Below are 144179 nucleotides of genomic sequence, written 5' to 3' on the forward strand. Positions count from 1 at the left end.
TCATATTATCTCCATTTGATTTGCATGATAACCCATTGGAATGATCTCTCTGAGGACTATGACGGAAAAGAAAATTTAAAATACAAAATTGCAGATGGTAGACTGCCAAAAAAATGTTGTTTAGGGCCTCAAAACAACTCCGGAAGTTTAGGACTCGAAAAACTGCTAAAAATAGTAAACTGTGCTACAATTAAGGAAATTGAAAAACTGAAAGAAACAATGGTGGGGGTCCAAGTAGAATTTGTGGGTGGCCACCAATATCCACCTGGATCATTCCTCCCCCCTTAGGAAGCAATGGTCCCCATTGTGTTGAGTTCCTCCATGAGATGATGAAACTTCTGTTGAACTTGCTCCCTGGTGAGCCACTTGCCCTGGTGAAGGAGTTGGCTTGCTTTGAAAACTCGATACAATTGGATCTTCTACTGGTGAGTGTTCTTGATCTGCGTGTCCATGATCCGATCAGTTGTGGCTTGCTCCATGCAATCTAGATTTAACTCTATAGGTGTGAGCTGTTCTGCAATGTCTGATGTGTCCAGCGATGGTGGGAAGTATGGTCGAAGGCAGTCCACATTGAACACTAGGTGTAGGCCAAGGAATGGGGGAATGCTAAGCTCAAATGCATTGTCGCCCACAACCTTGGTAATGTTGTAAGGACCATATCAAAGTGGTCTAAAATTACTATAGGATCTGGTAAGGCATTCCTTCTACAAATGCAACTAGACTTTGTCGCCCACCCAAAACTTGTGTGGCACCCGATGTTGATCATGTCGCTGCTTGTACTTGGAATCTTATTTCTCCATAATTTCATAGACCTCCTGGCAGATATGTTGGATGTGCTCAATAAAGTTGTTTTCCTTATTGGCTTCCGACTGGACATGAGCCGAATCTTCCTGAGTAGCTGCAAATGGTATGGCCACATCAATGGGACATAGTGGTTGGAATTCCAAGCCCACTTGAAAAGGGTTGTGGCCAGTCAAGCTGTGGGGAGCCCAGTTACAGTTGTTTTGGACATTGGGAAGGCTCTCATCCCATGTGCGTGGATTCTTTGAGTTTTACATCCGCAGAATGTGTACGATCATCCTGTTGACGACCTTTGTCTGGTCATCAGTTTGGGGATGGAAAGCTGTGGACTTAGTGAGCTTGGTGTCCAACATCGACCAGAAACTGGACCAAAATGTACTAGGGAACCTACTGTCCCGATTTGAGATGATAGACTGTGGGATCCCAAAGTGTACCCACACTCGTTCAAAGAAGAGTTTAGCAGTGGCTTTTGCTGTGATATTCTTCTTGCAGGCCGCCGGAATGGCCATCTTTGAGAATCTGTCGACGACCACAAAAACAAAGTCATTGCCATACTTGGTAGAAGGAAGGCCCAACATGTAATCCATGGAGATGGATTCCCAAGGTCGACTAGGGGTGGGAAACATAGTATAGAGGCCTTGCTTCTCGATGGTTGGTTTGGCAATGGCGCAGGGAGTGCAGGATCTGATGTACTTCCCAACATCCTATCGAAGATTCAGCCAGTAGAAATACTTCTGCAGTATTGCCACTGTTTTCTCGGCCCTGAAATGCCCAGCAACCCGACTGTAGTGCGCTTCCCAAATCATCTTGGCTCGCTCGCTTGAAGGAACACAAAGGTGTCCCAGGTTGCATAGCAGATCATCCTCGAGGTGAAAATCTGGAACTTACTGAACCTCCAATAGCTTCTAGTATGTGTGACCAAACTCTTGGTCACTTTTGTAGAGAAGTGGCCAATCACAAGTCTCGTGCCCACAAGAGTTGAGCACGGTGGTTAATGCCATGGTCGGTGGTTGGCTGAGGCAGTCTGCAACATTATTGGTGCTACCCTTCTTATACTTGGTATTCAAATGGAACTGTTGCAGGTACGTGGACCAATTTTGATGGCAATCATTCTGCAGCTTCTCTTGTGTCTGTATGAACTGCAGGGGTTGGTGGTCTGTGTGGATGATCGTTTCCTTCCCTAAAATGTAATGCTTCCATTGTCGGTAAGCCTGCATAATAGAATACATCTCTTTGTCATAAGTGGGATACTTCTGAACTGTGTCTGAAAGTGTCTCATTGTGATATGCCACTGGATTCCCCTGTTGAGTAAGGACGTCCCCAATAGCATAGTCAGAAGTATCGATCTCAATCTCAAATGGTTGTTGCAAGTCCGGTAAAGTGAGAATTTGTGCAGAGCAGAGGCGATGTTTCAACTCTGTGAATGCCTTCTGTTGAGATTCAAACCATGATAACTTTGCTTTCGCTCCTCCCTTGGTGACTTGACTCAAGGGCCAAGTGATATGAGAGGATACCAGCACGAACCTGCGGTAGAAATTGGCAAGAACCAGAAAGCTACAGAGCTCTGTCAGAGTGGTTGGGGCTGGCCAATCCAAAATGACTTGGATCTTGGCTGGATCCACATGCACCCCTCATTCATCAATAATGTATCCTAGATACTGAACCTGGTCATGCCAAAAGTGCATTTCCAAATTGGCACACAGCTATTGTTGCCGCAGTGTTTGGAGAACCTGTCGGATGTGGTGGAGTTGCTCTTCCCAACTCTGGTTGAAGATCAAGATGTCATCCAAGTATACCACTACAAATGAGTTGGTGAATGGCCACAAGATGTCATCCATCAACCTCATGAAGGTTGCAGGAGCATTCGTCAACTGAAAAGGCATAGCCAAACATTCAAAAAGGTCCTCCTTGGCTTTGAAGACAGTCTTCCACACATCAGAGGATTCGATTGGTACCTGGTGATAGCTGGAATTCAAGTCGATCTTTCTGAAATATTTTCCCCCCTTCAGTTGGTCTAGAAGGCCATCAATCCGTGAGATCGGGTACCTATTCCAGGCAATGATCTTGTTCAGCACCCAGTAGTCAATATAGAGTCTCCAAGTCCCATCCTTCTTCTGTACCAACATGATCGAGATCCCACAAGGTGATGAAATTGGATGCATGTGACCTTTCTGCAGCAGCTCTTGAATCTACCTCTTGATTTCATTGTTCTCTATAAAAAAGCGCTGATAGATTGGTCCATTGGGCAGCGGCACACCTGGGGTTAGATCAATGGACTGCTTGACTTGACAGTGTAGAGGCACCCCTATGGGGGAGGTGAAGATGTCCTCATACTCCTCCACGACCTTGTCCATTTGTTGTTTCCGTATGGAGGGGCCCTGTCTGGAGGTCGTGGCCACTGTCTTCTTCTTTCCTTGAGGGTGTATCGTCATGAAAACAAATTTCTCGGTTCTGGAAATGACCTTACTGCATTGTTTTTCAGTAACAAAAGAGATGGTAGTAGGCGGTGCTACCTCTGGTATCCTGTACAACTTATTTCCCAAAGTAACAATAACAACACGAGGCCTTGACTCATACACAACATGTCACTTCCATAATTATGGTTGGCCTAATAATACATCACAAACATCAAGGAGAGAAATGTCACATAATACCTCATCCATGAAGGGCTTGATGTTGTATGGAAGGTGACACTGCTGGCTCGCTCGAAGATCATGTCCTTGGTGAAGCCACCTGATGGTGTATGGTTGTGGATGTGCTATGGTTGGTAAGCCTAGCAACTTCACGACCTCTACCGAAATAAGGATCTTTTGGTTCCTGCTGTCGACAATGAACTATAGCGAGGAACCCTTTACCCACATCTGGGAGTGGAAGAGGCGCTCCTCCTCCTCTAGATCTTCGGGTTCCTCCTTCTAGATCTTTGTGTGGGAAACGATGGCATTGGGCTCCACATCGATGATCAGGTGATCATGTTCTAAGTGAAAAAAATGCTCAAATTTTGAATTGCTCAGAATTGGTTGAAACTAGAACGACAGGATAGGTCTCGTCGATATGATCTTGTAGCCACAAACAACACTCAAATCCAACACTGTATGTGAAAGTTATTCAAGTTTGAAGTTTACAATTTCCTTCAAAAATCAGTTTGACTAGGGTTGACTTTTGACTTTGGCAAATATTAAAAAAATAATATTTTGGGAATATTCCATGGAATATTCCCTGTTGGCCAATCATGTTTTGACACTTGTCAACTCCAGATTGCAGAGTGGATATACCATGGATTTTGGTGGCCAATTAATGGATGCCACGTGGCCTGCCCGGAGGCTGCCACATGGCCCCAAGACCGCAGGTTTATTGTGGCAAAAATATTGAGAGTTCACAGGAATCGACCTCGGGTCGGGTGGCCGCCAACCCACAGGCTCGATCGGCCCGCCCACACAGTGGTTCTTAACAACCTAAGGTCACATTTCATATTTAAGTTTGATCAAAGGTAAGTTTGGGGCGGAAAGGGGCCAGCCCCCTATTCATAAGACCAGGGCTCGGAACCACAGGTCAAAGCAATGGCACCGATGGTTAAGCTGGACAGTTAGTTGTTCACATGTCATGGTGGGGGTCTCGCCTAACATTAAATGCCACGGTTTCATAACCGTTGGCTCCATGGTTCCGCCGACGGTGGGGTAGTCGGTCCATGTGACCACTACCCACCTTAACCTTTAATGCCACCCAAACCACGTGGTTAAGCTTGGTGGAGCAGACAAAATTGGCGGAAATTGCCAAAAATAGTGCCAGTTAACTGCCAGTTCCAGATTTAGTGGAGTTTCTTTAGGGCAGATTGGACAAAACTTCTGGAGGTCATAACTTTCACTATGGAGAACCTTTTTGGGCAATTGTTTTCTTTTATTTTATTTTGGGTATTCTAAGCATTCTAGAGCTAATGGTAGAGGTTGTAGAGCCAACATAGCTGATGTTCAGGTACTTTTTCAGCAGAGAAGCTTGGAGAGCCATCAGGGCCTAGGGAGTGTTGGAGTTGTATTGTGCTATGGTTAACCATTGGAGGTGAAACAAAAGCCAATCTTTGCTTTTTTTTTGTGTTCTAAACTCATTTCCACAACTTATTTTGCATGTTTAGGCTTTCTTATCACTGTATAACCAATTTGAGCATCTAATAAGAACAAGGACATGCCCATTTGGGGGCCTTGGACCCGACAGATGTAGCCCAGGAGGGGTGAATTGCCTCATCAGCTATTGTGTTATATTATGTGATTTTATCTTGCTGTGTTTTTTAGATTTAATATGCTAAACAGTAAAATGAAAAAAATACTCCTTCACACATAAGACTCAAAAATTTACCAAAAACACTTTGTTTCAATTACAAGACATGAGTAACAGTTTGCACATATAATTTAATGGAAATGAATACCTTGAACAACAAATACAAGTAGTTTCATTTTTAGATTAGTTGGTATCGGAACTTAGGTTTTGAGTATTAGTTTTGTGCAAAGATATTTTTGACTATTTTGCAAGTTTTAATGCTTACCAGGCTTAAACTTCAAAGAAGGAAAGGAAAATTGGTTAGAGCACAAGATAATCCTCAACCAAGGAGAGCCAAGGTGCCATTATATACACCTTCTAATTCACCCTCAATAGCCTTAAAAGAAGCTTCAAGTATGTCTGAAAGGGAAGGAGAAGTTCTTAAAGACATGGATCCAAAAGAAGAAGAACGGGTATTCAGAAAAGCTTTTTTGGACATGATTGAGATGGTAAGAATATTATACCAGGAAAGGAATGATAGGTTGGTTGGAGAAGGGTCTAAACATCAGAAAGAAGGAGAGGGCTCTTTAGGAGGAAAAAAAGGTGATGATAATTCAAAGAAAGGACATGGAGGAAATGGTGATCCACCATCTCCATCGTCATCCTCTTCCTCTACATTGTCATCCTCTACCTCGGTAAATCAACCTCATAAGCTTAAATCTTCTGGAAAAAGTCCATTTTTAAAGCTAGATGTTAAATTTGAATTACCCATGTTTAACGGTGAAGTTAATGCAGAGAAACTTGACAACTGGATAAGACAGTTGGAAGTTTATTTAAGGATACAGAACTTACAGGATGACGACACCAAGATTCAGTTAGCCTCTTTAAGAATGGATGGAGCAGCATTGGTATGGTGGGAAGTTAAGACCAAGGAGGAAATTAAGAAACGTGGTAAGATTACTTTAACATGGGCTAAATTTATTTCTGCAATTTAGAAGCAATTTTATCCTCTTATTCATTTACAAAAGGCTATAATGAACTGGAAAAGCTTTAGACAACTAAAGGGACAAAATGTTCAAGAATACACCCAAGAGTTTAGGAGAAGAGCACTCTTATTAGGGGTAGACTTACAAAGTCAAGACACTTTGCTGAAATATATAGGTGGTTTGCACAGCTACCTTAAACATACTATCCTTATGTTCAATCCTACTAGTCTAGACGAAGTTTGTGTACAAGCTACGCATTTAGAGACTAGAGGGAAAAACACTTTTGATGAGGGTAGAAACAAGCCTTTTAAGGGGAAAAACAAAGAGAAAACCTTTAAGGGAAAAGGCAAAAAGAATGCATCTATAAAAAAGGAGGGTGAGAAAGTGATATGTAAACATTGTTCAAGAGAAGGTCATGAAGAGAAAAATTGTTGGAAACTTTATCCTGAAAAAAGAAATTAGTTTAACAAAAAAAAAAGGAAAGAAGAAAACTACAACTACTACAACTACACCTAAAGATTTAGGTGATGATTCAGGGGATGAAACCAAAATTGCAGCCATGGGTTTGAAAAGTATGAAGGGAAAGGAAACTAATAATAAAGAAAGTACTAGTACTTCAAACTGTCATGTACAAGCTCCTAACGAGGAAGAAAGAATTTAATTGTTCCATGTGAGGGTAGTCTCAAAACATACAAAAATTGACACACTGTTTGACAGTGGGTCACAAGCAAATCTCATATCAGAAGACTTGGTCAAACAGCTTAAACTTGAGATCATTCCACATCCAAAGCCTTATCCACTTGGATGGATATGCAAGGATGCAAACTTACAAGTCTCAAGAAAGTGCATATTGTGCTTTGCAATTACTGCACACTTTATTGACACAATTGAACTTGATGTAGTACTGCTTGATATATCAAGAATTGTTTTGGGAAGTCCTTACTTATTTGACAAGAAAGCGATCTTCCATCGCCATGAAAATAAATATCATCTTTTCAAAGATGGCAAGGAGTACATTGTCAGGGCACATCGCAAGAAGGCAAATATAGTGATGGTAAATGCAGGACAGGTAAAAAGGCTAGTTAATTCAAGTAAGAGTTTTGTACTTCTTATGATCAAGCCTAAGCTTGATGTGAATCATGAATCATTTGAAAGATGTGATTCCAAGCTTAGATCAGATTTATATGATGTAGTTGATGCACATCATGAGATGTTTCAGGAACCAACAGGTTTGCCTCCTAAAAGGGAGATTCAGCATGAAATCCATTTACATCCAGATTGTCCTCTTCCTAACATAGGCATGTACCGCATGTCTATCATGGAGAATGCTGAAATAAAGAAGCAAATTAAAGACTTGTTGGACAAAGGTTTCATAAGACCAAGCACTTCGCCATGTGGGTCACTGATAGTGTTGATTCCAAAGAAAGATGGAACTTGGTGCATGTGGACTTTAGGGCTTTGAACAAAATAACGGTAAATAATCGTTACCCACTCCCAAGGATAGATGATTTGTTAGATCAGCTGAAAGATGCTAAATATTTCACTAAGTTAGACTTACGTAGTGGTTATCATCAAGTTAGAATTGAAGAAAGTGACATTTGGAAGACAACTTTTAAAACCAAACAAGGACTCTTTGAGTGGCTTGTTATGCCATTTGGTTTATGCAATGCACCTGCAACTTTCATGCGGGTAATGGATGATGTCTTACGTCCTTTTCTTGATGATTTTGTTATTGTCTACTTAGATGACATCTTAATTTTCAGCAAGACTAGAGAAGAGCATGTCATGCATGTTAAGAAAGTACTTGATATTTTGAAGAAAAATCAGTTATTTCTTAAAATGTCAAAGTGTGAATTTGGAAAGACTTCTTTGGTTTATTTGGGGCACATAGTAGGAGCAGGTTCTTTGAGAATTGATCCTTCTAAGGTAGAAGTTATTGCGAATTGGCCTACTCCCAAATCCATTACAGAGGTAAGAAGTTTTTTGGGTGCATCTCAATATTGGAGGAAGTTTATTTCTAACTTTTTTTTGGTTTATTTGGGACACATAGTAGGAGGAGGCGCTTTGAGAATTGATCCTTCTAAGGTAGAAGTTATTGTGAATTGGCCTACTCCCAAATCCATTACAGAGGTAAGAAGTTTTTTGGGTGCATCTCAGTATTGGAGGAAGTTTATTTCTAATTTTTCTGCCACAGCAGCTCCTATGCATGTAGTGACAAGTGTGAAGTGTGCTTTCCAATGGGGAGGAAAGCAATAGAAAGCTTTCGAGTCTTTGAAAGAAAAGATAAGTTCAGCTCCAGTTCTTGCATTTTTGGACTTGAGACAACCATTCAAGATTCAGACCGATGCTAGTGATTACGCCATGGGTGCAGTTCTCTTACAACATGGTAAGCCTATCGCATTTCATTCTGAGACATTTAATGGGCAAAGAAACAGTTGTTCATACTGACCATCAGCCTTTACAGTACTTGCAGTCGCAAAGTAGATTGCAGCAGTTAAGACATTTTAGATGGATGGGCTTCCTACAACAATTTCACTTCGTAATAAGGTACAAGAAAGGTATTTTCAATAAAGTTGTTGATATGCTTTCAAGGCCTATTATTAGTGCTACTAATTTACTTAAGAATGATTCTATTGTACATGAGAGCTACATAGAATAGTATGCATCAGATGTTGATTTTAAGGATGTGTATGCTAACTTGAGTGAAGGGAATCATGTTGAGGAGGATGATTATCATTTGCATAATAATTTGCTGTTTCATATGGGAAAGTTATGTATACCACAGGGAGAGAGACTAAGTATCATGAGAGAATCTCATTCTTCTCTTATTGCTAGATATTTTGGGGTAATCAAAACGGTGGCACATTTACAGAGGTATTGTTATTGGCCTCGCATGGTAGATAGTGTTTCACGTTTCATTAGAGGTTGTTCATTATGTGCTACAAGCAAGCCTAGCAATAGGAAGCTTGGATTATATACGCCATTTCTGGTACCTTCTAAACCATGGGAAAGTGTTTCTATGGATTTTGTGGGAGGTCTACCATTATCTAGAAAGCAGCATGATTATCTTTATGTAGTAGTTGATATATTCAGCAAGACGTGTATTCTTATGCCATGTAAGAAAACTATAACTGCTGAACAAACTGCTGATTTATATTTTCAACATGTATGGGTTCATTATGGCTTGCCTACTTCTATTGTTAGTGACAGGGATTCCAGGTTTGTTGGGAAGTTTTGGTCCAATCTATGGAAGATGATGGACACCAATTTGAAGAATAGTATTGCTTTCCATCTGCAAATAGATGGCCAAACAGAGGTAGTGAACAGAACCATTGTAAATATTTTGAGAGGTTATTACAACAAGCATCCCAAGCTTTAGGATGAGCACTTGTATTACGTTCAACATGCTTACAACCGGGCCAAGAACTCTTCTACAAATACTTCACCTTTTGAAGCTTGTTTTGGGTATTTGCCTAAGTCACCTTTAGATTTCATTCTTGAGAAGGATGTTGCCATTGATGGGCATAGTGACATTGACAAAGCTCGCATGTTCATTGAAAGAATTCAGCTCATACATCAACAAGTTCAAGAACAACTTGAAAAAAGTCAAGGCAAGTACAAGGAGAGACATGATAAACATAGAGTTGATCATAAGTTTCAAGAAGGAGATGAGGTATGGCTGCATATTAGTAAGGAAAGAATGCAAGGAGAAGGTAAAAAGTTGAAGCCTATTCATTATGGTCCATTCAAGATCCTTAAACAAGTTGGAAATAATGCTTTTCAACTAGATTTGCCTTCATATATGCAAATGTATTCCGTTGTGAATGTGGAAAATTTATGTTTGTATGAACCTCCTTTAATTGCTGATCATGAAAGTGACATTCAGCTGCCTTCCATAGATGATTTCTTGCCAAAATTTTTGGATGAGCTGAAAGAGGATGCTATCCTTGACAGAAGGACACACACTTCGAGGAGGGGAAATGTTGATTATGTTCAGGTTGGTCTTAAAGGCAGCAAACCGAGTAAGGCAAAGTGGATGGAGGTGGAAAAGGTGAGGGAACTATACCCTCACCTTCTTAACAGGTAATTGAAGGCTTTTGGGGTCCAAAAGCTTCCCATTTAGGAGGTGTGATCAGGTGATCATGTTCTAAGTGGAAAAATTGCTCAAATTTTGAATTGCTTAGAATTGGTTGAAACCAAAACAATAGGATAGGCCTCGCCGATAAGATCCTATAGCCGTGAACAACACTCAAATCCAACACTATATGTGAAAGTTATTCAAGTTTGAAGTTTACAATTTCCTTCAAAAATCAGTTTGACGAGGGTTGACTTTTGACTTTGGAAAATATTTAAAAAAAGAATATTATAGGAATATTCTAGAGAATATTCCCCACTAGCCAATCATGTTTCGACACTTGTCAACTCTGGATTACACAGTGGATATACCATGGATTTTGGTGGCCAATTAATGGACACCACGTGGCCTGCCTGGAGGCCGCCATGTGGCCCCAAGACTGTAGGTTTATTGTGGAAAAAATATTGAGAGTTCGCAGGAATCGACCCTATGTCGGGTGGCCGCCAGCCCACAGGCCTGACTAGCCCACCCACACAGTGATTCTTAACAACCTAAGGTCACATTTCATATTTAAGTTTGATCAAAGGTAAGTTTGGGGCGGAAAGGGGCCAGCCCCCTATTCACAAGACCAGGGCTTAGAACCACAGGTCAAAGCAATGGCACCGACGGTTAAGCTGGATAGTTAGTTGTGCACATGTCATGGCAGGGGTGTCGCCTAACGTTAAATGCCATGGTTTCATAACTGTTGGCTCCACGATTCCATCGGTGGTGGGGTAGCCGGTCCATGTGACCACTACCCACCTTAACCTTTAGTGCCACCCAAACCACATGGTTAAGCTTGGCAGAGCAGACAAAATTAGTGGAAATTGCCAAAAATAGTGCCAGTTAACTGCCAGTTCCGGATTTAGTGGAGTTTCTTTAGGGCAGATTGGACAAAACTTTTGGAGGTCATAACTTTCACTAGGGAGAACCTTTTTGGGTGATTTTTTTATTTTATTTTGGGTATTCTGAGCATTCTAGAGCCAATGGTACAGGTTGTAGAGCCAACAAAGCTGATCTTCAGGTACTTTTTCAACAGAGAAGCTTGGAGAGCCATCAGGGCCTAGGGAGTGTTGGAGTTGTATTGGGCTATGGTTAACCATTGGAGGTGAAACAAAAGCCAATCTTTACTGTTTTCTGTGTTTTGAACTCATTTCCACAACTTATTTTGCCTGTTTAGGCTTTCTTATCACTGTATAACCAATTTGAACATCTAATAAGAGTAAGGACATGCCCATTTGGGGGCCTTGAACCTGGAAGATGTAGCCCAGGAGGAGTGAACTGCCTCATCAGTTGTTGTGTTATATTATGTGATTTTATCTTTCTGTGTTTTTTAGATTTAATATGCTAAACAGTAAAATGAAAAAATACTCCTTCACACATAAGACTCAGAAATTTACCAAAAACACTTTGTTTCAATTGCAAGACATGAGTAACAGTTTGCAAATATAATTTAATGGAAGTGAATACCTTGAATAGCAAATACAAGTAGTTTCATTTTCAGATCAATCGATAATCTGCTTCCCTTTGTCATTCCCCTTATTGGGTTCTGACTCTGAGTCATAACATGCATCTAATTCCAAAGCCTTTAGCTCGACCACCAGTGACTGTTTGGCTTGACACTCACTTGTGTTATGAGTGGAGCTCTTATGGAACTCACACCAATTTCCCATGTCCTTCTTCGAGTTCGCTGCGTTGTTCTTTGCTTACAGCTTTGGTGGGTTGTCCTAGGTCACCCCGCCTTAGCTTTGTCCTTTGTTCTGCAGTTTGGGGGCACCTTTCCCTTGCTTCAGATTCACAGATCCAAAGTCTCACTTCTTCTGTTTAAAATTTGTTCGATCTTGAACACATATCAGTATGTCGTGCCAAGTGAGGAGATGTCTAGGAATTCCATCTTGTCCTAGATGTACCTATGAAAGCAGCTAAGGACTTGAGAACCAAATTCTTCTCAGAATCCTTGATACCCATCTTCGTGCGAAGGGTATGAAAAGCATTGGTAAACTCCGGCACATCTTGGTCCCTTCCCTGTCACAACGTTGTCCACTTTATGTATTTATTCTCATAGCTCTTGACAGGGTAGTACTGCTCCTTAATGGCCTATGGGAACAAGTTCCAAGTGGGTGCGGCTAAAAACAGTGAGTTTGTACTTTCATCCTTATGCTCACAGTAGGTTTCCCACTAGTCCTTGACATGGGGGGCTGCTTTGAGAAGTGCAAAGGTGATCTTTTTCCAGCTGGAAAAATCAAGAATGGAAAATATCCTTCTAGCAGATTTAACCATTTATCTACAGCTTCTGCATCTATCTGACCCTCAAATATGGGAATGTCAAAGTTAACTTGTACCTTAAAGGGTGTGGCGCTTCCAGAGTAGCTATCGGAAGTAGATGTGTCACCCCTGGGTAGCTGCTAAAGGATCTGGGAAAAGTTGTCCATCATCGTGTTCCTTTGTCACTCGAGGGCTTCCTCGAGTAAGATTTTGATAGGATCTCCAGTTCCCTCGTCTTTATTTTCATCCGGCATGGGAGGTCGTCAGGATTTGCGAGTCTGGTCTTGCAAAGGTTCGACAAGTTCAAGCCCTAACTCCTTATATCCCTACCTTGTTGGGGACATGCAAAGAAAAACAGAGAAAGAGCAGACCGCTCTGATACCACTGATCCAGATTTAAACAGGAATGCAAAAAATTATAGATATAACCATAAATACAAAGATGCAGTAGAAATAACACTTCATTTCATTAATATCAAATACTAAAATATGCTTACAAACATAATGGAAATAAGACTAGCTCAGGCGATGGTAGCTTATCTCTAAGAAGAGATGTGGCGGCTACATGCCTCTGAATTGCATTACAATGAGGCTCAAGGGCCTTTTTATTATTGAACAATAAGAGAAAACCCTAAACAACCAAAACCCTAACCCGAGGAGATGTAACACCAAGAGTTTATAGGCCCCGTTGGGGTGAGTTGGACAGCCAATCTCGAGGTCGCGATTTGGTCATATTATCTCTGTTTGACGTGCATGATAACCTATTGGAAAGATATCTCCAAGGAATATGACAAAAAATGCGATTTTAATTAATAAATCATTGGCGGTAGATTGCCAAAAAAACATCGTTTAGGGCCTCAAAATGGCTCCGGAAGTTTAGGACCCAAAAAAAATGCTAAAAATAGTAAATTGTGCTACAATCAGGGAAACTGAAAAACTGAAAGAAAAAATGGTGGGGGTCCAAGTGGAATTGGTGGGTGGCCACCAATATCCACCTAGATCACCACACTACCTAAAATGTTTTGAACAACCATGTAGTCTCTCTAGAAACCACTAGACTTTTTAAATTTGCATTAATTCTAGTTGTGAATGCATGTCCATAAAGTGTGGAAAAACGAAAACCATGTGGTGAGATAAAATGAAACTTGTCTTCATTGGGATGCCTCCAACAAAGACAACCACATGGTGAGAGTAAATGAAACTTTTATTTATTTACATCACTGTGACAATTGTTGTCTGATGCCATTTCCATGAAACAAAGAGTGTGAACCTGTTGACGGTGTTGGACCCGCAAACATGTGAGGGGATCTCCCCGGTAAGAAGTCCCAATTAGACCTTAGACCGTTTGGTGTAGGAGTCCCAGTAGTGGGTCATACGATAATGCCTTGACCGCGATTTCGCACAAAGGCAAGTAAGTTGTCTCTGTTGGTAGCAAGGTTGTGATAGTTGCTTAAAGCCAATGAAGGTGCATTAGAGGTTCTAACACACTGAGGTTGAGGTGAGTGCGCCCCTTGGAAACCTGTAATAGTACGCAGCTTGGAAGGGAACACACGAGTGAAGATGCATCACAAGCTGGAAAGCAAGTTAGCGAGCAATCCAAAGTGATGGTTAAACCAAAAACACATTTAAGAAAGATTCATACATATACAGAATAGTCCATACATGCATGTGTAAGCAAACAAATACATATATCATTTAGAGTAAACCAAATATCATAGAATACAATATAACATATGCATGAAACATGTTGGCTCTTTTATATTAAGTGTAAGTTCTAGACATACAATACATCCATGTCCAACCACTAGTTCCAATAGTGGAACATTACAGCCACAACCGCTTGCTCCTCCAAAGAGATGTACTAGCTCTGCACAGTGGAGAAGTCAAGGCTTGTTACAATACTATCCAAGCTTTCTCTAAGATACTCCTATCGAAGCTTGGCTGACCAAAAGCCTTTACAATGAGTTAAGAGGTTCTGTTTATAACAAAGGGTGTGTTGACCCTTGACATTCCCCTTTGTGACAGTTCATCTACCCTCATGACTCTTCATCTACTCTGTGACTGTTACATCCAACTATTGACACTTGAACTTCCACTTGACACGGCGTTACATTACAATGCACATGTGCTCATGTGATACAAAATGGCTTGAGCAATCCATGCAAGACATCACTGACACTCAGTCCGTTGTGGTGAGACCAACTCTTTGACATGCTTATGATGGTGAAGGTGGTGAGTTGATGCCAAGCTTGGTCGTCCGTGATGGTGTGCATGCACCCCATAGTGCCATCCTGTTGAAACGAACTCTTGCCTCCACTATATCCGGGTGCATTGGTGTGGCCCCTTCATACAACTTGTCTGCTAGCATGCACATGGTCTTCTTGGTGCAACTGAACCGGAAACACACTGATGCATAGTGTCTTTGCTGATCTTCCAGTGTGTGCTAGTGGTCATGCGCATCAACTATCAACTACATGTTCAGCTCCAGTTGGACTTGCTTCTTGTCGTCACCTTGGTGAGTGTGTTGAATGGGTTGGATCACATGAGTGTGCACAATGAAATGCATGTTGCTGAATCCCTTGCATGCAATCAACAACACTACTCACCATGTCTTCTCCATGCCAGTTGCTAGGATGGATCTATAACTTGTACGGGCACATTTCATCCGTGAGTGTAGGTTGCACCCCCTGTTGTTCCTGTTCCTGCTACAACTCATTCACTTGTTTATGTAGATCATGTTCTTCCTTGAGTTGTTTCTTCAGCACATGAAACTCCTTGTTTGTTCCATATTCTATCTTCATGCAATCGCATTGTCACGTCATAGCCTAAGTCTCCAAAGTTGCTTTCATCATCAGCGGATTTTCTTGAGATTGCAACTTTGTTCTGCCTTTATCTTTCCAACAACCTTCCTCTTGCATTCGTTGCATTCGATATCCTACCTTCAACTGTTATTCATGATGTTGCTCGTTGTGATGTTGTTGTCGTCATGTCTTGATGTCCTTGTCTACAAATGACTTGATGTCTTCATGGGTAGGCAAGTTCATAGACACTTGATTGACTCCATCCCCAAGTGTGCTCTAAAAGGTGCATTTGTCTCTGCTCCACTGGAAACCATTGTACATGTACTGCTAAGAGGAAAATGAACACCTGCGATACTTGGAGACATGGCAACACTCATGGCAAGAAATATGTTAGTCTAAATCCAAAATGAACTTTAGAACTGACTTGCAACATACCTGGGTGACTGATCATGAAGGTTGCGCAATCTTTGCCGGTAGGTTGGGAGACTGACTGCCAAGACTACACAAGACACAGTCTAGGCTGCTGGGATGTTGGCTGATTGCTAGAACTACGCAATGCACAATCCAGTCTAGTTATTGACTACTGGAATTGCGCAATGCGCAATCTCAGCTAGCAATCGCTGCAGGCTCAGTGATTGCATTGCGCAATGCGCAATCTCAGCTAGCAATGGCTCCAGGTTCAGTGACTGCATTGTGCAATTTTCTAAGCCCAAAGTCACTGTCCCTCAGAAATGCACAAAACAGTCCTAGAGGATAGTTCCTGGCAGAAATACGCATTTCTGGAGAGGAAGAAAAAGCCTTCCTTCCCTAGATTATGCAATGCTGTCTCAGTGAAGGCAGAGTCTGGGCCAAGGTTGGCCAGACTCGCCAATGGGCAACTGAAAGCAAATATGACATTGAATGCATGGCAACACTAAGTGAAAGTAGAAGTCATTGACTGTTCATGCAAACATTGAATGAAAAATTTAGTAAACAGATCAACATGCATGTGGGTGAAGCGAGTCACCGAATTGGTGACCATTCGTGCAAAACAGTTTCATGCATGCGACAATAGTGAGATAGCAACGAAAACTGAAACAGTGCTAGTATGTATCAAAATGATAGCAAGCACTCATTGAAATCAAGCAGACAACATTCATATGAATCAAAACACAAAAGTGCCCAAAATGCAACACAAGACATGGAAAGCGAGCTTATCCCAAAACAGCTGAGTTGAATGTGCCAACAAATCCTAGATGCAATGTGGGATGTCAGAGCTACAAGGTTGATGTGAGGAATGAGCTCTATAGCGTTCGAGTGACAAGTTTTGATAAAATCTAGGTTGTGATGCGCATGCCACAAATCTAGAGAAAGCGACACTTGGTGGGAGGTTTCTAAAATGATCCTTGCATGTAACCTCCAACTGCCAAAAATAGATCCCTAAAACTAGGGATGCCTTTGCATGTTGTCATGGGAGAAGCATCCCATGCATGCAAGTCTGTTTTTCTTGGTCCCAGAGGAAACGGTGAACTCTATTGCACATGCAAGAGGCTGCTCAACTGCTGGGAGAAAATGCGGATTTCTTGCTGGGAGATGGGCTGGTTGCTTAGAAGATTTGCATAATTTTTGGGCAGAGCAGCTGATTGCCACCTAGATTTGTGCAAATTCTGGGCTGAGCAGCCCAGCTGGGAAGGATTGCGCAATTTTCTGGGTGAAGTTTTCTCAGCAAAATTGTGCAATTCTAGGGCCCAAGAGGCTGCAAGTCAGGATTGTGCAATTTCTGGAGGGAAGGTTGGTTTCCCTCCAGATTTGCACAAATATTGAAGCAGCTGCTCAGCTTGCTATTGTGCCAAGTCCGGATGAACAACCTATGAGGGGAATGCATCAAGGTTTGATCGAAAAGCTGTCTTTCTGCAATAAAATCACTGGAGCTTGTGTACTTGATGAAGCAAGACATGCTGTTGTGAAAGGTTGTTAGGGAGGCTCCAAAACGAAGCTAAGGTAAAATTTTAGAGGGTGGTTCTAGCTGTTACAACACTTGGTGACACACTAGTAGAAATCCAGCTCTCTGAATGGACCTTGTTCGTGAAAAGCAAGTCTAACACCTTAGGAAGTATTGTTCAATTCTCAGCTTGTCTTGGTTTCACACTAGCTTGATTGTAAGATGTAGCATTTGCCAAGATCTTGGTCGGTTGACACAAATTCCAAGCCAAGTAAACAAATTTGTTTCGATTGGGGTTGAGGGGTATATTGATGCACAAGCATTATAGTCGTCAGAGTCTTAGTTTCATCTCGGGTGTTGCTCCGCTGCCAACAAGCCTGGACAGTACCCCAACGGAGTCACATAGGAACACAAGCACGGATCTGCTGCCAGTGAGCCTAGTCAGTACCCTGATGGAGTTACTTGCATCACCTCTCTGCGTAGGAAGCCTTTCTCTTCTTTCACCTTATTCATTTTTCATTTTTTCAACTTTTCTCACTTTTTCATTTTTTCATTTTTCATCTTCATAACTATGCATAACACTTATTCATTTCAAAGGCATAAGAGGGACCCTGATTTATTGAGAGCAGAAGAGGTTGTTCCTACAAAAAAATAGTTTATTATACCTCTGACGTGCCTATTAAGGTTTTCCCCCTCACCTTACTCTAATTGATTGAGCTGACTAGGATTAACCCAAAAACAACCAACTAGAGTAGGTGATACTAGTGAGCGCGCAAGCGTTTTGTTTTCACCAAGGTTCACTTTGAACAGTACATATTTTCCTTCGATGTATCATGGAATAAAAGTAACAAGTTCTTCATACAGAGGAAAAATGATGATAACCAATTATTGATAGCTGCACAAGGCCCCTTGTACTTTACCTAGCTTGTTTCAAGAGTCATACATGGTTTCATGCGAAACTATCCTACAAACGAAACAAGCAAACTAACAAACAACAAAGCAAAGAAAAAGTAGAAGAAAAAGTGAATGAAAAGCAAGTAAGAAAACAAGCAAGCAACCAAACAAACAAACAAAGCAAGTAAGCAAACACGCATGCAAGAAAACCAACTGAAAGAAAATACTACTCCTACTCCTAAGCTAACGATGCATAGGCCATATCACGTGAAGTGATACTTCCAATGCAACCATCGGCGCATTGGTTGACCCATGTTGGTGAAGGCATGGTTCGCGAACAAGACAACTATGCGAACCAGCAAACAAGAAAGATATAACAGTGAAGACAAACACACTCCAAGTTTACAAGTGACCACAGAACAGAGATGAGTGAAAGCACATGACATGCACTCTGTGGAGCTGCCATGGTGTTGTGCTACATTGCATGCAGATGTTGAGTGTGTGCATTCTCTTGACTATGACATGCAAGCAAACGTGAGAAAGGTAGACCACTTGTGTTGTGCATGTGTGCTTGCTGTGTAAGATTCCTCCAATGCATGAGCGATGGGATTGTGTAGCTCGAGTGGAGGAAGTGAAATATGGGTGTTTGGTTGATCTTCTATGCAAAGCATAGAGTGATGAGGAGCCTTGAGTGTTTCAAAAATTTCTTGATCAGAAGTGAAACCAACCTCAGGACAGTGAGGGTTTGACATAACCATCAGCTCGGGCTGAAGTGCCTCAACAGTGTGGGGGGTTTCGACTTCATTGAAAGATATATCATCGTAGACCAGTGTCTTGGAAATATTAACAACGATTGGATCAACATCATGATCAGATGAGGAAGTGAATAGATCACAACAACCAAGATTAGAAAATTTGAGATGTTCATCGACATCCTCATGATTTGATGAATCAGACAGAGGGGTAGATGGGAAGCAACGATGTTCACCCTCTATGTTTTCAGGAAAGATAGATGACAGATTGGGTAGATTTTTTGAGGAAGATGTGTCCTCTTTGAAATGTAATGATATACTGACATCTGACGTGTCTTGTGAATGATCAGAAGTAGAAACATCTGGAAATGGGTTTGCAGAGGGAAAATCAGTAGTGGGAGAATCACAAGGGATGTCAGGGTGAAGCGGATGAGGCATGGCTAAAAAGGAGTCATCTTTCACCGCGAGTTCATTAAATTCCCACACACATTCATCATGAATGATGGCATAGGTTGGTTGCATAACACTAACTCCATCGAAAACTTGATCCTCATTCACAATAGGTGAGGAGTTCGTAATGGAAGAGCACAAGACAATATAATCCGGAGGATCAATAGAACATGAGGACAGAGGTCGAGGGAATGAATCCACATGACAACCAATAGGCTTGCAATCCAAATCTGCGCAGATATCAAGATTAGGTGGGGTGGGAGGATGTGACAGTTCAACAGAGGTGTGTGCATGATCTCCCATCTCACTTCGCAGTGGTGGAGTTTCTTGATGAGGTGAAGGCAGACAGTTACTTGTGACAACAACTGTGAATTCTTGTGATTGTGAAATTCCATCACCGGAGTATAAGTGAGATTCGAGTGATTTTAAGAATTGCAGATTTTCAGATATGTGAAGAAGATATTCAAATCTCCCATCGATAAATTCCCAATCAATATCATCTTTAGGGAATCGGTATGCAAGATTACAAAAGCGCGTATAAAACTGCTCAACAAATTCATTAGATGCTTTTCGTAATTCCATAATTTCTCTGTGGAATGCTTTATAGTTAAAGTGATTGAAATCACTGTCTATCTCTGCGACTAGATGAGCAAGAGAATGAACAGATTTTTTGGGCAGTGTGGCACACTAGTGCATTAGGTTCCCTTGAAGCGTGTAGATGAACAAAACGCAGCTAATGTATTCTTCAAAGAATCCATGTATTTCACATGAGCCTAAAACACTGACTGTGTGCCTAAACAAGGCTACGTAGCCTCCACCATCATATGTTTTATGAGACAAGTTATCCGAGAGCTTTTCCGAGATAATGAAGTCATTTCCATAGGACATGCATTCCGGAAGAGAAACTCGGTAGTTAGTCATGATAGATGTGTAGATATTCAAAAACAGATGTGAGGACTCATCTTGTCATCTGGCCCTCCTTCTAGTGCCAAAATGTTGACGGTTCTAGACCAGCCAACATGTGATGGGATCTCCCTGGTAAGAAGTCCCAATTAGAACTTAGACCATTAGGTGTAGGATTCCCAACAGTGGGTCTTACGGTAATACCTTGACCGCGATTTCGCACAAAGGCAAGTAAGATGTCTCTGTTGGTAGCAAGGGTGTGACAGCTGCAACAAGCTAAGGAAGGTGCATGAGAAGTTCTAACACACTGAGGGTGAGGTGAGTGTGCCCCTTGGAAACCTGTAATAGTATGTGGCTTGGAAGGGAACACACAAGTGAAGATGGATCACAAGCTAGAAAGAAAGTTAGCGAGCAATCCAAAGTGATGGTTAAACCAACAACACATTTCAGAAAGATTCATACATACCTATACAAAATAGTCCATACATGCATGCGTAAGCAAACAAATACATATATCATTTAGAGTAAACAAGATAGCATAGAATACAATACAACATATGCATGAAGCATGTTGGTTCTATTATATTAAGTGTAATTTCTAGTCATACAATACATCCATGTCCAACCACTAGTTCCAATAGTGGAATGTTATACCCACAATCGCCTACTCCTCCAAAGAGATGTACTAGATTTGTGATGAGCTTCATAAATGGGTAATTATATGGGCTCATTCTACCTCCTAACCTAGTCAAATCAACCATTCTCTTAGCTTATTGTATGATTTTCTAATTATATTTATGCTTATGGAGTGAGTTGAGTTAGTTATGATGCCATGCGGTCTAACATGTGTTTAATGTAGATTATTGATGAATTTTGAAGTCAAAGTCAAGGATCCAGTGGACAAAGGGCAGCAATAACTCGAAGTGGACAAAGGAGAGGACTTATAGGAGGGAATCCCCCTCATTTATTACTCCTCACTTCGAATTCCCCTTCATTCAGCTCGTAGTACAAGCAGCTAAATCATGCACTAGAAGGCAGTCGAGCAAGTGGAGGATGACTGATGATTATCTCAAGTTTTGGGAGCCAAGCCTCCATGATTTTAAGGAAGCTGTTGGTAGCTTCATTTTTATAATTAGAGAGGCCTATGGCCTCACTAGGTTTGGATTTTTGTTGAATTTTTTCTTATGTAAACGCTACTCCAACTTCGAGCTCATTATTTTTTGAGACAGTTTCATGTAATATTGCTATTGTTTTGGAAATAAAGATGGAATCCTTTTTGAGCTAGCACTGTGTTACCTAAAAGGGCTGAAGCTCTTGGGTTAGGGCCTAATCCAAGCAACCAAGCTCCTCTTTACTTGTATTTGTATGTTTATTTCAGTTTGTAGATCAGGTTGTTGTTAAATGTATTTCTTTGATGGTTAAGAATAGGTTTCTTTTGATGATTTAGTAGTTTGATTCCATTTGTGCTTTATATAGCAGGTTAAGTAGTGATAAAGAGAAGATTCAAAAGGCTAGCAACAGTGCCTTGGCCTCTCTTCCTCCCTTTGGGACCATGATTTGAGGCAAAGACCCTCTTGTTGCCCCAAAAACACAAATTTTCCTCATTCATAGGACTTCTAGTGTTTGCAGCTTTTTAGTAGGTGAATAGTCCAGTTATGCTTTGCTTCAGATCTTCTTCATCATGCTCACTTCTTTATTTGCAATAGTCTTCTTTTATGCTCTCCTTTCTTGTAGAATTTCTCAGCATTTCCTTTCATAGATCATAGTTTAGACTAGTTTGATGCAAAACTTTGTTTTTCTAGATGCACTCATTTCATTGCTTGTTTGATCTTATTGGTTGACTGTCAGTTCCTTTGCAGTAGATCTCTTCTTGTAGTAGGCCAGCTTATCAGCCATCACATCCTCCATCTGATCCATGCCCTACAAGTCGCCCAAACCTCACCTCAATTTTGCCTTAGTTTCCTGCATTTTCCATAGAACTTCTTCCTCTCTCTTTGAGCAAACCCAATCCTCTTCCTCTCTCTTGGTGATTCTTGTTAGACCCTAGGCACCCTAACACCTCATTCCAACCTTCATCCACCTTTTCCACCCACTCTCACACCCTCAAAATAGTGAAAACTACTCTCAGCCTCCTCTTGTAGGCCTCCTGTAGTGGCCCTATTTTCCTCCTATAGATTTCCTGTGTCCTTCTGTAGATTTTCTTGTAGGCTTTCTTTCAAAGGACGAGTGTGGGAATAGCCTCTAGAAGGCCACCTGAGACCTCCTAGGACCCATCCACACCATCCTACATCCTCTCAAGTCCCAAAGCCACCCTCCAACGCCACCTATTCACTGCCAAATTCACACACAATAAATTATAGGCATGTCAAATTCACATAAAAATAGATAAAAATCCAAAAAGATGTTTTTTGCTTATTTACTTCAAGAAATATATTAGTTAGATATTTTTTAGTTCCTTGAGTAGGTAATGTCATTCCTTTCATTGTTTTCATAGTGCTTTTTGCAAAATTAGGATTAGTTGGTTAATTAAGGCTTACTAGGTTTGCTTTACATTTAAGTCTTTCTCCTTTTTGCAGTTAGAGTAGCATTTGTACAATAATCTTTCTCTCCTTTCATCACATATAGAGCTTCTCCTGGAATCCGTAGAAGTTGGCTTGAGCTCCTAGTGATCTTGCGCCAGCTGACCAAGTGACAACTTGCAGTAAGAACTAGTACTTGTGCATATAGCACTGACGCTTCCAAGTTTGTTACGAATTACCGGATTGATAAGAGTAAAATAGGCAGCCTAGGAGTTGCAGCATTATTGCTGCAATACTGGTGCTCACCATCTTTTTGGCACTGTTGTCAGGGAAGTGTCAGAGTATTCTTCGATTACTTCTTTCTTCTATTTTTTATTGCAACATTCTACTAATAGTTTATTTCAGCAAAAGTAGACTAGTCCTTTCGTTTCCTTTTAAGTTCTCCATTTCCTTCCTTTCCTTTTCAAATTCTACAAATTTCATTTCAACAAGTTCATTTCAGTTAGTTGCAATTTGTTTTGTTCAATCAATTTCAGTTTTGCAGGTACTATCAGTGTGGAGAAAAAAGAAACAAAAACCAACCAAAAATATTTCCTTTCATGCCTCGTAGGAATAGAGATAACTTAGGAAAATTTTTGCCCAACATCCCCACTGCTTCACACAGCCAGCCTTCTCTCTTCTTCGGCGGCTGCGATTAAGAAGAACCCTTAGGTGAACAGCAAGACATATTTGAAGAACCTATAGGGGAAGAAGAATAAGAAAACATTCCTTTGGAGCCAATGGCTGAACACAAAAATGCTACGGGGAATGGAGAGAGAATAGAGGGTACCTTTCCCATTCGGGTGACCAATGCAGACACGAAAATGAAGAATATAAACCCTTCTGCCCTAGCTCATTTCCATGGTTTGACTACAAAAGATCCTGACATCTTTCTGTTCAATTTTTTTGTTATCTGTCGAACCTATGACTATGCAGAAGATAAGCAAAAGTTGAAAATGTTCCCCTCTACTCTCAAGGATGCAGCACTATGTTGGTTCATGGGATTACCTGGCAATAGCATCACAACTTGGGCTCAGATGCAGCAAGCCTTTAACAACAAGTATCGAGACTATTGTAGGTCAAAAGATACTAAAGAAGAAATTTTCCGAATGACTATAGGAAGTGATGAGTCCCTGGAAGACTACGAAGAGAGGTTCCAACTTAGTTACAAAAGGGCCGGGTGTACACTTGACCCTGAGTCTCTCATGTTGGTCCTGCTCAGAGGAATTTGGGAAGATATTTTAGACACATTCCATCTACTAGCCGGGGGAGACATCTACCAACTATCCTATGACGACATAAAGACTGTTTTTAGAAGCCATTCTAGAGAAGCCAGAAAGAAAGATAGGGGGAGTCAACCCATAGCCAGTACCTCTTCCTCTAACTTATCCATTAAAGGAGAAAATGGAAACATGCTGGAAGACTTCAAGAGTGAGATGCTGTAGACTCTTACCATGCAAATGGATACCTTACATATCAAAAGGAAACAAGAGGAAGCAGAGAGGGCTTTGGCCATTTTTTTCCCTAGATGCACCAGGAGGCATTCTAGGAATGAATGCCCATTGAACTCTATAGAGGTTTATTCAGTCTGTGAAGAGAATCATTCTACATATAAGTGTCCTTCCTTGCCTGACCTTAAATTTGTATATCAAGGGGCTAAGGGAGTCACTGAACAGCTTTATTACATAAACCAAAAGAGGTCGCATGGACCTAGACCATACCAGTAGGGGATGCAAGGGACATCTCAGGCATAATACAACCCCAACCAAGTCACTTCCATACCTTCTTGGCGCCCCCCTACTCATCCTTCCTGGTCCACACCTCCTCCTTGGTCCTTCACATCTCAATATCATGCCCAACCAGCCACGCATTCATTTCAAACCTATGCTCAGTTACAGCCTTAGTGGAATGCATCCCATTAGGGGTGGAGGCCCCAATACAACTCTCCTCCCGCTCTTTTTCCTCCACAACTGTTACCTCCTTCTCCACCAAAGCAACCCCAAATGCTTGCCTAGCCAAATCCAAACCTGAACAATAGACAGGCTCAACAAGTGTATATTGGGGAGCCATCATGCCCGACTTATGTTGTGGAGATTCAGGAAATTAACTTGTGATCTGGAAAGGTTCTCCCAGATAGCTAGCCTCCACCCAGGGAGGTTGAGGAAGATAAAGAGGAAAGTTAACCTAAAGCAAATCCACCCTTTCCTGAGAGACTATCCGCGACAGTCTAGCCTACCCCAGAAGAAACTGAACTCCTGGGAGAATTGAAACATTTATGTGTGAAGATACCACTTCTCCAAGCCATAAAAGATGTGCCTATGTACAATAAGTTGATCAAAGAGAAGTGCTTTAGGCATCTAGGAAGGCGCAAGAGAGATGCCCCAACCATCAATGTCATAGGGCAACTGTCTGACCTGATGTTAGGGCAGGTAATCTATCCAAAATATCTGGACCCTAGAAGCCTAGTAGTTGATGTCCACATCAATGAAACTATGATCCCACACACCTTGATTGATATTGGAGCTTCCATTAATGTGATGAAAAAGGACACAATGCTCAAACTCAACCTCCAGGGCTCCTTGAGGAAGACCATGATTGTGCTACAACTTGCAGACCGCTCCATCGTGATCCCTGAGGGGATTGTGGAAGATGTGATGGTATCCATTGGTTCTTGGGAGTACCTTGCTGATTTCTTAGTGCTCTAGCCAAAGGCAAAGCTCATCGGGTATCCTCTCATTCTGGGAAGACCCTAGTTAGCTACCGCCAATGCCTACATCAGCTATCGAGTTGGGAACATGACCATAAAGAACAGGCACATGTCCAAACAGTTAATCCTATATCCTCCTGCCCAACCCTTGCTAGAACATGATCTACCTCCCTAGTTGGAGGAGGAAGATGAGGATGATGTCTATTCTGCACTGCTTTGTGCATTAGAAATCGCCATGTGGGGAAAACCGCAAGATGAGGATGATATGATTGAAAATCTGATTCAGAATCCACCTCCCAGTGTATCACCATTAAAGGACATAGTAAGAGAAACCCAAAAAAACCCCTCAACTGATCTCTATGCAGCTAACTCCACTCCTCTCTGTGTTAAGAATATAGAGTTTGGCCCAGAAAGAACCTTGAAAATCAATCCATCCCTATCCACTTCCCAGGAGAAGGAACTGTGTAGCCTGCTATGAAAACACCTAGACACCTTCGCCTGGAGTTATAAGGAAATGAAGGGAGTGCACCCTTCAGTATGCACTCATCATATATACATCAAGGAGGATTTCAAGCCAGTCAGTTAGCCTCAAAGGAGGATGAATCTTAAAGATATTATTAAGGAAGAATTGCAGAAATTACTTGATGCAGGATTCATCTATCCCATCTCTGACAGTGAATGGGTCTCTCCTTTGGTGCTAGTGCCCAAGAAAAATGGTAAGTGGAGAATTTGTGTCGGCTATTGGGAATTGAACAAAGCCACTAAAAAGGACCATTTTCCTTTAGCTTCCATATATCAAGTGTTAGATGGTTTGGTAGGGAAAAAGTTTTTCTCTTTCCTAGATGGGTTTAGAAGGTACAATTAGATTCAAATTAGACCGGAAGGCCAAGATAGACCACTTTCACTTGTCCTTGGGGTACCTTTGCATATCGGGTCCTTCCTTTTGGCTTGTGCAGTGCTCCAACCACTTTCCAAAGAGCGGTATTGAGTATATTTTCTGAACTGGTTCATGATGCAGTAGAAATATATATGGATGATTTTACTCCTTGTGGTTCTGACTTTCGGGAAGCTTTGTCTAACTTAGGAAAAGTTCTGGATAAGTGTGTTGAGATGAACCTTTCCCTCAGTCCAGAAATATTTGAATTCTTCATGACTAAAGGGACCATGCTAGGTCATACAATATCGCAGAAAGGATTGTAGGTGGACCCCAACAAAATTGCCATCATCCAAAGGGTCCCATCTCCTCAAAAGGTGAGAGATGTCAAAAGTTTCCGAGGCTTAGCTGGGTATTACAGGAGATTCATTAAAGATTTCAGCAAGCTAGCTTCTCCTTTGTTTGGCCTCTTAGGCAAAGATTTCGAGTTCATATGGTCGGAAAAATATCAAGAAGCCCTAGATACCTTGAAGAGCAAGCTTGTGATTGCCCCAATTCCGAGAGGCCCAAACTGGGCCCTACCTTTCCACATTCACACAGATGCCTCGAACAAAGCAATAGGAGCAGCCTTAGGACAAATTGATGAAAATTTACCTTATGCCATTTACTTTATAAGCAAAAACTTGTCAGAGGTAGAGTTAAACTATACAGTGACCGAGAAGGAACTCCTAGCTGTTGTGCATTCCCTAAATAAATTCAGACATTATATCACAGGCTATCAAACCTTTGTGCACATTGATCATGCTGCAATTAGATATTTAATGAACAAACCAGATGTAAATGCTCTCATTATTATATGGTTGCTTTTATTGCAGCAATTTGATTTGACCATTATTGACAAGCCTGGTAAAGAAAATGTTGTTGCTGACTTTTTATCTAGAGTAAATTTGCCTGCAGGTGAAGAAGGAATGGTGGATGACCAAATGCTAGATGAACACCCGTTTGTTATCTCAGTACTCTCCCCATGGTTTGCTGATATTGCAAACTACTTGGTTTGGCATAATTCCCACCACACCTGTCCTCAAAAGAGAAGAGCAAGATAGTAAGAAAAAGCGCCCCTTTCACCTGGATTGGGGGCAATCTCTTCAAAATTGGCACAGATCAGATCTTGAGAAGATGTTTCAGGGAGGAGGAAGTCTTTGAAATCCTCCTGACCTATCATGACGGGCCTTATGGAGGTCATTTTGCAGCAAAAATAACTGCCTTCAAGATATTGCAAGCAAGCTACTACTGGCCCACTCTTCATCAGGATGTGAGGAGATATACCATCCAGTGTGATTAGTGTCAGAGGATGGAGAAACCTACTCCAAAGGATGAGATGCCCATGCAAACTCAAGTGACCTTTGAGCCATTTGAGAAGTGGGGCATGGACTTTGTGGGTCCTATCAACCCTCCTTCAAAGCAGAAACAATACATCATTGTGTGCAATGATTACCTGACAAAGTGGGCAGAGACAAAAGCAATCAAAGCAGCGATAGAGGAAAAAGTAGCTATATTTTTGAGAGAACATATTCTACAAGTTTGGGTATCCAAGAGAGTTGGTCACAGATCAAGGTAGTCAGTTCACTTCCAATTTGATTGAAGACCTGCTCACACATCATAGAATCAAGCACAGGACTTTGACCCCTTACCATCCACAAGCCAATGGGCAGGTGGAGGTCACTAACAGAGCATTGGAAGGGATCCTGACAAAGGTAGTGAGTAGTAGCAGAAAAGACTGGGCAGACAGATTAGTTGAGGCCACTTGGGCCTACAACACAACATGGAAGACCACCACAGGGTTCACACCCTATGAGCTGGTCTATGGGAAGAAAGCTTTGTTGTCAATAGAATTTGAATTCAATACCCTAAGGATGGTAGCTCAGCTGGACCTAGACCTCAGCCATGCACAAAAAGAAAGATTACTTCAGCTCAATGGATTGGATGAACACAAATTGCAGGCCCTTCTCCATATAGAGGTAGTTCAGCTTCAGAGAAAGATATGGCATGACAAAAATATCAAGGAGAAGCAATTCCAAGAGGGAGATTGGGCACTACTCTATGATTCAAGATACAAAGATTTCAAAGGCAAGCTGAGGACAAGATGGCTAGGACCCTACACTATGGAGAAATGCAATGACAATGGTTCAGTTCTGATCAGAACCATTGATGATGAAGCCATCCCCATGCTTGTCAATGGACACCAGTTGAAAGTCTACAAGAAACCCCTCTCCAAGTGAGAGTTCATTGAATATTTGAATAAGACAATGATGGTAGTGGAGCATGTCTTAGCCTCTACTTCACCCACTCACTGAAGAAAAAAAAAAGAGAAAGAAAAAAATAAGGACTCAAGTGAAAACCTCCATGAAGCGCTTGAGTCCCATCATTGAGTTGAAAACCTCTTCTGAGGTGGCCCAGTGATGTCAGAAAAAGAGAGAGAGAGAGAGAAGAATAATATCCCTAGGTGAAAACCTCCCTTGGAGGCGCCTAGGGCAGGAAATTAGGGTGAAAACCTCCCTGAGGCATCCTAGTTGTTTTCAAAAAAAAAAGGGGAAAAGAAAAATGAATTTTCATTTGCATTGCAGGTTTGCAGGAGGACTACAGGAAGTAGAAGAAGGTGCCAAAGGAACCCTGACATGTACACCAACACCTATGCTATCTTCTCCACACTTTTCTCCATCATTTTTGGCATTTATTTCACTCCACTGTGCTTCTTTTTCAAAAACTGTGTTTTCTACAGGAGGCTCCTGTAGGAATTACAGAGAGCCAGAAATGAATTGAAAGGAAGTTTGAGGGACAAGGAAGCTTCATGAATAACCTATAAACCCTCCTACAGTCTTCAAACCTCCTTGCCATCATTTCCAAGCTTGCATCACAACCCCAAGAATCATTCTTCTTCTTGTCCAAGAAAAACACAGAAAAAAACAGTTTTTCAGGAAAAGAAAAAAAACAAAAAAAAGAGAGGAAGCAGCACCATCCACCTCACCTGAAGCCTACCTATTACCTCTCCATCTTTGTCTACATCTCTGGCATCCTCCTCGAAGCTCCAAGCATAGAAAGAAGCTAAAGTTTCAAGGGGAGAAGCAGCTACAAGAGCTCCTGTAGGAATTCCTGTAGCAGCTGATCCCATTAAAATCCAACACCAGCAGCAAGAGAGTGCAAACATGAAGGGTGAGAAGACACCTGAAGCTTAGATCCAGCCAAAGAAGAACCTGCACAAGACACATCCACACATCAACAAGCAGACAACATGCATAAAAAAAATAAAGGCATGTAGCAGAGAGAGAGCCACAGTACTACATAACAAATACATTCGGATCACAGGTCAGTAACTAACCCACTCCTCTGTTTGCATTTGTGTAATTAGAAGTCATGCAGAAGAAATGAGATGGTTGAGGTTGAACAAGGGAAAGTTGGCCAGTTAACTTGGCCACTTTCATCTAGTTGACTCCACTCATCCGAGATGTCACCCACACGTGCGCACAATCAACTCAAGAAAGATGTCAATGACAGGTAGTGGAGGAAGTGTGAACTCTGATGCAATCATGAGGGATGATTACGAGGAGGGGCCATGATGACAAGGCAGGTGGGGACCAATGGTCCGAATATAGCCAACATATACTTTTCCAACTCACCCCCCATCACCGGAAATATCCATAAAGGGTAATAAGTACTCCTCCCCGAGTACTCTCACCACCTTTTCCTTCATTCTCTCATCGTAACTCAGCTACAACAGTCTCCTTGTGTCCCCACAGCCTCGTAACCATCGTCCTTCATTGATCTCTCCCATATTCCTCCTCTCGGCGTTCTCTACAGGAACACTAACAGGTTCTATAGGAGCACCTATAGGAATTCTACAGTAGGGATAGAAGGCTTCTATAGGAGGGGTAGTGAGTTGTTTTGAAGGGAGAAAACATGGGTTTTAGCATGATTTTCAGTCTAAGGAGGTAGGTTCCATGCATGCCCCCAATGAATATCAATATATGCAAGCAGTTGTTTCAATTTGAGGAGGAAATAAAGCCTTTAGGAGGAGGAAATACATAAAAAATTTCTACTTATTAAAAAGAAAAACACACAGTGTCCTCTGTTTCTTTGTTTTTCTCAAAAATTGTTGTCTCCATCTCCACATTTGGTTTCCCAAAAGAGTATAAACAAAATTACAGGAGGATTTATGAGAAAGGAGCCCACCAACTCCACTAGGCTCCATGCACATCCACAAGTGGTGGAAATCTTCACAAGGGCAAATTGGATGAATTTCTTTGAGAAATTCCGAGGGTTTGATGAGGAAATTGCCCAAGAGTTTTCTCTCTCTGGTACCCCACACAAGAACTCATGCCACTATCACCTTTAGAGGTCTTTCCATGGAGATAACCCCTGAATTTATCAGTAGGGTCACTACCCTTCCTCTTGGGCTACCTTGGAGTAAGGATGAGAAACCAATTGACCAGGTTGCCAAGAAAAACTTTTTCCAAAACAATGAAACCCCTGTAGAGGATAAAAATGGCATTAGAAGGGCTAGCATACCATATCCTTGGGATGAGGTTAGCTACCAAATAATCAAATACATTTCTTATGAAGGGAGGTACAACATTGTCTATGGTTATCACTTTAGAATCCTTCATGAATTAAGGTATGGCATGGACACTTCAGCCCCTCAGAAGCTTAGCATCCCCTACTTCCTCTTGTAGTCCCTCATTTACTCTAGCACTAAAGTTCAAGTAGGGAATTCAGAGCAACTAGCTCACCATGGGTTAATCAAAATCCTATTGGAAGAAGCCCTCCATACATTTACACTCCCTATAGCATCGGGAGTCTTCCAAAACATGACAGCTGAGGATGACATAAAGGCCCTAACCTATGATATCAGTCCTACTGGCAGTGAGGAGGAAGAGAAACAAGGGGGAGAAGGTGAAGCCACTGGTGACTTAGCAGAAAAAGGAAGGAAGGAGGAAGAAACTAAGATAGAGGAGGAGAAAGCTGAAGAAACAGAGCAAACAGAGACAGAAAAAGAGACAGAAGGAGGAGAAAAAGAGGCAGAAAAGGCAGAACAAGGAGAAGGGTCCCCTGAGACTCTGGAAAGGGAGGCAGCAGCTACCCTCACTGCCCTCAGTACACCAATCAAGCCAAAGCAAAAGAGGAAAAGGCAAGCCTCCATGTATTTCAGGGCTAGGAAGAGCACAAGAATCAAAACAGGCAAACCTCAGCCCTCTTCAAAAGTGCCAATTACAATTGAAGATTCACCCTCTACCCAAGGAAAAGAATCCCCTTCCAAGGCACCTATCACATATGAAAGGGGGACTCCTAGATATCCCACATGGAAATAAAAGATAGAACTACAGGACCCAAAAATAGTCCTACAGGAGGCTCATACAGTTCTACAAGAGACACTGTCAAAACTACAAGAGACCCAAAATTTTGAGGAAAGGATGGAAGGAAAACCACAAGTAAAGAAGGAAGAAACAGACCTACAAGAGCCTGATCACCATCCTAGTCTTGCCTCCTACTACAATCTACTTGAGGGAGGAAGAATAATTCCACAAAAATTTGCAATTCCACTATTCTTTGAATTAGAGAAAGAGAGAATAAGAACACATAGGTGGATGAAAATAGCCAAATCCAAAGGAGTTGAGGATATTGGCCATATGGAAAACAAACTCAGAGAAATGGGCAAAGAGTTGAGTGTTATCAGACACAGGGAAGCAATTACAAGAAGCCACCTTGAAATTGAAAATGAATTGCTAAGGAGGCAGCTGCAAGAGAAAGAGACCCAGCTAGCATGCATGGCCAACTTATCCATGGAGGCATTGCAATGTAGAACACTAGAAAAATCCTATGGCCTATATCTCAAGGACAAATGGTTACAATTTTAGTAAAGACTTTGGCACAAAGAGGCATAATGTCTTTCCAAGATTAAAGGCAGTTTATGGATATGTGTAACCAAAGTGTTGAAAAATGTGCAACAAGAAATGTTAAATTTAGAATGTGCTAAAAATAGATCCGCTAAAAATAGCATGTCTAAAAATAGCGGTTTGGCTAGTGAGGTCATTTGCCACATTGGGTGAGAGGTGAAACTGCTAAAAATAGAAAGGTCTAAAAATAGCATTTCTGGGTCCCTTCCTATTTATAGCAGTCCCTAGTCTATCTATAGGGAGTAAAATTAATTTTGGTCTTAACAGTAGTTGGAAATATTAATTAATTAATTCAGTTGAGTTAATTAGTTGTGGAAATTTGAATTTGAAGTCTTTGTGAGCATGCACATGAGTTGTCCCACTGATTGAGGGAATAAGTATGAGTTCTATAATGAGAGAATTAGTTGACTTAGTTCTAACTAGTCAAGTCCAGTTAGATTATTTTAACAAGTTGTTAAAATAATAAAATATAGTTTGTTAATGCTTGCATGCATGTGACAACTATTATTTTAGATAACTGAGGATTCACTCATGGATAACTGTTGCATGTCAGTTCTGTTAGAGACCCAGTTGAGATCAAATGTGGGACAATGTACTATCAGATGCTTGACTATTTCTAGTAAGTAGTTTTTGCATGGTTGAGGAACTAGTGTCCTCAAGGATTGCATAGTTGGACCATTGGTTAATTTTGGTATGTTGGAATTAATAGCATATGCATTTGCTATTATTTCCTAAGCAAACTATGCAAGGACCATAGGTAAAGCCTATATAAACAGGGCTTGGTTGGTTCATGAGAAATATCTTCATACCTTCATAGTTCATTGAGAATTGAATAGCTTGAGAGCTAATTCCTTTTTTTATTGTGAAGAGGATTTCCACTTGATTGATAATACATGGTTGGGGTTTTATGCTAGTGCTTTCCCTTGGATATATCTTGTGTTATGTGTGATTAATTCTCTTGATCAGTTATGCATGTTTCTACTTGATGTTGCTCATGAATTTGATTATGCTTCCGCTTAATGTTTTGTAGAAGTAGAACAAGTATTATGCTTTAGGACATTGCATATATCGATTTGTTCTACAAGTGAAATTTCTACATGGTATAGGAGCATAGGTGATCAAGAAAGAACAGTATACTAGCAGGAGAAATTCAAAGTTTATTATTCGGGATATAGATCTCAAGCTCTTATCACATCTATTTCGTCGATGGCGTTCTATGGTTTGAGGCTTGAGTATGCCCTTTGTTGGTACTATTTTATTGCCATCCTTTTCTTCTAAAAATCCATCATTCATCTATCATTTTCTCCCATAAACCCCTCATAGTCCATTGAAATTGATCAATTAAGCATTATAATTGTTATTTTACATTAAATTTAATTTGTGGATTTTTATGTTAAAAATTAGAAATTTTCAACAAAATTACAGGATGTCATGACTTCCTGTAATTGGTTTATGTTGTAACGCGTGGCATGGTAGGAAAATCAAAACAGAGGATAGGGACGTGATCACGGATGTACATACATGGTGAAAGATCTATTCAGCATCACATCTAGAGCTCCTGGATACATGGTCAATGCTGGTCAAACCCAGCCTTTTTGGTCATAAAAGCAGCAAAAAGCCAAAGTTACCTAAACTGATTTCGTTTTGTTTTAGAAATCAGTTAAGATTAGAAAAAAACAAAAATCGCCTTTTTGACTGTAAAAGCATAAACATCTGCGTGATAATGTATGTACATTCGATTGTAAACCTTAAGGAATGTTAGTGAATGAAGGATAATAGACATTGAGCAGACTTAAGACTGCGTATTGTATTGTTACCAGAACTCTGTTCTTGCATGTAATTGATTTCTAGACTTTAATCACAGGCAGCGTTTCATCATTCCAGTGTTTTATGTGTTAACGGTTTCATCATCTAAAGTTTTCTAAGTGTACCATCAACGCGTGGACGGGCCCTACGTGGGGACTGGTATACTTTCATTTCATTTTCATAGCATTTAGACTTCAGATCTGAATAGCATTTGATGCCATTTCTTTGCTTGTGAATTAATTAATTCGATTAGAAGTTCTTGTGAGTGTTATTGTATGATTCATGGTGATAGCTTGAAACTTCAATTGCTAAATTATTGAACAAGATCTTGTAAAAGATTTAATTGAGCACTGAATTTCGAAGTATCTCTGTGGACTCCGTTTTCATGCATTTGAGTTTTAGTATGCTTAAAAGAGTCTTAAGTTTTCATGAATTTGATTGTTAGGATGCTTAGTGTGTTATCAAGAAAGAGTTTTTGTGAATGATATCCTTGTAAGAGGATTGAAAACTCAGACTAGTAACACGCTGTTTTTTTAGAACAGTTAATTAAATTAGATGATCTGAGTGTTTAAAGTGTGAAAGGAAACATATTCCAATCTCTTGTAAAAGAGTGTTGTAGCCTGTCACAGTAGACACTTATCTAGGTAGATGAGATCCTTTTAGGTCTATAGATTGTAGACACGTGCCTCTAAGTTTACCTGCCTTGGTTGACATTAAATTTAGTCTAATCTAGACCCCTGGATTGGTCACTACATTTTGGCTCCATTGCCGGGGAGGCGCAACTAGAGGATTTCTAAAAAAAATAAAAAATAAAAACATAAAAAAACAAACAAAAACATAGATTTAATTTTGATTCATCGTTTTAGAAGTCATGTTTACTTATGTCTAGATCTAGAGATGATAAAGGTAGATTCATAAAACCCCCCATCCAAAAACCAATTCACCACTAGGAGTAGACCCTTTAGGAAAAGTTGAACACACAACATCAGCTGGGAAAGTCACCATACAAAAATTAGAGGATAAACTGAAATCAGGGCAAAGACTCACACTCATTGAGAGACAAATTCTATTGGCACACGAATCACAGAAGAAACATCTCCCTGAATCCTCTATAACAAGAGAAAGTAGCACAATAACTCAACAATCTTTGCTTGAACCTACTGACTTTGAAAAATCTCAAGAAGGAGAAAAATCACTAGAACAACTTCTCTTTGAAACAAGTGACACTGAACAAGAAATTAAATCAACAAAGGAACCTCTCAAAATGGCTGAGGAAGGAGATGGATCAGCAAGAGGACCACAAAATCAAGGTTGAAGAGAGGAGGAAGAATCAACCTTTAAATTTCCTATTCAAGAACCAGGAGAAAATTATGATGAGGAAATAAAAATGAAAAACATACCTCCATCTGTGCTACCAAACTTTTATGGCATGGCTTCAAAAGATCCAGATTCATTCTTGTTTGAATTTGACATAGTATGTCAAACATATGGTTACACAGATGATGCCCACAGGCTTAGACTCTTCCCAACAACATTAAAAGCATTAGCATTAAGATGGTTCATGGGACTTGGTGAACATGTAATAACTGATTGGGATGGCATGAGAAGAATATTCCTAAAGAAATACCAACCTTATTGCAGATCGAAAGATTCTAAAGATGATATCTTTAGGATGAATCAACAAGAGGATGAAAATTTAGAGGAGTATTTGGAACGATTTGTTTACAATTTGCAAAAATCAAAACATAGGACCATGTCTCTTGATCTGATTCGAACAATATTTTTGAAGGGCATTCGAGAGGAATACTTAGATGATCTTAATTTGATGGGCAAAGGTGATATTTCCACTTTATCTTTCGAAGAAATTGCTGATTTATGTGAAAAGTATTCAAGGAGAAAAGCCAGATATGGAAAAAGAGTTCTATCATCTAAAGCCACAAAATTTGCTTCAGCAAGTGTCACAAGGGCTGAAATAGGAAACATGTTAGAAGAATTCAAAAAAGATCTATTACGTACCTTAGGAACTCAAATTTACACTCTGAAAGCCAAGAAAAGACAAGAAGTGGAAGATCAAATAATGGTTGTCTTTTGTCCAAAATGCCGGAAGAAACATGCCTTGAAAGACTGCCCATTAGAAAACATTCAAGTTTGTGCCTTTTGTAATGAAAATCATGATATATTTCATTGCTCTAAAGTCAAGATTTTGCAGAATTGTAATGTGGAAACAGCTAACACAGATATGGAGAATGTGTATTTCATGGGTGCTAAGAGACCGTGGCAACCTAGACCTCCCCCTTCAGGTATGTTTCCAAACCAAAATTTGCAATTTCCTGCACAAGATCAGATGTATGCTCAGAATTCTTGGAATGTGCCCATGTCATGGAAACACCAAAATTACCCACAGCAACAATGGAGACCATTTCAGCAGTACTCTCAACAATATCAACCATATCCTCAACCATACCAACAGTATTCTCAGCCATATCAACACTATCATCAGCCACATTCGCAATATCCTCAAACATATCAGCAATATCCATAGCAGCAAGTTGTTTATCAACCCCAAAACACTCAACAAGCATTGCCTGCTCCTCCACCAATAAATCCACCTCACTTACAACTCCCATCTAACCAACAACCTCCTAGACCCACTTAGATTCCTGCTCAGCCTGTACCAAATCCAAATAACAGAGCAGAGAGACCAGCTTACGATGTACATGAGAAACCATCATATCCCACATTACCTTTACAAAATATCAATTTGAGGTCTGGTAAGGTACTTCAAAAAGAACCTCCAATAGCTGAAAAACAAGAAGAAAACGAAGAAAATGAAAATGAAACTCCAACTCAAAGGAAACAAAATGATGACATCAAAAATAAAAAAATGCAACTGTTGCATCCACCACCTTTTCTAGAACAATTGGTCCAAGAAAAACTTCCCATGTCTATACCACAGTTTGATGTTTTAGATGAGCTAAAGAATGTCTATATAAAAATTCCACTATTGCAAGCCATAAAATACATTCCCATATATACTAAAGCAATCAAATAACTGTGCCTCAAGAAGCCTACTAGGAAAAGAATCGATCCACAAACTATTCATGTTATTAGACATTTAGCTCGCCTTATGACAAACACCATTTCAATGGAAAAGTATGTTGATCGTGGTATTCCCAGAGTCACTACAATCATTAACAACATACATATTCCAAACACCTTAATTGACCTTGGGGCCGCAATAAATGTGATGAATCTTGAAACAATGAAGACATTGCAGCTCACAAACTTGCAACACACAACAATTGTTCTAGAACTAGCTGATAGGTCTAAAGTGATTCCTGAAGGGATTTTGGAGGACATAATTGTTTCATTGGACTCTTGGGAGTATCCAGTGGACTTTTTAGTTCTTCAGCCGAAATCTAATTTAGGAGGACACCCCATCATCCTTGGTAGACCATGGTTAGCAACTATTGATGCATTCATAGGATGTAGATCAGGTAATATGATTATCTCACGAGGAACTGAAAGGAAACAACTCACTCTTTACCCATCAGCACAATCACCAGCAGTAGCACACAATTTATGGCTTGATGATAAATACAATGATAAGGAAGAAGTTCAATCTGTTTTCAGCATCAATCAAATCTATGATTTTCAAGAACATAATAATGATGATTTGGTAGAATTGTTCCTTTCTCAACCTGATATTTCTGAAGAATTAAGAAATGACCAATACCATGCTACAGATGAACTTTTGGCACAGAATTTTCAGGAAACATGTACCATTCATTCTTTGCAAACAACATTTCAGAACATTTTTCCCATTCAATCTATCACAAACACACAGAGCAAGACCATAGAGATTAGTCCAGGAAAAACTTTGAATATTAGCACTCACCTAGACTCATCTCAGGAGGAAAAATTGATTCAATTATTGAGAAAATATCAGAAAGCATTTGCTTGGGATTACATCGATATGCATGGAATTCACCCTGAAACATGTACTCACCATATTTACACGGATAGTAATATCAAACCAGTGAGGCAACCACAGAGAAGAATGAATCCCATGCTTCAGGATATTGTTAGAGATGAATTACAAAAACTATTGAAAGTCAATTTTATTTATCCTATCTCTGACAGTCAGTGGGTATCCCCATTGGTAGTAGTGCCCAAGAAAAATGGCAAGTGGAGAATTTGTGTTGATTACAGACAATTGAACAAAGCAACCCTCAAAGATTATTTCCCACTATCATTTATCGACCAAGTGCTAGACACATTAGCTGGGAAATCATCATTCTCTTTTCTTGATGGTTTTAGTGGCTATAACCAGATCAGGATAGCCTTAGAGGACCAGGACAAAACCACTTTTACTTGTCCCTGGGGCACTTATGCCTATAATATTTTACCATTTGGACTTTTCAATGCTCAAGCTACATTTCAGAGAGCTATATTAGCTATTTTTGCTGATTTAGTTCATGACTGTGTTGAAGTTTACATGGATGATTTTTTAGTGTATGGTAATTCATTTGAGCATTCATTAGAAAATCTTGAAAAAGTTTTGAAGAGATGTATTGAAGTTAATCTATCCCTGAGCAATGAAAAGTGTTTTATGATGTTAAATGAAGGGATAGTATTAGGTCACTATATTTCTTCTCAAGGCATTAAAGTTGATCCATCAAAAATCCAGATCATTGTCAATTTGCCAATTTCGAAGACTCAAAAAGAGGTAAGAAGTTTTCTTTGGTATCCAAGCTATTACAAAAGGTTTATTGAACATTTTAGTAAAATAGCTTCACCTCTGTTTAAGCTTCTAGCAAAAGATACACCTTTCAACTGGAATGAGAATTGTCAGAAAGCTTTTGAAACACTCAAAGAAAAGTTATCAACCACACTAGTCTTAAAAGGACCTAACTGGACCCTACCATTTCACATCTTTACAGATGTATATGATACTGCAGTAGGTGCCTCATTAGGCCGAAAAGAAGATTCTTTCAATTATGCCATCTATTTCATCAGTAAAAATCTAACACCTGCAGAATTAAACTACACAGTCACTGAAAAAGAAATGCTTGCAATCATACATGCTGTGAATAAATTCCGACATTATATAACTAGTTATGAGGTTTTGTACATACTGACCACTCTGCCATTAAGTATTTAATGAATAAACCAATCACTAATGACAGAGTTACCAGATGGCTGTTATTATTACAGGAATTTAATATTACAGTGTTAGACAGACCAGGTAAGGAGAATCAGGTGGCAGATTTTCTTTCTAGACTGCAAAATTCAGGTGAGGTTGTTCCGGTTGAAGATTCTTTTCCAGATGAAAATTTATTTGCAATTTCAATAGTGAATCCTTGGTATGCTGACTTAGCCAACTATTTGTCAACAGGAAAAACACCTCCATATTTTACTCCAAAGGAAAAGAAGAGGTTGATCAAACAAAGTGCTAGATATTCATGGGTTAATGGAGATTTATTTTACATCGGTTATGATATGATTATTAGACGATGTGTAAGAAATGATGAAATAATTGATATTTTAAAATCTTGCCATGATGAACCGTGTGGTGGGCATTTTGCAGCCAAAAGAACAGCATTCAAGATTCTCAGTCTTGGATACTATTGGCCATCTATTTTTAAGGATTCCAAGAAGTATGTGAAAAGTTGTGATAGCTGTCAAAGAATGGGCAGACCAACAGCTACAGATGAAATGCCACTTCAGCTTAAAGTACATTTAGAGCCATTTTAAAAATGGGCTCTAGATTTTATAGGACCCATCAATCCAACTTCAAAAGGTAAAAAGTACATCCTAGTATGTACTGATTACGTGACAAAATGGGCTAAAGCAAAAGAACTAGTCCAGGCAACTGAACAAACAGTGGTAAACTTCCTTTTTGAAGAAATTTTTGTAAGGTATGGAGCACCAAGCGAGATAGTGACGGATCAAGGTACTCAGTTTACCTCAAATCTGGTCAAAGACATCACAGAAAAATATAAAATCAAGCACAGGAAAAGTACACCTTACCATCCACAGGCCAATGGCCAGGTGGAATCTACTAGTAAAACATTGGAAGGAATTATCACTAAGACAGTAGCAATGAACAGAAATAATTGGGAAGAGAAGCTCAAATATGCACTCTAGGCTTACAAAATCACGTGGAAAAACACTACAGGATTTACACCATATCAGTTGGTGTATGGAAAAGAGGTACTGCTTCCTATTGAATTTCAAATACATACTTATAAGATGGCTGCAGATTTAGGAATTGATCTAAATGAAGCATAAAAAGAGAGAATTCGGCAATTGAACCAGTTAGATGAAATGAGGCAGCAAGCAGAAGAGACAACAATCCTAATGCAGAAACAAAGGAAGCAGTGGTATGATGCACACATTAAAAAGAAACAGTTCAAAGAAGGAGACTGAGCTTTACTCATTGACTCTAAATTCAGAGATCATAAAGCCAAATTTACCACACATTGGATGGGCCCATATGAAATAGTTCAAGTATATGAAAATGGATCAATCAAGCTTACTACCATTGATGGAGAAGGCAACACCTTTCTTGTCAATGGCCATCGGTTGAAACTCTATCATAATCCCATCAGCAAGGAGGATTGTGTTCACACTATATCTCAGCAAAGGGAGGTTGAGATATTGCAGCCTTCAGCTGTGATATCTCTACCTTAGTTCATTCAATTTCATTTTTGCTTTAACTATAAAAAAATAAAATAATAATAATAAAAAATAAAATTAAAAAAAAAAAAAATAAAAAAAAAAAAAAATAAATAATGGTTTAGATGTGAAAACCAACCTCTGGCACACTCTAAACTAGAATTCTGACTAGAAAACCAATCATTTGGCTGGTAAGAATTCCTTGTTCTACTTGTTTACTGTTTTTCATCCATTCAATAATGACTTGAGGACAAGTCAAAGCTTTAGTGGGGGAGAAGAATCAGCAAGAATCAACATTTTGTTTTCCCTATCTCATCTCCTCATTTTTATATCTTCAAGGAATTTGTTTCAGTAATTTAGTATTTCAATAAAAGAGCTGTTTTTGTTCTAATCAGCGGGACCTGTTCAAGCAATATGCAGTGGGACCTGTTCAGAAAACTATGTCAACATTGAAGAAACAGTGAGGGACCTGTTCAAGCAATGAGATATGCAGTGGTACCTATTCAGAAGACTATGTCATCATTATCAATACCAGAGGGACCTGTTCAGAAGGCTATCAACATCACCAATATTAGAGGGACCTGTTAAAGACTGCATTCAAGATACATCAGGCTACTTCAAAAAAGTTTTCAAAGGTTGCTTATCATCAGAATTATAATCAAGGCTACATCAACACCAAGGATAAAAGAAGCTTCACAAACATGGTTCTTCAGAGTTCTTCAAAGTTCTTCAGATTTTAAAGGGACCTGTTATATTCAATTTCATTTCAAAGGGACCTGTTTTGGACAGTGAAGACCAGTCATATTTGGACAGTGAAGATCAATCCTACCTGTGCACGCCAAATCAGCCATTGTCAACCAACAAGTGTAATGTATTGGTGAAATTTTTATTTTTAACATTTAAAATTCTTGAATTATTTTAGTGTTAAAAATGATGATTATGATTGCTTGTTATCAATTTCAAAAACCCCTATACCCATCACCCTTGTAACATTCCTAACTACTCAACTCTGCTATCATTTCCCATCACACTTTAGCCTATTTCCATATTCCTACTACTATTTTCAAACCTTTTCCTACACCACTCTTCAAACCTTGTCATCAACTCATCATTTTTAAATCGGCCATCAAACCTTGTCATTGATCCATCATTTTTCAATCGGCCAAGTACCAACACGTAGTGGATAAGTCGTTCCATTGGAAAGACAAGTGGTAAATCATTGGAAAGACAAGTGTTAAATGATTTCGTTCATTTTGAATGTGGGAGTTATAAAACAGTCTTTTGACCCAAGTCGGCTCATGAAACATATATCCGTTATCATCACTACAACACTCTTTATATGTATATGGTGTTCTCATGATTGTACCTATGCAAATCAGTACCGCTCCTCTGTCTTTATGATGTGAATGTGCCTTCAACTCTGCATTATCATTATAGCAATTGGGTGAAGGTCGGCTGTTAAGTTTTCACTTTATAAAACTCTCAGCTCATAAAGTGCGTTACCATGTGAGTGTTCAAACTCTGAGTTTTCAAAGAGGGCCGAGACAGCAGGCGCTACAAAGGGAGAGCATAGCAAACAGGCTTACCACGAGTTTCTACCGCCGCCCAAGAAATTAAAGAAGGAAACCCTGAGAATCGAGGGCGTTACCAGGTCAGCTAAGTGGAATGTAGGAAAAGAGGTAACACATTGAAAAAACCCTGATTGAATTGTTAAGCATAAACAAAAGGGTTAGAATAGAGATTTTTTTTTTTTAAATGACCAATAGAGCAAAGCCTGAAACATTTGATAGTTCACAATATCATGATGACTGTGTCATGATTTTAAAGGAAAAACAATGGTTGTCTTTTCTAGAGAAATTCAATGGAAACAATGAAGAAGTTACAAAGCAATTTGCATTTTCCTTCAATGGAGAGAAAGCTTTAATAGGAAACTTCTTTTTTAGAATTTCAGAGGATACCATAGCACAAACATTGGGAATCAGTCCAGAAGGGGAAAAGTATTTCAAAACCAAACAGTTTAAGGAAAAATCATGGACTCAGTTTATGTCTAGGTCAAGGGTTTCCTCTATCAATTGGAAGAATGGTTTCCCCAGAAGTTGGCTAATTCACCCTTGGGATGAAATGGTATACATTATTCAGAAATTTGTTACATGTGAATGACGTTACAATATAGTATACCTATATCACATAAAACTTTTGTTGCACTTAAAAGGTCAATGCACTATCAGTTTGCCCTACTTCCTTTTATAGAGTTTGACTAAAATGTCGAAGACCATTCAGAAATGAAAAGGTAATGAAGATAAGAGTTTGTGTCATTTTGGTTTGATCAAAATTTTAATTGAATTTGAGTTGCAGAGGAGAGGAAAAACATGGAAAGAATTTTTAATTTCCAATAAAATTAAAGAAGATCAACAGGAACAGCAGCAAGAACGCACATAGTTTATGCTTGATATTGATGAAGAAATCCCTGAGCCTAAGTCAAGCAATGTTCCTCAACCTAGTAGTGGTGTAAGGACAAGAAAGATGAGGCAAGAAACTACCAAGAAGATTGAAAAAGATAAAATCTTCACTACTTATAAGAGAAGATCAAGGAGAATAAAAGGGAATCAAACACAAGATGATCAACCAGAGCCGAATGCAGATGCACCAATGGACATTGAAAGCAATACTAATTCACAGCCAGAACAGGAAGCAGAAATGGAAATCGAGAGTAACAAGGAAGAAAGGAAAGAGCCAATACCTACAAACAAGAAACAGAGAAGGTTAGAGAAACAAATTGAAGAGCTAAAAGAGGAATTGATGGAAACAAACATGTTAGAGAAGGTCACAAAGAAGGAAAATGAAATGTTGAGAGCTCAGAGCAAGAAGACTCAGCAAAAAAATGAGAAACTGAAGGAGCAAATCAAAGAACTTAAGACTGAACGAACCGAAATGTGCAAATGGGCGACAAAATGGTACACTTAGAAAAAAGCTCTCAAAGAAAAATATAAGAATCTGAAACATGAGTTCCAAGTTCAGAAGAATGCCCAAGTTCAGAAGAGTATAGATGTCTTGTTGCAAGCGGTAGAGGCACAAGCAGGAACATAATATATAGGGAGCACATCAGGATTAGCATGAGGACATGCTAAATCAATGAGCTTGGGGGAGATGTTGGTACTATTTTATTGCCATCCTTTTCTTCTAAAAATCCATAATTCATCTATCATTTTCTCCCATAAGCCCCTCATAGTCCATTGAAATTGATCAATTAAGCATTAAAACTAGAAATTTTCAACAAAATTACGAGATGTCATGACTTCCTGTAATTGGTTTATGTTGTGACCATGGCATGGCAGGAAAATCAAAACAGAGGATAGGGATGTGATAACGGATGTACATACATGGTGAAAGATCTATTCAGCATCGCATCTGGAGCTCCTGTATACATGGTCAATGCTGGTCAAACCCAACCTTTTTGGTCATAAAAGCAGCAAAAAGCCAAAGTTACCTAAACTGATTTCGTTTTGTTTTAGAAATCAGTTAAGACTAGAAAAAAAACAAAAATCTCCTTTTTGACTGTAAAAGCAGAAACATCTGCATGATAATGTATGTACATTTGATTGTAAACCTTAAGGAATGTTAGTGAACGAAGGATAATAGACATTGAGCAGACTTAAGACTGTGTATTGTATTGTTACCAGAACTCTGTTCTTGCATGTAATTGATTTCTAGACTTTAATCACAGGCAGCGTTTCATCATTCCAGTGTTTTATGTGTTAACGGTTTCATCATTTGAAGTTTTCTAAGTGTACCATCAACGCGTGGATGGGCCCTATGTGGGGACTGGTATACTTTCATTTCATTTTCATAACATTTAGACTTCAGATCTGAATAGCGTTTGATGCCATTTCTTTGCTTGTGAATTAATTAATTCGATTAGAAGTTCTTGCGAGTGTTATTGTATGATTCATGGTGATAGCTTGAAACTTCAATTGCTAAATTATTGAACAAGATCTTGTAAAAGATTTAATTGAGCACTGAATTTCGAAGTATCTCTGTGGACTCTGTTTTCATGCATTTGAGTTTTAGTATGCTTAAAAGAGTCTTTAGTTTTCATGAATTTGATTGTTAGGATGCTTAGTGTGTTACCGAGAAAGAGTTTTTGTGAATGATATCTTTGTAAGAGGATTGAAAACTCAGACTAGTAACACACTGTGTTTTTAGAATAGTTAATTAAATTAGATGATCTGAGTGTTTAAAGTGTGAAAGGAAACATATTCCAATCTCTTGCAAAAGAGTGTTGTAGCCTGTCACAGTAGACACTTATCTAGGTAGATGAGATCCTTTTAGGTCTATAGATTTTAGACACATGCCTCTAAGTTTACCTACCTTGGTTGACATTAAATTTAGTCTAATCTAGACCCCTGGATTGGTCACTACACCCTTGATGGCAGCTCAAACTATATAGCTTGGAATGATCGCATGGAGGCAGTTTTGGAAGATAATGGTCTTAAGGATTTCATTGATCAAGAAATCCCTAAGCCTACTGACAAGACTGAGTAGGTGGAATGGAGGAAGTGTGTGGCTAGAGCTAGGAGAATTCTCTTGGAGGGAGTGCGAGATCACATTGTCTCGAGCCTCCATGGGAAGGAGACTCTGCATGAAATGTTGTTAAATTGGCAACTAGGGCCAAACTCCATGTGGGTCGGCTTATTTATGGCAGCTGATATTTTTATTGGATCCCTCTCGTCGAGAGGTGTAGGATTGATCCAAAGATCATCCGATTCCGATAAGTATTTATGGAGATATGAATTTATTTTGTTTATGTAATTATTATCAAGCCGACCAGCTCTTATGTAGGCTCTAGAAGCCCAACCGACGTGTCTATTCATCACCCTCATTTTAGTATAAATATAAGAGGATTTGATGTCATTTAGACACACTCTTTAAGTGATCTCCTCTCCACGTCTTGGGTTTTTGGAGAAGGAGAAACGTTAAAGAGTACGTTGGGCCAAGTATGATGCCCTAGCTTATATGCAGATGATGCCCTAGCCTACATGCTGTTCAAGAAGCCCTAACAATTTTGAACACAGTCCCATAATAGAGTCTCCTAATCGCAGTAAGGGAAGACATTCTTACGCTGTTCATGGAAACCTATACACAGTTCATGATGAGGATTTTATGCAGATCATGAAGACTTCCTATATGCAAATCATGGAGACCTTATACGCTGTACATACACACTGTTCATAGTGAATGATATACGATGTGGATACGCTATGGTGTTATACGCCAGTTTCACGCAGTCATAACAAATATGTTTATGCATTCATGGGAGATATTCACATAGTCATTGTTCACGCAGTCATCGGAGATATTCACGTAGTCAATATTCACGCTATACATGTTGACACTATTACACAGATCAATGAGTCTCATATGCGTTGTACATGATAACACTAATATTCAGATAAATGAGAATGCAGTCAAAAGAAAGACCTGTTCACAGGAAACCTGTTCACGTTGTTAAAAAGAGACCTTAACACTGCCTGAAGGAGTCCTATAGCTGCAAAGGCAGAAGTCACCTAGGCTACAGTTAATGAGGGTTCCTATGCTGCCCTAGCCGCAGTACTCAAGGGAGATCTAATCCACAAAAAAGGGAGATCCTTACACGCTATATAAGGAAACTCACAGCAGCTTGAGGAGGCTCCTAACCGCAGCACTTAGGGTGCCCTAGGACGCTGTTAATAAGTGATTTATATGTTGCAGGAGTCACATATGCGCAGTCAAAGGGAGGCCTTGATCCACAGCAAAAGGAAGCATCTAGTCACTGTGCTGATTGCAGTAAAAGAGACCTAAGAAGAGGCTCCTATCTGTTGTCCTAAACGAGCTCTAACATCAGGCCTAGAAGAAACCATTATTCGTTGTAAGGAGAAGCCTTCGCTGCTATGAGGAGGTCTGGCCACAAGCTAATGGAAGACCTATGAACTGTCTAGAGTCCACAGCTAGAAGGATTGCTAGGATACAGTCAAACGAAGCTTCATCTCATCAAGAATAGGTATAGTCAGATAGCTGTAGGTGACAGCTCATTGACTATAGAAGTTAGCATTATGGTAAACGTTGTTTCAGGTATGAATGCTTGCAAGTGGAAGTCACAGTCATGAGGTAAAACTGTGTGGTGAAGGAGTCTGCACTCAGACTTATCTCAGACCTTGTAATGCTAACTTCAAATGCAGATTGGATGCTAATATCTGAAGCATTGGTGATGAGTATATATCTGTTTTAAGGACATTTACTTCTGTGTTGCTATGTGGTAGGCCATAGGCCATAGCATCATAGCAAGGATTTCTTAGAGCTGCTCTATTGGATGGTTGGGAGATTATGAAGGAAGATTAGTACAGTCTCAGGTGCCCTCATCAGATTAGCAGCTCTTCACTGTCAAAAGACATGCTACAGTACTATCATTGGTTGAAGACTGTCATGGAAATTCAGGATTGCATCTCAAAACTGTCATCATTAGTGGAATGGCTATCTTACTACTGTTGTCGTAAATATCAGTTTTATGTATTTGTACTCTTTCTATACTGAACTTTGAAGAACATAAAAGAAGAATTGATCAAGGGTTTCCCCACACATTGTGGGGTTTGTCCCTGGCATGCACCATATCTTGTGTCCTCTTGTCTTGGCTTGTCTTCTGCATATTATATTTATGTTCTATTTGCAGTTTATCGTAATGTTGATGTGATTTCTAACTATGAAAATTTAAATAAATTGCTCTAGCATAGAACATACCTAATCTTAACATGGTATCAGAGCTGAGGTGAAGACAATGCCCAAGCAAGAGTGAAAGAGCAATCACCGAAGACAGTTGGGACAAGACAGAAGGATCAATGGGTTCCTCATAATTCACCTAGGGTGAAGTCAAAGCAGAGAATGTTATCAGAATGGCACAGCGGAAGATTATGATGGTCCATCTTAAGATCACTTCATTGGGAAGTTCGGATCTAAGGGTGGAAGGAAAGGCGGATGCCTTGTTGAAATAAGTTCGGCCGTTATGCGAAGGAGTGTTCGAATGGCAGAGACACATCTCTTGATGAAGATAACAATCATTCTTGGGACATCTTCAATGATCAAAAGAATGACTGGTAATGCAGGTCATCAAGGAAATGGTCGACTCTTCCAGGAAAGCAAGGAACCCCAAAATCTCTTTTATGTACCTGATCGAACCTGATGTCCATCTCGGAAATGGGAGTCAAAGGTTACAGGGTGGCACTTATCGATGAAAGGTATGTGTTTGAAAATAGATCTTTTAAAGATGTTTTGAGTTCAGGGTTGTATCAAGTTGCAGGAAGTTCACTAGGGACCATGTCCATTGACTCAGCACTGGAGGTCTGTGAGTGAGATGGTGACTAGGATGCCTGAATTCAAAAAGAAGCATGAAGGTACATGTCTGAAATGTACCGAAGGAAAATATTATAAGGGGACCTTTCCCCTCATGCAGCAGGTTCACAGGTTTGGAACAACCCGAGGAGTTTGATGGAAGAAAGCCCTCTATGGCTTGAAGAAAAACACCTTGGGCATAGTATGAGAGGATTGATAGCTATCTAATGCAGTTGAGATTCACAAGGAGTGAAACCGATCCAAACCATTACTCGAAGGTTGTGGATGATAAACCTCTCGTACCGGCACCTATGTTTGACAGGTGCAGACCCTCTCATTTATAGGAGACAGAGGGAGTTGGATTTTGAATGTGAGAAGATAAGCTGCAAGCTTGTGACCGCCTCGAGGATCTTAACTTTCGGAAGTTATATGGTAATGATGTCGCACCAGATTTGGGAAATGCCTTTGAGTTTCATAAACTCATTCACATTGATGTACTTGGAGAACCTCCGTCTGGACATATGGGATGCAGTTAGCATGGTGAGCTCATATTTGAGCCTCACTGGATTGGTGCCAAGAATCTTCTGAGATATCTTCAGGGCACAATCTCTCATGGATTGAGATACACTGTTCGAATGATGAGTGGGCAGGCAGTATGGAGGATCACTAGAGCACTTCTCAGTGCTGTTTCTCTTTGGAATCTGCCTCGATATCCTAGATGAGCAGGAAGCAGAAGTCGGTGACTCTGAGCACCACCAAGGCAGAATACATTGCTGATAGTATGGCCTTCTGTGAGGCAGTCTGGTTGCTGAAGCTCTTCAGTGAGCTGTTTGTACACATGATGAATACCACTGTGAATCTCTGTGATAACCAGAGGTGGGATTCGATTATTGAGGAATCCTGTATTTGACAATTGCTCCAGCAGATAGACATCAATTATTGCCTTATCTGGGATATGGTAAGTCGATGATCAAGGAGGCTCCATCACACTGAGATGATGTACAGGACAAAGCCCTAAGGAAAGATCAAATTTGTGATTTTCCCGAACGACTTGGAGTTGTCGAGAGACCTTTGTAAAAGGGTCCTACATGCTGCATACATTGAGCTCTAGGAGCTTTGGGGGGCTTGCAGTTCTATTGGAGCAACATACGACCACAGGATGACTCACCCTCCCCTGGTGGTGCGCACTGAAACAAGATGATTCGCTCTCTTGTGTAGCAAGATTGATGTGTTCTCCTGTGAGGCCTGGATTGATGTGTTCTCCATGGTAGCTTGGATTGATGTGTTCTCCATGGTGATTGTAGCAGGATTGATGTGTTCTCCTGTGAGGACAGGATTGATTAAGTTCTCCTGTCGAGGCATCCTACCCATGCAGTCTGGGACTCATGGGAAGTACCTCTCATCTGATCAATGAGCAGGGAAATGAAGTTAGGGACCGTAGTAGTACCGATGGATGCATCGTTGTATCTACCGTACTCCCTACGCTAGGATGTCCTCCATTGATTTGGGATCAATGATACTGGTCTGGGACCAGTGGTAGGAGTTGTACATGCTATGACGCTGACTTCGGGTCGGCTGAGACTGGTCTGGGACCAGTGGTACATACTCCGAGATTGACTTCGTGTCAGTGCAGTACTGGTCTGGGACCAGTGAGAGTGGTACATACTATGACGCTGACTTCGGGTCGGTTGAGACTGGTCTATGACTAGTGGTACACTCTCTGAGACTGTGATACTGGTCTGGGACTAGTGGTAGGAGTGGTACTTACTATGAAGCTGACTTCGGGTCAGTTGAGACTAGTCTGGGACTAGTGGTACGCACTCTGAGTCTAACTTCGAGTTAGTGGAGAATGGTATGAGACATTCTCGATCAATTCTTCTTCTTCATATTTCAGCAGAGATGAGCAGAGCCAGCAGAGCAGAGCCAGCAGCGCTGAGTAGAGCTGAGCAGAGCAGAGCCAGCATAGCTGAGCAGAGCAGAGCTAGCAGAGCCAGCAGAGTTGAGCAGAGCCAGCAGAGCTGAGCAAGAGCAGAGCAGAGCCAGCAGAGCTGAGCAGAGCAGAGCAGAGCCAGCAGGGCTGAGCAGAGTTGGGCAGAACAGTGCAGGGCACTGATGGCAGAGATAGTACAGTCAGACTTATGGATCAATGGATGGAGTTCTCCCTAGTTGAGAGGGAGTGTTAAATTGGCAACTAGGGCCAAACTCCATGTGGGTCAGCTTATTTATGGTAGCTGATATTTTTATTGGATCCCTCTCGTCGAGAGGTGTAGGATTGATCCAAAGATCATCCGATTCCGATAAGTATTTATGGAGATATGAATTTATTTTGTTTATGTAATTATTATCAAGCCGACCAGCTCTTATGTAGGCTCTATTCATCACCCTCATTTTAGTATAAATATAAGAGGATTTGATGTCATTTAGACACACTCTTTAAGTGATCTTCTCTCCACGTCTTGGGTTTTTGGAGAAGGAGAAACGTTAAAGAGTACGTTGGGCCAAGTATGATGCCCTAGCTTATATGCAGATGATGCCCTAGCATACATGCTGTTCAAGAAGCCCTAACACTTCTGAACGCAGTCCCATAATGGAGTCTCCTAATCGCAGTAAGGGAGGACATTCTTACGCTGTTCATGGAAACCTATACACAGTTCATGATGAGGATTTTATGCAGATCATGAAGACTTCTTATATGCAAATCATGGAGACCTTATACACTGTACATACACATTGTTCATAGTGAATGATATACGATGTGGATACGCTATGGTGTTATACGCTGGTTTCACGCAGTCATAACAAATATGTTTATGCAGTCATGGGAGATATTCACATAGTCATTGTTCACGCCGTCATCGGAGATATTCACGTAGTCAATATTCACGCTGCACATGTTGACACTATGACACAGAGCAATGAGTCTCATATGCGTTGTACATGATAACACTAATATTCAGATAAATGAGAATGCAGTGAAAAGAAAGACCTATTCACAGGAAACCTGTACACGCTGTTATAAAGAGACCTTAACACTGCCTGAAGGAGTCCTATAGCCGCAAAGGCAGAAGTCACCTAGGCTGCAGTTAATGACGGTTCCTATGCTGCCCTAGCCGCAGTACTCAAGGGAGATCTAATCCACAGAAAAGAGAGATCCTTACACACTATATAAGGAAACTCACAGTAGCTTGAGGAGGCTCCTAATCGTAGCACTTAGGGTGCCCTAGGACGCTGTCAATAAGTGATTTATATGCTGCAGGAGTCACATATGCGCAGTCAAAGGGAGGCTTTGATCCGCAGCAAAAGGAAGAATCTAGTCACTGTGCTGACTGCAGTAAAAGAGACCTAAGAAGAGGCTCCTATCTGTTGTCCTAAACGAGCTCTAACATCAGGCCTAGAAGAAACCATTATTCGCTGTAAGGAGAAGCCTTAGCTGCTGTGAGGAGGTCTGGCCACAAGCTAATGGAAGACCTATGAACTGTCTAGAGTCCACAGCTAGAAGGGTTGCTAGGATACAGTCAAACGAAGCTTCATCTCATCAAGAATAGGTATAGTCAGATAGCTGTAGGTGACAGCTCATTGACTATAGAAGTTAGCACTATGGTAAAGGCTGTTTCAGGTATGAATGCTTGCAAGTGGAAGTCACAGTCATGAGGTAAAACTGTGTGGTGAAGGAGTTTGCACTCAGACTTATCTCAGACCTTGTAATGCTAACTTCAAATGCAGATTGGATGCTAATATCTGAAGCATTGGTGATGAGTATATATCTGTTTTAAGGACATTTACTTCTGTGTTGCTATGTGCTAGGCCATAGGCCATAGCATCATAGCAAGGATTTCTTAGAGCTACTCTATTAGACGGTTGGGAGATTATGAAGGAAGATTAGTACAGTCTCAGGTGCCCTCATCAGATCAGCAGCTCTTCACTGTCAAGGGACATGCTACAGTACTATCATTGGTTGAAGACTGTCATGGCAATTCAGGATTGCATCTCAGAACTGTCATCATTAGTGGAATGGCTATCTTACTACTGTTGTCATAAATATCAGTTTTATGTATTTGTACTCTTTCTCTGCTGAACTTTGAAGAACATAAAAGAAGAATTGATCAAGGGTTTCCCCACACATTGTGGGGTTTGTCCCTGGCTTGCGCCATATCTTGTGTCCTCTTGTCTTGGCTTGTCTTCTGCATATTATATTTATGTTCTATTTGCAGTTTATCGTAATGCTGATGTGATTGCTAACTGTGAAAATTTAAATAAATTGCTCTAGCATAGAACATACCTAATCTTAACAAATGTGGAAAACATTGAAAGATTTATATCAGAATAGCAGTGATCAAAGGAAGCTGGCACTGAAGGACAAACTTCGAAAGATCAAGTGTGAAAGGGATGAGACGATCTCTATGTATCTGACCAATCTCATCACATGCAGGGATGAGCTTGCAAATGTAGGGGTCATGACATCGGATGAGGATATGGTGAGTCTAACACTCCTTGGCCTTCCTAAGAGCTAGCATAGCTACCAGGACTCGGTGAATGGAAGGGAGAAACTGCCAGATTGGGAATGACTATGGTCAGATTTGATGCAGGAGGAGATCAGACGAAGCACCAAAGACAGTTCTTCATCCATGCATGATGAGAAGAACTGTGCCTTAGCAAGTAAGGCGAGAAGTGGAAGGAAAGGTTTCTCTTTCTGAATCCAGTTCTTCCAATGATGGGAAGAAGGTTGACAAATCGAAAGTGTGATGCTTTCGTTGTCATGATGTGGGCCATTATGCTGCAAACTGTCCACAGAGGAAATCCAAGAAGGGATCCGGGGAAGGATCTGAAGGTGAGGCAATTGCTTCACAGTTTGAGTTGGATTTCACACTCTTCGCATGAATGGTTTCATCCATGGTGGGAAGTGGTTGGTTTCTTGATAGTGGAGCTTCTTTCCACATGACTGGCGACAAGAGTTTGTTCAGTACTTTGGAGGAGAAATATCTCCAGATACTCATAGCGATGGGTAATTATGAGAAGTATAGTGTCTCAGGTGTAGGCATGGTTATTTTTCAGAGGGAGCATGGATCTCGCCTTACCTTAACTGATGTCAAGTATGTACCAAGACTAAAGAGAAGCTTGGTGTCGATCGCGATGCTGGAAGACAGAGGCTATGACGTAGTCTTCAGTAAGGGAAAGGTTTTCCTTAGACACATCATCACTAGATAGGTGAAGCAGATTAGTTCACAGGTCAAGAACCTATATGCTATTGAGGTTCAAGATGCATGCAAAGCCTTGAGTAGTAAGGCAACTGATGGAGACTTGGTGGTTGAGAGGGAGGGTATATTACCTCTCAACATGCAAAGCCATAAGAAGTCTCAAATGATTGTGGAGGAGCCACGATTGGTGCAACAGCTTCAGGAGGTTGTGAAGCAGCCACAACAGGGGAAGCTGAGTGAAGATTGAGTAGAGACATCTACTCATGCAGAGACCTCCAGTTGGGGGAAACTTCGAGCCAGGTGGGCTGAGGGATCACATGCAGCCATACCTCCAGGTAAGAGGTGGGGCGATATAGAGTGATCGTCCCAAGGAGGAGGGGCATGATCCTTCAAGTACCCAACCTCTTAGATGAGACCTTGCTATAGGAGCCCTGATGTGGAGTAGCAGGAACTAACTGATTGAGTAGAGACAGATGCAGATGGAGTGGCAGAGAGAGCGGTAGTGCAGGGAATCCCAGGATAGCGCATAGCTAGCAGGCTGTAGCAATGCCAGAGGCACAAGTGTTTTTCACAGTGCTAGGTGGCACAAAGAGGTGTGCAATGGTGCAAGATGCATGGAGATGTTGCAGTAGCACAGATGTCAGAGAGGGAGCACTTGTCAGCAGCAGGTAGAGCTTCAGCATCAAAGTATGTTCCTAGCCCAACAGAGTGGTCAGTTGGGAGTGTTTTTGTTCCATGTGTTGTTGGAGAAAGTGGACCGAGTAGATGTGTTGCATGCAGAACCTTCCAGTGTTACAAGATCGGGTTCGAGAGGAAGCCTTTCTTGTTGAGAGGGAGTGTTGAAAAATGTGCAACAAGAAATGTTAAATTTAGAATGTGCTAAAAATAGACCTGCTAAAAATAGCATGTCTAAAAATAGTAGTTTGGCCAATGAGGTCATTGGCCACATTGGGTGAGAGGTGAAATTGCTAAAAATAGAAAGTTCTAAAAATAGCATTTCTGGGTCCCTTCCTATTTATAGCAGTCCCTAGTCTATCTATAGGAAGTAAAATTAATTTTGGTCTTAACAGCAGTTGGAAATATTAATTAATTAATTTAGTTGAGTTAATTAGTTAAGGAAATTCAAATTTGAAGTCTTTGTGAGCATGCACATGAGTTGTCCCACTGATTGAGGGAATAAGTATAAGTTCTATAATGAGAGAACCAGTTGACTTAGTTCTAACTAGTCAAGTCCAGTTAGATTATTTTAACAAGTTGTTAAAATAATAAAATATAGTTTGTTAATGCTTGCATGCATGTGACAAATATTATTTTAGATAACTGAGGATTCACTCGTGGATAACTGTTGCATGTCAGTTCTGTCAGAGACCCAGTTGAGATCAGATGTGGGACAGTGTACTATCAGATGCTTGACTATTTCTAGTAAGTAGTTTTTGCATGGTTGAGGAACTAGTGTCCTCAAGGATTGTGTAGTTGGACCATTGGTTAATTTTGGTATGTTGGAATTAATAGCATATTCTTTTGCTATTATTTCCTAAGAAAAATATGTAAGGACCATAGGTAAATCCTATAAAAATAGGGCTTGGTTGGTTCATGAGAAATATCTTCATATCTTCATAGTTCATTGAGAACTGAATAGCTTGAGAGCTAATTCATTTTTGTATTGTGAAGAGGATTTCCACTTGATTGATAATACATGGTTGGGATTTTATGTTGGTGCTTTCCCCTGCATATATCTTGTGTTATGTCTGATTAATTCTTTTGATCAGTTATGCATGTTTCTACTTGATGTTGCTCATGAATTCGATTATGCTTCTGCTTAATGTTTTGTAGAAGTAGAACAAGTATTATGCTTTAGGGCATTGAATATATCGGTTTGTTCTACAAGTGAAATTTCTACAGAAAGAACATCAGAGGATAAGGAAAAGATGGCAAAATTCTACCTACATAGCATGGCCCTCACAGACATGAATGTGTGGGACCCCAATGCAAGGCTAGGGGACCTTACACCTAATGGCCATGGCCTCATGGATGAACCATGAAGAGTTGAGGGCAGCAGAAATAAGAAGATTGATGATAAAAGAGCAGAATGAGCCATTAATGATAAGATTTGAGCCATCAGATCCCATGGCACTCATTAGCACACACAACCTGCTTGCCAATAATCCTTAGATTGCTTCTAGATATATAAGTGATCAAGCACAAGCCATTTCACACTTTGAGGATATGCAAAGGCTACTTGGGGATGACTGTGTGCATGCATGCATAAGGAGATGGAACACCTTACCACACAGTTTGTAGATCAGGGAATACCATTCCCCCATGAGGATGAAGGAGACATTAAGAAGAGTGCCAATATACAAGTGCTCCATGCAGAGGCTGAAGCTCAACTGGATTGGCCTCAAACTGAGTCCCCCACTATTGTTAGGCATGTTGGAAGGCAGAAGAGAAGAAGAAGAGGAGGAGCAGTGGGAAGAGATAGAAAGGAAGGAAATATTCTATGACAAGGAAGAGGAGACCATATCAGAAGTTTGGGATGCTAGGGAGGCCACCAGGGCCATAAAAGATGAGGAGATGGACTAAGTTGCTCAGAGGATGAGCAACAACTTCAGTAGGGGGTGATGATGAGCCTCATAAATGGGTAATTATATGGGCTCAATTTACCTCCTAACCTATTCAATCAACCATTCTCTTAGCTTATTATATGATTTTCTGATTATATTTATGCTTATGGAGTGAGTTGAGTTAGTTATGATGCCATGCGGTCTAACATGTGTTTAATGTAGATTATTGATGAATTTTGAAGTCAAAGTCGAGGATCCAGTGGACAAAGGGCAGCAATAACACGAAGTGGACAAAGGAGAGGACTTATAGGAGGGAATCTCCCTCCTTTATTACTCCTCACTTTGAATTCCCCTTCATTCAGCTCGGAGTACAAGCAGCCAAATCATGCACTAGAAGGCAGCCGAGCAAGTGGAGGATAACTGATGATTATCTCGAGTTTTGGGAGCCAACCCTCCCTGATTTTAAGGAAGCTGTTGGTAGCTTCATTTGTATAAGTAGAGAAGCCTAGGGTCTCACTAGGGTCGGATTTTTGTTGAATTTTTTCTTATGTAAACTCGCTCCAACTTCGAGCTCATTATTTTTTGAGACAATTTCATGTAATCTTGCTATTGTTTTGGAAATAAAGATGGAATCCTTTTTGAGCTAGCATTGAGTTACCTCATAGGGCTGAAGCTCTTGGTTTAGGGTAGAATCCAAGCAGCTAAGCTCCTCTTTGCTTGTATTTGTATGTTTATTTCAGTTTGTAGATCAAGTTGCTCTTAAATATATTTCTTTCATGGTTAAGAATAGGTTGCTTTTGATGATTCAGTAGTTTGCTTCCATTTGTGCTTTATATAGCAGGTTATGTAGTGATAAAGAGAAGATTCAAAAGGCTAGCAACAGTGCCTTGGCCTCTCTTCCTCCCTTTGGGACCATGACTTGAGGCAAAGATCCTCTTGCTGCCCCAAAAACACAGATTTTCCTCATTCATAAGACTTCTAGTGTTTGCAACTTTTTAGTAGGTGAATAGTCCAGTTCTGCTTTGCTTCAAATCTTCTTCATCATGATCACTTCTTTATTTTCAATAGTCTTCTTTTTTTCTCTCCTTTCTTGCAACATTTCTCAACATTTTCTTTCATAGATCATAGTTTAGACTAGTTTGATGCAAAACTATGTTTTTCTAGATGCACTCATTTCATTGCTTGTTTGATCTTATTGGTTGACTGTTAGTTCCTTTGTAGCACATATCTTCTTGTAGCAGGCTAGCTTATCAGCCATCACATCCTCCATCTGATTCATGCCCTACAGGTCGCCCAAACCTCACCTCAATTCTGCCTTAGTTTCCTGCAATTTCCATAGAAATTCTTCCTCTCTCTTTGAGCAAACCCAATCCTCTTCTTCTCTCCTAGTCATTCTTGGTAGACCCTAGGCACCCTAAAACCTCATTCCAACCTTCATCCACCTTTTCCACCTACTCTCACACCCTCAAAACAGTGAAAACAGCTCTCGGCCTCCTCCTGTAGGCCTCTTGTAGTGGCCCTATTTTCCTCGTCTAGATTTCCTTTGTCCTCCTATAGATTTTCCTGTAGGCTTCTTTCGAAGGCCGAGTGTGGGAAAAGCCTCCAGAAGGCCACCTTAGACCTCCTATGACCCATCCACACCATTCTACATCCTCTCAAGTCCCAAATCCACCCTCCAACACCACCTATTCATTGCCACATTCACACACAATAAATTATATGCATGTCAAATTCACATAAAAATACATAAAAATCCAAAAAGATGTTTTTTCTTATTTACTTCCAGAAATAGCTTAGTTAGATGTTGTTTACTTCCTTGAGTAGGTAATGGCATTCCTTTCATGGTTTTCATAGTGTTTTCTGCAAAAGTAGGCTTAGTTGGTTAATTAGGGCTTACTAGGTTTGCTTTACATTTCATTTTTTCTCCTTTCTGTAGTTAGAGTAGCATCTATAAAGTAATCTTTCTCTCCTTTCATCACATATAGAGCTTCTTCTAGAATCCATAGAAGTTGGCTTGAGCTCCTAGTGATCTTGCGCCGACTGACCAAGTGACAACTTGCAGTAAGAACTAGTATTTGTGCATACAACACCACACTTCCAAGTTTATTACGAACTACCGAGTTGATAAGAGTAAAGTAGGCAGCCCAGGAGTTGTAGCATTATTGCTGCAATACTGGTGCTCACCAATCTGCACAGTGAAGAATTCAAGGCTCGTTACAATATTGTCCAAGCTTTCTCTAAGATACTCCTATCGAAGCTTGGCTGACCAAAAGCCTTTACAATGAGTTATGAGGTTCTATTTATAGCAAAGGGTATGGTGACCCTTGATGTTTCCCTTTGTGACAGTTGATCTACCCTCATGACTCTTCATCTACTCTATGACTGTTACATCCAACTATTGACACTTGAACTTCCACTTGACATGAAGTTACATTACAATGCACATGTGCTCATGTGAGACAAAATGGATTGAGAAAGACATGCAAGACATCACTGACACTCGGTCCGTTTTGGTGAGACCAACTCTTTGACATGCTTATGATGGTGAAGGTGGTGAGTTGATGCCAAGCTTGGTCGTCCATGATGGTGTGCATGCACCCCATGGTGACATCTTGCTGAAGCAAACTCTTGCCTCCATTGCATCTGGGTGCATTGGTGTGGCTCCTTCATCCAACTCATCTGCTAGCATGCACATGGTCTTCTTGGTGCAACCAAACCAGCAACACACTGATGCATAGTGTCTGTGCTGATCTTCTAGTGTGTGTTGGTGGTCATGCGCATCAACTATCAACTACATGTTCAACTCCAGTTGGACTTGCTTCTTGTCTTCACCTTGGTGAGTGTTTTGAATGGGTTGGATCGCATGCATGTGCACAATGACATGCATGTTGTTGAATCCCTTACATACAATCAACAATACTGCTCACCATGTCTACTCTGTTCCAGCTACTAGGATGGATCTATAACTTGTACGGCTGCAGTTTCATCTGTGAGTGTATGTTGTGCCCCCTGTTGTTCCTGTTCCTATTGTAACTCATTCGCTTGTCTTTGTAGCTCATGTTCTTCCTTGAGTTGTTGCTTCAGCACATGCAACTCCTTCTTTGTTCCATCTTCTGTCTCCACACAATTGTGCCCTCACCTCATAGCCCGAGTCTTCAAAGTTGCTTTCATCATTAGTGGATCTGCTTGAGCTTGCAACTTTGTTCTGCCTCTGTGTTGTCAACACCTTCCTCTTGCATTCATTGAATTCGGTATGCTGCCTTCAGATGATGTTCATGATGTTGTTCATTGTGATGTTGCTGTCGTCATGTCTTGATGTCCTTGTCTACGAATGAATTGATGTCTTCATGGGTAGGCAAGTTCATAGACACTTGATCGACTGCATCCCCAAGTGTACTCTTAACGGTGTCTTCGTCTCTGCTCTCCTGGAAACCATTGTACCTATACTACTGAGAGGCAGATGAACACCTGCGATACCTGGAGACATTGCAACACTCATGGAAAGCAATCTATCAGTCGAAAACCAAAATTAACATGAGAACTGACTTGCAACATACATGTGTTACTGGTCATGAAGGTTGCGCAATTTTCACCGGGAGGTCAGGAGACTGATTGCCAAGACTGCACAAGACACAGTCTGGGATGCTAGGAGGTTGAATTATTGGTGGAACTGCGCAATGCACAGTCCAGTTTGGCTACTGACTACTGGAATTGCGCAATGCGCAATCTCAGCTGGCAATGGTTGCAGGCTCAATGACTGCATTGCGTAATTTTCTGGGCCAGCAGTCACTGTCCCTCAGAAATGCACAAAACAGTCCTAGAGGATAGTGCTTGGGCAGAAATGTGCATTTCTAGAGAGGAAGACAGAGCCTTCCTTCCCCAGATTGCGCAATGTTGTCTTAGTGAAGGCAAAGTCCGGGCCAAGGTTGGCCAGACTCGCCGACGGGCAACTGAAAGAAAATATGACAGTGAATGCATGGTGACACTAAGTGAAAGCAGAAGTGATTGACAGTGCATGCAAACATTGAATGAAATATTCAATAAACATATCAACATGCATGTGGGTGAAGCGAGTCGCCGAATCGGCGACCGTTCGTGCAAAACAGTTTCATGCATGTGACAATAGTGAGATAGCAATGAAAACTAAAACGGTGCTAGTAAAAGTTAGTGTGTATCAAAATGACAGTAAGTTCCCACTGAAATAAAGCAGACAACATTCATACGAAGCGAAACACAAAAAGCGCCAGAAATACAACACAAGACATGGATAGTGGGCTTACCCCAAAACAACTGAGTTGAATGTGCTGACCGCTCCTAGATGCTATGTGGGATGTTAGAGCTACAAGGTTGATGTGAGGAATGAGCTCTGTAGCATCTAGTTGATGAGTTTTGATAAAATTTAGGTTGTGATGTGCATTCCACAAATCTAGGGAAATTGACACTTGGTGGGAGGTTTCTAAAATGATCCTTGCATGTAACCTCCAACTGCCATAAATAGATCCTTGAAACCAGGGATGCCTTTGCATGTTGTGTTGGGAGAAGTAGCCCATGCATGCAAGTCCATTTTTCTTGGTCCCAGGGGGGAATCAGTTAACTCAAATTCACATGCAAGAGGTTGCTCAACTGCTGGGAGAAAATGCGCATTTCTAGCTGGGTGCTGGGCTAGGTGCTCAGAAGATTTATGCAATTTATGGGCAGAGAAGCTGATTGTTGCCCAAATTTGAGCAAATTATGGGCTGAGCAGCCTAGCTGGGAAGTATTGCACAATTTTCTGGGTGAATTTTTCTCAACAGAATTGCACAATTCTAGGGCCTAGCAGGCTGCTAATCAGTATTGCGCAATTTCTGGAGGGAAGGCTGGTTTCCCTCCAGATTTGTGCAAATTCTTGAAGGAGCTACTCAGCTTGTTGTTGGACCAGGTCCGAATGAACAACCTATGAGGGGAATGCATCAAGTGTTGATCAACATGCTGTAATTTTGCAAGAAAATCCCTAGAGCTTGTGTACTTGACGAAGCAAGACATGCTGCTGTGAAAGGTTGGTAGGGAGGCTCCAAAAACGAAGCTAAGGAAAACTTTTGGAGGGTGGTTGTAGCCGCTACAGCATAACCTTTTCCCTCAGCTTTATTGCAAGAATATGAGCTCCTCTCTCATGTCGTTAATGGCCTTACATAGGAAAACCAGGCTATTTATCATATGTGTTTAGGGATACCAGGAATAGAAATTGTGATAGACTACATAATAATGTTAATGAGAAGTTCGTACACTTACATGCCTCATTTCTTGAAGTTGGAACATGAAAAGAATCCTTGAGTTGTGAAGCCTTCCTCTTGCAATGTATAGTTGAATCCTGCACTTGACATTTTTAATGGTGATCAAAATAATCAGTCGCCAAAATTCCATAGATTTGATGATGGTGGAAGTGCCACATTTATGGGAAATGGGTTCCAAAGCCCTTGATGGAACATGGAGATTGTGGCAAGAGTAAAAGCAAGAGAAACATACTAATGACTCAAATGGAGCATATAGCAATGTGTCGAATGAAGCTTTTCCTCGTTGTTTTCTTATCAAATCACTTGTTTAGTGCATCATTTGTTCCTTGCTATTGTTTGTCAGGTATCACAAATTTACTAGATTTCCACCTTTTATTTGTTGGTTTGATTGTTCTTTTCAGATATTTGTGCTTAAAAAATTATTTAGAGGCTCTTTTCTTATTTCTTCATGGGTATAAACTTCCTTGTTACTGTAGGAAACTAGAAATAGAAGGATAGGCAAACGTATCATACGACCAACTAGCATGTTTTTTAGATCTCATCTATCAATTCCTATGACTCTCTAGGCATCTCACCTCTCTCCATCCCACTTTTTGGACCTTCTTCCGCTACCAGTTCCCATTCTCTCAACCACCAGTCGAATTTCTCTCCCTATTTCTGCAACCTCTTCAACTCCTTTAGTCATGCTTCCATGCTCCGCTCCTTAGCAGTAGCTCGTCTCACCACCTCAACTTCCTGGCAAACATCCCACATCTTATTCAACCCAACAATGGAAGTAATCTTATTCAGCCCAACAAAAAAAGTACGAGGTCTGGTTCAAAGAAAGGCCACATCAAAATAAGTACGAGGTTTGGTTCAAAGAAAGGCCACTCTTGAAGATATAGATTCATTACCACTACCTTGAAGATGTAGCTCGTTGAAGTGTTCACATGTAGTAAATGCACATGGCCAGTACATGAAAATAGCCATGTTGTGTGACATACTTGAGAAAACATGTATATTACTAAGTAAGTACGTGACAAGAGAGATACAAACCAAACATTTAATGCCAATGAATTAATGCCATCATTAGGTTTTGGTTTGAAAAAAACAAATCAAGTAAATCCTGTTAACCAAAAAACTACATGAATAAAATAGCCTCTCTGCCTCTAGAAGAGGCCAAATAAGATGATAAAAATTATTAAGTTGAGCGATCATATTTTATGAAACAGGGATGAAAAACTTTAGGTTAATTTCAAGACAAATTAATGCCAAGGGCTAAATTCCATTATTAATAGTCCATGTTGCAGATGGTAATAATAATATATGACTATAACTTGAAATATAACACATTTAATATAAAATAATTTTATAAGTTATGCTTATTATTTAAAGAGTTTATTAAAATTTATATTTCATTTAAGCTAACTATGTTTATTAATTATGTTAAAAAATAGCAACAAGGAAAGGACAAATTAAATTAGGAATTAGATCAAAATTTTATTCTCATAAAAACTTGTAATAGTTAACTAAGTTAATTTGACTTAGTTGGATCAGTAAATTCAAGTTGGAAGTCTATCTAGAGTCATGTAGAGTGATTCCTAAATTTTAGGGGTCCAGGATTAGTCTTTTGAGTTGTAATTAATTAACTCAGTCTAACTGGGTTATAGTTAGTTAAACTAGTTCAAATAGTTGGAGAAACTAGTACGAGGTCTTGTAGTGGGGAGCAACTTTAGTTCAGCTTCACTGCTCCACCAGTTAACTGGAATTTCACTCATAAATAAGTCATGCATGTCAGTTGAGAGGAAGACCCAGTTGAGATTAGAGTTCAGGGACAATGTACTATCAGTGGTATAAGTTTCCGAGTTGTACAGATGGTGCATGCAATTAGTAGAAGGACTATGATGGATTGCAAAGTTGTGGTCAGGGATTTTCCCAATTAAATATGGGTTAATTCTCTCAGGAATTACGCAAGGAATTAGGGGATTGGCAGGAAGTAGAATTGGCTAAGTGTTGGCTTGAGCTAGTTTGTGAAACAGAGAGATAGATTGTACTTGTACAGGAATTTTTCGGGTTAAACAGGAATTGTATTTTCTTCTTAGATCTTCTAGTTAATGGAATATAGATAGTCGGGATTTTGAGCAGTTTCTTTCCCCAGACAAATACTGTGTTATGTGTGATTGAAATTATTCTTTTTCTCCTTAGTGTTTTCATCGATCAATTTTTCTTTCTGCTAATGAGTAGAGTAGATTCAAGTCTTTTGTTCTAGCATATTACATAAGAAGTTTGGATCTACAAGTAAAAATCTACATGGTATTAGTGCTGAAGACATTATAGAAGAGGAGAATATGAGTTTGTTATGTAGGTGAAATCGATTTTGCAGTTTCATACTTCAGAGTCAGCAGGATTCCATTCTATGGTTTGAGACTTGAGTATCCCCCGGAGGGTAGCTCAAATTACATAGCTTGGAAGGATAGGATGGAGGAAGTGTTGGAAGACAACGCGCTGAAGGAATTCATAGATCAAGATATCCCGAAGCCTCCAACATCTAATGTTAAAGATCTAGCTGAATGGAGAAAGAGTGTGGAAAAATGGCAAGAAGGATTATCCTAGAAGGAGTTTGAGATGATATTGTGTCGAATCTCCACGGAAAGGAAAATACATTTGAAACATGGAAGGAATTAACAGACCTGTTTCAAAACAACAGTGACCACAGGAAGTAGGCACTGAAGGAAAAACTCAGAAAGATCAAGATGGAGAAGGGCGAATCAATTCCAAAGTACTTGACCAAGTTCACCCAATGTCGAGATGATATTGGAAGTGTCGAGGTTGCTATTGCAGAATATGATCTGGTGATCCTAACACTTCTGGACTTCCCAAAATCTGGCATAGTTACTAGGACTCAATTAATGGGAGGGAGAAGTTACCAGAGTGGGAGAAATTGTGGTCCGACTTGGTACAGGAAGAGATTCGGTGGAACATTAGAGACAAATCCTCATCAAAGCATAATGATGAGAAGAATTGTGCCTTAGATGGTAAGGCAAAGAAAGGGAAGGGGAAGTCATCCCATTCCAAATCAGATTCTTGTCAGGGCGGCAAGAAGAAGGACATGTAGAAAATCAAGTCTTTTCATTGTCATGAGTTGGGACACTTTTCCATTAAGTGTTTGCATAAGAAGGCCATTAAGAAGCCCTCTAGAGGAGTGGAAGGTGAATCTCTTGCTTCATAGTTCGAACTGGATATTACCCTCATCACTTGTATGGCGTCATCAATGATGGTTAATGTGTGGTACCTGGACATTGGAGCTTCATTGCATATGACCAGTAACAAAGAGCTCTTCAGTAACTTGGAGGAGAAGGATCTCCAAATGCATATTGAGATGGGTGATAATGGGAGGTATAACTGACATCAGTATAGTTACATTTCAGAGGGAGTATGGTACTCCCATCACTTTGAGAGATGTTATGTATGTTTCATGTTTGAGGAAGAACTTGGTTTCTATTGCCATGTTGGTGGGTAGAGGCTATGATATGATATTTATTTAGGGAAAGGCGTTCCTTCATCACATAGCCATAGGACAGGTGAAGTGGATAGGAGTTCAAGTGAAGAACCTCTACAAATTGGAGGTAGAAGACTACACTTCTTTCAGCACTAAAGTAGAGAAGGTGCAGAGCCAAGACATCGATGATTTGTGGCATAGGAGATTGGGTCACTTGCATCATTGAACTTTAAATATCTTGCAACACATTTATAGAGGGATTCTCAAGGGTACACTAGAGCAGAGAGACACATGCAAAGGGTGTACATTGGGGAAGTAAACCAAATCTTCCTTTCATGACAAAGAGAGTTGAGCACAGGTGATCCTTGATTGAGTTCACTCAGATGTGTGTGGACTGTTCTCGACAACATCCACGGCCAATCACAGGTATTATGTAATATTTGTCGATGATTTTTCTCATAAGTGTTAGATTTTCTTCATGCAGAAGATAGATCAGATGTTTTCTAAGTTTTGTGAATTTAAAGAACTTGTCAAGAAAGATAATGGCAGGAAAGTTAAAGCTCTCAAAAGCGATAATAGTGGAGCGTATTTTTCGAATGAGTTCAAAAACCTCTATGCAACAGAAGGCATTCGATGGGAGTTGATAACACCTGATAACCCACAACAGAATGGGGTGGCTGAAAGGAAGAGTAGAAGTATTGTGGGAGTGGCACAGGTAATGTTTCATTATCAAGGCCTACCATTACACTTGTGGGTTGAAGCATGCAATACATCTGTTTATTTGTAGAACAAAATCCCTCATTGAATTCTCAGGATGAGTACATCAGAAAAGGCTTTTTCAGGGAAGAAACCAGATGTGGCACACATCAGAATCTTTGGTTCGTCAGGATATTTGGTTCATCAGTATACTACCATGTTACCAAAGATGCATGGAAAAAGCTAGAGCCAACAACTGAGTTGGGAATATTTGTGGGGTACACTAATACACCTTACAACTATTAGGTGTACCTTCCAAACAATAGGATGACAATGGTTTTCATAGATGTGACGTTCAATGAAGAGAAGGCCATGATATGTTCCCTTGAGAGTGTGCTTCAACTACATGTAGTTAAGGATATTTTAGCTCCAAAGGAGAAACCTCAGGATGATGTGGAGCAACCAAATACAGAGGAGCAAGGAATGGAAACACTCACTTATGCAGAGTCTTCCAGATATGGGAGAAAGTGCACCAGAGAGGCTAACAGGTTATTGCATGATGCTTGAGAGAATGTGGGATCACCCACATCACAGTGCAGGCAAAGGAGGTCACCAGAGAGGTCACTGGCTACATGGCTCTAATGAGCAGGAGTGTAGATATTGATCCATCCTCTTTTGAGGAAGCAGTGCAACAACCAGTTTGGGTTGATGTCATGGTTGAGGAGTATGACTCCATTATCAAGAACATTTTTTGGGAAGTGGTCCCAAGGCTGGCGAATAAGTCAATGGTGAGATTTAGATGGATTTATAAGGTAAACCAAGCAACTAATGGTAGTGTGGATAAACACAAGGCCAGGTTTATGACCAAAGGGTTCTCTTGGCTGGAGGGGATTGATTACAATGATACTTTTGCTCCTATAGCAAGGTACTCATCAATCATATCCATTCTAGCACTGTCAATTCAGATGGGATGGAAGATACATCAAATGGATGTAAAGACAACATTCCTCAATGAAATGATTGAGGAAGAGGTGTATATTGAGCAACCTGAAGGATTTGAGACCTTCAACAGAGATTCGCATGTGGGCAGACTCAAGCAAGCACTATATGGACTGAAACAAGCACCTAGTTCTTGGTACACCAAGATTGATAGTCATATCATTGGGTTGGGCTTCACCAAAAGTGAAGAGGATGCAAACCTTTACCATATTGTGGTTGAAGGTAAATTGTTGATTATCTTTTTATATGTTATGATTTGATTCTGACAGGTGATGACAAGTTGATTAACTCTTTCAAACAGGATCTTGCAAGAGAGTTTGAAATGAAGGACTTGGGGCTTATGCACTAATTTATGGGGATGGTATGGCAAGGAGATGAGGAACTATTTGTCTCTCAGGGAAAATATGCCAACGAGATACTGAAGAAGTTCCACATGGAGAGAAGTAAACCCATGGAGACTTCTCTAGCTGGTGACTAGAGGAAGGAGGATGCTACTTTCAATGAAGTAGTGGAGGCTACTATTTATAGATAGCTTGTGGGTTCACTTATGTATTTGGTGAACACACGACCAGACATGTGTTATCCAATTAACCAACTTAGTCAAGCTATGGTTAAGCTGACTAAGCTGTATTGGAAGGCAACCAAACATGTGTTGAGATACCTCATAGGCGCCACTTAGTTTGGTCTTTAGTATAAACATACATAGGGAGTGAAGCTTCAAGACTTCACTGACACAGATTGGGCAGGGAGTCCCACCAACAAGAAGAGCACATCAAGTGGGATCTTCAGTATTGGGTCAATAGTTGTTTCTTGGTACAATAGAGATCATTTGCATTCAGTTCAGTAGAAGCGGAGTACATGGATGTTAGTCAAGTAGCTTGTGAGGTTATCTGGATGAGGAAGATTCTGGTTGGTTTGTTTGGTCAATAGATGGATCCAACAATGATTTAATGTGACAATGAGAGTTGTATCAAACTCTTTGAGAATCCAGTGCTCCATGATCAGTTCAAGCATATTGATATCTGGTATCATCATCTTCGAGATTGCGTGCAGAGGAAAATCATGTTGTTGTTGTACATTCCCACAAAGGAGCAGGATGCAGATATTTTAACAAAGGCCTTCTCAAGATCCAAATTCAAGTTTCACAGAGGTAGGATTAGGGTAGCAGATAATCCCTTTCTTGTTGAGAGGGAGTGTTAAAAAATAGCAATAATAAATCTGAATTTAATTTGTCCTTGAATTAAATAAGAATTAAATCGAAATTCTATCCTCATAGCAACTTGTAATAGTTAACTAAGTTAATTTGACTTTGTTGGCTCAGTAAATTCGAGTTTGAATTATTTCTAGAGTCATGTCGAGTGATTCCTAAATTTTAGGGGTCTAGGTTGAGTTCTTTTGAGTTGTAATTAATTAAATCAGTCTAACTGAGTTATAATAAGTTAAACTAGTTCAAACAATTGGAGGAACTAGTAGGAGGTCTAGTAGTGGGGAGAAACTTCAGTGCAACTTCACTGCTCCACCTGTTAACTGAAATTTCACTCATACATAACTCATGCATGTCAGTTCATAGGAAGACCTAGCTAAGATTAGAGTTTAAGGACAATGTACTATCTGTTGTATAAGTTTCTGAGTTGTACATATGGTGCATGCAATCAGTAGAAGGCCTGTGATTGATTTCACAGTTGTGGTCACAGATTTTCGCAATTAAATATGGGCTAATTCTCTTAGGAATTGCGCAAGGAAGTAGGGACTTGGCAGGAAGCAAAATTGGCTAAGTGTTGGCTTGAGCTACTTTGTGAAGAAGAGAGATAGATTTTACTTGTGCAAGAATTGTTCGGGTTGAACAAGCATTGTATTTTCTTTTTAGATCTTCTGGTTAATGCAATATAGATAGTCATTGTTTTGAGATGTTTCTTTCCCAAGAAAAATATTGTGTTATGTGTGATTGAAATTCTTCCTTTTTTGCTTAGTTTTTTAAGTGATCAGTTTTTGTTTCCGCTGATGAGTAGAGTATATTCAAGTCTTTTGTTCTAACATATTACATAAGAAATTTGAATCTACAAGTAAAAATCTACAAATTATTTGGATTTTCATTAGTAATTATGGTAATAAAAGTGATGATGGAAGAATGAAAAATACAAATTTTATTCATTTATTTATTTTTAAATAATAGGGAGAATGTTAATCATAGTACATTGTTATCCTACTTTATTAATATAATTAAGCAAAAAACCGGATATCATATTAACAAGATTAGGTGGAATAAAAATATCGACTATTGATTATTTTCCCTATATCATTTTTGACATTTCAATTTTAATTTTTTTGGGTTACCACTTACCAGTGTTCAAAATTGAATACATCACAACTCGTTGAAAGGGGCCTAACATGTCTTAGAAGGGCGAAGTTAAAATTAACTGTAAAAATAAACTATTAGTTTTCATTTCTACTATATACATATACATATACATATACATATACATATACATATACCTATATATATATATCAGAAAATGTCCTCTAAAGGGTTGATGTCGGCTATATAAATTGTCAGAATCTTTGGAGGATGGACCTCTGGTTGCATTTTTCTTACTCTCCTTTCTAAAATTGTACGTAGCCATTGTTTCAACGGTTCGTTCCAACAATTAATTCGAAGACACGTTAAAGTTATTCCACCATCCTTTCAATCCATACAATGATTACTTCGAAGTCATATGATTTTATAATTAATTGTTGTAACTCTCCAACAACTGTGCTTCCCTTCATTGTCTTGTACTACTGCTTCAAAAAAAAATCCAGTCACGGTTCTTAGTTCTTCCATTTTAGTGTGTTTCTTTATTGCAGCGGCCATTTCTTAAAGAACCATAGGTGAAGTTAGGTTTTTAATATCTGTGCACAAATGGAGGCAATGGCAATGGTGGATGTTAGAAATATGGAGGGGGGGGGGGGGTGAATCAACATTCCTTAGCAATTAGCACTTTTAAATGTTTTCAGAGCATTAGTTAATCTTCAATTATTGTTAATGTTTATGCAGTAATAACAATAAATAAAAGAACACAATAGGCACAAGAATTTTAGGTGGAAAACCCCCTCCAGGTCAAAACCATTGATCGTTTTTATAATAAATTCTTTAACCTTCAGCCCCAACTAAAATGAAAGCAACAACTTCCGAGAAATCTAGAAAAACATTCTTCTCTAGCTCCCACTGGAAGGATGCCCAATGCCCTGGTTTCTTCAATAATCAACTGAATGGATGCCCCAACACCCTAACGAGCCACACCTCGCCCTAGCACCACCCTACCACCTTGAAGTGTTCACAAGCTCCAACTTGTAGGCGACTTCATACACCTACCAAGCACCTTCTTGCCACCCTATAATGACTAAAATAAGACAAGGCTATGGATTCCCAAACCAGGGACAACAATCCACAATACAATAAGATGTACAATGATTTTCGCGTACTTGACCAAATACCCAATCACTCTATGACCTTCAACTCAACCATGACATCATTCCAACAATGACTCCTATACCTCCCAACACTGCCTCTTCGACTCTAGGCATAATGACTCTTTCACAAATGACTCTTTTACAATATTTACAATGATGACTCTTTTACAAATGACTCTTTTACAACTTTACAATGGTGACTCTTTTACAATGATGACTCTTTTACAACTTTTCAATAATGACTGTTGGCCTTGATACTTCTTCACAATATGCAGATGGTTGTCAGATCTTCAAAGGATGTCCTGCTCACTCTTGGCCTTGATACTTCTTCACAATATGCAGATGATTGTCATGTCTTCAAAGGATGTCCCACTGACTCTTGGCCTTGATACTTCTTCATAATCTGTAAATGGTTGTCATGTCTTCAAATGATTTCCTGCTAATTGTTGGCCTTGATACTTCTTCACACTATGCAGATGGTTGTCATGTCTTCAAAGGATGTCCTGCTAATTCTTGGCCTTGATACTTCTTCACAATATGCAAATGGTTGTCATGTCTTCAAAGGATGTCCTGCTGACTCTTGGCCTTGATAATTCTTCACAATATGCAAATGGTTGTCATGTCTTCAAAGGATGTCCCATTGGAATGCTTCCTTTGATTTGATACTTCATCTCTTGAATTTTTTCTTGATGTTGTGCTTGAATCTTCTTCTACCTGCATGCAACATTTTCCTGGTGAAACCAAATCCCAAAAAAAAAAAATACCCTTCAGCTTATCTCTGCCTGCAAAACACATATAAGTGCATAATAATAAATAAATACAAATTAAAATTGCAATGTATACCTGAAGTGTTCTTTTCACTTTTGTTGTTGACTTGTTGCAACAGTAGACAAAGACTTCCACTCTTGATATAGGCTTGGACTCTATGCTAGACTATTTCCAAAACTGACCTAAAGATATATACAATAAAAACTGATGACAGACCCTATACTTGTGATGGACCAAGTTCTAAGTACAATAATAGAGATCATTCTATCAACTATGACAAGACAAGTAACATGAACTTGCAACATCATATAGATTTAGCAGACTTGGTGTAGCATCAAGAATATGTAGCATCAAATGTGTAGTATCATGAATAGGACATCCGAAAAACTCACTGTGACATACAGAGACATAGATATATAATCGAGACACTGTATATACTTACATTGTCTTGCAAAAACATATGTCAGAGATGATATTCGAAATTCAAATGTAAACACTAACCATACATACCTTGCTGTAGGAGACTTACCCTTGAATGTTGATGTGTGGTCCTTACTGCAGTGATCCTTGAATGCGTGCTTTTTCTTTCCTTCTAGGAGCTTGATATTGAATCTGTTGTATCTATGTAATTTAGGATCTCCATGGTATGAAATTTTTTCTTGTGGTAGCCCTATGAGTTCTCTTTCCAATCCCACATGTCTGATTAAGATTGGATTCTTCAAGAACCGTTATGCCCAAACTCCCACGATGACATGATTATAGACTGGTTCAGTAGAGAGAACTTGTATGAAGTGTCACATGTCACTGTTATGACCTTCTGCCCTGAAAACGACACCCAACAAACTAAGTTTCCTCCTCTTTCTGTTACTATTTATGAAATTTGAATCCAATTCTAAGAGAGAAAGTTATGATGATTTTCCCAACATCGCCTGTTTGACATGGAATTCGAGAGCCTGCAAAAACCCTAACTTCCTCAGATCATATCTCTAAAACTATAGCAATTCAAGATCTCAATTTGGTCATGAAGTTCGTCAATATTTTGGCTCAAATGGGTTTTAATTTAATCTTCGGAAGATTTTCAGGAAAAAAAAAAATTATAGCGAAAATGCCACGATGACCTATTTGAAGCCACAAAATCCCTACTAGAGGAGGATATGAGGGTCACTATTTATATGAATGTCTGGAGTTGAGAGGGTCCTCAAAAAGTGAACATTGTAGGGATTTTAGGAGTAAAAAAGCATTATTAATTATTTACTATTCAATGACCACAACCAATTATGAGTGCCATGCCACAACCCCATAGGGTTTTATCCCATTAATCAGGTTTACTAACTTCAAACACAAATATATCTCAAACTGTGAAGAATTATGTGGCGTGCCATATATCAACAGAAACATCTCGATGTTGGGTTGTGTCATATTCTTTCCACGACTAGCCCACGTAGTTAACCGGAGGGTTAGAGGGGGGCAGATCCCCCCTTCGTTGCACCGATTGTGTAGCGGGGTGGGGGGGGGGGGGGGGGGGGGTCACAGGGGGTTTGAGGTGTACCCATAACCCCACTTTAGGATGGGTGGACCCACCTATGGTTTTGTGCATGATTTTCGCACATGTTTTTGGACGCGATGGTTTTCGGTCCATGGTATTGGACGCGATGGTTTTCCGTCCATGGTATTGGATGCTTCGGCATGTATAAATATGTATTATAACATTGAAAGGAACATAATGAAAAATCAAATTGGTAGTCTTGGTTTTGGGATCTAGGGGAAAATCTCTATGTATATGTGTTTTATGTGTTATGCTCTCGCATTTTTTATTTTATGTGTTTTAGAATGCGTATGCAGGTAATTTCTGTATGGGGTTCAAACCTTCATTTGGTATCAAAGCTGTTTTGGCTTCAAGGGGACGCCTTTGTTGCTGAGGAGTTTCAATCGAGCCTGTGGTAGACCCTGTTCAGTGGAAGATCTGCGAGATCGATTCTAGTGGTAAAAAAAGATGGCGAGCAGTGGAAAGATAGAGATCAAGAAATTTAATGGTCAGAGTTTTGAGTTGTGGAAACTCAAGATGGAGGATCTGTTGGTGGATAAAGATCAGTGGATCATGGTAGATCCGGGTACTAAACCAACGGGAGTGTCCGATGAAGAATGGAAGAAGTTAGATTGGAAGGCAAAGAGCACAATACAATTATGTGTCTCAGATTCAGTATTGCTGAATGTATCAGGGGAAGCTACGATGAAGGCTTTGTGGGACAAGTTAGGGACTTTGTACCAATCTAAGTCTCTGGCGAATAAACTGTTCCTGCGGAAAAAGCTGTATAACCTAAGGATGAAAGATGGAGACTCGGTGACAAAGCATTTGAATGCATTTAATACTGTGGTAAGTCAGTTAGCATCTGTTGATATTAAAATTTCAGATGAAGATAAGTGCATCAGTTTGTTGTGTTCTCTACAAGATTTGTGGGATAGTCTGGTTATTGCAATAGGTAGCAATGCAACTGCCTTGCAGTTTGATGAAATAGTCTCATCCTTGCTGACGGAGGAGATGAGACGGAAAAATATGAAGAGCCAAAATGGTGATGCCTTGTTTGTACGAGGACGGTCTCAGAACAGAAACAAAAATAAGTCATCGAGTGGGAGATCTAAATCTAGAAGGAGATCTGAATCTCCAGGAAAACCTGTAAAGGTGGTGTGCTAGAAATGCGGAAAGGAAGGGCACTACAAAAGGGACTGTAATTCTAAAGCTCCTGATAAAGGAAAGGGATCTGATGATGCTCCTTCTGCAGAGGTGAAAACCACCTCAGATGAAGGTGGGGATGTGTACTTGGCTTCCTCAAGTACACATGTAGATCATGAGGCATGGTTGATTGACTCAGGTGCATCCTTTCACTTCACTCCCCATAGAGAGTGGTTCTGTGAGTATGAGAAATATGATGGTGGTGATGTCTTCTTGGGGGATGACAGGAAGGCTAGAATCATTGGTCATGGAAAAGTAAAGTTGAAGTTGCAAGGTGGAAGGGTTAGAACACTTCCAGGTGTTCTGCATATTCCTGCATTGGCCAGAAATATGATTTCTGTAAGCAAGTTGGATGATGCAGGTGTAAAAATAATGCTGGAGAAGGATACCTGCAAAATGGTTCAGGGAGCACTAGTATTGATGTGGGGAGTTTAGACTGTAACTCTATATAAGCTGCAAGGTAGCACTATTATTGATTGGTGCAACAGTTCTGTGATTCCTGAAAGTGGAGCAGAAAATCTAGTGGTCTCTGGAGAGAAGACCATGATGTGGCATCAAAGACTTGGACATATTGGAGAGAAGGGGCTTTGAATACTTCATGATAAAGGTATGGTAGAAGGTATGAGTAATAGCTCTTTGGACTTTGATCTTTGTGAAAATTATGTATATGGGAAGTAGAACCGGGTGAGTTTCCCCTCTGGTGGTAAGAGGGAGAAACAAATATTAGAGCTTGTGCACAATGATGTGTTTGGACCTATGAAGGTTCCATCACTGGGTAAGTCTATGTACTATGTATCATTTATAAATGACTTCTCAAGAAATACATGGATATATTTCCTTAAGAAGAAATTTGAAGCCTTTGACAGGTTTAAAGAATTTAAGGCTCTCGTGGAAAACCAGACAGAGAAGAAGATAAAGGCACTGAGAACAGATAATGGTGGAGAGTTTTGCAGCAAGGAATTTGAAGAATTCTATAAGAAGTGTGGTATAGCACGATAGAAGACTACTCCATCTACACCTCAGCAAAATGGAGTTGCAGAAAGAATGAATAAGACGTTGATGGAAAGGGCAAGAAGCATGCTCAGTGGTGCCAGGTTAGGACAAGAATTCTGGGTAGAGGCGGTGGATACTACATGTTACCTGGTCAATAGGTCACCTTCTTCAGCGTTGGAGGATAAGACTCCACAAGAGGTATGGATTGGTAAGAAACCCTCTCTTTCACATCTGAGGGTATTTGGATGTGATGCATATGTGCATGTTCTAAAGGAGAATTGAACCAAGTTGGATAGTAAATCTGAAAAGTGCATCTTTATTGGGTATAAGGATGGTTTAAAGGGTTATAAGCTTTGGAACCCAGTCACAAGGAAGGTTGCGTACAACCAAGATGTGGTGTTCAGAGAGGTGAAAGATGTTATTAAACATGAAGCCCAACCAAAGGAACCTGAGAAGATAGAGTTTGAGCTAAAGGAGGAAGAATCAGACTCTACAGCAGAGAAGGAATCAAAAGATGAAGAGCCACAAACTCCGGCTGTGAGAAGATCAGTTCGAGAAATAAGGCAGCTAGAAAGGTATAGTCCATTTGCTTTCTGTTCAAATTTTGCTTTGTCTGTTACTGATGATGATCCTAGAACTGTGAAGGAAGCAGTGGATTCAAAGGATGGAAAACTTTGGAAAGAGGCCATGGTTGATGAAATGGTATCTTTGCACAAAAATGAGGCTTGGGATCTGGTGGAGTTGCCGGCTGAAAGGAAACCCATTGGTAGAAAATGGGTGTTCAAAAAGAAGACAAATGCAGAAGGAAAAGTGGAGAAATACGAAGCTCGGTTGGTAGCAAAAGGTTATTCCCAGGTGCTGGGAATTGATTTTGGTGATATTTTTTCTCTTGTTGCCAAGGTAACTTCTATTAGATTACTTTTATCTGTTGCTACTGATTTTGATTTTGAGGTAGAATAGATGGATGTAAAGACAACATTTCTTCACGGGGATCTAGAAGAGGAAATCTACAACATTTCTTCACGAGGATCTGGAAGAGGAAATCTACATGAAGCAATCTGAAGGCTTTGCGGTGAAGGGTAAGAAAGAACTGGTATGCAAGATAAAGAAGTCTTTGTATGGGTTAAAACAGTCACCAAGGATGCGGTATCAAAAATTTGATACATTTATACGGGGACTTGGCTTCACCAGAAGCAAAGCAGATCACTATGTGTATTTTAAATTAATTGGTGACCGTGTTATTTATCTGTTCTTGTATGTGGATGATATGTTGCTGGTTGGAAATGACAAAGAAATTATCCAGGATTTGAAGACCCAATTATCCTCCAAATTCAACATGAAAGATCTTGGTGTTGCAAACTATATTTTGGGCATGGAAATTAAAGGAGATTGGGCAAAGAGGAAGCTTTGGTTAAACCATAGGAAGTATGTCAAGACAATACTGCCAAGGTTTAATATGCAGGATAGTAAATCGATGAAGGTTCCTATTCCTGTAGGTGTGAGGTTATTTGTTGAACAGTGTCCCAAGACACAAGAAGAGGAAGAGGACATGTCCCGTGTTCCATATGCAAGTACAATCGATAGCCTGATGTATGCAATGGTCTGTACTAGACCAGACATTGCATATGCAGTGGAAGTATTGAGCAGGTTTATGTCAAAACCAGGAAAGGAGCATTGGACAACAGTGAAGCGGGTTTTCAGGTATTTGCGTGGCACTACTGATTATGGTTTGTGCTACTAAGGAAGACTAGGATTGGATAGAATGTTGGATATTCGTGGCTTTGTTGATGCAGACTGGGCTGGAGATCTGGATCAGAAAAGATCTACAAGTGGGTATGTGTTTAACCTATTTAGAGGTGCAGTCAGTTGGATGAGTAAGAAACAATCTGTAGTGGCACTATCAACTATAGAGGCAGAATACGTGGCAGCCACTCATGCAAGCAAGGATGCAGTTTGGTTGCAGAGATTGTGTTCAAGTATGGGGTTAGTACAAGGAGCTATAAGGATAGACTGTGACAGCCAAAGTGCAATTTTCTTGGAAAATAACCCCGCATATCATTCAAAGACAAAGCACATTGATGTTTAGTATCACTTTGTGAGGGATATGATAGAAGACAAAAAGGTGTTGTTGGTAAAGGTGAACACTTTGAAGAATACTGCATTGAAAAAATCTGTGAGCTCTGAGAAGTTCTCTTGGTGTAGAGAGACAATGGGCATTTCAGGGTTGGAAAAATGTCTAAGCTCTCTTGTGGCCCCCTGTGGAAAGAAAACAACAAGTGGGAGAATGTTGGGTTGTGTTATATTCTTTCCATGACTAGCCCACGTAGTTAACCGGGGGGTTGGAGGGGGGGTGGATCCCCCCTTCATTGCACCGATTGTGTAGCAGGGGGGGGTCATGGGGGGTTTGAGGTGTACCCGTAACCCCACTTTATGGGGTCTGGGGCAGCGCCCCGGAAAATTTTGGTTTTGGACCTATGTTAGGATGGGTGGACCCACCTATGGTTTTATGCATGATTTTTGCACATGTTTTTGGACATGATGGTTTTTGGTCCATGGTATTAGACACTATGGTTTTCGGTCCATGGTATTGGATGCTTCGGCATGTATAAATATGTATTATAACATTGAAAGGAACATAATGAAAAATCAAGCTAGTAGTCCCGGTTTTAGGATCCAGGGGAAAATCTTTGTGTATATGTGTTTTATGTGTTATGCTCTCGCATTTTTAATTTTATGTGTTTTAGAATTCGTATGTGGGTTATTTCTGTATGGGGTTAAAACCTACACTCAATGAGTAGAATCCATAGAGAAGATCCCTGACTCAGAATAGAGTAATATGTCAAGTCAAAATGCCCATGCAAAACCCGGGTAGCCCTTGGTGCTGCTTGGGTTGACATCAATGACAACTACTAATCAACAATCTCCCCCTTTGGCATTGATGGAAACACAAGTACCCCCCCTGCGATCATGACACCTCTTCCTACTGCCTTCTCTTCCCCTTTGTCATCAATGGAAAAGGGTAACTTCCCCTAAAAAATTGTCATCATGCTGACCTCTACACACCTCCACTCCCCCTTTCTACTTAGATAAGAGAAATATTGTAACGAGAACTTGGGAGAATCCCAAGTTTTTGGTGAAGATACTCAAATGCTTCATGAGGTAATGGTTTGGTAAAGATGTCAACAATTTGTTCCTTGGTGCCAACATATTCAAGCTTGATATTCTTTTCGGTGACTTGCTCTCTAATGAAATGATATTTGATCATAATGTGCTTTGTTTTGGAATTCATCACAGGATTTTTGGAGATACTAATGGCACTTGTGTTATCATAGAATATGGGAATGTCTCATCAAAATTAACTTGAAGATCTTGCAAGATTTGCTTCATCCAGAGAATTGGATTACAACAAGCTACTACCGCGATGTATTTTGCTTCTGTTGTGGATAACGAGATTGAAGGCTATTTTTTACTTAACCATGAGAAAAGGAAACCACTTAGATAGAACACTGCTCCACTGGTACTCTTATGATCATCAACATTTCCTACCCAATCTGCATCTGTATAAGCTTGGATAATTAGATCATTTCCTTTGGGATACCATAGACCATATTATGCTGTACCCTTAAGGTATCGAAGAATTATTTTGATGCCAATAATATGAGATTCTTTTGGTGCTTCTTGGAATGGGAGACTACCACATATAGGAGACTACCAATCATGGATCTATACAACCTTTGGTCCACATCTGTTGACGAATCTACCCTATTACCATGGGGGTAAGGATAGGCTTTCAATCTTCCATATTGAATTTCTTGAGCATTTCCTTGATGTACTTGATTTGATATATGAATATTCCTTTATCTTGCTGAGATATCTTGATAATCGTTAGATTGTATTGATCCACTTTCACATAGAGATTGCTTGTCAGCACTTCCTTTCTTGAATGTGTAATACTTCAACTATTCTTCTCCCCTTAAACATGTAATGAAACTTCCATCTTTTTCAAACTACCTGTCTGTCAATCGTAGACTTGTGTCATATACTGTTGCATAAACTCCTCATCTTGAAATTTCTAGGAGTTGATACGTTGAGTTGTTCAGAATAGTGTGTCATTTAACGGACTGTCTTGACTCGAGTCATTAACTGAAGTAGTTGTTGATTCCTCACAATCTCTTATGAATCATGAAAGCATAATTGTTGGGACCTTATTGCCTTCTTACTTTTCTTTCTCATCTTGTACTTGTTCATCCTGTTCATATTTTCCTCTCCAAACATTATTATTCTCATTGTTAAGATTTCATTCATGGTTGATTCCATCTTGTACCTACAATTACGAGTTATGTTTCCATAGTTATGACATTTTTAACATTCGATGTTATTCATAGAAGATTTTGTTTGGTGTCTATCTCATGATCCTGCAAATTTGCTTCTAGGGTTTTGCCGATAATAGTTGTACCTATCTAGAACTTCACAGTCTCTAGCCATATGTCAAAAACTGTTACATTTGTAACATTCGACATCATCTCTCAAATGATCAAATTTTTTGATATTATGATAAGTTCTAGAATATCCATTTCTGAAGGATCTCTTGTAATTATATTCATTCCAAACATACACGCGACATTCTACAACTCTATGTCCAAACCTTCCACATGATTAATAATGGCCATAAAAGATAGGTTGGTACCTTGGAGGAAATATTCTTTGAGGAATTGTCTTCCAAGGTTCATCTTGTGAGTCTTGATATCTTGATTTCGCCGAGAGATCTATCTACTTGGTAGATTTTGCATATCCATCTTCTTTAATTTTCATAGAAGGACTCGACTTCTTTTCAAATTTTTATTTGTAACTCAGACCAGTCTTGTCACTGTATGATTGCTGGTTGTTGATGAGTTCTTCCAAAGCCTTTGAACTGTTGGCATAGTCTTGAAGAGTTTTTCCACTTTTTACTTCCTTTCACAAAGAAACTATTTCAGCGTCCAATGCTTCTCTTTCCTTGTTGTTTTCCTTTAATTCTTTCCTGACAGATTCTTCAGTTCGCTTGTATTCTTCAACCTTGACTTTAAGGTTGAGGACTTGTTCTATTTCTATCTTCAATTCATCTTCAAGAGTGTTGACATGCTTCTTCTCGACTTTGAGCTCTTTGATAACCCTGATCACTTCATTTTGAAATTCAGCCTCATTCATTTCTTCTTCTTCGTCTCCTTCTTCATCAGGTTCCTCTTGCTTATTGTGCTTGGCCATAAGAAATACTCTTCTGTTCAATTATTCTTCAGTATCACTGTCTTCTTTGGATGAGAAACTATCTTCTTTTGTGAAGAAACTTTTCTTAAACCATTTCTTCTTGCCTTTCTTATTGAACTTCTTAGGACCTTTCTTTCCATTCGTACCAACCTCACTTTTGTGAGGACATTTGGCTGTAAGATGCCCAACCTCACCACAGTCAAAACATATTAATGGAAGTTTACCTTTGAATTTTCCTGTACTTGTTCTCATTTTCTGCATGAATTAGGTGAATTCTTTGTCTGAGAGTTCTTCTACCTCTTCTTCCTTTTCTTCATCCTTACAACTGCAAGTTTTTCCTTTCTGAGTTTGCTTGTCCTTACCATTCTTCTTGGATGTGGCAAATGTTGTTTCTAAGTGAGATGTGACATCCTCTTCTTCAATCCTCATTTCATATGTCGTAAGAATTCCATGCAATTCATCTATGATGAGATTGGTCAGATTTGATCTATCTTCCAAGGCAGGTACCTTAGGGTCAAATCTTGTTGGCAAGGTTTTGAGGATCTTTCAGACAACAATTTTCATTTCAAAAAGTTCTCCCAAACCTTCCAATGTATTTGTTGTTTCATCAACACGCTAAAAGTATGCAGCAATATCTTCATCTTCCCTCATTTTGAGTTGCTCAAATTTTTCCTTGAAAATTTGAATCTTTGCTTCTTTCACCTTTGAGTCACCTTCATATATATTTTCAAGCTTGCCCCATACCTCTTTAGCAGTTTTGCAACTCAATACCTTAAGATAAACAGATTCTATAAGTCCAATGATAATAATATCTTTAGCCTTTGCATCATATACCATATTTTTCTTACCTTGTTCTTCCTAGGTCGGTGTCAATCCTTTGTCAATGGTTTCCCATACTTTGTATCCTTGCGGCAGCAAATGAACCTGCATTCTTCCACTCCAAAGTGCATAGTTATTTCCATTGAATAAAGGAACTATATTCTTAGTATACTCCATGATTTCCTTCTAGTTGTTAGACTGCTATTGAAGGAACCAATCCCTATACCAATTATTGGAAATAATAAGAGGGGGGTGAATAAGTATTCCTTAGCAATTAACAATTTTAAATATTTTCAAAGCATTATTTAATCTTCAATTATTATTAATGTTTATGCAGTAATAAAAGTAAATAAAAGAACACAGTAGGCACAATAATTTTAGGTGGAAAACCCCCTTCGGGTCAAAACCATTGAACGCTTTTCTAATAAATTCTTTAATATTCAGCCCCAGCTGAAATGAAAGCAACAACTTCCTAGAGTTCTAGAAAAGCATTCTTCTCCATCTCCCACTGGAAGGATGCACCAACGTCCTAGTTTCTTCAGTATTCAACAAAATCAATGCCTCAATAGCCTAGTGAGCCACAACTCACCCTAGCACCACCCTACCACCCTGAAGTGTTCACAGGCTCCAACCTGTAGGCAACTTCATACACTTTCCTAGCACCTCCCTGCCACCCTATAATGACTAAAATAAGATAAGACTGTGGATTCCCAAACCAGGGACAACAATCCATGATACAATAAGATGTACAATTATTTTCATGTACTTAACCAAATACCCAGTCACTTTATGACCTGCAACTCAACTATGACATCATCCCAATAGTGACTCCTATAACTCCCAACATTGCCTCTTCGACTCTAGGCATAATGACTCTTTTACAATCTTTACATGATGACTCTTTTACAAATGACTCTTTTACAACTTTACAATGATGACCCTTTTACAACTTTACAATGATGACTCTTGGCCTTGATACTTCTTCACAATATGCAGATGGCTGTCATGTCTTCAAAGGATGTCTTGCTGACTCTTGGCCTTGATTCTTCTTCATAATATGCAGATGGTTGTCATGTCTTCAAAGGATGTCTCGCTGACTCTTGGCCTTGATTCTTCTTCACAATATGCAAATGGATGTCATGTCTTCAAAGGATGTCCCACTGACTCTTGGCCTTGATACTTCTTCACAATATGCAGATGGCTGCCATGTCTTCAAAGGATGTCTCATTGACTCTTGGCGTTGATACTTCTTCACAATATGTAGATGGTTGTCATGTCTTCAAAGGATGTCCCGTTGAAATGCTTCCTTTGATTTGATACTTCAACTCTTGAATGCTTGCTTGATGTTGTGCTTAAATCTTCATCTACCTACATGCAAAATTTTCCCGACGAAACTAAATCCCAAAAACAAAACAAAATACCCTTCAACTTACCTCTGCCTACAAAACACATGTAAGTTCATAATAATAAATAAATACAAATTAAAATTACAATGTGTACCTGAAGTGTGCTTTTCACTTTTTTTGTTGTCTTGTTGCAGTAGTAGACAAAGACTCCCACTCTTGATATAGGCCTGAACACTATGCTAGACTATATCCAAAACTAACCTAAAGATATATACAATAAAAACTGATGACAAACCCTAGACTTGTGATGGACCAAGTTCCAAGTACAACAACAGATACCATTCTATCAACTATGACAAGACAAGTAACATGAAATTACAACATCATATATATTTAGTAGACTTGGTGTAGCATCAAGAATATGTAGTATCAAATGTGTGGTATCAAGAATAAGACATCTGAAAAACTAATTGTGACATATAGAGACAGAGATATAATCAAGAAACTGTATATACTTACATTGTCCTACAAAAAAATATGTCAGAGATGATACTCAAAATTGAAATGTAAACACTAATCATACATACCTTGTTGTAGGAGACTTACCCTTGACTGTTGATGTGTGGTCCTTACTGCAGTGATCCTTGAATGCATGATTTTTATTACCTTCTAGGAGCTTTTGAATCTGTTATCTATATGTAATTTCGGATCTCTAGGGTTTGAAATTTATTCCTGTGGTAGCCCTATGAGTCCCCTTTCCAACACCATAGGTCTGATCAAGATTGGATTCTTCAAGAAATAGTTATGCTCAATCTCCCACGATACTTGATTATAGACTAGTTCAATAGATCAAACTTGTACAACGTGCCACGTGTCATTGTTGCAACCTTCAGCCCAAAAAACGATACCCAACAAACTACAGTCTGTCCTCTTTCTGTCACTATTTATGAATTTGAATCCAATGCTTAGAGAGAAAGTTATGATGACTTTCCCAATGCCACCTGTTTGACATGGAATTCAGGAGCCTGCAAAAACCCTAATTTCCTAAGATCATATCTCCACAAATGTAGCGAACCAATATATGGAATTCAGTCACAAGGTTAATCAAGATTTCAGCTCAAATGGGTTTTAATTTCAACTTCTGAAGCTTCATAGAAAAAAAAAAGTTATAGCGGAAATTCCACAATGACTTGTTTGAAGTCACAAAATCCCTACTAGAGGAGAATATGAGAGTCACTATTTATATGAATGTCTTGAGTTGAGAGGGTTCTCAACAAGTGAACGTTGGAGGGATTTTAGGAGAAAAAAACATTATTAATTATTGAATATTCAATTACCACAACCAATTATGAGTGTCATGCCACAACCACGGGGGCTTCACTTAATGAACCACTGACCTATCACGTGCGTTCGTGGCATATTAAACAATACCCTTAATTTGACTACATATTGGAAAATACCCCTAAAAGTCACATTATTTAACCCCCTACCAATATAAACCCAATACACCTTCCAAATTTAAAAAACCCTTGCCTCCACTAGATATTGTAGGTATCCATTTTTTATACCCCTTTATATTTTTTCATTAACTTTGAGCTCCTTTTTTATACCTACCAATATAAAAACCGTTTACCCCCTATATATCCCCCAATATATTATGCCATTTTTCCCTCAATATATATCCCCCAATATGAACCCACGTGGTATGGTATTGCTCCCCCAGTGAAGCCCCCATGGCCACAACCCCATAGGGTTTTAGCCCACTAATTGGGGTTACTAACTTCAAACACGAATATCTCTCAAATGTGAAGAATTATGTGGCATGCCATAAATCAACGGAAACATATCAATGAGTAGAATCAATCTAGAAGATCCTTGACTCAGAATAGAGTAAGTTGTCAAGTCAAAATTCCCATGCAAGATCGGGGTAGCCCTTTGTGCTACTTGGGTTGACATCAATGACAATCACTGATCAACTGTGGATTCATTGCGGGAGGAGAATGTATACATGGCTGAACACACCAACCATTATGAGGAGATGGTGGAGTTTGTGGAGAAAGTGACCAAAGGCGGCGATGGTGGAGTCATCGCAGGCGGAGAATGTATGCATGGCTAAGCTGGCTGAGTAGGTAGTTTGTAGAGCGCTATGAAGAGATGGTGGAGTTCGTGTAGAAAGGGACCAAACACATGGAGGTGGAGGAGCTCATAGTGGAGGAGCGCAAATTGCTATATATTTACTACAAGAACATGATCGGTGCCTGTAGCGCCTCTTGGAGGAACATCTCCTCCATCGAGCAGGAGGATAGCAAGGGAAATGATGAGCATGTGGTAACCATCAAGGAGTACAGGGCCAAAGCAGAAGCATAGCTTTCTAGGATATGTGAGGGCATTCTCCGCCTCATTTCGTCCCTTCTTCCACCATCGCGGAGTCCAAGGTCTTCTATCTCAAGATAAAGGAGGTTGTTGAGAACACTTTTCTTGCTTACAATTATATGCATGATACTATTGAGGCAAAGCTAGCTCTAATGCATCCTATTATGTTCGGTCTAGATTTTAACTTCTGTTTATTTTACTATGAGATTTTGAATTCGCCAGATAATGCCTATAATCTCATAAAATAGGCATTTGGTGAGGCAATTATGGAGTTAGATACCTTGGGTGAAGATTTTTACAAGGACAACACTCTCATCATGTAGCTCCTTCGTGACAATCCGACATTGTGGACCTCAAACATGCAGGAGGATCTGTGGAAGAGATCAAAGATTGATTTATTCAAAAAAGTTCCCACCATTGTTGAGAGCAAGAGAAGAAAGCATTGTTGAGGGTAGGAGAAGAAGACGGAAGAGGGATGGGAATGTTTGTGTATGGTGGCTGCGCCCATTGCATGGAATTCATGACTGTATATAACTCTTGTGAGGGGGCCTCTCGGGCACCAGGGAACTCCATAGACGAACTCTCCAGGCTCGAGGACTTCGCATGTTGCATCACACTATCGTTAAGAATAACGCATCCACAGTCAGAGGTATGATTAACCAGGTGGTTCCTTCAATCACTCACACCATGTCATTTTTTTTAATTTGTTAGTGAAACGCCCTTTGTTTACATGGATGAACTATGAAACTCTATATCGTGAATAACAACAACTTAAATGTGGTCTCTTTTTTGCTTTACATAAAACAACAACTACTTAATTGTGTTTTTTTTTGCTTTTACATGCTAGATAAATAGGGAATAAAATGATAGGAAGTGTATATATATGAAAAATAATAGGAAATAAAATGCACCTTTTTTTGATTTATTTGAACTAGACAAATCTAGCCCAAATTACAAAAAAAACAGTTATGTTGAGGATGTCACATAAGAATCAGAGGGCATCCAAAACCATGCAATCTCAACAACTAGATTTCACCAAGTGAAAGATGAAAGTGATAAGATGTTTATATTTTCAAATTTATTAACATCATTTTTTAGCTTCATATTTTGGAAAAAAAAAATTCAATGTTCTCAACCAAATTACTGATTAAAATAGATGCTCAATTGTAATTATGTGAGAGAAGGTCTTATAAACCAAATAGACATGAAATACAAAAGGTAGAAATAAAAAGTGCTTACCTTGATAGAGAAAAACAACGCTTATCTGTTCATTTAAGTTCTTGGGACACATTTATCATATAATATAGTTTTTAGGGCACATTTATCATATAATATAGATTCATGAGAGATGGTTTACCCACCATGGTTGAAACAAATTTAATTAAAAATGAAACTTAAAAATACTACGATGTGAAATGAGTTTTTTTAAAAGCTTTTTATTATAGAAAAACTACACGAATTTATACCCTTTTGATTGAAATTATAACCAACTCTTCAAATTTAATAATTACTATTTACCAGTCAAGAATATATACCTTTCTAATTGAGATTAAAACAAATTCTTCCCATTTAATAATTTCCACTTACCAGTCAAGTCAAATAAATTAAAGAAACCAAAGAAAACGTCAAAATCCAGGACTGGTGGCAGTGGCATTGTTTGGTTGGTGGTGCATCTACGGTATCACGGGCTATCTCGGATTGTAGCGTTGATCCCAATTCCTCTGGCTATCCCCACCTGTAGGGAACGTTAAGGATTTCAGCGGTACGATTATTCCGATGTGAGCAGGCTTTACCATGCATGTATTTATATAGAAAATAAAGAAGTCACTTCCCAATATATATGGTCACAGCGACATAATTTGAGAGGTTCCCGTTCATTTAATATGGACAATACAGTCGTCATGAGTTTAGTCACTTCGGAATTAGGTTGCGCCTGTCTCGTCGTGTTTTGGCGAACCAATGAGAAACATGTGTCGGCGCCTAAATTATTTTTTCCTACCAGATTCGTACGTTTTCACGCGGGAGGAGTCACAGAAAGATACGGCCTACACAGGAATGGATCTTCGCTGTAACGTACACGGACTGCGTCACTTACTATGATAGGTGCTCCTCGCAAATCAATAAAATATATTTTTTGCAAATGGATTCATCGTCGGTGATGAGCTCACAGATCTGTATTGTACAATTCTCTTCCGCAATTATTTCGTTTAGGTCGGCTAAACTTTTTTTTCGAGCCCGTGATCCAACGGAATCGTGAATAACTTACAGTCTACGACTTCTCTGGGCTTTCAGAGCCTGCAAGTTGATTTGTGTAGTTTGTTAGTTAACCTAATATGTTGGGCATCTTTCTTAATTTGACATTTTTTCTTTTTAAATTGATTAGTTAACCTAATATGTTGGGCATCTTTCTTAATTTGACATTTTTTCTTTTTAAATTGAGTTGCCTCGCACCAAATAAATCCAAAACTTATAACTCAATTTTCGGTTTAAAATCTAGCCAAATCCTCGGGAAATATGATTCTATGTTGATTTATAGCTTACCTTTCCAATAAAATAATTTTAGAAAAGCCGTAGTCCAACGTTCTTCAGTTATATTTTTAGGGTTAAATTTATCTTTCAATAAAATAATTAAATAATTAGAAAAACAGGCTTTTAATTATTTTAAGTTTTAATAGTTTCGCAGGTTAGCTGAATTGGTAGTAGTACTCATGACATTAGCACTTGTATTTATGACTTTAGCATTTTTCTATGAAAAGTTATCCGGTTAATTCTCCTCAACACTTTTGAGCTTAGGTTTTGAATTCTCCTCAACGCCCTTGAAATTAGACTCTAGCAACTCTCAAAAATATAAATATCTTCCACTTTACAAATGACCAAAAAGTTATTAAATTCATTAAACATTCTCCAAAATAAACTAGTTAACACTCATCTTTTTACATAGATCTAACTGATAATCAAAAATAAATAAAAAATATTACAAATTTGATTTTCAAACTCTCCAAAATATAAATGTCTTCAACTTTAAGAATGACCAAAAAAATATTAAATTCACTAAACATTCTCCGAAATAAATTGGCAACACTCATTTCTTTGAGTAAATCTAACTAAAAATCAAAAACCAAAAAAATATTACAAATTTGATTTTCAAACTCAAAAATATAAATGTAACTTTACAAATAACAAAAAAAATATTAAATACATTGACTATTCAAATATGAATTTTAAATAACAGAACAACACAATCTAACCAGATTTTGTTTCAATAATTCTGCATGTCGATAGTCCAATTATTCTACTTTTCCATACAATCTAAACGTAGTGCAAAGATTCTGGATAGTCCAATTATTCTACTTTTCCATACAATCTAAACGTAGTGCAAAGATTCTACATTTGGGTGGTTTTTCATCATATTTTAGAATTTTGATCCATAAACTTTCCACGATACAATTCAATAATTCTAAGTTTCAGAATGCATAGTCAAATGGTTTTACATTTCAATACCATCAACATTTAGTTCAATGGTTTTGCATTTTAGAGTTTTTTCCAATCTTATTTTAAAATTTTGATCTCTAAATTAAATACAATACAAATGGACACGTACCCCCAAAGTTTTAGGTTTTGGAAGTTTTTATGGTTCACTAATAAATTTTTGCACACTACAAATGTTCAAAAGTATTGAACTTTTATATGATGATGATGGTGGTGGTTAACGTCCGTTGAGACCAAACTTTGGTCTATTGGACCTAAAGAAACAAATTATTTAGTTTGATTTAAGATTTTATTCTTATGCTCAAAAAGCTTGGAGAGAAGCCTCCCGAGCTCACTATAATTTTGACATTGTAAAAGGCTAGGAAGGTCAGTATTGGGACAAAGATTATGACACTGAAATCTAATGTGGTTGTAAGCGGGACAAGATTATGACACTGAGATCTAATGTGTACACGGGGCACTCTAAGAGGAAGTGGTTTTCATCCTCGATGTTCCTATTCTCACATAGATGGCAGATCCTTTCCATCCATGGTGTTTTAGGAACTGCCCTATGGAGCTCATGAGAATTCATTTTAATCTTTGCTATATTAATTTTCTTCTTTGAGCTAGTTAAAATAGAGAGATACTTTTGAACTTCTAGGGTGGGGTTGATGACCTTTTATAATAACTTAATTTTCTTTTAGCCGCTAAATCTTTCTCACACCACATTTTTTATTTGAACACCACATTTTTTATTTGAACTTAGAAGTAACAATATCTTTAATGTTATTAATGTTTTGCAACGCATCATTCTCGTTGATCTCCCAATAGTTTAACCAGGCCCTCATGTCTTTATACCACCCCCGTTTGAGCCTTAGGTGGTTTTGGCTGGAATTTAAAGCTAGCTTAGAAAGTCTATGATCTCCTATGTTATTGAGTTTGTGCTTGTACAGCAGAAGCCTAATCATAGCTAGGCTCTCGATAGGGGAAAGACCTACTTCTATAAGGAGAATAGGATAGGGTGTATTACTTTTAATTTTCAGGTTATACGTTATAAAACGCTTCTAGATTTGCTTAATATTTCTCCAGGATTCTTTAGAGATGCTGCAACCCCAAACCTCACATCCATATAAGATTACAGGAGTGACTAAAGTTTCAAAGAGGAACTTCTTTGTATCCCACATTACGAGGTTTTCCGTTTTACAATTATTTTCAAGACCAAAATAAGCTTTCCACCCCATTAATCCTTTTCTAAATGCTATAGTTCCAGCTGAGCTTGTGATGAATATCAATTCTTAAGTACTATAAAAATAATAAAAAAAATACAATCTAACCAACATTGATTTAATGGTTAATGGTTCTACTTTTTAGAATGCATAGTATAAATATATTGAAAAAAATAAAATTTAATAATAAAAAATACAATCTAACCTTTGTTTAATGGTTCTACGTTTTAGAATGCATGGTATAATAGCTTTTTATGTCAATACACTCTACACTTAGTCTAATGGTTTCAAGATTTAGAGCTTCTTCAGTCGTATTTTTTTGGTTAAATTTGTTACAAATTCGAGGCATGTTTTATAGATAATCTTTCCAATAAAATAATTTTAGAAAAGCTGTAGTCTAATTGTTTTGTTTTGTTTTAAGTTGAGAAGCTATTTTTGTGAAAAAAAATAAAAATCAAATTTACTAGAGATTTGATAAAAATTCGATAGATTAACAAATACTTCCTATAAACTTTGCATATTACAACTACTTACAAAAATACTAAATGTATTCCTACATTCAGAAACAAATTAATCAAAATTTGTTTCTCTCCAAATTGCAGGAAAAGAAACTGTAAAACATACCATTGCTTGTTAGACAACACGTTATAGAAAGTAACCATAAAGAATTCCCATGTAAACGCCTCGTGAAATTTGCGTGGCTGGACGGCATAAAAGCTCCATGCGTTTAAATAACTGGTTAACTTGTATGGACGGACAACCCACAAGCTGCATGCGTGCATACTGTTTCTTTGTTTGGTTGTTAGTGTCTCTTATATTCTCTTCGCTCATGACTCCTGATAATGACTCCCACCATAACGACGGCCTACCTAAACCACTCGAGCAGAAGACAAAAGGAGCAGGCCGGCACAGCTATATATACCGTGCTGGACACTCCAGTGAATTCACAGACGACATGAGAGGAGAAGAATCAATGTAATTTCTATTTGTTTTACAAAAATCGATCCATCCATGAGTTTTACAGTCTGCAACTATAAATTACAGAAGAGACGATTATTCAGAGTCTCAAAGCAATTCAAGCTGTGCGGTTTTTATTATGTGAGTAATATCAATGAGTATCAGCAACGTCGCAGGCTTAGAGGGCGTGGAAATAAAGATGCTGAGGATGAATGCATTGGAAACTGGGCGAGAATTCTGAGTGTGGAAGCGTGGACTGCAATTAACGACGCCGCCGCCGCCGCCGCCGCCGACTGCCGGCGCTATCCTGACTGAGCTTATTCCATTTGAGATGTCAAGTGAGTGATGCCGAGCAACTTGCTTGGCTTCGTCTTCTTGACCTTGCAAGACCCAGAGGGTGCTGCCGCTAATCTGCGTGGGGGACTCCATTGGCTTCACAAGGATCGCACTATCCTTGGTCTCAGTTATAGTCTATCCCTCCTGAGCTTCTCCGTCCAACGATTCAAACTTTTCTGTCACAGTGCGGCCCTTCAATTCAATTATGAAGGGTACTCTAATTTCTGCATGCATGCAGCTCTGACATACTTCCTCTCTTAGCATCGCATTGTGTATATTTTGAGATTTCTGCACAATTTGCGTTCCAGCGTGTATTAATTTGCTGAGCTTAATGTGAAGTCTTGAATTTCGCAAATTTATAATAACAAAATTTTGGTCTCTTATTTAGCCTTCCCAAATTCCGGGGCTATTCTGTTATTCTTTTTTAATCCAGATTTGCGTGATTTTTAAAATTTCCATGTACTTTTTTACGTAACAAATTATTTTTTTCTATTACATTTAATTTGTTAATGAAAGGACTGCAGTAAGTTACCCTATTGATAATAAAATTAAAGGACTGCAGTAAGTTACCCTATTATATAATAAAATTAAAGGACTGCAGTAAGTTAACCTATTGTATAATAAAATTATGTTTTACAGTAATAACATTAAGTATTACCGGGATAAAATTGGTTTTTTTAAATTTAATAGTGGGAAAACATGGATAGTAAATATATTGTATCATGTAACATTGAAAATTTAGAGGTTGCACATGAAAAGTAGTTTGGAAACCCTTTATTTCATTAAATACTATTTTTAGATTATTAAATTTATTTTATTCATAATTTTTATTTAAAAAAAAATCAAAATTCTGAAAGTCTCATTTCACAATAATATATATATATATATTTTTAATTGGTTTTTATTTCTCAAATTTAAAAATAAAGTTGTCATATTAATGTTGTTTAATTCATTTATGTCATAGAATTAAATAATTTTTATTTTTATTTTTTTCTTATATAATTTATTTAGAAATTTAAATTTTGAATATCATAAAATAATTTACCAGATACTGACACAATTATTACAAGTAAATTATTAAAAGAAATTTAAAAATAATTTCTCATGAATTGACCCTATTTTATAAATGTTTGTTTAAACGAATTCGTCATGTTTGAAAGATTCAAAATTATTAGATGAAATAACCCTATTTTAGAAATGTTTGTTTGAACATTAGATGTGATAGATGAATTCGTCATATTTTACGCTTGCTCTCAAACGTGCTAAATTACACAAAACTGAATGTAATGAAATAAAGATTTACTTTTACATTTAACATATTAAATTTAACAGAATTAAACTTTATATGATGACGTGGCGGTCAAAAGATATCATGTGAGAAGGGACTGCGAGGCCGCCGCGTCCACATGGTTAATTGGTTGGTGGAATGAAAGGACATGAGTGGTTGCTAACTAGTTTTGGATAATGAAAGGTAGTTGTTGCGGTCGGTAATGAAGTAGGTGCTGTAATTTTAGACATGCAAGCACACACAAAATTTAGAAATGAAAGGTGGTGGCTGCAGTTGGTCATTTAGAACAGATGAAGTATATGGTGCAAAGTTTTATTTATGTTATAGATGTTATAAGAATATTTTAAATTAACATTATTTTAAATAAATTGAAAATTAAAACTGTTTTATTAATATAAATATTATATTATATTTCATAATTATGTTAATATATTTTTTTTCATATTAATAGGTATTAATTTATAATTATTATTATTTAAATTTGGGTTAACTATTATATAAATATATTTAAAAATACTAAAATTTTAATATTTTAAATATTAAAATTTTTATTTATATAAATATATATATATATATTTTTAACTGATTTTTCAATGTTATTCAAGGAAAACCACTCCACTTAGAATAACTTGTTAGTAGCTCAAGGAAAATCACGCCACCTGGAATAACTTGTTAGTAGCCCAAGGAAAACCACGCCACCTGGAATAACTTGTTAGTAGCCCAAGGAAAACCATGCCACCTAGAATAACTCGTTAGTGGTCCATAACTTTCACTCCTTTGGATCTTGAGTCATTAACCTATTTCCTTATCACTCCTTTAGGTCTTGGGTCATTAACCTATTTCCTTATCACTCTTTTGAGTCTTAGGTCATTAACCTTTTCTTTACATCTTAAATTTTCAAATACTCCAGGGTAATACAAATATTATATGATATTAAACATTATTATTATGTTAATGTATTAACTTTTTTCTTCATATTACTAAATATTAATTTATAATTATAATTACTAAGTATTAATTTATAATTATATAATTATAATTATTGTTTAAACAACTATATAAATATATTGAAAAATACTAAAACCTTAATATTTATAAGTATATATTTAAGAAATAAAATAAAAAAACAAAATGCATATATGAAATTTTAATATTTTTGTAAAATTAAACTTACATATATAAACTTTGAATAATTTGATAACAACATTTTTTGGATTTTGGCATTAAAATAAATGTCTGAAGTCTCGGCAAGAACCCTTACAAGAAGCTTTGCTTTCCAATTCTTCCAAAGCACTACAAATAGTTTTCCTTAGCTTTTGATATAATTTTCTAACACTGCTTCTCAGAAGCCTACTATAGGCTCTACAAAATACTCCTAACAGTAGAACATATATACATAGCATAAGAAAATTTCAAAAGATACTGAAAGTCTAGCAGAAAATAGCCCTCAAACTCTTCTGGTTTTATTTTGTTGCAGATCCTCGTTTGTCCCAGCTGCCTCCAAGCTCAATTGAGTGTCGTTGTTGGTTAGTTTTGTATTCTCAGCAATCCTCAAATTCATCAATGTTAATTTGTGCCCATCTCTGTTTGAATTTTCTCCATATTTCCCTGCAGCAATTCAATCTTAGTTTCAACCAACAATTGAAATTTTGTCCTCTCGCTTTCCTCCGTACCACTCCCTATGACTCAGAATTTGCAGAATTTCATCAAGGGATTCCATTAGGCATTCCAAGTGTTAGATCAGAGCATACATAACACACAATGGATTTATACTCAGAGACATAGACAACAATAGCAGAGAATAATTCACAGAGACAGACAAATGGAGAAACAACAAGATTACTCACTCAGAAACAATGGAATAGATAAAACAATCACTGGAGAACAGAAATCAATTTGCATTACATAACAGGCTTGGGCTTTGGCTTGCTTTCCTTGCCCAGGAAAATTACAAATTTATAGAGGCAGAAGAAGGATCTACAATCCTGTATGTGATTCAAATGGAGATCTGGAATGATCTAGAAACTAATGGCAGTAGAGAAGAATCTAGAATCCTGCATGTGATTCTAGAAACTACTGGCAGTGTAAAAAGATCTAGAATCCTGGAGATCTAGAAAGATCTGATCTAGAATCCTCCGTGAATTTGGCTTCACACTTAACATTCTCCCACTTGAAGCCAAATAAGAGTCGTCAAGTCATACCGAGTCCTACCATGCCTCTACATAACTCATGTTTATCTTGTGGTAGAATCTTAGTGAGCATATCAGCAGGGTTCCTATCTGTATGGAACTTTTCCAAGGATAACTATTCTTCCTCCAACACATGCCGGATCCAATGGTACCTTAAGTCAATGTGCTTGGTTTTTGAATGAAATGCTGGGTTTTTCGCCAAGTGAATGGCACTCTGACTATCACAATATAACACATACTTGTCCTGCTTTATTCCTATTTCTCCTAGGAATCGCTGCATCCACAACATCTCTTTACAAGCTTCTGTTGTAGCTATGTACTCTGCTTCTGTTGTAGAGAGGGCTACTATTCTTTGTAGTCTTGACACCCAAGATACTGCTGCACCTGCAAATGTATACAAATAACCTGTAGTGGACTTTCTGGTATCCATATCTCCAACCATATCCGCATCTGTAAATCCTTCAAGCACAGTCTTATCATGACCAAAACATAAACAATAATGACTAGTACCCTTGAGATACCTTAAAATCCATTTTACTACTTGCCAATGTTGTTTGCTGGATTGGTGAGGAACCTGCTCACTACTCCCACTGAATATGAAATGTCTGGTCGTGTGCATACCATGGCATACATTAAACTGCCAACTGCTGAAGCATAAGGAATTCTTCTAATCTATTCTTTCTCTTTGTCGTTACTAGGACATAATTCAGTTCTCAGCTTGAAATGGGCTGCAAGGGGTGTATCAATTGGCTTGGCATCTTTCATATTAAACTTGTCAAGCACCTTCTTGATATATTTTTCCTTTGACAGCCACAACCTTTTGTTTTTCCCGTCACGCATAATCCGCATGCTCAATATCTTTTGTGTCGGTCCCAAATCCTTCATTGAAAATTTACTACCCAAATCTTTCTTCAACTTATTGATCTTATTCTTATCATGCCCAACAATCAACATGTCATCCACATATAACAATAATATGATATACTTTCCTTGATCATACCTCTTGATACAGACACAATGGTCAGCTTCTAACCTCTGAAAACCATGTTCCAACATGAATGAATCAAATTTCTTGTACCATTTTTGAGGTGCCTGTTTCAACCCATAGAGACTCTTCTTCAACCTACAAACAAGGCCTTCTTTGCCTTTTTCTATGAAGCTTTCTGGCTACTCCATATAAATTTCTTCCTCCAATTCACCATGAAGGAAAGTAGTTTTTACGTCTAACTGTTCACATTCTAGGTCCAAAGCAGCAACTAGACCAAGAATGACTCTAATGGATGACATTTTAACAACAGGTGAGAAAATTTTAGTGAAGTCAATACCTTCTTTTTGGGCAAAACCTTTCACCACCAGTCTTGCTTTATACCTCTCCTTCTTTTCGTCACCTTCATGCTTAATCCTATAAACCCATTTGTTTTGTAGAGCCTTTCTACCTTTTGGGAGGTTTACCAACTCCCAAGTTTTATTTTCCTGCAAAGATTTCATTTCTTCTTCCATTGCTTTCTTCCATTCTTCACTGTGCTCAACTTTACAGGCTTCTTGAAAATAATTAGGCTCACCTTCATCAGTCAAAAAAATATAGTTTGAAGGAGGATACCTTTGTGAAGGCTTATGAGGCCTAGAAGATCTGCGAACCAACTGTGGTGGTGCATTGTCAAGTTGAATCTCCTGTAAAGGTTCCTGCAAGATTCCTTCTTCTTGTTGTTCATTATTTTCCACTTGTTGTTCTTCATGCTCCTGAATTTGTTGTTCATTTTCTTGTATTAGTGGTATGTTTTCCTGCTGCTCTTCAAACCTGTCAATAACCTTCTTGACCTCCAACTCACCTACAGTCCTCTTGAACATTTCTGACTCATTAAATATAACATCCCTGCTTCTAATAATTTTATGTTTGACTGGATCCCATAGATGATAACCAAGATCTTCATCTGCATATCCCAAAAAAATGCATTTCATAGATTTATCATCTAGTTTAGTTCTATTTTCTTTGGGAATATGTATGAATGCTTCACATCCAAAGATTTTCAAGTGAGAATAATTCAAATTCTTACCAATCCAAACTTCTTCAGGGATACCGCAATCCAAGGCTGTAGTTGGAGATCTATTTATGAGGTAGCAAGCAGTCTTGACTGCTTCAGCCTAAAAATTCTCCTCCAAACCAGAATTGGACAACATACTTCACACCTTTTCCATAATGGTGCGATTCATCCTTTCTACGACACCATTTTGTTGAGGAGTACCAGGCACAATCTTCTCATGCTTTATGCCAAACCTGTTACAATATTCCTTAAATGCATTTGAGCAATATTCTCCACCATTATCTGTTCTTAAACACTTCAACAATTTTTTAGTCTCTCTCTCAACAGCAACATGGAATTTTTGAAATATTCCAAACACTTCACTTTTATTTTTCATAGGATATGCCCAAACTTTCCTGGATGCATCATCTATAAATGTTACAAAATATGATGCTCCTCCTAATGATTTGATGATAACCGGCCCAAACACATCTGAGTGTACCAATTCTAACACATTTTTCTTTCTGTCATGGCCACCTCTAAGGAATGAAACCCTTCTTTGTCTACCATATATACAATGTTCACAAAGATCAAGATTGTAGGATTTCAAACTTGGCAATAAATTTTTACCAACAAGGATTTTTAAGCCCTTCTCACTCATGTGACCCAAACGCTTATGCCACAGATCTGCTGAATTTCCTTCTTTTGTGACAACAACCAAATCTGATTTTCCTATCAGTGTCTTCAATGTGTATAATGTTCCTATCTTGGGTCCTTTGGCCACGACTAGTGCACCTTTGCTAATTTTCCAGCCTCCTTTTCCAAAGCTTGTCGAATAGCCTTCATCATCCAGTCGTCCCATAGAGATTAAACTCATGTGCATTTCTAGTACATGCCTGACTTGTTTCAACAATATATTTTGTCCATCTTTCATCTTGATCTGGACATCTCTCACTCCAACACTACTGCAAAAACGATTATTCCCCAATTGCACTCTACCATAATCACCGGGATTATATGAAACAAAACTATCTTTGCATGGGGTTACATGGTGAGATGCCCCAGAGTCAAGGATCCAATCAAAGCTACTGCTAGATGTATATACACATGCATCCTCTACTGAAACAGTAAACAACACATCACCATCTGTGGCTACAGTAGTAGTCTCACCTTCATTTGTGCTAGATGACTTGTGATTTGTACTAGACGGTCTCTGATCCTTTTGTCCTTTCTTCCAGAATCGACATTCTTTCTTCATGTGCCTGGGTTTGCCACAATGAAAGCAGATGATCCTTCCTCTCCTTGATTTTGATCGGCCTCTCGATCTTGATCGCCCTTGTCGGCCTTGATCCATTCTCCTACCACGATCAGCTAGAGCTAGAGCCTCTCCTCCCTGGTTTTCCGTATTTGACTTGCATCGCAGCTCCTCATTCAATTAAATGTTGTTGACATCATCAAACTTCAGGGTCCCTATAGTTGTTGAAGTGCTCATAGCTACAATTAAATTTTCCCAGCTGTCTGGCATAGAACACATTAGCAAAATAGCTCTAATTTCATCATCTAAAATGATTTTAATAGAGGCAAGTTTATTAGTAATAATATTAAATGCATTCAAGTGCTTAGCAACTAAAGCACCCTCCTTCATTTTGAGATTATAAAGCTTCTTCATCAAGAACACTTTGTTTGATGCTGTGTTCTTCTCATATAGATCATGGAGCTTCTTCCATAATCCTTCAACCGTCTTTTCTCCGGACACATTGAAATAAACATTCTTTGCTAAATATTGGCAGATTGTTGCAATCGCCTTTCTATCTAACTTATTCCACTCTTCATTTGTCATTGATGAGGGTTTCTTTGTTGTGCCCTCAATCGGCAAGTACTGATCCTTTAAAATCAGTATATCCTCCATCTGTGATTTCCATAGGGAAAAATTAGCCCCACTCAACTTCTCCATATCTGTAAGTGTTGTCTCCATTTTCAATCAAATTCATGCCCCAAAACACAAAAAATCCACTTAAAAATAAAACTTTAATTATTACTCTTTAAAATTTAGTAATAATGACCTTCCTCCTTTTAAAATACCCTTTTCAAAATTCCTGCTCCTTTTTAAAATATACTTTTCAAAATTCCAACATATAATTATATATGTTTCATAATAAATATAAAAACATATATAATGTTTTAACCTTTTCACATTTCACACATACATATGTTGGTTTGAAAAAAAAACTTGACGTATACGTGCAAGCTTGATGTAAAAAAAAATTACGAACACCACGTTTCAACTCCAATCTCCACGAATCTCCACTTTTCAAACTCCAGAAACACGTTTCAACATAGATCCATGACCTTGCTTTTCTTGCAGCAACTGTCCTTTAGTTCTAGCATTCCTCAGCTATTTCCTGGAAAGATCCTTCAACAGCTCCAAGGGTAACAACCAACGTTTTAACAAACGCTGCCAGAGCAAGGCGATGGCACTAAGTGGCTTGCACGGTGGATATTTGAACTTGGCTCCGATACCAGTTGTTAGATCAGAGCATACATAACACACAGCAGATTTATACTTAGAGACTTAGACAACAATAGCAGAGAATAATTCACAGAGACAGACAAATGGAGAAACAACAAGATTACTCAGTCAGAAACAACGGAATAGATAAAACAATCATTGGAGAACAGAAATCACTTTGCATTACATAACAGGCTTGGGCCTTGGCTTGCTTTCCTTGGCCAGAGAAATTACAAATTTATAGAGGTAGAAGAAGGATCTACAATCTTGTATGTGATTCAGATGGAGATCTGGAATGATCTAGAAACTAATGGCGGTAGAGAAGAATCTAGAATCCTGCATGTGATTCTAGAAACTACTGGCGGTGTAGAAAGATCTAGAATCCTGGAGATCTAGAAAGATCTAATCTAGAATCCTCCGTGAATTTGGCTTCACACTTAACACCAAGAGATGACTGATCTTGGTCGATTCCCCCTCGCAGGAGGGCTCCCCTTGTGCTGCCATTACCAACCTTTGCAACTTCGCACAATTGCAGACAATAGATAACAACCTCCATTGATCACTACTGGAGATACATTGCACAGAACATGGTGAACAAAGACCATATTGCTCCCTTTATACGTGGTTCTTCCTCGTTGTTCCCACACACATGCATTGAAGCCTAAAGCTCGTGAATCCATTCTGATATTACTGAGCAGTTCTTGGAATGACATTCCATTACTGAGCAGTGAAGTTAAGCTTTGCACGTAGCCAACTGTCCATTGTAAACCAAGTTGGTACTAATGAAGGATGCCAATTCTCCCTTGATCACGATTCACTAATCAAATTCGGAGCACCACATGTATCCACCCTTCTTGTCTCCAGATAGATATCCAATGTGCCTTATCAATACATTTATTAAGACTATTTAAGCTTGTTACTATCATATTAATGTTCTTTATTGTGGGATATGTGATGTGACTACCATCCTTTGGTTAATTTCTAAAATCCATGTTACATAGTTGTGACTTGATTGGTTAGAGCATTCGCCTTTGAGTTAAATTGATTGACGACATGAAAGTATTTTATTTGCTCGAATTGTGGATATTAATACAATCCTTTGTAGAATAGGAGGAAGGACTGGTTTTGTTGTTCCTTTTGCTTTTTCTTACATATTGGATAAATATTAATGAGTTGTTAAAAGTTTTTAAAAGAGTTCTTGAGATCTCATTTTCAATTGTAATTTTTAATCTTTGCGAGAAAGCCAGACATTGTGCTTAATTGTTAGTACTGACTCCCAAACCCCATGAAAATGGAGCCTTTGTTTGTTGGGGCAAAATATAACCTCTCCTTCTCCTCCTCCACCCTTGGGTTACCTTTTGAGGCTCCATAAAAAAAGAGAGAGAATTGATTTCTATTAATTCTCCATTGTTGAAAGTCTATTAGGCTCTATACAATTTTTTACCAACAAAGGGGTGGAGTTTTAAGCTAATAACATGACTTGGATATTTCCCAACAATTATCCATTCCTTTTCCAGAATATTAAGACTATCAAGTTTGTTGTCCTAGTATCTATCTGTGAACTGTAATTGGTTAGAATAACAATTTGGTTTCCTTGTAGACCACTGATATGTGATTTAGTTGTTCCCATTTGAATATATCTTGGTTTCGAGCAATCCATGTCAACTAGCAAAGATACATAGGGAGGTCCCACCAACATGGAATTGGGAGGGAAGAGGCCTTTCACAGCCATATATATTTAATTTTCAAAGTTTTAAACATTTTTATCCATGATCCTCGAATTGCATCAATGTTAGTTAATTTAGTATATGCCACCTGCAAGATTGTTAAAGAGAAAGGGCACTGAGTAAAAAGATGGATTATATTTTCCTCCTCTTCTCTACATAGAATGCATCTAGAGGGTCCTTGAATATTCCTTTTCTTGAGATTCATGTGGTTAATATTTTTTAATGAGATAGGGCCTTGTAGAATGCATTCACCTTTGGAATCCCATCTTTATGCCATATACTCTTCCACAACTTGCTGGAGGCGTAATACTTTTGATTAATAGTTCGTAGCCTAATCTAACTGTGAATCCATGTTGAGAGTTCATTTAGTCTTAAATAAATATGGATAGAGGTGCCATTCGCTTTAAACTTCGAACTAGCAACTCCCATTATTGTTGTGATTTGGAGGTATAACTGGCCATGTCCAACCAATCTGAGTCCCCTTATTATCCTATTTAGAAATGTATCTTAGCCTTAAGTGTCATACCTCTTGCATCCAATTGGCTAGGTCCCAAATCTCATCTCGTTTCCCTAAGGGTCCTTCTAGAGCGAGATTATCCTTCCAAATGTGGATGTGTGTTGCACTCCTTGGGTACCAACTCAAATTATCTAATATAATTGGAGTAGCTTCTTTGCATAGTTTCCAGATTTTGGATCCTATTCCAGTCCATTAAGTTGCCTCAGTTCATATAAGATTGGATTTATGAGAACACTTATTCAATAAGGACTACTTCCACCATTCCTTAGTATCAAATAAGAGTCTTCATACGATCTTCGCTCCAAGCGCTAAATTCATGAAATATGGATCCTTAATTTCCATACCAGCATACTATTTTGAAAGTCGAATTGTATTCTAGTGCACTAAATGAAACTTATTTTCGTTGTTTCCTCCCCTTTCCAAAAAATTTTTCTAAGTAAAGAACTTACCTAATTGGCTATGCTCTTTGGTGCTAATAGCCTAGAGCACAAGTATATTAGAAGAGTTGAAAGCACCGAATTTACTAAGACAACACAACCCACTGTGTTTAGCCATTGTGCTCCCCAAGACTGGATCTTCTTCTTGAATTTTTGGATAACATCACTCCAATCATCCAAATTTGTGGCTCCCAAGGATATTTGAATTCCCAAGTAATTAAAGGATCTCCATCCAACATCCTATGGATATTCAAGGGTATTGGAGATCTCCCTCAATGTTGTTTTAGGATATTTCCATCCATATAACTAACACTTTTTTCTGTTTACCAACCCCACAAATAAATCTATATAAGAGTTGAACACTCATTTGAAGCGAGAAGTTATTATTTTTTAGGCCCCTCCAAGAAATAAGGTGTTGCCAACAAATTGTGAGTGATTAAATTCTTTGATATTTCTTTCTATATTGATACCCCTCAAATTCCCTTATGCTCTCTCCCTCTCCAGATTTATACTTAAGATTTTTGTAACCAATATATATAACAGAGGGGATAGAGGAAAACCTTTCCTTAGCCCCCAAGAAGTTGTGAAAAATGTTGTTGGTCTTCCATTGATCAAAGGAGATAACCATGGAGCCCCAATGCATGCTTTTATTCATCTAATAAAATCGTTGTAGTATTCTTTTCCATAACTGAGAATAAGGAGTGCCTAAATCTATCGAATGTGTTGGCTATATCAAACTTAATGATTATAATGTGTTGGCCATATCAAACTTGATGATTATTCCAGGTTTCTCTCGAGATTTGCTTGAATGGATTGCTTCTTGCGCTAAAATGATGTTCTCCATAATTTGGTGGTTTTGCATAAAGCCCCATTGATTTTCTGAGATAATGGATGACAAGACTTCCCTCTCTCTAAGAACTATAATATTAGTAAAGAGTTTGATAAAAACATTTGAGAACAACTATCATATTAAATTTTTGATTTATTAAATTTTTGTGTTTAATAATAATTTAAAAGAAGACATATATACATTAAAAATTACCCATACTCAAAGTAATATATTATTTAATTTAATTTTATAGTAATATTTTAAATAAATATAATAAAATAATATCATAATTGAAAAATATTAAAAATAATTACATTTTAATTTAATGATATTAAATATAGATATTTATTAAAATTAAAAATATAATTTAAATAAATTTTTTTTATACTTAAACTTGTTTCCATCTTATTTTCTCAAAGTTAAAACACCTACAAAATTCCCAAAAATGTTTCAAATCAATTAGGGACATGTCCTTTTCATTATAAAATTAAAAGAAACATGTTTACAAAATGTTAAAGACTTCACTGTACATGTTATCTACTTCAATGGTAGAATACTTTTTAATATAATTAAATTATAAATATATAATTTAAAAATAATAAAAATTAATTTTGATTTTTAATTTTTGTATTTTATTTTAAATTGAAATAAATTACCTTTATTCAAACCACGCGAAAAAGCCTTTGATAAGACTTAAATATCATCAATAGGTACCAGGAAGATATAGCTGGTAAATCGCGCTATACTTTCAACCTTTCAAGTTTTTAGTGGGAAACCCAATATTCCTCTCTCAACCATAATCATAACCCCATTGCTATGATTGCATATTTTGACAAAAATATGTATTGACCATTATTATCAAAAATGCATTTGTGCTCAAAACATTTTGCAGTTGTATGCCACCTCTCTACATCGGTCGTGTCAGCAAAACAATCCACCCGAATCTTTATCACATGAAATCTCCAATGAAAAATTCCAATTAATTCGAGAAAAGATCAAGATGATCAAGTGAGCATCCTTATCTTTTGAGGTAACGCATAAAATGTATGTCCACTTTATTTTATACGGGCAATACTTATTCTGTGCACTTAGGATATGAAGGAAAATTCAGATTTACAATTAACACACTTTGATCACTAACAACTAAATAGACAGAAGACGTTAAGAGCAGCAGGGTAGGGTATTGGTGTCTTTTAGTCAATATAATGGACAATCTTTTTCGTTACAAAATTAAGAAATGTGATATGAAAAACAAAAATTATAATAAAATAATAATAACTAAAATATAAATAGTGATTTTGGAAAGTAATTATTAATAGTTAATTGTGATCCAAAGAAAATGAGTAAAATATAAATAATCATTTTGAAATGTAATTATTATTTTTAAATATAAAATAATCATATTTAAAAGTTACTAGAATGTATAGAAAATATATTGATTATATATATATATATATATGAATGATTGAATGATCCTGATGGGGTGTTATTTCAATATCTTTTTTCCAGCAAGCAAAGTAAACGGAGTCAAACATGTTTCATATAATTTGGCATTGCGAATGCCAAAAAAGGTAATACGCATGTGCTATGGAAAAAGGTTGGGTTTTGGCAGTCCTTGAGGTTGGAAATCAACCCCCTCACATGTTCTGTGCGTGGAACAATTGAGGGCTTGTACGCAACACCATATGGAAGGGACAAGGGTGATTAAATGCCCTTAACCTCAGAGCAAGGAAATCTTGTGTCCTAGGATCTCAGGCAAGATCATTCCTTCTGTCGACCTAGATATGTAGAACCCTTGCAATGGCTTATTGGTTACTTGGTTCGATCACTCTGACAGAGGATTTATGCTCATTAATGACTTCATCATGCGGTATTGTCTCTGGTTTGTTAAGCTTGGGTTCTACTACGACACTTGGACAGAATTGTGTAGGATTAATGGTTTAATCTCTTTCTACTGTACGAGGTTCACCATGTAATGGTTTATATATACCCTTGAATGTTAGCAAGGTAAAACTAGAGAATGACCCTACCGACCACAGGAGTTGTCCTTCCAACGCAAGAGGGGTCGTCTCTCGACTCTCACATCATTTCATGGTCAGGGTTTAGGTATCCACGGTCAATTTTTTTACAGTATTTCAGTGTTAACTACTCTTGTAGTCGAGTTTCTTTTAACATAGTCTTCTGGAATTAGGTTCTTCATCAATGTTTTTTGTGTTGTTCCTACATAACACGAGGAATGGGTCATCCTTCAAACTTGTGATGGTCTTATCACTGACCTCTTTATAAGAGTCTGAACCATGAGGAGTGTCGTTTAACTATCTCGTTCTTGTATGTGGGGTGTCATATTCTGGTTCTTTTTCTATCTGGTTTTGAAACTCGTTTGACTGATAGGATCACAAGTGTTATCTATCTTCCTTATCGGGGCTCTAGGGATTTCAATTTATACCTTCCTTACTACGAATTTATACCTTCCAATCGTATTCTGAGTCTCTTCATTTGCGTTCGAGTCAGTATACTCTCACATAGGTACCATAATTAGGAAGAGTTTTTCCTTATAGGTTTTGTTGGCCACTATTTGCATTGCAAGTACATTATGGCTCCTAGACAAAGACTACCAGTGTGACAGGGTAGTGCATCTTTTGCGTCTTCCTCAAGGAACAAACAACTTTTTGCATGGGAATCTGTGGCCAATTTTTTCAACACTGCCCCCCTTGAAGTCAGGAAATAAATTCTAAATATAGAAGCAAATGAATTTAGAAATTGTAAATACTTCTCTGATTCAAAGATAGCTGGAAGTACCGTGAAATGGGTACCACACCCTGGCAAATTCAGGACAAGAAGACTTCACATTTGACACTCCATTACTCATCATCGCTAGATCGAGGCACTGCTCAACATGGTGATACGAGACAAGTAGGTGGACAACTATAAGCTCTTTGTAGGACAGGAGGAGATAAAACACATACTGCGAGATATCATATATAACCTTGATGATATTGTCATCAAGTTAACCCGTGTGGAATGTTTTATAGTCTCTGATTCAGACACTAACTCTAATGCTCAAAATGATGAGAAGGCAGTCATCAATGTTGTGCCTCTCAATGTCATTCCACCAACCCTAGAACACCTTGGAACAACTCTCAAGTTGCGGACTCTCTAGCTCGCCAGTCATCATTCTCGACTAGTTTGGTTCTCACACTACTATATAGTTTGCATTTTCTCTATAGGTCTAGTATCATACTTGTGCTTATGTCTTTGGTTGTAGTTGCTAGTTTTGTAAACAAGTCTCTTATGGATAAATTGTATGTCGAGTCTCTGAAACAGTTAGTCAAAGGTGCCCTTAACCGAAAAGTTATTTTCAAAATGGCTATCTTACGTCTACTATGTTCAGTTTTTGGCAGCTGGTTTTTTGACTTATATGGACTCAATATGATGTAAACCATAAAAGCCATGACTTATGAAGTTTTGGATAAGCTCCTGTGCTAACGATGCATGTATTTCTCTCATCCATCAATAGAAATTTTGTTTAAATTAAAAATCAAAATTAAACATTATTGAATGATGTTGCACCAACCTTATTATTGTTATTAAAATTAAGAATATTATGATTTTCATATATTCTTTGAGTTAGTTTTGCATTAAATATCATTATGATGTTTCATATATTCTTAAAACAAGAATGGTTTCATGGTTAAAAAATTTAAAAATTTAAAGTAAATTTTTATTCTTAAAATTTAATGGATAAAATTAATTTTGTTGGAAGTTAATTGATTATTAATATTGATAAAATAAAAATATTTTTAACAATGGAATATCAAAAACATAATAAATATAATGTTTACTTCTCAATTGAAATTTGTTATTAATATTAAGTATATAAAAAAAAATACCAAGTATAAGAAAACACAGACAAAAGATGAAATAAAGAAAAAAGAAAAAGAAAAGAAAGACCAGAGAAAGAAAAATGACAAAAAGGTGAAAGGTAAAAGAAACATATGGGAGAAAGAAAATACTAAAAAAATAAAAAATTCTAGAAAATAAAATAAATATTGATAAATATAATTACAATAATCTGTTGAAAATAGCAACAAGAAAATCTAAAAATAGAACTGCTATAAATAGCATTTCGGGATACATTCCAATTTTAGTTAGTACCTGAACTAAAATTGAGAATTAAAATTAAAATTTGATCTTAGCAGCTATTTGTAAAATAATTAATTAATTCATCTTGAGTTAATTAGTTGTAGGAAATCAAACATGAAGTCTATGTGAAGACATGCAATAGTTTCTCCATTGATTGAGGAAGTTATCCCTTGATTAAAGGAGATCAGGATGAGTTGTACTTAGTTAGCTCAGTTAACTGAGTTAAGTCCAGTTAGATTAGTTCCAATAGTTTGTGGAGCTGATTGTGAGTTCAGTTAGTTAATGCATGCATGCATGTAACTGCTGCACTTCGGATAACTGAATATTCTCTCATAAATAACTCATGCATGTCAGTTTAGTCACATACCTAGTTGAGATCAGATGATGGGACAATGTACTATCAGTTGTAGGAATATTCCGTGGAGGATATCTCTTACATGTAGAAGGAATTCATTCCTTGGAGATTGCACAGTTACTTTTGAGTTTGATGAGTGTGTGATGAGGCCAATTCACACAGGTGGTAGCATTGGACCCCAAGAGAAACTGCGCAAGGAAATAGGAGGCTTGGAGGGCCGAGGGAAGGCATATGGTGTGTCTATTCAGTCTGTGAGCTATATTGTAGGATTGTACTGAGAGCAGGATAGCTTGTGAGCTAATGCTTTGTGTAATCCGGACATATTTCCACTTGTATGATATTACAGAGATCGGGGTTTTTAGCTGAGGCTTTCCCCAGAGTATTCATCTGTGTTCATGTGTGATTGCTTTCTCATTATCAGTTATATGTGTTCTATTTGATCTTGCTCAAAATCGATTAAGCTTTCTATATGCCTTCCCTCGGCCCTCCAAGCCTAACGGTTTAAGACTCGAGTATGCCCTTGATGGCAACTCAAATTATATAGCCTGGAAGGATCACATGGAATCAGTATTAGAGGACAACGGTCTAAAGGACTTCATTGATCAAGAAGTCCCTAAGCTGGCAGCAACTAATGCTACAGAATTGGCGGAATGGAAGAAATGTGTGGCTAGAGTAAGGAGAATCCTTCTAGAGGGAGTTAGATACCACAAAGTCTCGAGTCTCCATGGGAAGAAGACACCGTTTTCAATGTGGAAAATATTGAAAGATCTATATCAGAACAATAGCGATCAGAGGAAGCTGGCACTGAAATACAAGCTTCGGAAAATCAAGTGTGAAAAGGGCGACATGATCTTTACATATTTGAACAAGCTCACCACCTGTAGGGATGAGCTTGGAAGTGTAGGGATCACGACAATCGATGATGACATGGTGAGTCTTGCTCTCCTCAGTCTTCCTAAGAGCTGGCATAGCTACCAAGACTCGGTAAATGGAAGAGAGAAACTACCAGATTAGGAACGACTTTGGTCGGATTTGATGCAGGAGGAGATAAGAAGAAGCACTAGAGATGGATCTTCATCAAAGCAAGATGATGAAGAAAATCTAGCCTTAGCGAGTAAGGCGAGGAAAGGGAAAGGGAAGGCGTCCCATTCCAAATCCAGTTCTTCCCATGGTGGGAAGAAGTTTGAAAAATCGAAAGTGCGATGCTTTCATTGTCATGAGGTGGGCCATTATGCTACGAATTGTCCATAGAAGAAATCCAAGAAGGGATCCTTGAAGGGATCAGATGGTGAGGCACTGGCCTCACAGTTCGAATTGGATTTCTCTCTCATCGCATGCATGGTTTCATCCATGGTGGGATGTGTTTGGTACCTGGATAGTGGAGCCTCTTTCCACATGTCCGGCGACAAGAATCTTTTCAGTACCTTGGAGGAGAAGGATCTCCAGATGCGGATCGAGATGGGCAATGATGGAAAGTATCGTGTTTCAGGTGAAGGTATGGTTGTGTTTCAGAGGGAGCATGGAGCTCCTCTCACCCTGACTGATGTAAAGTATGTACCGGGTTTGAAGAAGAATCTTGTGTCTGTCGCTATGCTAGAAGATAAAGGCTATGATGTAGTCTTTAGTAAAGGAAAGGTATTCCTGAGGCATATCGGTACTGGAAAGACCAAGAGGATTGGGATTCGAGTTAAGAATCTCTACAAGCTGGAGGTAGACGACTGTGCTGCATTGAGTTCCAAAGCTGAGTTGGTGCAGAGCCAAGATGTTGGCGAGCTATGGCATAGAATATTGGGCCACTTGCACCATGGGGCCTTGAAGATCATGCACCGCTAAACAAATGTACTATGTTATTTTTATTGATGATTTTTCTCGTAGATGTTGGATCTACTTTATGCAAAAGAAGGATCAGACCTTCTTAAGGTTTTGTGAGTTTAAAACCTTGGCAGAGAAAGAATTTGGAAAGGAAATAAGGGCCTTGCGTAGCGACAATGGTGGAGAGTATGTCTCCCAATAGTTTAAGGACTTCTGCGCTGCAGAAGGAATTAAACAGGAGTTGACGGAACCCCATAACCCACAACAGAATGGGATGGACGAGAGGAAGAATAGATCGATTGTGGGAGAAGCTCGGGCAATGTTGCATGACCAAAGCCTACCACTTCATTTGTGGGTTGAGGCATGCAATACAGTAGTATTCTTGTAGAACAGAAGCCCGCATCGTATACTGGGGATGAAGACACCAATGGAAGCCTTCTCCTGGAAGTGAACAGATGTGAGTCACTTCAGGATCTTTGGATTATCAGTTTATTTCCATGTGACCAAAGATGCCCGGAAGAAGCTATATCCAATAGTTGAGTTGGGGATACTTGTGGGGTACACTGATACACCCCACAACTATTGGGTGTTCCTGCCTATCAGTCAGAGGATAGTGGTACAGAGATTTGAAGTTCGATGAGCAGAAAGCCATGTGAGTATCACTTGAGAGGGAGCTCAAGTTGCATGCAGAGGAGAAACTTTTAGTTCCTAAGGAGGAGGAGCCTCATATTGATGTGGTGCAGCTGCATGCAGAGGATCTGGGAGTGGAGACATCCACTCATGCTGAGTCTTCCAGAGATGGGTGGAAACGCTCAAGGGAAGTTGATAGGTTGATGATGGATACACGAGAGAATGTGGGACAACCATATTCTCAGCGTAGACAGAGGAGGTCACCCGAGCGGTACACTGGTGACATGGCCTTGGTTGCGGAGTGTGTAGAGTCTGAACCTTCTTCATTCGAGGAAGGAGTGCTGCAACCAGTCTGGGTTGATGCTATGGTAGAGGAGTACGACTCTATCATTCGGAACAGTTTTTGGGATGTTGTCCCAAGACCTCAGGGCAAGTCAGTGGTGAGTTCCAGATGGCTTTACAAGGTAAAGTAGGTAACCGATGGCAGTGTTGAGAAACATAAGGCAAGGTTTGTTTCCCGTGGTTTCTCACAGGTCGAGGGGATTGACTACGATGAGTCCTTTGCTCCTGTAGCAAGGTACTCATCTATCAGATCGATGTTTGCACTATCAGCTTAGATGAGTTGGAAGATCCATCATATGGATGAGAAGACAACGTTCCTCAATGGGAAGATTGAGGAAGAGGTGTACATTGAGCAACCAGAAGGTTTTGAGACCTTCGATAGTGAGTCGCATGTGTGCCGACTCAAGAGGGACTTATATGGGCTGAAGCAAGCACCTTGTGCTTGGTACACCAGGATCGACAACTATTTCACCAGGTTGGGCTTCACCAAAAGTGAAGCAGATGTGAACCTTTACCGCATTATGGTAGAAGGTAAGCCATTGATCATTGTTCTTTATGTGGATGATCTGATTTTGACAGGTGATGATCAGTTGATCAAGTCTTGCAAGGAGGACCTTGCAAGAGAGTTCGAGATGAAAGACATGGGTCTTATGCACTACTTTATAGGCATGTAAGTGTGGCAGAAAGATGGGGAAGTATTTGTGTCTAAAGGCAAGTATGCCAATGAGATACTCAGGCGATTCCACATGGAAAAGTGCAAGCCCATGTAAACTCCTCTAGCTAGTAATTGGAGGAAGGAGGATGCTACTTCAGGTGAGGTAGTAGCTGCTACTGTTTATTGGTAGCTTGTGGGTTCACTGATGTATCTAGTGAACACATGACCAGACTTATGCTTTGCGCTGAACCATCTGAGTCAAGTTATGGTTCAACCTACCAAGCCATTTTGGAAGGCAATGAAGCATGTGCTGAGATACCTCAGAGGCACATCTCAGTATGGATTGTGGTACAGACGGACAGAGGGAGTGAAGCTTCAGGGCTTCACAAATGCAGATTGGGCAGGGAGTCCATCAGACCAGAAGAGCACTTCTGGAGGAATCTTCAACCTTGGTTCAACTGCAGTTTCCTGGTATAGTAGGAAACAGAGGTCAGTTGCACTTAGCTCAACAGAGGTTGAATACATGGCTACTAGTCAGGTAGCATGTGAGGCCATTTGGATGCGGAAGATTCTAGTGGGATTGTTTGGTCAGAGGATGGATCCAACTGTGATCTACTGCGATAATCAGAGTTGTATCAAACTCTCTGAGAATCCAGTATTTCATGACAGGTCCAAGCACATCGATATCTGGTACCATCATCTTCGAGACTGTGTGGTGAAGAGGATCATGTTGTTGCTATATGTTTCGACCGAGGAACAGGATGCAGATATTTTGACTAAGGCATTGTCAAAATGCAAGTTCGAGTTCCACAGAGACAGGATTGGGGTGACTGATAATCCCTTTCTTGTTGAGAGGGAGTGTTGAAAATAGCAACAAGAAATGCTAAAAATAGAAGTGCTAAAAATAACACTGCTATAAATAGCATTTCGGGATACATTCCAATTTTAGTTAGTCCCTGAACTAAAATTGAGAATTAAAATTTGAATTTAATCTTAGCACCTGTTTGTAAAATAATTAATTAAATCATCTTGAGTTAATTAATTGTAGGAAATCAAACAAGAAGTCGATGTGAAGACATGCAACAGTTTCTCCATTGATTGAGGAAGTTATCCCTTGATTAAAGGTGATCAGGATGAGTTGTACTTTGAGTTGTAATTAGTTAGCTCAGTTAACTGAGTTAAGTCTAGTTAGATTAGTTCCAAAAGTTTATGGAATTGATTGTGAGTTCAGTTAGTTAATGCATGCATGCATGTAACTGTTGCACTTCAGATATCTGAATATTCTCTCATAAATAACTCATGCATGTTAGTTCACTTAGAGACCTAGTTTAGATCAGATGATGGGACAGTGTATTGTCAGTTGTAGGAATATTCCATGGAGGTTATATCTTGCATGTAGAAGGAATTCATTCCTCGGAGATTGCATAGTTACTTTTGAGTTTGATGAGTGTGTGATGAGTCCAATTCACACAGGTGGCAACATTGGACCCCAAGAGAAACTGCACAAGGAAATAGGAGGCTTGGAGTGCTGAGGGAAGGCATATGGTGTGTCTATTCAGTCTGTGAGCTGTATTGTAGGATTGTACTGAGAGTAGGATAGCTTATGAGCTAATGCTTTGTGTAATCTAGACATATTTCCACTTGTATGATATTACAGAGATCGGGGTTTTTAGCTGAGGCTTTTCCCAGAATATTCTTCTGTGTTCATGTGTGATTGCTTTCTCATTCTTAATTATATGTGTTCTATTTGATCTTGCTCAAAATCGATTAAGCTTCTGCAAGTTTGTTGTAGAAGTAGATCTTGTATTTTGCTTTAGTATATTGCATAATCTGTTGATCTACAGTGGGAATTTCTACATAATCATCTACTAAATTTTGATAACTAAAAATGCTTACATAAAGATAAAAACCTGTGTAAGATATCCCCTCCTTTAGACTTCAATATGAGTTTGTGTTGCGACAACCTTTCCAACTAAGATCTTATTGCACCATGTTTTTATAAAGTTTCACACATATTAATGGGGAACATACCATCAAAATCCATCAAGAAAACATAAGTGACCCTTGTCACGTGTTGAATTTTATATCACTAAAGTTAACAAGAGTGCATCCCATTTTAAATCCCAATAGAAAATTTCATTATTTTTAGACATCTGCTTGAGTGTTCATCTCTCTCTCACAAAGGAAAAAAAAAATACATAGTGGAAAAATTTATAAAACTATTCAAATTCAAGTATTAGAGATGAAAGTCCATTTGGTTGGGTTATTTTCCATCATGAAATTTTGCAATGAAAAAAGTCCCAACATGCTTCTCGAGGGCTGCTTTTGAAAGAGTGTTTGCTTTAGTACTTCTCTCTGAGCACATGAGTGAAGGAGGTCCCTTCAAAGGACTATGGTGTTTCTTGAATGTAATGAAGCAGAGGCTAGAGGAAAATGTTTTCTACAACCACCTTGTTGTTTTCCCAATCAATTATAAGTGTAGAGTCACCCATTCCCTATAACTTATTTAAACGCTTCTTAGAAAAAATAGATAACAAGGTATGCATTACTATAAATTATGCCATGTTGTTAAAACCTCACCTAACATCATACTGTAACAGTAAAAAATGAATATGGTATAGAAACAAAACCATTGCCACTGCACCTCTAGGTGGATGTGCTTATGTTGTTCCATCAAAAAGTCCCTAGGGAATGTCTTGAACAAAAGGAGGCACAATAATAATTGATTCTCCTATTCCAAATACTAGAGACAAGTTATAATTTCATCCATGAACATTTTATTTGGTCATTCTTCACAAACAAATTTTAATCCCTTGTTTGACTGTCACAAGCTAACACTAGTAGAAAATGAGAAATTTGTGACTAGGTGATTAAAAACGTTAGTCACCACAACATTTCCAAGTGAAATACTACAAAAAATGAGCAATCTTAAGTGACCCAATTAAAAACGACTAACATAAATCACTAATTTAGTCGTGGGTTAAAATATATGACTAGCTAATAAGAAATACAACTAAAAATGACTAACATGAATGACTAACAAGAACTATTTCATGGTTAAAAAATTTAAAAATTTAAAGTAAATTTTTATTTTCTTAAAATTTAATGGATAAATTTAATTGATAAATTTAATTTTATTGGAAGTTAATTGATTATTAATATTGATAAAATAAAAATACTTTTAACAATGGAATATAGAAAACATAATAAATATAATGTTTTACTTCTCAATTGAAATTTGTTATTAATATTAAGTATATAAATAAATATCAAGTATAAGAAAAACATAGACAAAAGATGAAATAAAGAAAGAAAAAAGAAAAGAAGGACCAGAGAAAGAAAAATGACAAAAAAATGAAAGGTAAAAGAAACATATGGGAGAAAGAAAATACTAAATAAAAAATAAAATATTTTAGAAAATAAATTAAATATTGATAAATATAAACAATAATCATCTACTAAATTTTGATAACTCAAGATGCTTACATAAAGACAAAAAGAAAAGAAAGACGAGAGAAAGAAAAATGACAAAAAGATGAAAGGTAAAAGAAACATATGGGAGAAAGAAAATACTTAAGAAAAAATAAATTAAATATTGATAAATATAATTACAATAATCATCTACTAAATTTTGATAACTCAAAATGCTTACATAAAGACAAAAACCTGTGTAAGATATCCCTTCCTTTAGACTTCAATATGAGTTTTTGTTGCGACAACCTTTCCAACTAAGATCTTATTACACCATGTTTTTATAAAGTTTGACACATATTAGTGGGGAACATACCATCAAAATACATCAAGAATGACCCTCGTCATGTGTTGACTTTTATATCACTAAAGTGAACTAGAGTGCATCCCATTTTACATCCCAATAGAAAATTTCATTCTTTTTAGACACTTGCTTGAGTCTTCATCTCTCTTTGACAGGGGAAAAAAACAAATACTTAGTGGAAAAAATTATAAAAGTATTCAAATTCAAGTATTAGAGATGAAAGTCCATTTGGTTAGGTCATTTTCCAGCAAGAAATTTTGCAATGCCAAAAGTCCCAACATGCTGCTCCAGGGCATCTTTTGAAAGCATGTTTGCTTTTGTATTTCTCTATGAGCACATGAATGAAGGAGGTCCCTTCAAAGGACTACAATGTTTCTTGAAAGTACTGAAGCCGAGGCTAGAGGAAAATGTTTTATACAAACACCTTATTGTTTTCCCAATCAATTATAAGCTTAGAGTCACCAATTCCCTATAACTTATTTAAATGTTTCATAGGAGCAATAGATAAAAAGGTATGCATTTGTATAAATTCTACCATGTTGTCAAAACCTCACCTAAGATCATATTGTAATAATAAAATATGAATATGGTATAGAAACAAAACTATTGCCACTCCACCTCTAGGTGGATGTGCTTATATTGTTATATAAAAAAGTCCCTAGGGAATGTCTTGAACAAAAGGAGGCACAATCAACGCTCTTCTAATTTTAAACTTTGGTGCAACTTTGAATTTAATACAAATCTTAACAATCATACAAATGATGATCTGTATCAGTATGTCTCACGAGAGAAAAATACTCATATTCCTTGCCCACCATATGATATTCATCATAATTCCATATAAAACTTTGAAATAATTTGTAGATCGATCTTCTTTAAACCTTTTAAACATTCCACCATATTAGATGAGGCCCACAGGACATGTGTACTGAGTTTTTCAAAGACCTTTTTGTAGACCTACACTGCATAAGGACATGCAATAAAAAGGTGAGATAATTTCTTTAAAGAATATACATAATGAGCATCTATGTGGGCCTACCTAGCCCCTGTTTAATTTGTTGTCCTAGGTTAGGAGTTTATTATTTAAGTCTAGCGAAATCATGATTTTGTATTTCAAGGGAGTGTGGAGTATCCATATCACACATCACCATCATTTTTTTCACCAGTGAATGAAGATTCTATGAATGAATTAAAACCAAGTTTTGCAGTAAAGCCCCCATTTCTTGTATTTTTTGACTAAACGAGAACATCTTCGATGTTTTCATTTAATCTTATGTAGTTTAATCTAAGATATTTATGTAGTAATCCTATTCTTCTAGTTCCTAGATAGAAAGTTCCATGTCTGAGGGTGTTTTCCAACCATCTTGTCAACACAATTGTGGGGTATGAGCCTTGATATAAACTATAAAGAAGTATATTGATTGGTGTAAATAGTTTATTAGAGAATTTGAGAGGGGGATATTTTCCCTAGCCCTGAGCCTAGGATGTGAGTCTAGCTTCATTTTTAATCCGTTTTTTATTCACCATACCATCTCATCTCCTATAAGAGGAAATGCTTGGACTAGTGCTTTCTAGACATCTAGTCCTTTTGAAGATTTGTGGGTCTACTTAAACCAATATTCAAATGATATGGTTGGGAGATATTTTATTTTAATTCCATTCCCTAGAGAGAGGAGTTTTGCACCATACACCACATACTTTGATCTATCATGACTTTACTAGAAAAGAAATTTTTTTTGAACCCCCAACCTCCCAAATTGTTTGGAAGAGTAGTTTTATCCCATTTAAGCAATGAAATACTTCCTACTAGCCTTAATCTTGACCACAAGAAATGAAAATTGGATTTTATTTATTTATTTTAGTAAGCATACCTTTAGGCACATGGGTGATTGGACAACAATAAACTAGGATTCTCTCTAGTACAACCTTTAGGAGAATTAATCCCCCTCCACTTGACATAAATATATTTACTAAAATGGAAATTATCACTTCCACCTTCTTATACAACCATAAAAAAAATACAAAAATTGATACCCAAAATGGTTTATAAAGAAACCTAAATACTTGTAGCCCCAATCCAAAGAATTTTAGTGGAAGGGGAAGAGAAAACCCACCTATTTAGCAATCTGATGCCAGATTGAATGAATTATGAAAAAATATTTTTCTAAATTGACGATCATACATGTATCGAAACAAACCAAGTTGATGGATGCCTTTAGAAATGATAATTATCCCACTCTTTCATTTGAAATTATAAAGGTTTCATCCACAAAGAGTAAGTGATACATAAACTAGTTCTTTGTCACCTCTATACCATTGAATACACCCATATATTTATAGCCTTCATTAATTTTGCTATATACTTTTACAACTAGGACAAATAGGAACGGGGGTAGAGGACACCCTTGCCCTAGGCCACGAGAGGCCTTGAAAAAATAACATGGGACCCAATTATCTAATTTACAGTGGCCAAAACCATCCCCATGTTTTAGCTACGTACCAGGCATAGGAAGTTCTAACTTACCCTATCATATTCATTTGTTAGGTCCAACTTGTGTGCCACTTTAGAGATGTTTCGAGCCTTGATGTAATCAATAGATTCCTGGGTTAAAGAGACAAAGTTATGGATCTATTTTCCTTGAAGAAATCCAAATTTCTCTTCAGAGATAAAGTCACTAAATAAATTATTGATACAATGAGTTAGGACCTTTGAAAGTATCTTATATATTACATTGCAATAAGAATTAGGTCTAAAACCATGAAAATATGCATTGCCAAGTTTTTGGGAATAAGGTTAGGAAAGTTGAATTAAATTCCCCTAAAACCTCTCTAGTGTGTTGGGATACATGAACAACCTTCAAAATGTATTTCCTTGATTAAGTTATAAAAGTATATATAGAATTAAAATGGGAGGCCATCGAGGCCTAGACCTTTCCCTTTTTTCATAGTAAAAATGGCTCCTTTCAGTTGAAATTCTAACACTTCTTCTAATTTTTTATTCATATATTCCGAGAAGACCTAGGGAAATATGGAGATAACCTATAGAATCTTCTAGATGGGGCACCCTATGGAATATTTGGAGAGAGAGTAAAAAACCTTACTCCCTTCTCAACTAAATATTTGAATGAGTGGGTCATTAAGTCATTACTCTTCTTTATTTTCAAAATATTTTTTTCTTTTTCCTATATGAAGAAAATTGATGCAAAAATTCGTGTTGTTGTCTTTCTCCTTTATCCATATAGATCTATTGTTTAGTCTCCATTCCACCTCTTTTTTCTCCAATAATAATTGATTCTCCTATTCCAATTACTAGAGATAGGTTATAATTTCATCTATGAACATTTTATTTCGTCATTCTTCAAAAACAAATTTTAATCCCTTCTTTGATTGTCAGAAGCTAAGTGTGCTACTTCTCCTTGAAATTTAATGACCATATCTTAGTAGCAGGCATAAGTATAGTTATGTTATTTTCAAATTGGACCATGAAGGAATAATGATGTGATAGTTGGAGGTGGACCTAGGAATCCTCAACTAGTCTTTTGACATCTTCCTCTTGGAACTAGCAATGGTTATATAAATTGCAGAAGAGGCCACATCATTCCATGAGCCATATAAAGGAGAATAGGGAGATGGTTTAATATGCCTCTGAATTCTACCCATTAATGATGGGATAAATTCAAAAAAAATACGTCTTTAGAGACCAAAATCCTATTCAGCTTTTTTTCCACCTCTTCTTCATTTATCAATAATTACACCATGTTGGACAGTTATTAATGGGTTTAGGGTATACCAAGTGGTTTTGATCAAGAATTTCCAAGAAATAATTATTAAGAGGATTTAAGTTCAAATTATCCCATGAAGCCTCCTATAGATAGAGATTTAGATTAATGTCTTCCCCCGAATGAGATTCAAGCTAGCAATTAATTCTGAGGGCGCTAGGTCATCAAAAAAAAAACCATGTCCAAATATACACCACAAAAATTTAGAACTGTAACTTTCACACCATTTTCCATAGTGTCCAAATGTATAAAAATAATCAAATTATGAATACATGAAACAAGAGGTCTAAACTTTGGGCTCCAACCAGTGAGTACCTTTCTTGAAAAAGCTATAGAATAAAGTCTAGAAAAAGACCAATTTTAGAGCCAAGGCTCTATAGTGGCATGTGCTCAAGCCCTACCAACCATGATTTATTGAATGAGAGCGATATCTTGATTATGATATTTGACTAAATGCATCATGGCTATATTATTTTAGGTACCTGTTGTGGTCACCAACAACCCCCCTCTTCATTTCATATTAGTAATAACATCAAGCAAAGGGGGACCCTTAGCCAAAAATCCACAAAATATTTTTGTTTAAAAAATTCTTTTGTATCAGCTCCCTAAAAGCTATATCGCGTCGCAACGGAAAAAGGAGCGCTTGCCCAAAGCGCATAAATACACTAAAAAGGAGCGACGCAAGAACCCATCGCATCGCGCGCATTAAGAGCGTTTGAAAAAGGAGAACCTAAAGAAACACCGACAGCCGATATGCGACGTCGCACGTCGCAATGCCACACGAACATCACAAAATGACAAAGTGAAAACCTTGCGATGTTGCGATTTGCGATCTGCGACCATGCAAAGCTGCGATCTGCGATATTAGCGATCTGCGATCTGCGATATTAGCGATCTGCGATCTACGATAACACTTAATAACGTCGCAGCTATCGATATTGTGATACCAATCGCAGAAAAAACTCATCGCAAGAATTCTCCGACATACATGGTAGATCCAAATTTGAAAGCGCACCTTAAGGGAAATTAATGACCGCATGCTCGAATATCCAGAAATGATTGCATCGCATTTATCGAAGAGTCAAGAAACATCTAAGGAGAAGGGAAGAGCGCCAATAAGACAACAGAGAGAAGATGCCTCCGCAATTGGATGCCGCATGCAGCAGAACCGCGGATTCCAGAGTATCGCCCAACAGGCACTGATGAAAATAGACTGTCCAAGACTCAGAGTCAAAGGCGCACAAAAGCAGCGTGTTTACAAAATATCCTGAAGCTCAGACTTGGTAAAGCAGAGAAAGAAGCGCAAGAGAAGAAAGATGCTCCAGAAAAGCCTGGAACAAAGAATGGAAACAGTTCTCAAAACAGGGGATTGTCCATACAGCGCGACTTCTAACTCATTGAGTCATTCGCACGACCGGAAACCGAAATAGCAATAGCAAAATCAGTTCGAAAAGAAGCTGGGTTGTACTAAGTGTGCGCACAGCGAATACACCCAGCTAGAGAAAGGTTTTCGAAAATATCTTCTAATCTAACAGAAAGAGGTGCCAACGCTTGTTGTTTCTAATTTTCAAGCTCGAACAAAAGGAAAGGACAACCAGCCGACTCTTTCAGGGCGAACAGCGCATTGCTTATAGCACTAAGGAGCAGATACAGAAACAGTTAGAAATTAGATTCAGTTTTTAGAAATAAATTTGTTTTTAGTAAAAGGGCGGTCATTTGAAGTCGTTCCCTGAATTTGTGTAAAGTAAAATTAGTCGCTTACTAGTATTTAACCCTTCTTGTTGCATTGGAGAAGGGTCCGAATTTTTTTCAAAAAACTTGTCCTCAGAACATGCACTTTTGCACCCTCGGAGGGGGTTTTTGATGAATGGACGGATCAAGATTTATTTATGTTTGCATTTTAATACCTGCTACTGATGTTGCACTTCTGTACTCTTAGTAGGCATTAGAAGCAAGTAGAAATAGATCATTATTGCTTAAGGTCTGTAAGTTTAAAATCAGTCATAAATGGTACTTTTATCTCTTGACTAGTTTCTGCTTGCATTCTTAGAGTAATATACAGCTGATGTTATTTATATGTTAACGTATGAATGAGTGGACTACCATTTGGCACTTTTGTACGGTGGAGTCATTGATTTGTGCTTAATACATGAATAGCTGATTATGCAATATGTTGTTCACAACCGTTTTGCTTAACTTCTTACGCAAGATGGTTCATCTTAATTGATTTATATTCTCATGATAGCTGAATAATCTTCATTACCAGTTATTCTGTGAAATCTTTCTAGATTGCATAATGGAAAAATTCTGTCCCGGGTTAGTGTAGATTAGATGTATTGTTTTTGTTAGATTAAAGTAGTATAAAGTCATTTCAGAATTTAGAATTAGATTAGTTAAGGAATAATTACAGATTTTCTACTATCATTTTCTTCACACACACATCACCATTTTCTACACACACACACACCCCTTAGAATGGGAAGCTGGTCCCGTCATCCCCAGTCGGACCCGCTACACCAAACGGGCACGGAGCTGCTAACCAGGTTCCCGACCGGGTGGGTATCCCCCTTGTTGTTGACCCGATTTCGGGGCCCTCAACAGTACCCTCCAATCACTTAGCATTGAAAGAAAGAATAGTCATGTCTTACATATCCTTAGGGTTTTCCCTGCTTTAATTGCCTTCGAGATAATTGATTGTTTCCCTTTTTTGATATCTAAAACCATATGTTATTGGGATTTTAGTAAGTGGTATTTAAACCCAACTAGGTTAGGGAGAATCTTGTTCAAATCCAAGCTCATATGGGATTATAGTTTGTACTTGGGCCTCGCGTGTGACTACAATTCATTTAAATTGTGAGGGTTGGTATTGAGTCCAAATATTTAGAGGATGTAGTGGAAGATGGGACATGGATGGTGGCTACTAAGAATCCATGAGGATCGACAAGCTTAGAGGAAGAGGTATCGCCACGTTGGACCCCAGTTCATAATGTGGTAGCAATGCTGCCCATTTAATCGCCGTTAGGGGGATCCAAGGGGGGCGATGATGATTTTATGAGCCCACCCCCCCAAAAAGGGGTTCAAGGGCAATTCCCCAAAGATAAAAATAGATGTAAAATTTCCTTGTAAAATATTGTAATTTCGTAGTCAATCTAAGCCGTTCATTAGGCATATGATATGATGGTAGAAGTTACGTTTAATTTTGGGTTTTTTTCCCTATAAGGAAACTCCTCTCTATATATGAGGGAATTGTATTATGGCTATGTATATGTGTATTCTAAGCGAGAAAGAGAGAGGATATTGTATGAGAGAGAAGAGAAAATTATAACGGATCTGTTGTAGGTTGTATATCTTCATTTTGCTAGATAGTATAAAGGAAGGACTAGTTTTTTCTCCATGGATGTAGCCCAAATTGGGTGAACCACACATATTTGTGTCTCTCGTGTTTTATGAATTTTCTGTGTTTTTGTTTTTGAAATATTTTATGTGTTCCATTGCTCTATAATATATAATTTTCTAACAGGCCCTTCTGCGATGGGTTATCGACATCATCTCATTATCTAGGAATTTGAATTAGAAATTCTTCCTTCAGTACCTTGGGACTGTATTTATCAATGGAAAGTTTCCTCGCCCTTGGTGACAGGTTTTCATCTTAGCCTTCGATCGGCAAATTATATTTGGTTCTCATCTTCAACTCATTCATTCACACCATACAGATTGTAATGTAGTACCTTGAGAGCCATTAACATCATCGGTGGTTTCTCTCACATCTGTTAACGAATTACATCAATGGTCCGTAATTAGATGGTGTTTTCCAACTCCTTTATTCACATGGTTAGACTTGTACATTGGACGATTGAGTGAACGAGATATAAAACCCTGTATCTAGTTCCATCCATATGGGCTACAATTTCAGGATTAATGTGATATTACAAAACATTATGGCTATGATCATACAAACAGTTATCCAATCATAGGTCCATCGTTTATCATCAGTGGACATGTCCTTTTTATTGTTGTACATGTAATGTTAGCTTATGTATTGAGCATAGGTATGCCTCCCTCAAAAAAGATATCATGATGAAAATGTATTGTAATAGATGATGATCCAACCAGTTGTTCTTAATCCAAACTTGTCAGAAGGTAAATAACTTTAGTCATCAACCACTTTAGCGCCACATGACCAAAGTTATGACATTATGCTATTCTATATTAGCAAATAGGAAAATCAATGGATCTATGCCTTTTTTTTCAATACGCTAAGATGGAAATATGATGAGGTATTTTAGCCCTTGAGGGTTATACTTAACTACCTATGTGACCAAGGGATATGACCAAGAGCCAATATAATATAATATTGATGAATTTGCATGAGCCACACCTTCTAATAAGGTAACGATATGTCGAGGAAGCTTATCCATTCGACTTTAAATCTTAAGCTCCTTGTGATAATAGCATGTGATCATGAACTTATGTATTATGATATCGGTGGTTTTGCAGACCTGTTCCTTTGATAAAAACATTGATATGTCAAGGGTATGGTACATGGAAAATCTAGTTCTGGAAATTATTCTGTGCATTAACTGACATAGGGTGTGGTATGAAATAATGTGAATTGTGAACATATTGATGTTATAAGAATATTTCATGTTTTAAATTTTTTTTGACTATCCTTTTAGCGCCTCAAATCACCTACTAGGTGCTTTGTTCCTCCCTTTTTTCTCCTCAGCCTCTCTCCTTTGTTCCTCTCCTCTAGTCATCAAGCTCACTATAGATCAAATTTCATATGAACCATTCGTACTTTAATTTTCTCACTGAGCATGATATTTCGATCCATTTAAATGTGAATTCAAGTGCTCCCTCAATGTTGGGATGACATATAAAACATATTCAAACATCATTCATATTACAAAGAGGGTCTTCATCTAACACATATCTAAAAGGGTCTCATGTACCCATATTGGGCTCCCCCTAGCTTTGACACCAACGACAACACATTATTCAATAGCTCCTTGTAGTAAATGGTAACTTATTCTTCACCCTACTTGTTTCAGGTGTATGTTCCTCATACTAAATCTATTTTAAAATTGCTAAATCTCATTGGAAAGTTGTTTTGAGATATTTTGATCTAGGTGGATATTGGTGGCCACCTGCCTATTCCACCTAGACCCCCTACTTAGTTTCATGTTTTTCCTTGTTCATTTCATCATTTACTATTTTTAGCATTTTTCGGATCCTGAACTTCTGAAGCGGTTTTGAACCCCTAAACGTTTTTTTTTGGGGTCCACGACAAGCCCATAGCCATAGGAAAGGGCCTATAATGAAACATGTAGTAATCAGAGAGACCTTTCCAACAAGGTATTGTAGGTGCCAAATGAAGATAATATGACCAAGTTACAACCCTAGGAAGTTGGCTGCCCAACTAACCCCAACAGGGCCCACAAACTCTTAGTGTTATATCTCCTGGGGTTAGAGTTTTCTCATGTTTTCCAATAATAAATAGGCCCTTGAGCCTCATCGTAACATATTTTAGAGGCATGTCACCATCACATACCTTCTTAGAGATAAGCTACCATCGCCCGAGCTATCTTATTTCTATTCTGTTTGTAAGCATAGTTCAATATTTTTATATTAATGAAATGAAGTTTTTTTTTAATTGCTTCTCTGTGTTTATGATTATATCTGTAAGTTGTTGCATTCTTGTTTAAGTTTGGCACAGTGGTATCAGAGCGGTTTTCTCTTTCTCCATTTTTCTTTGCATGTTCCCAACGAGGTTAGGGTATAAGGAGTTAGGGCTTGATCTAGTTGAACCATTGCAAGATCATCCTCGCAAAACCCAAATAGCTCCCATGGCAGAAGAAAATAAATATGAGGGGGCAGGAGATCCTTTCAAAATGTTTCTCGAGGAAGCCCTTGAGGGACAAAGGGACGCGATGATGGATAACTTTGCCCAGATCCTTCTACGACTACCCACAGGCAATGCATCTTCATCCAACAGCCACTCTAGATGTGCTAATCATTTTAAGGTACAATTTAACTTTGATATTCCCATATTCTAAGGCCTGATAGATTTAGACATCGTAGATAAATGGTTAAATCTATTGGAAGGATATTTTTCAGTTCATGGCTTTTCCAATTGGGAAAAGATTACTTTTGCACTTCCTAAAGCTGCCCCACATGTCAAGGACTGGTGGGAAACCTACTGTAAACAAAAAGATGAGAGTTAACCCTCGTTGTTTTCAACCGCATCCACTTGAAATTATTTCGGAGATGCCATCAAGGAAAAATATTACCCTTTCGGGAGCTATGAATAAAAATACATAAAGTGGACCATGCTACGACAGGGAAGGGACCAAGATGTGCTAGAGTTCACAAATACTTTCCATACCCTTCGCATGAAGCTGGGTATCAAGGATACTAAGCGGAATTTGGTGCTCAAGTACCATGACTGTCTGCACAAGTACATACAAGACAAGATGGAGTTCTTGGACATTTCCTCACTTGGCACGACATATTGGTTCGCTGTCAAGATTAAGTAGAACTTTAAATAGAAGAAGCAGGACTTTGGATCTATGGATCCAAAGCAACAAAAATGTGCCCCAAACCACAGAACAAAGGACCAAGCCAAGGCAGGGCTACCCAGGATAGCTCGTCGAAGTTGCAAGAAAAGGACAACACCCCGAATATGAAGAAGGACACGAGAAAATGGTGTGAATTCCATAAGATCTCCACTCACAATACAAGTGAGTGTAAGGCCAAGTAGTCACTGGTGGCCGAGATGAAGGCTTCCAAATCAGACGCAAGTTATGACTCTGAATCATAACTCGATAAGGGAACTGACAAAGGGAAGTAGATCATTGATGCTAAGCCTAGTGCCACCGTGGCTACCACCAAGATCCATAATATTGAGCCTGAACATCCAAAGGAGGGGGAACGCCTCTTCCACTCACAGATGTGGGTGAAGGGTTCTCCGCTACACTTCATTGTCAACAGTGGGAGCCAAAAGAAGCTCATTTTAGTAGAGGTCATGAAGCAGTTGGGCCTAAAGAATACAACACATCCACATCCGTACACCATCGAGTGGCTTCAACAAGGATGAGATATTCGCATTAGCCAACATCGTCACCTTACCCACAATATCAAGCCCTCCACGGATGAGGTATTGTGTGACGTTTCTCCTCTTGAAGTTTGTGATGTATTGTTAGGATAACCGTAATTATGGAAGCTACATGTTGTATATGAGTCTAGACCTCGCTCTTTGATTATTACTTTGGCTAATAAGTTGTACAGGATACTGAAGGTATCCCTGCCTACTGTCATCTCTTTGATCACTGCAAAGAAATGTAGTAAGATCATTTCCCAAACTGGGACATTTATTTTCCTTATGATTTTCCCTCAGGGTAAGAAGAAGGTTGTGGCCACTGCTTCTAGGCAGGGCTCTGATGAGCCCCAATTTTTGGTACAATTCGGGCTCATATTGGCCTACTTACCTTGTTCAACCATTCATATTTTACCACTTATGCATTCATTTCTTAGTATATTCGTGTTGTTTGTAGGAAGAAGGGCAGGCATTATATCTATGTGACTAATACATGATCATTTCAGGTTCTTGGCATTAAAGAGAGCAAAAGACCACGTAAATGGAGACAAGGAGACAGCAAAGGTGACATTGCAGGCTCATAGGGAGGTTGTCCACAGGCTTGATGACCCTCCTCGTGATTTTCACCTTAACTCCGAGCTCTAACAGCTCTCCCCACCGAGCTTGAAGGCAGCCAACACGTTCTACAGGATCAACAGTTTTACAGCAGTTTGACTTTCAGTTGGACAGCCAAGCTCCACGAATGGAGGAAGCCAGCTTGATCTTCATTTTGTATAAATATGAAGGCCGTAGCCTTTGTTAGAACCTTTTTGAACTTTTGGACTCATATTGTAATTTTGGAGCATAGATCGGTTTTTGCTTTTGTAAGCTAGTTTTGGCATGACATTAGACTTTTGATTTGGATCTAATTCTGAGCTTTTAAGGGAGCTAAGCTCTCAGGTTAGGGCCCAACCTGAGAGCAATAGATCTCCTCTTCTTGTAGTGTTATTTACCTTTCTTTCCAGCATTTTGTTTCCTTGTTTTGATATGAATTTCAAAGAACACAGGTTGCTGATTTGATTTCTTTAATAAGATTGAGTAGGATTAGCTTATGGTTAAATTACTTTCAGCTGCTTAGATTGGGATAGGAGGTTTGTAATCCACTGGAGCTCCAAGAAAAGGTTGTTAGTGCCTCCACTGCCATCTTTGTTTAGGGATTGGGGTGCAGTCTATACCAACCACCAAAAAAAACGCAATCTTTTCTACTTTTATGCAAGCTGCAACACAGTCGGTTTAATCGTGGATCCTTCCATGCATTTTGATCTTGAGCCATACTTCGTCATTACCATTCCATGCACGACTTTTCCTCATGATTTACATCGTTGTTCATTGGTTTAATAGCACAGGTAGCACTGGTTAATGAATTCTCGTTTTTTTGGTGCAAGACATAAGCAATTTGTTTTATTTACACTGCTCAATATCATTCCACTTCCTTCTTCTTCTTCTTAACCTCTCCTCAAGCCACCTACTTGACCTCTGTTCAGCTCGTTTACCTTCCAACTCATCCATTGCCACGTAGCTTCATCTTTTTGACCTTTCGTTGCTGCCATCCTTCTATCCACCAACCAACTCCGTGCACTCTTTCTCCATCCTATTTCTCTGCCCCTGAGTCATCAAAAGCTCCATCTCCACCTTACCTATCCACCCCTACCGTTCCATCACTTCACCATCACCCAAAACTTCCACTTACAGCACATCCTGTAGAAGTTAGCAGACTTCCTGTAGAATTCCTTAGTTTCCTGTAGGATCCCCTGCAGACATCCTGTAGAAGCCTGCAAATTTGGTTGCCGAGCATCCAAACGTTGTAGACCTCTGTGGACTAATGCTAGGGACCCTCTGGGACCTCTCCTAGCCCTCCTGACCTTTCCCAAGCTTTCTCTCCCTTCGCACCACCTCTGCACAGCCAAACCCTAATAAGAAACAAATTCATAATCACTCCATCCACTTAAGCAAAAATACAAAAACAATGTTCTTTTCAATGGGAGTAGTTTGAGTTCATGCATTTCACATCATTACAAGTAATGGCATCCTTTTTAGACATTTGCACTTTCACTATTGCATCATAGAGGTCAAACTAGTCAAATTAGGGTTTACTAGGGTTTCATGTTTTGGTTGGCTTTCAGTTCATTTTTTGCAAAGTAGATTGATTTCCTCTGAGATAGCCTTCGTCCATCATTTAGAAAGCTTCTTCTAAGAGCATATAGAAGTTGGCTTGAGCCCTAGTGGACTTGTGCCAGCTGACCAAGTGACAGCTACGACAAGAGCTAGTACTTGTGCATACAGCACCGTCGCTTCCAAGTTTGTACGAACTACCGGGTTGATAAAATTAGAGATAGGAAGCCCCAGGAGTTGTAGCATTATTGCTACAATACTGGAGCCCACCATATTTTTGGCGCCGTTGCTGGGGAAGCGTCAGAGTATTAGTAATTGTTGCTTTTCTTCTATTTTCTTACTCTTGCCTTCTGCTAAGTAGTTTATTTCATTTCCATTCTGCAAAAGTAGCATAGACATTTCCTGTTTTCATAGATTAACATTTCCTGCTTTCATAGATTAGCATTTCCTGCTTTCATAGATTAGCATTTCCTACTTTCATAGATTAGCCTTTCATTTCTGCAAGCGTAGACTAGCATTTCCATTCCTGCAATTTCATTTGAGCAAAGTAGATTAGTTCTTTCCTGCTTTCAGTTTAATTCTGCATCCTTATAGTTAGTTGTAGATCAATCTGTTTCAGTTTTGCAGGTACCAAAGAAAAAAAAAGAAAAAACAATCAAAAAAAAAAAAAAAGAGAAAGTCTTTTCCATTTCATGCCTCGTAGGAACCGAGATAAATCAGGCAAATTCCTACCCAACACCCCCACCACATCACTGAGTCACCCTTCTCTCTTATTTGGTGACAGTGACCCAGAAGAACCTATAGGTGAACATTCCGAGATATACAAAGATCCTATAGTAGAAGAAGAGTTAGAGACCACTCCATCTGAAGCTATGGCTGACAATAGAAGAGAAGATGAGAGAATAGAAGGTGCCTTCCCCATCCGAGAGACCAATGGAGAGATGAAAATGAAGAACATTAGCCCCTCCGCCTTACCTCACTTCCATGGACTGACTACTGAAGATCCTGATACCTTCCTGTTTGAGTTTGCTGTCCTTTGTAGAACCTATGACTATACTGAAGATGAGAAAAAGCTGAAACTCTTCCCTTCAACTCTTAAGGATGCAGCATTACGCTGGTTCATGGGCTTACCTGGGAATAGTATCACCACTTGGGCTCAGATGCAGCAAGCTTTCAATACCAAGTACAGGGATTATTGTAGGTCTAAGGAAACCAAGGGAGAAATCTTTCGGATGACCATGGGAAATGATGAGTCCTTAGAGGATTATGAGGAGAGGTTCCAACTTAGCTATAAGCGGGCCAGGTGCACACTTGACCCTGAATCCCTCAAGTTGGTCCTGCTCCGAGGAGTCCCTGAAGACCTCTTAGATACCCTTCACATGTTAGCTGGGGGGGACATTTACCAACTGCCTTATGAGGACATCAAGACTGTGTTTCGAAATCACTCCAGGGAAGCTCGGAAACGAGGTAGGGGAAACCTCCTCTCAACTAGTGTCCCTTTCTCCAAACATGAGCTTGCAAATCAATTAGAAGATCTCAAGAGTGAGGTGAGACAGACCATTGCCATGCAGCTGGACACATTCAGAATGCAGCAGAAGAAATAAGAAGCTAAGAGAGCCTTGGCTGTCTTCTGCCCTAGGTGCACAAGGAGACACCCTAAGAACGAATGCCCATTGCATTCGGTTGAAGTATGTTTCGTTTGTGAGGAGGACCATCCCACAAATCAGTGTCCAACCTTACCTGGGTTTAAAGCCATGTACCAAGGGACAGAAGCTCCCACTGAACCTCTCTATTACCTCAACCAAAGGAGGCCACAAGGATCTAGACCTTATCAGCAGGGGATGCAAGGGGCACCTCAAGGTTATTACAACCCCAACCAATTGACTCCTATGCCTTCCTGGGGTCCCCCTGCTCATCCTTCCTGGTCCATGCCTCCTCCATGGTCTTATCCACCTCAGTACCCTACTCAACCTACTTCTTATTCATATCATTCACATGCCCAGCCACAGCCTCAGTGGAATGCACCTCAGTCGGGGTGGAGGCCCCAGTACAATACTCCTCCCGCCATTTTGCCTCCACCACCGGTTCAACCTCAGCCATTACCTCCTGCTCCTCCAAGGAAACCTCAAATGCCTGCTCAACCGAACCCGAACCCCAACAATAGACAGGCCCAGCAGGTATACACTGGGGAAACCTCATGCCCTACCTATGCTGTGGAGATCCAGGAGATCAATCTTCGATCTGGAAAGACTCTACCAGATCGCCAACCTCCTCCCCCAGAGGATGAGGAAGATAAACAGGAAAGTGAACCAAAGGCTATTCCACCCTTTCCTGAGAGACTAACAGCCACCACACAACCCAACCCAGAGGAGGATGAGCTTCTGGGTGAGCTCAAGCAGTTGTGTGTAAAAATACCACTTCTCCAAGCCATCAAGGATGTGCCAATATACAACAAACTGGTTAAGGAAAAGTGTTTCAAAAACCCAGGCAGGCGGAAGAAAGATGCTTCAACCATCAATGTCATAGGACAACTGTCTAACCTTATGTTAGGACAAGTCATCTGCCCAAAGTACCTAGATCCTGGAAGTCCTGTAGTAGATGTCCACATCAATGGCACCATCATACCTCACACCTTGATTGATCTGGGGGCTGCCATTAATGTGATGACCAGGGATACCATGCTCAAACTCAATCTTCAGGGTTCCTTGAGGAAAACCTCGACAGTACTGCAATTAGCAGATCGCTCCACTGTGACTCCCGAAGGGATTATGGAGGATGTCTTGGTCTCTATCGACTCTTGGGAATACCCTGCAGATTTCTTGGTTATGCAACCCAAGGCAAAGCTTACTGGATATCCTCTCATTTTGGGAAGGCCTTGGTTAGCCACTGCAGATGCTTACATAAGTTGCCGTGCAGGAAATATGACCATCAAAAATGGTCCTATGTCCAAACAGCTAGTCCTATACCCTCCTGCCCAACCCTCCTTAGAGCATGACTTACCACTCTGGTTAGAAGAAGGAGAGGAAGACGAGGTGTACTCAGCACCTCTGTGCACCCTAGATACCACCAGAAGAGACCCCCCAACCAAGGATGACTTGATTGAGACCTTGATCCAGAATCCACCTTCCAGTGCACTATCCTTAGAGAAATTGGTGGAGGATGCCCAAGCTAGCACCTTAGTGGATCTTTGTACAACCAACCCTGTCACTCCCAGAGTCAAGAATGTGGAGTTCGGCCCTGAGAAAACGTTGAAGATCAGCTCCTCCCTATCTCCTTCCCAGGAAAAGGAGTTGTGTAGCCTATTGGCCAGTCACCTAGATGCTTTTGCTTGGAGCTATAAGGAGATGAAAGGAGTCCATCCTTCGGTTTGTACCCATCACATATACATCAAAGAGGATTGTAAGCCGGTTAGGCAACCCCAGAGGAGAATGAATCCAGCTCTGAAGGACATTGTCAAGGAAGAATTGCAAAAACTGTTGGATGCCGGATTCATCTACCCCATCTCAGATAGTGAATGGGTGTCCCCTCTGGTGTTGGTTCCTAAGAAAAATGGGAAATGGAGAATCTGTGTGGACTACCGAGAACTGAACAAAGCTACCAAGAAAGACCATTTCCCTCTACCTTTCATAGATCAAGTGTTGGATGGACTGGCAGGAAAGAAGTTCTTCTCTTTCCTGGATGGGTTTAGCGGGTACAACCAAATCCAAATCAGCCCGGAAGACCAAGATAAGACCACCTTCACTTGCCCTTGGGGTACCTTTGCCTACCGAGTCCTTCCCTTTGGGCTATGCAATGCTCCTGCTACTTTCCAGAGAGCTGTCTTAAGCATCTTCTCGGAGCTGGTCCATGATGCAGTGGAAATCTATATGGATGACTTTACTCATGGGGTCAACTTTCAGGAAGCATTGTCCAATCTGGGAAAAGTCCTAACCAAATGCATTGAGATGAACTTGTCCCTTAGTCCTGAAAAATGTGAATTCCTAATGACTGAAGGGACCGTGCTAGGCCATACCATTTCTTGCCAAGGGTTGCAGGTGGATCCTAACAAAATTGCTCTCATCAAGAAGGTTCCACCTCCTCAAAAGGTAAGGGATGTTCGGAGTTTCTTGGGATTAGCAGGATACTATCGGAGATTCATTAAAGATTTCAGCAAGCTAGCCTCGCCATTGTTTGGCCTGTTGGCAAAAGATGTGGAGTTTAAATGGACTGACGATTGTCAGAGGGCTTTAAATGAATTGAAGGACAAGTTGGTGTCAGCCCCAATCCTGAGAGGGCCAAACTGGGCCCTACCTTTCCACATCCACACTGATGCCTCGAACAAAGCCATAGGTGCAGCTTTAGGACAAGTTGAGCAAAAACTTCCATATGCCATTTACTTTGTTAGCAAACACTTGTCCAAAGCTGAGCTGAATTACACTGTGACCGAGAAAGAATTCTTGGCTGTGGTCCATGCACTGAACAAGTTCTGACATTATATTACTGGCTATCAAACCTTTGTACATACAGACCATGCTGCAATTAGATATTTAATGAATAAACCAGATGTGAATGCTCATATTATTAGATGGTTACTTTTATTGCAGCAGTTTGATTTGACCATTGTTGACAAACCAGGTAGAGAAAATGTTGTTGCTGACTTTTTATCTAGATTGGATTTGTCTGCAGATGAGGATGGAACGGTGGATGACCAGATGCCCGATGAACATCTGTTTGCTATTTCAGTACTCTCTCCATGGTTTGCTGATATAGCAAACTACCTTGTTTCAGCACAGTTCCCTCCGCACCTATCTTCCAGAGAGAAGAGCAGAATCATCAGAAAAAGTGCCTCATTTACTTGGATCGGGGGCAATCTGTTCAAGCTTGGCCCCGATAAGATCTTAAGGCGTTGTGTAAGGGAGGAGGAAGTCTTTGATTTCCTCCTCACTTGTCATGATGGGCCTTGTGGAGGACATTTTGCAGCAAAGAGAACTGCCTTCAAGATCCTGCAGGCAGGCTACTATTGGCCCACACTTCATCAAGATGTCAGAAGATATGTCAGCCAGTGTGACCAATGCCAAAGAATGGGGAAACCGACCCAAAGGGATGAGATGCCTCTCCAACCTCAGGTGACTCTTGAGCCATTTGAGAAGTGGGGTATGGACTTTGTGGGCCCATTCAACCCTCCTTCGAGGCAAAGGTCTTACATCATTGTGTGCACTGACTACCTGACAAAGTGGGCAGAGACCAAAGCAATCAAAGCGGCAACAGAAGAAAAGGTGGCCGAGTTCCTAAGAGAAAACATCTTCTATAAGTTTGGCTATCCAAGAGAGCTAGTCACCGATCAAGGGAGCCAGTTCACCTCCAACTTGGTTGAAGATCTACTAGCTCATCACAAGATCAAGCATAGGACTTCCACCCCCTATCACCCTCAAGCAAATGGGCAGGTGGAAGTCACCAATAGAGCATTAGAAGGGATCTTGACTAAGGTGGTGAGCAGCAGCAGAAAGGACTGGGCAGATCGCCTGGTTGAAGCCACATGGGCTTACAACACCACTTGGAAGACCACCACCGGCTTCACACCTTATGAGCTGGTCTATGGGAAGAAAGCTTTGCTGTCCATTGAGTTTGAATACAACACTTTGAGGATGGCAGCTCAGCTGGACCTAGATCTCAGCCATGCACAACAAGAAAGGCTATTGCAGCTGAATGGACTGGATGAGCACCGAATGCAAGCCCTCCTTCACTCAGAAGTGGTTCAACTTTAGAGAAAGGTGTGGCATGACCAACATCTCCATGACAAGCAATTTCAGCCGGGAGATTGGGCTTTGTTGTATGACTCCAGATACAAAGATTTCAAGGGGAAGCTGAGAACCAGATGGCTAGGGCCATATTCAGTGGAAAAATGTCATGACAATGGATCTGTTCTTATTCATACCATTGATGAGGAAGCCATCCCCATGCTTGTCAATGGGCATCGATTGAAGATCTACAGGAAGCCTCCCTCAAGACAAGAGTTCATCAAAACTATGGAGAAGGCAATGTTGGTCATAGAGAAGGGTTCTGCCTCTGCTTTGGGCATACCCTGAAGAATCTAAAAAAAAAAAAAAAAGATAATAAAGATCCTTGGGTGAAAACCTTTCTGAGGTGCCCAAGGCAGGTGGTAGGGGTGAAAACCTCATGGAGGCGCCCCTATTGTCTTTTCAAAAAAAAAAAAAAAAAAGAGATTGGAAAAAGATCCTTGAGTGAAAACCTCTTTGAGGCGCTTAAGGCAGATGGCAAGGGTGAAAACCTCAATGAGGCGCCCCTGTTATCTTTCAAAAAAAAAAGGAAAAAAAAAAAGAAAAAAACAAGGTCAGTAGATGCATTATGTAAAATTGCATGCAGGTGTTCTGTGGAGGAGAGGAAGCCTCTCAACTCAAAGCCAAGGGTCCTCATCATGCAGTCAGGACACCTCACCATCACCTCCTCCAAGAATACTCATTCTCTCCCAGGTATGTGAAATTTTATTACAGCTTGAGTTTTCTACAGGAAAATGCAGAGTTTCTACAGGAAGATGCAGATCTTCTACAGGAAGGTGCAGACTCTCTACAGGAACGCATCCTTTCTACAGGAAGCGCTGTATTTCTACAGGAAGATTCCTGTAGAAGCTCAGAATGGGCCAGAATTCATTTCATGAGGAGATCTAATGGCTAAGGATCGGTTTGGACGCATGCATGCCACTGTTGTCAACCATGCACATTGCTGTTATCTTGTTCCACCATCCTTGTCGACATGCAACAAAGTACCTGCACCAGCAAAGTAGATCGATGAGTCTCGAGAAAAAGCAAATTGTAAATGGAAAAAGCGCTAGAGATCTCACACCATATTCATCATAGTCAGCCAGAAGCTCCAAGAGCATGATCGTGAGGCCATCCATCATCGGCAGCTTGTGAACATGGACCTCCGGGCCTGTGTAAGTTCGCCAGCAGCAGGTAAATCGACTCATCAGCGTCCAAAGAGCCGAAACATCGTGTGCAGCCACGCAGGTAAGTGTCTCGACCCTTCCTTCCATCAGATTGCATGAATGTTACTTTGATTGATTGCTTAAGTGTAAAGGTGAATGGGTTGAGCGGCCGTATGGCCATTTGGCCGGCCACGTCGGCCAGTTAATGGTCTAGTTGGATGCGAGGGTGGCGGCCATGACAAAAAGAATAGCAGCACGCACGTGAGAGCAATCCCGTCGAAAAAACCGAGTTTAACCGAAGAGGCGGCGACAGATCTGCGGGAATTGATGCGGCAGCAAGTGAACGTGCAGTTGAATGATGGGGTGACGTCACCCAACGGTCCGGCGGGGACAGCTCACCCCCGCGCCACGGATTCCGCCGAATTCAAAATCTAATCGGCTAGATTGCATTCATGCATTTATCAACCACTGGTTTGAACTCGAGCGGCTATCCTGATCCTTCTGCAGTGTGATACGCCGATCCTTTGGCCATCAGAATGATTGAGAAGCACACCCAAGGCGCAGACCAACTGCAGTCTCTCCCGAAAATCGCGCGCTGCATTCTACAGGAACGCTGTCCTTCTACAGGAACGTTGCATTCTACAAGAACGCTGTCATCCTACAGGAACGCAGTTTTCTACAGGAAAGCGGGTGCCTCACGTAAAAAGGTGGCCAATTAAAGAGGTAACCCTGAACTCTTCATGCAACTGGTTATTAAAGGTGGCAGAATTGTCGTCCACAGTCTGGTCATAGGAAAACGGTGAAATTGTTGCCTGCTGTGCCTATACTGTCATTCTACAGGATGTCGAGTAATTAAACTATGTTAAGTTCCTCAGGGATAAGTTTTGTGGGTTATGTGCATGACATTCTACGCTCTGTCTCAGTAAACCAAAATCTCTTCCACAATCACCACCTCTGGTTAAGAAAACTGTTTTATCATGTCGGGTGGGTTTATAAGACGAGAACCCACTGATTCAACCAAATTAAGGGAAAACCAGGAAGTGGTAGAGCTCTTCACACGGGTTCAATGGATATCTTTTTGTGACAAGTTGCAGGGTTACGATGATGAAGTGGCAGAAGAATTTTTGCAGGCTCTGAAGCCGAAATCCAAGACACTGGCCACAGTGAACTTCAGAGGTCTAAGCCTCAAGCTCACCCCGCAATATATCAGTCGGATTACTGAACTTCCGATGGGTTTGCCATGGGATAAGGAAGAAAGGAAGTTGAGCCAGCAAGCCAAGAAAGAATTCTTTCCACCTGAGGAGGAATTCTCGGAGGACAAAAATGGGGTGCGAAGAACCAGCTTGCTGCCACCATGGAATGAAGTTAGCCTGCAAATCATGAAGTATATAACCTGTGAAGGCCGTTTTAGCATCGTGTACGCATATCACCTTCGGTTTCTCACTGAATTGAGGCACCGGGTTGATCTTCCTGTAGAACAAAAACTGAACATTCCTTATTTCCTGTTACAGTCTCTAATTGAGTGTGCCACAAAGCTAAAAGAGGGCATACCAGATCAGGTAGCTCACCATGGGTTGATCAAACTTCTTATGGAAGATGCACTTCATTCATATAAGGTTCCCCTCTCATGGGAATCATTCAGGAATTTGACAAGAGATGGAGATATAAAAATGTTGATTGAAGAAACGGGTTCCTCCAGCAGCGAGGAACAAGAAGCAGTGGCCGAGGGAAAGAGAGAAAAAGGCCAGAAGACCCCGACCACAGTGCAGAAGAAAGAACAAAATAAGAAGCATGAGGAAAAGGATGACAAAGAAAAAGGTGGCACACCCATCTTGTCAGCAAGAGAAAAGAGGTTGAAGAGCAGAACGGACAAAGCTGAGGTGGTCCACATTAGCCCAAGTACCTCGTCAGCACCTGCAACCAAACCAAAAAGCAAAACCCATGCATCTAAGCAAGAAAAGGTGGTGACACCCGTGTCTACAGGAAAGCAGAAACAGGCTTCTACAGGAAGCCCGAAAACAGAGAAAGGGTCTTCTACAGGAAGCCCGAAATTGGCAAAAGGGTCTTCTACAAGAAGCCCGAAAGTTACCAAAACAGGGGCTTCTACAGGAAGCCCCGAAAAGGTGAAACCCAAAGAGAAGAAGGTGGATATTCTGGCACGGGAGGCAGTAGCTGTATTAGCTGGCCTCAGCACGCCACCTAAGCCAAAAGAAAAGAGGAAGAGGGAGACCCCTCTATACTTTAAAGCTCGAAGAAGTGTTAGGATAAAGACGGGCAAGCCACAACCTCCGTCCAGCAGCCCGATTGTCATCGAAGATACCCCTGCTTCTCCCAAGGAAAAGTCACCCTCCAGGATCACAGTCACCTACGAGAAGGGGAGTCCAAAGAAAAATACGTGGCAAGAAAGGTTAGACCTGTTGACTGAAAAAACTCGGCTACAGGAAGCTGAAAATGTTCTACAGGACACTCTGGCCCGGCTACAGGAAACAGAGAAGAGGGAAGGAGAAGGACCCTCATCACCACCAAGGGAGGGTGAGGTAGAGCCACCTAAAGAGGCGGAAGAAGTACATATACCAGAGCCCAGCCCTCAGCCTAGTCTGAGTTCCTACTACACCTTTTTAGAGGCGGGCAAAATCATACTGCAGAGATTTACTGTACCCTTATTTTTTGCATTAGAGGAAGAAAGAGTCCGTTCCCACACATGGATGCAGATTGCCAAGTCAAAGGGTGTGGCGGACATAGGCCCTTTAGAAGAGCAACTCAAGGAGGTCAGGAGCGAATTCACCATGGCTAAACATGTGGCTAATTGCCAACGTGTGCTTCTACAGGAAGAAAATCAGAAGCTGAGATTGCAGCTACAGGAACTAAGGGCAGGGGCAGGAACATCCTCCAAAGACATCACAAAAGAACAACAAGGCAAAAAGGAGCTGACCACCGGTCTTGAAGAGCCAATGACACTTCTACAGGAAGCAGAACAACAAACAAAAATTGAAGTGCAAGCTCTAAAAGAACAGCTGCAGCAAAAGGAAGCACAATTGGCCTGCATGGCCAGTTGGGCCATGGAGGCAATACAGTGCAGACAACCTGAAAAATCCTATGGATTGTACTTAAAAGATCAATGGCTGTAGTTCCAAATAAATACCTTGGCACAAAGAGGTATTTCACATATCCAAAACCCACAACAATTTTCTGAATTGTGCAGTACTAGTTCGTCAGAAGACAAAGCCAAATTAGCAGAGTTCTACCTCCACAATTTGGCTTTGCCTAATGAAGTCTCCTGGGATCCCAATACTGCCTTGGGTGATATGCAATTGATGGCGTTCGCTTCATGGTTAAACCATGAGGATCAAAGAGCAGCTGAAGCAAAATCGGTCATGAACCGAGAAGTGAGCAAGCCACTGTTCATTCAGCAGAACCAGAGGATCCGGTTGCACTCATCTCAACCCACCAACAGTTGGCTACTGATCCCACAGCTTCCTTGATATTTATGGACCAACAGGCCCAAGCCATAGCTCATATTGAAGACATGGAAAGATTGTCAGGAGAAAGTGCTGCCCAAGCATGTACACGCAGATGGAATACCTTGGCACACAGCTTGAAAATCCGAGAGTACCATACCCCAATTCGGATGAGGGAAGCTTTGGCAAGGGTAGACCTTTACAAGAAATCCATGCAAGGCCTCCAGGCCAGCTGGATTGGCCTTAAACTCAGCCCACCACTACTGCTAGGGTTGATTGAAGGCAATACAGAGGAGGATGACGGTGAACAATGGGAAGAGGTGAACAGGGAAGTAGGGTTTCATATTAGAAAAGAGGACACTACCACCGAGCCTTGGGATGTGAGGGAAGTAGTAAAAGCAATGAAGGATGAAGATTTGGACTAAGTTGCTCAAGGATGAGCAAATAGTTTAGCTGGGGCGTGATGATGAGCCCCAATTTTTGGTACAATTCGGGCTCATATTGGCCTACTTACCTTGTTCAACCATTCATCTTTTACCACTTATGCATTCATTTCTTAGTATATTCGTGTTGTTTGTAGGAAGAAGGGCAGGCATTATATCTATGTGACTAATACATGATGATTTCAGGTTCTTGGCATTAAAGAGAGCAAAAGACCACGTAAATGGAGACAAGGAGACAACAAAGGTGACATTGCGGGTTCATAGGGAGGTTGTCCACAGTCTTGATGACCCTCCTCATGATTTTCACCTTAACTCCGAGCTCTAACAGCTCTCCCCACCGAGCTTGAAGGCAGCCAACACGTTCTAAAGGATCAGCAGTTTGACTTTCAGTTGGACAGCCAAGCTCCACGAATGGAGGAAGCCAGCTTGATCTTCATTTTGTATAAATATGAAGGCCGTAGCCTTTTTTAGAAGCTTTTTGAACTTTTGGACTGATATTGTAATTTTGGAGCATAGCTTGGTTTTTGCTTTTGTAAGCCAGTTTTGGCATGACATTAGACTTTTGATTATGAATAAAGGCAAGCAGATTTGGATCTAATTCTGAGCTTTTAAGGGAGCTATAGCTCTCAGGTTAGGGCCCAACCTGAGAGCAATAGATCTCCTCTTCTTGTAGTGTTATTTACCTTTCTTTCCAGCATTTTGTTTCCTTGTTTTGATATGCATTTCAAAGAACACAGGTTGCTGATTTGATTTCTTTAATAAGATTGAGTAGGATTAGCTTATGGTTAAATTACTTTCAGCTGCTTAGATTAGGATAGGAGGTTTGTAATCCACTGGAGCTCCAAGAAAAGGTTGTTAGTGCCTCCACTGCCATCTCTGTTTAGGGATTGGGGTGCAGTCTATACCAACCACCAAAAAAAACGCAGTCTTTTCTACTTTTATGCAAGCTGCAACACAGTCGGTTTAATCGTGGATCCTTCCATGCATTTTTCTCTTGAGCCATACTTCGTCATTACAATTCCATGCACGACTTTTCTTCATGATTTACATCGTTGTTCATTGGTTTAATAGCACAGGTAGCACTGGTTAATGAATTCTCGTTTTTGGTGCAAGACATAAGCAATTTGTTTTATTTACACTACTCAATATCATTCCACTTCCTTCTTCTTCTTCTTAACCTCTCCTCAAGCCACCTACTTGACCTCTGTTCAGCTCGTTTACCTTCCAACTCATCCATTTCCACGTAGCTTCATCTTTTTGACCTTTCGTTGCTGGCATCCTTCTATCCACCAACCAACTCCGTGCACTCTTTCTCCATCCTATTTCTATGCCCTTGAGTCATCACAAGCTCCATCTCCACCTTACCTATCCACCCCTACCATTCCATCACTTCACCATCACCCAAAACTTCCACTTACAGCACATCCTGTAGAAGTTAGCAGACTTCCTGTAGAATTCCTTAGTTTCCTGTAGGATCCCCTGCAGACATCCTGTAGAAGCCTGCAAACTTGGTTGCCGAGCATCCGAACGTTGTAGACTTCTGTGGACTAATGCTAGGGACCCTCTGGGACCTCTCCTAGCCCTCCTGACCTTTCCCAAGCTTTCTCTCCCTTCGCACCACCTCTGCACAGCCAAATCCTAATAAGAAACAAATTCATAATCACTCCATCCACTTAAGAAAAAATACAAAAACAATGTTCTTTTCAATGGGAGTAGTTTGAGTTCATGCATTTCACATCATTAGAAGTAATGGCATCCTTTTTAGACATTTGCACTTTCACTATTGCATCATAGAGGTCAAACTAGTCAAATTAGGGTTTACTAGGGTTTCATGTTTTGGTTGGCTTTCAGTTCATTTTTTGCAAAGTAGATTGATTTCCTCTGAGATAGCCTTCGTCCATCATTTAGAAATCTTTTTTTGAGAGCATATAGAAGTTGGCTTGAGCCCTAGCGGACTTGTGCCAGCTGACCAAGTGACAGCTGCGACAAGAGCTAGTACTTGTGCATACAACACCGTCGCTTCCAAGTTTGTACAAACTACCGGGTTGATAAAATTAGAGATAGGAAGCCCCAGGAGTTGTAGCATTATTGCTACAATACTGGAGCCCACCAGGCTCCTCTACCTAACAGTAGTAGATGGACAAGATCGTGGAGGAGTAAGGGATATTTTCACCTCACCCACACGGGTACCTCTCCACTATCAGGTTAAGCACTCCATCGATCTGACCCTGGGCATGCCACTACCTAATGGATAGATCTAACGACGCTCTGTTCTAGAGAACGATGAGATCAAGAGGAAGATTCAGGAACTATTGCAGAAAGGGCACATCAGGCCAAACTCATCACCTTGTGGGAGCCTGATTGTATTGGTATAGAAGAAGGATGGGACCTCGAGGCTTTGTATTGACTATTGGGAACTGAACAAGATAATTGTCTAGAATAGGTACCCAATCCCACAAATTGATGACCTTGTAGACCAACTCAAGGGGGCCAAATATCTCAGCAAGATTGACTTGAATTTAGGTTATCGCCAGGTGTTTATCGAACCCTCCGATGTGTGGAGGACTTCCTTCAAATCCAAGGAGGGCCTTTTCTAATGGTTGTTCATGCTATTCGGATTGACGAATGCCCCTGCAACCTTCATGAGACTGATGGAAAACATCTTACGACCTTTCACCAATAGATTCGTGGTGGTGTATTTAGATGACATCTTGGTCTTCAGTTAGAGTTGGGAAGAGCACCTCCACCATAGTCGACAGGTCCTTCAAACCCTGCTCCAACACAAGCTGTGTGCTAACTTGGAGAAATGCACCTTTGGCCTGACCGAGGTTCAATATATGGGGTACATCATTAATGAGCAGGGTGTACATGTGGACCCATCCAAGATACAAGTCATTCGGGATTGGCCAGCCCCAACCACTCTAACAGAGCTCCGTAGCTTTTTTGGCCTTTCCAATTTCTACCGTCGGTTCATGTTGGGGTTCTCTCATATCACTTGGCCTTTAAGTCAAGTCACTAAGGGCAGAGCGAAAGAAAAGTTTTTTTGGTCGGAAACCCAATAACAAGAATTCTCTGAGTTAAAGAATTACCTATGTTCTGCACCAGTTCTCACATTACCAAACCTGCAACAACCATTTGAGATTGAGACAAATGCCTCTGACTATGCTATTGGTGTGGTTCTTACTCAGCATGGGCATCCAGTGGCTTACCACAGTGAGACACTTTCAGACACAGTTTGAAAGTACCCCACTTACGACAAAGAGATGTATTCCATTGTGCAGGCCTACCATCAGTGGAAGCATTACATTCTGTGGAAGGAATGCTCATCCACATAGACCACCGACCTCTACAGTTCATACAGACATAAGGGAAGTTACAGAATGATCGCCATCAGAAATGGTCGACCTTTTTGCAACAATGCCATTTGAACATTAAGTATAAGAAGGGCAACACCAATAATGTCGCCATTTGCCTTAGTCGACCACCGGTCATGGCGTTGATCACTGTGCTCAACTCCTGTGGGCGCGAGACATCGGGGTGGACACATATTTACAAGAGCGATCCAAAATTCAGCAGCATATACCAGACACTCCTGGAAGGGATGCAAGTTCCAAATTTTCACCTTCGAGATGAACTGTTATGCCACCTTGGACACATCAGTGTTCCCTTAAGTGAGCGTGCCAAGATGATTTGAGAGGCACACTACAGTCGGGTCACTATACATCTCAGAGTAGAGAAAACAGTGGTAGTATTGCAGAAGTATTTTTATTGGCCAAAAATTTGTCAGGATGTTCAGAAGTACATTAGATCTTGCACTACCTGCGTCATTGCCAAACCAACCATCGAGAAGACATGCATATATATGCCTTTGCCTACTCCTAGCTGGCCTTGGGAATCTATCTACATGGATTACATGCCAAGCATTCCTTCTACAAAGCATGGCAACTACTGCATTTCTATGGTCTTCGACAGATTCTCTAAGATGGCCATCATGGAAGCCTGCAGGAAGAGTATCATAATAGAGGCCACTACTAACCTCTTCTTTGAGCGAGTATGGTTACACTTTGGGATCCCATAGTCCATTGTCTCAAATCAGGACAATAGATTCCTAAGTGCATTTTGGTTAAGTCTCTGGTTGATGCTGGATACAAAACTTACTAATTCCATGACTTTCCATCCTCAAACTGATTGCCAAATAGAGGTTTTCAACAGGATGATCGTACACATTTTGCACATGTACAACTCAAAGCATCCAAACATGTGGGATGAAAGTCTCCCTTATGTCCAACACAGCTACAAAAGAGCTCTCCAAAGCTCAACAGTCCACAACCCCTTTTAGGTAGGGCTGGTATTTCAGCCATTAGGCCCCATTGATGTGGCCATACCATTTGCAGCCCCTTAGGTAGATTCAGCTCACGTTCAGTCCGAAGCTGAAAGGGATGACAACTTCATTAAGCGCATTCAACACATTCGCTAGTAGGTCCATGATATATTGGATAGATCGAATGCTAAGTACAAGCAGCGCCATGATCAACATTGAGTGCCACACAAATTCTAGGTGGGCGACAAAGTTTGGCTACATTTGCAAAAGGAGCACCTTGCTAGACCCCACCGCAAGCTTCACCCACTCTGATACGGGCCATACACCATCACCAAGTCCGTCGGTGACAATGCCTTTAAGCTCAACATCCCACCGTTCCTTGTTCTACACACAGTGTTCAATGTAGATTTCCTTCGGCCATACTTTCCACCATTGTTGGACACATCTGACATTGCAAAACATCTCACACCAACAAAGCTCAACTCAGACTGCATGAAACAAGCCATAACTGGTCAAATCATGGACACACATATTAATAACACTCACCAATAGAGGATACAACTATATCGAGTTGTCAAAGCAGGCCAACTCCTTCACCAATGCAAGTGGTTCACTAGGGACTAGGTTTAACAAAAAATCCCTCACCTCATGGAGGCTCTACACACAATGGGGGCCATTGCTTCCTTAGGGGGGAGGAATGATCCAAGTGGATATTGGTGGCCACCCACCTATTCCACCTAGACCCCCAAGTCAGTTTCATATGCTTCCTTGTTCATTTCATCATTTACTATTTTTAGCAGTTTTTCGGGTCCTGAACTTTTGGAGTAGTTTTGACCCCCTAAAACGACATTTTTTTGCGGTCCATGACAGGCCCATAGCCATAGGAAAGGGCCTATAGCGAAACCTATAGTACTCAGAGAGACCTTTCCAAAAATGTATCGTACACGCCAAACGTAGATAATATGACCAAGTTACAACCTCGAGAAATTGGCTGCCTAACTAACCCTAACAAGGCCCACAAACTCTTGGTGTTACATCTCCTGGGGTTAGGTTTTTGGTTGTTTAGGGTTTTATCATGTTTTCCAATAATAAATAGGCCCTTGAGCCTCATTGTAACACAATTTAGAGGCATGTAGTCACCACATCTCTTCTCAGAGATAAGATACCGTCGCTTGAGCTATCTTATTTCCATTCTGTTTGTAAGCATAGTTCAATATTTTTCTATTAATGAAATGAAGTGTTTTTATGCTGTATCTCTGTGTTTATGATTATATCTGTAAGTTTTTACGTTCCTGTTTAAGTTCAATCATATTTCATTTAAAAAATTAAAATCTCTGTGTGTCATTGATACATGTTGTCTCATCAATATTTAACATCTAAACAAATTATTTAGGCCTTCAAAAATTTCCTTGAAGTTTATGACCTAAAAAACATAGGAAAAATATAATAGTTTCATTGTATCATTGTTGTCTTGGCTTTCCTTTTATGCCTCAATGTAGCACATATGCCCATGCGACACACTAGGATCACACCAAGTCATCTTCTCTATCATCAAACCTGCTCCGTCATCACCCAATCCTCCTTAACTCTCCTTTTCTTCACCTACATTATTTTCTTTACTCTTCTCCTTTATTTCCCTTTTCTTTTTCATCTTGTCTTCTTCCTTCATTTCTCTTCTTTCTCTTTATATTTAATTTATATCTATCTTCTAATGGCCTCATCTAGGCCCACTAGTTTTCACCAAGCACCTAAAAAAACCTATTGTGACATGGAATCTATTAATTTTTTATGGGGATGGGAAGGCGTCGTCCTCCACTTCACTTCCACCATCAAGAAAAATACACCCATAGACGCAACGGAATGGATCATCCCTACCTAGATCAATTTTTATTAGGCTCTAGAAGTTGGGCAGAATTAATTTCCCCCAAGCGCCTCGAAACCGCCACCACTCTTGCTCCATGTGAAAACCATCTATTGGTTTTGGGATGTTTGGAACATTTCCAAAACCACTCCCCAGTACACTCTAATCCACTTCAATTTTCATCGAGCTACTTAGCTTTCATGATATCCACATTAACTCTAACGCTGTCACAACACACCCCAGTCCTCTTCCTCTACCGTCATGGGATACAATGTCACTAACAATTGTCACCATGGGGCTACCATGTTTCCTGACAAATGGAATCTATATCACCTCCATGCCACTTACCACATCATCAAGTATGGATAAATCCAAAATTTTCAAAAATTCACACACACACACACATTTCTATGAAACCACACCAATGGTTGAGGAAACCCCAATTAAACTTCTAGACCAAAAATTATCCTGGTTTGAAGACCATATGACCTTATCACTATAACTTTAGCTCTCATACCAATTTGTGTTGCACCCACGGTTGAGAACTATAAAATACCAATGCCTAGGGTGTTCAAAAACTCTATTTCTTTGTAAAATTTAGGATATATGATTGTTCTTTTAAGAAAATAAAATAAATAAAAAACACATGCCATACTAGAATTCTTGCAAATTAAAAAAACCATAAGTATATACAATGAAATTTGTTATAGTCATACTTATCATAGAAAGAATGATAACAATTAATTTAGATGACATAAATATAAAAACACATGAACAAAAAACATACTTATCTTTTAATGAAATATTCACCAACCAAATGTAGATGTTGGATGTTCCACCCAACCATAGGCTCTGTTGCATATCCAGTCTCTACAATAGGTCGCCCTTGAGCTAAGGCTATGATATCGTAAATATGGTTTCCTAGGCCAAATATATCTC

General features: G+C 39.3%; 1 protein-coding gene and 1 pseudogene across 1 annotated transcript; both read left to right on the top strand.

Annotated features, from left to right (window-relative positions):
- The first annotated feature begins 5819 nt into the window (after positions 1-5819).
- On the top strand, positions 5820-84442 carry LOC149190974 (uncharacterized; annotated as a pseudogene).
- A 5197-nt stretch (positions 84443-89639) lies between these two features.
- Positions 89640-90362, top strand: LOC149190975 (uncharacterized). The gene has a single exon (XM_089413484.1). It carries the CDS (start codon positions 89699-89701, stop codon positions 89957-89959), a length of 261 nt encoding a protein of 86 aa, XP_089269610.1. The 5' UTR covers positions 89640-89698; the 3' UTR covers positions 89960-90362.
- The last annotated feature ends 53817 nt before the right edge of the window (positions 90363-144179 follow it).

Source organism: Pinus tabuliformis, chromosome 3_1 (assembly GCF_031772625.1).
Source record: "Pinus tabuliformis cultivar Carrire ecotype Pingquan chromosome 3_1, CPIR1, whole genome shotgun sequence".
NCBI lineage: Eukaryota > Viridiplantae > Streptophyta > Pinopsida > Pinales > Pinaceae > Pinus > Pinus tabuliformis.

Bases quoted from the DNA above. Each gene is read 5' to 3' on its own strand.
- LOC149190975 (XM_089413484.1), top strand. From the start codon at position 89,699: ATGAGTTTTACAGTCTGCAACTATAAATTACAGAAGAGACGATTATTC.